Genomic DNA, 144,179 nt, shown 5'->3' with positions numbered 1-144,179 from the left:
TCATCATTTTTCTCCTTTCGAATAACAAATGTCTTTAAAGTACTTTATTCAAACAAGTTGACACATTAACAGTATGTAATGAAAAGCTGCTATGGCAGAAGCCTTGTTTTCTTTATACAGTGTCACCAATTAAGTTAATGGGCTTAAAAATAACAAAAAAGTAATTTGTGGCTCTAAAACTAGGTGATTAAGGTAACAGCACAATGAAAAGTGACACAAATGAGACACATGCATGTGTCTAAGTTTAATGCCTCTAAGTTCCCGTCAATTAGATACATAAGTCTATGTACATAATAGTGCTTTGAAACAGGTGATCCTAAAAAGTTCACCCTATGCCTCCCATATCTTACAGATTTTTTATCCTTGAGGGTCCAACCCCACCTCTGACATCCAATTTCATCAAAATTTTCACATTATTCCATTATTTTTTCTCTAGTTTGCTCATAAAACTAATTTAACTCCATTCTTATAACAGAAGACAAAAAAAATTAACAGTGAACTAGATACTGTCCCGGAAGTACTTTTAGGTATGACGGTATTAAAAAAATTCTTCTTTGAGTCATATAAAATTGTCAAAGTCTACAGTGTTTTATTTTACTTTTCCATTCTTTCACTTGTTGCCAGACCATGTTCCTTGTATAAAATAATCCAAATGCTATTGAAAACACAGAAAAACCCATTATGTCGACTATAATGCAAAAGCACCGGCTAACTATGAATGACATCACTATTGTAAAGAATGTATTCTTTCGCAGACTTTCCCAGCATCCTCAGCTGTCACCAAGCAACACCCTTAAAATACATATTACCATCTTCCATATATCTGACCTCTTCTAAAATACTCTTTAAGGATATGATTAATAATCAAATTGAAAATATAAGCAAGACTTAGCATGAAAATGCCTTTTTTACACCCCCCCCCACCCCACCTCGCCAAAACAAAATGAACTTTATAGTGTCAGGGACTACATTTGAGTGGACAACGGAGGAATACCGGCGCATTACCCCCATCATACCTAAAACGGAACCGGAAGACATCGAAAACATTACCTCGGTATATACAAATAACAAAGACGAATAACTATATACAGACGTTATCGTCTTGGGTGATTTTCATCCCATCCGCAAAAGATTTTCTGGTATGTAGGGGAACAATAAAGTCTGTTCACCTATGCCTACACACGTAACTGATTTTTGTTCTGTTGTTTTGAACGAAGAATGAAAGGAAAAAAAGAAGAAAACGTGAAAAAAAATAAAATACATCAAATGTGATTCCAATTTATGTTGGCTTTGAAGACATAGAAAGCGCAATAGGTCATTACATGTATCAAACAAGTTACTTGTAGAGGGGACAGCGTTAAAGGCAATATAAATAAAGGTCAGCAAAATGTGGATAAACTATAATTATGTATAAAATAGGGCCACCACTTCTGAATGCTCGCTTACCTTCCACTTCAATGACACCTTTTGCAGATGTAAACATTGTCACACTTATCAGGGTTTAAATGTGATTTAAAAGTTTATCGTTTTTGGGGCGCGTGTATAGACCTGTCTCAGTTATAAACTTACCGGCAAGAGTGTAGATCTCTCTCAGCTGTAAACAGTGCCACACTTAGGGCCCTGGCGGGAGTGTAGACCACACTCAGTTGTAAACAGTGCCACACTTAGGGCCGTGGCGGGATTGAGACCACACTCAGTTGTAAACAGTGCCGCACTTAGAACCAGGACGGGAGTATAGACCTCTCTCAGTTGTAAACAGTGTCACATTTAGAGCTAGTCCGGGTGTATAGACTTCTCTTAGTTGTAAACGGTGTCATATTTAGAGGCTGGGTGGGAGTATATATAGTACTCTCTCATTACCGGCGGGAGTGTAGATCTCCCTGCAGTTAGAGAAAATGTTAGCGAACAGCATGGATCCTGACGGGTCTGGATCCATGCTGCTCGTAATTACACTTTGTTGGTTTTCTCAAGGCGCGGCTCATCAATATGTTTTTTTTTTTTAGTTTTTTTTGTCATCTGATATAGTGAAATTGTTAAGTGCTACGTAACCATATTTTAGCATTGAAAGAATGGTAATAAATAGAAAATATATAAAGTACATGTAAATAGAAAGTATACAAGCAACAACACATTCCCCAAAAAGTATGAAATATACCTCCCTGCATAATGAATTCAAACTCATAGAAACATTATGATTTTGCTAACATAAACAGTATGACGTAAAGATATTTTATCTAATACTGAGCAGATGAATGTGAAAGAAACACCGAGTGTTCATAAACTATGGTGCCTGATTTCTGCCCACTTCGGCTTTTCGCTTTGTCACCTGCGACAAAACGAAAAGGCGATTTTTTTTGTTGTTGTTTTTTGCGCGTTGACGCCTTTTCGCTTTGTCGCAGGCGCCAGGACAAAAAGGCGAGATTGAGAACACGACAAGCGAACACACCAACACAAAAAGGAGAAATAGCGAGATTTTAACGCGCCGTCGGTGGCGCGTTTTAAATCTCGCCTTGTCGCCGTGTCGCCAGCGAAAATAAAATATACATTCTGTCAACAATGGTGTGCGTATGCGCTACATGAGGCGACAAAGCGAAAAAGGCGAGGTTTTTCTTTCGGCGGGTTGCCGCCTTTTCGCTTTGTTCCGGGCGACAAAGCGACAAAGTGAAAAGGCGAGCTTTGTTTTTTAATCTCGCTAGTTTGCTTTGTCACCTTCTTGTAGTGCATGCGCTGTATAAAATATACATTCTGTCACATCTCATAACACTACCAGTCTACTTAAATGACCTTATCACACCTTAAGTTAACGAAACAGTGCCATATTGTGACTTCAGCATGCCGACGGCGTACAGAAATATTTTAATAATCTGTATACCATCATCAGTTATGGAATGAATTAGAATCTTCAGTTAGAGAATCACCTTCCTTAAACATATCTCAAGCAAAACTGAAAGAATTATTATGTAGCATTCTTAACTACTTCGATAGTTTCAATTAACAAGACAATATCATATTTCAAACACAAAAAAAATTACTCTTCGGAAAAGAAGAACAAACAGAACAAGAAAATAGTATAATATTTTAGAAGTGCAAGCTTTTATTCTACAATCAAATCAGTTTAAATAGTACAATAAATTTAATAACCTTATATATCCCGGGCGACAAAGCGAAATAGTGAGATTTTTAAGCGCCACTGGCGGCGCGTTAAAAATCTCGCCATTTCGCCTTTTCGCGTTTTGAATTTTCGCTTGTCGAGTTCTAAATCTCGCCTTTTCGCTCTGGCACCTGCGACAAAGCGAAAAGACGACAACGCGCCAAAATCAGAAAGCTCGCCTTTTCGCCCTGGCACCCGAGACAAAGTGAAAAGGCAACAATGCGCCAAAAACATAAATCTGTCTTTTTTTCCTTTTTCGCGGGCGACAAAGCGAAAAGGCGAAGTTGGCAGAAATCAGACACCATAAAAACTAAGGTACAATTTAATTTTCAAAAACACTCGAAACCATGTAATACACTGTATCAGTGAATAAAGCAACGACAACTATTTTTGAATATAATTTTCTTTATTATATATACATTGCAAACGTGATACGCTATGGCATAATATACAATAAATTCTAATTCAGTTAACTAAAGATTAATTTGGTAAGGCATGACATGATCAATTACAACAAATTTTGTAGTTTTATGCTATTTATCATTTGTTTATTTTTGTTTCAAAAACAGCAAGAATGTTTAACTGCATTAAAATAATAAGGAACCCGAATGCTTGTGTCACAAACACAATTTCAGCAAAACATCTTCTTTGTCACTGCACAATATTTCATTGCAGAAAATCGTATCTGTTCATATATCAACTTTTGTGAGATCACCCGAGTGAAAAGAAACTATATCAGATTTGTCAGTATAAATTTCTGTCGGATCAACTAATTTTTGCATATCAGCCTTGTCAAGATAAAGTTCTGTCGGATCAACTAAGTTTTGCAAATCAGAATTGTCAGGATGAGTTTCTGTTGGATCAGCCGATTTTTTCGGATCAGCCGATTTTTGCATATCAGCATTGTCAGGATGAGTTTCTGTTGGATCAGCCGATTTTTGCATATCAGCATTGTCAGGATGAGTTTCTGTTGGATCAGCCGATTTTTTCGGATCAGCCGATTTTTGCATATCAGCATTGTCAGGATGAGTTTCTGTTGGATCAGCCGATTTTTTCGGATCAGCCGATTTTTGCATATCAGCATTGTCAGGATGAGTTTCTGTTGGATCAGCCGATTTTTTCGGATCAGCCGATTTTTGCATATCAGCATTGTCAGGATGAGTTTCTGTTGGATCAGCCGATTTTTTCGGATCAGCCGATTTTTGCATATCAGCATTGTCAGGATGAGTTTCTGTCGGATCAGCCGATTTTTGCATATCAGCATTGTCAGGATGAGTTTCTGTCGGATCAGCCGATTTTTGCATATCAGCATTGTCAGGATGAGTTTCTGTCGGATCAGCCGATTTTTGCATATCAGCATTGTCAGGATGAGTTTCTGTTGGATCAGCCGATTTTTTCGGATCAGCCGATTTTTGCATATCAGCATTGTCAGGATGAGTTTCTGTTGGATCAGCCGATTTTTGCATATCAGCATTGTCAGGATGAGTTTCTGTTGGATCAGCCGATTTTTTCGGATCAGCCGATTTTTGCATATCAGCATTGTCAGGATGAGTTTCTGTTGGATCAGCCGATTTTTTCGGATCAGCCGATTTTTGCATATCAGCATTGTCAGGATGAGTTTCTGTCGGATCAGCCGATTTTTGCATATCAGCATTGTCAGGATAAATTTCTGTTGGATCTGTCAATTTTTGCATATCAGCATTGTCAGGATAAGTTTCTGTCGGATCTGCCAATTTCTGCAAGTCAACTAAAAGCTTTAGGGGACTGTACTCCATTAAGTGTTTAGGGTACTTACGAAACTTGCGTGTGTTCAAATATAGATGAACAAACGCTATCAAAGCGATTGGATCTGGTATAAAATCTATCTTCTCCATACTTTCTGAATGTTGAATGGTTACAAGAGATTCGTGTAAAATCTTTAACAAAATTGCAACAGTTTGTTTCGTCTTTATTTTATAATGAAAGAAGTCTGCCATTGAGAGTGTTTTACGCAACTTCTTTGATGTGAAATTCCCACCGATAAGGCTTCCAAAAAAGTGTAAAGGTCTATTTGTTTGGTATTTTCTGCACAAGTATTGTAAAATATCAAGGAGACATTGTGTAGGTTGTTCATCACGATCGTTTCTGCATTTGAAATGATGTTTAATTACAGCTGTTTTAATCTCGTAACTTGGAAGACACTTATTTAAAATACGAAATAACTGATCTTGTTCAAATTTTAGAGAGCTTCTTCTTAAGAACGCCCAAACCATTAGCTTCCTTTTGAGTAAAAGACGCTGACTTGTCTCCAGGCCTAAACTTTCGAAGCCGTCCATGCTTGATACCCATTGGTAAATCTTCATAAGATTTTCATTTGGAAGTCCAATGGTATAAATTTTTCGAAATTCTTTATTTCCTTGAACTAAGAATTTCAGTATTTTGTAAGCTTTCCTATGTTTCTCAGAGAAAACATGGCTAATACAATGTACTTCCGTTTCTGTAAAGGCTAAATATTCTCCTACAATAAGTACGCTTCCATTTTGCGCAATAAGTCGTCCAAATGACGGAACAGAACATATTTGTTCTACATTACAGTTTTCTGAAATAATTTTAAATGCTGGAACAAGGTCAACATAAATATCTGTTTTGTTATTTTCATTTGAGGAATCTGGATAATATATAAAATGTAATTTTGAAGCCGGGCCACTTTCTGTCACAAACTCGTATGTCTCGTCTTCAAGCGGTACGATAAGTCTAGAGCCTGGTGCCAATCGCTTACAAGTGGCAGTTAAAAAATCCTTTATTTCTTGATCATTCAAAACTTTATTTACCTTTTCATTGAGTCTTTTAAAGTAATCCTTCCTTTCAACATTTTTGATTGATTTGGCTTCAAAAGTACACAAAAGAAAAAGAAAATCAAACTCGTCTGGAAATCCTACCTTTGTGTCCTCATAAAAACTTCCTGCCTTGATGATGTTATTCTTTGATGTCGATATATAATCTTCAATAAATTTAAGTTTTGTATTTTCCACCATGCACTTATCTATTGCATGATACATTTCAACACTTGCGTGCGCCTTTATGATATTCACAATTTTTTCGATCAAAAATTCAATGCAGAATGTAATGAAAGCCAACTCGTCCTTCGGAATTCCAAAAACAATATGCGCTCGATATATATTATCTAAAAATGTATCTAAAAGATTGACTTCCGAATTTTCTGAAATATGTTCAGTTTCAATTAAACTGTCATCACAATATGAGAAGTTCGTATGTGCAGCCATTACTGATCTTACATAAGCAAGCTCTGCTTGAATAATCAAAGTCCGCTACACTAAATAGTTCCATTCAAAAACAACGCGGACCCATGGTTACGTCTCTTAGTGGGCTCGATTCGTACCACATCTGGCTATCCCGGCCACGTAACAGTTCTCCGAAATGCAGTGTGATGTTCGCACTATCCATGCAACACATCGCACAGGTGTACGGGATTTATGCGCGCGCAGCTGGTTAGATTAAATCGAGTGCAAGTTGGTATGCCATGGGCCCACCTATTGACTTTTTAGTAAAAACTTAGTTTTGAGCAGATCAATATCGAATGATTAGCGATAAGCAGGCCGATAAATAAGCAGACTTCCTGGTGTATCGTGGTAATATTTGATTTTTTTTGGGCGTTCAACATGTTATAAATTGATAGCAAAATATCAGTTTACGTACTTTTTTTAAGTAAGGTTACCCCCCCCCCCCCCCCCCGTAGTGAAGATAATTCGTTATTAAGATAGTTTCAATACTTTTTTTATCTCTTACCTGTTTCATTCTTTTCTTGAGATAAAATATGTCCTTTAAAAGGATTTATAAAATATTTTATTTTAAACTTTGGTCGTGGTATTTATTTATCAGAAACCGGTATTCAATCATTCTCTGTTTTATCCCAGTTGTCAAGGAGTAGTTGTATTAATCCAAGCAGTCACTTGTACATTTGTATATAAATGCCAAAACCCGATCTAACCGTTTTCATATGGGTTTGATTTTTCAAAGTTTGCGAGAATCGTGGAAACAGTTGATATTTGTTTACTTTATCAATCTCACATTTTTGAGTGTACGTTAGCATCTAATTTGTCAAAATTGTAAATAAAATCTTTGCCACATTTACATAACGTACCGCGGAATGGGATTTCCATTCATTTCAACATTGCATAAAAATTACGTATAACGACATGCATCTATGTAGTTGTTTTGTGCAATAATTAATATCTTTTACGTAGAACCGGATTAAAAGCAAAATACCTTGATAGTTCCTCTTTGTTCTTCATAATGTACGAGGGTTGATCCAAAAGTAATGTCACTGCGTCCATGGTGCGCTTATTCATCTGAGTATAATTATAATAAAATTATATCAAAATGAACAAATATTCAATTCTGATAATATTTCCGGCGTTTTTTTCATTTTTTGTTTGTTTGTTTGTTTTTTTTTTTTTTTGGTTTAAAATGCACATGAATTCAAAAAATACCACTTGACGCTATGTCGCCGCACGCTTATATTATTGGTTAATTAAAACAACTGTCAAATGCAGCCACCGATCTTTATCAAAATAACGCGCTGAATCATATAAAGTTTTTATAACGTGACATCACGTATCTCCGCCGTTTGAAATTTTATTGACGTCATCGCCCGTTGAAAATATCTATGCAGTGTTGACGCTTGTTTGTGCTGGGAGCAAGTATGTCATTTCTAACAAAGCACCGCAGCGCGCTGTTCTGCGTTTTTGTTTTAGATTAGAAAAAATCATCGTAAGAGGCCATGCAGACAATAAATAACACATATGGACAAAAACAGTGAAAAGGAGACAAGACTTAGTATACATGTAGTATGAGCGTTTCAGAGACGCCGATGAGTCACTAGAAGATCGCCAGAGAACCGGAAGACCTGTGATTTTGGCGCCGTGTGATTTAACGCTTTTTCCTCATCTAAAAGATAAACTCCGAGGGGTCCATTTCCAGAACCTTAATCATTTGATTTTTTTTTGTAAAAATTTATATCCATCTCTTTCAAAGGACTGGTATGTTGCTGCTTTCGTAAATGTGTGAACAGACATGAGCGCTGTATAGAAAATCAAGGACGAAACTTTGAAAAGTAATGAATTTGATAGCAGTCAGTAAAAACGTCGTCTCGGACGTCAATAACGTCAGTGACGTGCGGCGATCCTTGCAAGTATGCCTTAGGAAAATGTCGATATCGTTAAACCTATGCAACATATCTTATCGATATTTTTAGACAATATTGCAAATAGATAAAGGTTATTCGGTATGTTTTTTGTTGTTGTTTATTTCCTTTCATTATACACGATTTTCAGCTACAGTTACATTACTTTTGGTCAACCCTCGTATGTCTAGATTAAAAAAAAACGCTATTTTACGGGACAAAACATAACACATTACAGCAGATGATAATACACAACCGGAACTGTTACGTAGCTTGCGTCTTTGTGAAGTTCCCGCGTTTTGTTAATAAGCTTCTATAAAAAAAAATGCTATAAAAATCATCTGTTTGCTTCTATTTTGACTATTATATGTTGCATAATTCACGAGAGAAAAAAATACAATACTGGTTGTAGCTGCAGATCGGAATATTCGGCTCTCGGGTAACTCTGAACGCGGTACGTCTGGAGAGCCTCGTTCCTGCTTAAACAGTTATCATAGAGCTGCACCTACAACCAGCGAAAGCATCTTATAGAAGCGAGCGACTCAATTAAGTTTCGAAAACATTTTAGTAGGAGTTTTTACACAACATGTATGCAGTTTTCTACACATAAATGTACACGTGCGCGTCTTGAAGGCTTCCTGTACTACATTATTCAGTATTGCTTGATTCCTTAAGTAAATCACTGGTCCATACCGTTCTATACTTCAACGCTATGTTTTGTTGTGCTAAAGTCAAAACTTGAAGAACGTGATCATGAAAAATAATTTCTATTATATTGAATACTGTATAGTTTTGACTATTGTCCGGCAAACCATTCAATAAGAATATATCATATATACATTTGTACCGTATGATACTGAGAAAATAAAGAAAGCCTGCCCACTAAGCGCAGAAGAGAAAGTGCAGACCTATGGTTGTAAGTTTGTATGCGAGGCGTATGTTCCCTGTGGCATGTGATAAAAGACTTTGTGTCTGGAATCATTCATCCTCCACATCTAATTCATGAGGAGTAATTGGCAGTTACTTGCGAAGAACAGGTTTGTACTGGTACAGAATCCAGGAACACTGGTTAGGTTAACTATCCGCCGTTACATATCTGAAATATTGTTAAAAACGGCGTTAAATCCAATACAAACAAAAAACAAAATACAGAAAAGAGATGTAACCTCATGGATAAGAAGTTTGTAAAAACAAATTTAAAATGTTGAATATTTAAACAAGTTTAATGTTGATAATTCATTAAGTTATGCAAAAGCCTGTAATAACTGAGACGTCTATATAGATTACACTTATACTGGCTGTTGTAGTGCACAATTAAACTGGTGTGAAATATTAAATAAATGTTATATCATGTAAAAATATCCTCTATTTTGTCATTTGGCGATGTCTTTACATTGTACAACGCGAGTTTATTCGCGTCGTTTACCTATCAACAATAGGTTAAAGCAATAGTACCCTTTTATCTAAAACAAACAAAGAAAACCCTTAACTTGAAAGACAATTAGACTAAAGAACGTATCAATCCTCGGCTGATTTATAATTATAATAAGGGTGTTTGTGCCTTTCGTTATCGGGGGACATTTATTTGCTTACTTATTAGGGGGGTTCTGTATGAGGAAGTCTGTAAATGTATGTATCTGTAAATGAGTGTATTTATATCCATACAAAGATAATTTATCTATCTATCGTATTATGGCGGACGACAATAACAAAGGGGTTCAAATAAAACATACAAGTCATGCGATTTCTCATTAAAAGCATATTACAAATGCATTATAAAACAATGTAAAATGACTTAACTTAAACATTACATATATAGCGTGAGAAATGATAATTCATCTATCTATCTATCTATCTATCAGATAATGGCGGACAATAATAAAAGAATAGATTCACGTGAAGCATTATGTGGCGTTACCAGTTTAGTATGGTACAGCAGGTCCGTCAGTATGGTTTTTGTTCAGGCACGTTTGAACGCTTATAATGAAACATACTATTGCAAAATTATTTCGAATCAGTATATTTTTAAGCAAAAGTACAAGAACTGCAGTACATATGAGTAAAAACTTGGTATTTGTCAGAAATAAGTGTTGAAGCATCTGGCAATACAATGTACTAAAAAGTGTTTTATTAGTATGATTAATGTAACATAATTAATTGCACTATGAGAGACAAGAAATTCAATATATATCTACATAACGAGCTTCCCGATCGGGAAGTTAAGTTTCGAATTCGGGAAATTTTGAAATTAAGTAATTTTAATGTTAAATAAAAAATTTATAAGCCTTAGGGTATTTTAAGATAAATGAACGGTAGAAATTTAGATATTTTTCTCAAGTTGACAACTGTATTTCATTTAGTCAAAGCGTGCGTTTGTGTCTTTGGAGTCCGGTCTTCCACTTTCTTTCTTTTCGTGCTCTTCTTTACACTCAAAAATTCATTAAGGAACTTCTCCGTCGTCTGATAAACTTTCAATCCTGAGGTCGTGGGCTCGGGCCAGTGGGGGTCACGACCACACACGTAGTACTGTTGTCTGTTGCTTTTTTGGGGTTTTTTTTTCAGGAAGCAAATTCGGGAGTGATACAAGTAAGCTTGAAGATTCCACCACCATCAAGCTAAAATAAATGAGTATAAACTAAACTAGCTAAAATGCTCGCCAAAGTTCTGACGTATATATCTCTAGTTATGAAAAGACTGATTATCCAACCAAGAATAAAAATATGTGTACGTGACGTGTTCCCTGGAATTCATATGTCAAGATAAATTGCGACTAGATGCAATTTAGCAAATTTCATCTGTACATTTGCTTTAAAAGATATTTTAACAAATGTATAATAAACCTGTCGAAATCCAAAACTAAGTTTCAGCCTTCAAAATTTAATAAAACAACAGTTTTATGTATCTTTACATGTGTAACATTAGATACATTGATAGATTTATATTGATATTGTCATTCCTAGTTATCTTATCTTCAGTGATATTAGCAGACAAAACACATGTTAATACAATGTTAGTTTACTCTTATCAAGACTTAGACAGCTTACTGCATTACTTAGAAAAAGAAAAAAAATGCTATCAGCGATTGTCGTTAATGTACTGGCGATTAAATTCTTACATGTTTTATATCAAATTTACATTGATGGTGAAACAAACTTTCATAACTTACAATTATAACACGGTGACAAACATTTTGCACAGAGACATGCATTTTAACCAGTATGTTGTTTTTTTTCATTTTGAAATAAACTGCATTATCGGTTAAGAGTAAAGCAAATACGTTATCTGTACAAGTATCCACAAGATAATCTCGAGATCTTTTAACTCAAAATAGACTGTATAACAGTTTCAATTATCTTATTTACTCAGACGTATATGTATGAACTATCTTAAATATCTCTAATTTAATGCTATGTATATTATCTATAAAAGTTGAAATACTGCGTTCAACTGTTGTTGAATTTACGTTAGTAACTACGTCTGCATACAAATTTCGGAATTCTCAAAAAAAAATCTCCAATTCGACCCAAGTCTTCATTTTAAAAGTAACAATATTTACATAAAAAGCAAGAAAGGTAAGTGAAATGATAAAAATAAGATATTTTTAATTTTTACAAGGTTGAGTTAAGAATTGATTTTTCGTTCAATAGTCTCTGCAGAAAAACGATGATTTTCTCAATTTCTAAGCAATATATTAACAAAAAATGACGTGTCCAAAAATAGACATTTACAATTTCCTTCAATGGAAATTAAACGTAGTAATTTTCAAAGTTAAAAGAGTATGAGAAAACAAAAAATTACATCTTTTAAAGTTGTATCATCATCTAAAAGAAAAAAATAATAAACTTTTGCCACTAAAGCAAAATCGTTATCTTAAACCGTTAGAAAGATATTGACAAATAAACCGAATTTATCCTTCCTTATTTAATGTATCTAAACACGATATAATATTATTGCAATAACTGAAAGTAAGATATGACCTGTTTCTAACAGAACATTGCTAACAGAATTACTGAAGCGTGATTGATTAAATGATAGAATTAAATTAAGTTAAATTGATAGAAATAGATTTTAGTTATGCGTGTTTTGTTGTTGGCAAATAAAACACGGTTTTGAGATCAGATGCGTAGTAATCTAATCACGAAGGCCGAATGCCTGAGTTATCAATTATGACACATCTACACGGAAAAAACAAAACGTGTTTTATTTGCCAACAAAGCACGCAAAACTAAAATCTATTTCCATTCTTACACATTCGAATTACACCAGGAAGAGATACTAATCTAGAATTCCTTTTAGGCGGAATAGAAAAAAGTAGGTCATTTTCATTGTCCGTCATTGAATTAACAATATGTCATAAATATGATTATGGCGGCAGTTTTGTGCGCTTTTCACATACACTTACTGGTCACCTCACTTTAATGAGTTTAGCCATCGTACTTTGGCACACAATGCTTAGGATATAATGATACGCGTATGATCTGCGTCCGTTGCCAACAATTCTACTGTAGAAGTTACAAGTTTGGTCCAATCTTAATAAAACTTAGAATGTTAGTCTTAATAAAATTGGTTGACTTTGACACTGGGTCACTCGAGTCAAAAACCACAACACTAGGTAAAATCCTAGAAGAAAAAAATCGATAACATTTTAGAGGCCATATTTTCTACTTGATGTTTGTCTTTACAAAATCTAAATAAAGTTTGAAACTCGGTTATTTCGGGTCAAAAACTAGCTCATTAAATCACAGAATAGAAAATCGTCATAAACACTCTAAAGACCATATTTTCTACCTGGTCTTAATAAAATCTGGTCATAATGTTTGCAATCATTAAATTTTAGTTTGAAACTGTGTGAACTCTGGTCACAAACTATACCAAGTCATACTAAAAAACTTTGTTAACATTCTAGTGGTTATATATTCTACCTGATCTATATGAAACCTCGTCAAAATGCCTGTTTTTATGAAACTAGGTCAATCTCTAAATTGATCACCTAGGTGCCAAACAGTAGGCCGCTAATCAAATCCCTGAACATCATTTTAACATGATAGATGCCCTATTGAACATCATTTTAACATGATAGATGCCCTATTTTCCACGCGGGAATGGTGCGAATGTTTGTTCTTATGAAAGCTACGCCAAGTTTGAAAATGGGTCACCTGGTTTATTAACTAGGTCACTAGGTCAAACCATAGAATATTATTGTTAACATTCCATATTTTCTACCTGATCTATATAATACCTAATCATAAAAGTGTTTGTCTACATGAAATATAGGCCAAATTTTAATCTGGGTCATCTTGGATAAAAATAGGTCACTACATGAAATCATAGAAGAACCTTGTAAACACTGTAGATACCTAATTTTCTACATAATCTACATAGTCAGACTATCTCCCTTTATATAATCAAGTTTTCCATATGAAACATGGCTTGAAAGTGTGCCAGACTCTAAAAAGTCAAAGTTATATGTAAAACTAGATCAAATGGGGTCAGAAAATAGGTCTCTAGATCAAGTTGTAGTAATATAATGTTATTAATCAAGCAGTTTCATACTGGCCTTGTTATTTGTCCAAGGGTTGTCGTATTGGCCCGAGGCCGTAGGCCGAGGGCCAATACGACTGCCCGAGGACAAATAACTAGGCCAATATGAAATTGCTTGATTAATGATAATGTTATTATTCAACTTTCGACTGTTGGTGGTAACACCATAAGAACTCTGTGAGTTACCTTATGCAAAGAACTTATAGCTCTTTGCCTTATGGCAGCTATGCACGTTCAGGTGAAAAATCTTGACAATTTGTTTAGACTTATTTTAGAAATCAATCATTTTAGCCTATAAAACAAAATGAGTTGCATGTAGGTACTTGAGAATAATTTTGAGAGATATTTTTGACGTGACATAATTGTTGTGTTTGTCAACTGCCGGGAACCATGATGACGAGATTGGGCCCAACTTCCGATTTCCGTTTTCTGACTTCCGGATTGCTCTCTCTTTAGCTTGGCTTCGTACAGAATAGACGTGTTTGACACATCTGCTCCAATCTGCTAATTGCTGGTATGTATTAGCTAGATTAGGTGTTTTAAGCTAAAGCAGTCATCGAGATGCTTTAATGGCGCTGCGATGCGGCTTGCAACGGCAATTATGATGGTTATTTTTCATTTTAAAAATTGACAATTTTTTCCTGTCATTTTCTCGCGTTTTTTAAAATTAGCATTTTTTCAGACTTTCATGCGTTTATAAAGAAATGTCTAGGCCTTTTAGGTATATGTAGCATGTTTGCAGGCTATCATGCTGAGAAATAAAAAAAGTCTAGGCCCTTTTGGTATATGTGGAATGTTTTTCGGACATTCATGTTGGGATAATAAAAAATGTCCAGGCCCTTTGGGTATATGTAGCATGTTTTCTGACATACATGCTGAGTTAATAAAACAATGTCTAATCCTTGTAGCTATTTCTATCCAGGTAGCAGGTTCAAAAAGGTAATTCGGATATATTTTCCATATATTTTTCACAAATTTTGTGTAGCATGTTTTTCGGACATTCATGTGAATATAAAAAAAATGTCTAGGCCTGAGGATGTTGTAACGGCATGTTTTCTATGTAGTTTTTGCGATATTTTAGCATGTTTTTCGGGCATTCATGTGTATATAAAAAAAAAATGTCTAGGGCCTTTCTGGCTAAATCTTTTTTTTTCGTGATGTCTATATAGGAAGGTGGCACATGTCTGCTCCATTTTTTGGTATAATATTCTGGTGAATTATATGCGGAAAAAATGTTTTCTCTTGAACTGCTACTTTTATTGCTACATGAAATGGCTAACCTTGGTTGTGTATTCCTTACTTCTAGGAATGAATCTAGGATATTTCTGTTTTACCTATACTTATTGTAGGTGCAGTGGTAGTACTGTCCATTTTTAATGACTATGTGGTAAATCTACATACTAGGCACAATTTATCATGTGTAATCTATTTTATTATGTTTACACTTGTTTTAGGTGCAGTGGTAATGTTCATTTTAAATGACCATGCAGTATATACTAGGCACAGTTTTCCAAGTGTTTAATATCAGATATATCTGGTGGCAATGGATTCTTTATTCGTTATATTCATTTTTTTTAAGGAAAATTATAAGCATGTTTGACTGTTAGCATATAAATCCATACATCTTGGATGGCTTTCAGTTTATAATATGCATGCTCTAATATCAGTTATCCATGAATTATATTTTTGTTTACGGGTTACTGGAATAAATAATTTATTGAAAGTAAATTATCCTTTAGCGATGCCATATCGGTACATGTTTTAGATGCAGTGAGAAATAGTGGCATTTGGTAAATATTCCAAATTGTGTTATTTCTTAAGCATAATTTTACATGTAATTTTACAAAATTATTTATTAACGGGCAAATGAATATCAAGCATATATATTTATGCACTTAGATTTCTGTTTCAGTTTTTATTAAACATACTTATGATTCTGTTTTCAGTGCATTGAATAACATTTCTTTTTTAGTGTATTCTGCAAGATATTATTATCATCTCCATCCAGACTTATCTATTCATCTTCATCCATCTTCACTCTTTTATATTCCGACCAGAAGTCTTTTTCATCACTCACAGGTATTTCAATTATTTCCATATATATCATATACTTGTGCTCTACCAGTATTGCCATTTCTTTTCACACACGTGGATAATATTCCATAAATTTGGAAATATTTCCATACATTGCGAAAAAATACTTATACCGTTTCTTTTTTTTTTCCATACACGTGGAATATTTTCCAAACATTTGGAAATATTTTCATACATTGTGGAAAGTTCTACCGGTTTTTGTCACTTTTTCCATACACGTGGAATATTTTCCATAAATTTGGAAATATTTCCATACTCAGAATTTGTTATTACAGAATTAAAGTCATTTGTTCTACCTATTGATATCAAATATAAGTGATCATTCATCAGCCGCTGAATCTGATGTTCCTGTCCCAGCATTGTTTGAGGAACCATCAGACTCTTATACTTTACCTAGGGTTCCAATTAACACCGCATCTTTTGATGATTTACTGGGTATCAAATACATTGTATTTTTGCAGCTGAATTTCCTGGGATATCAGACAATCAAATTGATTATTCATTAGGAGAATTTAAAATTCTTGAATCAATTCAGTCTCATGAATCATCCATGGAGGATTCCCTACAAACCTCTCCATTGGACTTTGTACAAACTTCAACAATTGCAACAACAACAACAACAACTAGTACAACAACAACAAGTACAATAACAACAGCAGTAAACATGGTAAATATTGCTGGTGCTTAAGCTTTCCCAACATCTGTAGCTGCACCTGTCAATATTCCTACTACAATATATCAATCTATTACAAGGGATAGGGGTTATTCACTCTCTTCTAAAACCTCTGACACTGATAGATATGATACCCCCACTAGGGAACATTTGGCAAATCAAAGTACTATCACAATCTTCTGGTGCTATTCCCAAGAATAGAAGGACAACTTTCAGGGACCAGTCTCAACAGTTTTATGATAATCCTGAAGATTATCATAACTATGATAGAGGGTCATATAGACAGGAATCACAGGTTCCAGATTACTCGGGAACTAGTGATTTTCAGAGGTATGGTAATGATTCCCGTTACCGTCATTTTAGACAAGATATGGGAAACATACCACCACCTAACCCTTTACAAGTGATACATAACATGCAGCCTGAGCAAATGTACAATTTGCCTTATGTAAGGCCGCCTATGCCTCCTATGGGTTTTCCATATTATATGGAACCACAGTATCCGGGTTATCCTGCTTCATTTAGGATTCCGGCTTACTACCCACAAATAGGTGGTGTTCCAATTCAATTGGAACAAAATGTTACCCCCACTGATCAAATTCAAACGCCTCAACCAACTGTTAACCCACCAACCGATACTCCATTGCCGGCTCCACGCAGGCGTCATGATTGTAATGCTGGTGTAAATCAGAGGCAATTTCCCCCGACAGGCCAGCCCGGAGACCTGCAGCTAGGCCTGTACAAAATCAGCAGTCTGATAGTAGTGGGGATGAGGTAGAAACTGATGATAATGTGAATGCTGAAAACCGGGATAGACGGGAAAGAGTTCGACCTTTCGATATCCCGAAAACATTAATTTTCGATGGTACCGGTAAATGGCGTTCCTTTTATGTTAAGTTTACCACCTATGCAGAAGAAAACCAATGGACGGTAAGGGAGAAGAAAACTCGTTTATGCTGGTGCTTAAATGGTAAGGCCAGTGATTTTTACTCTCACTTGGTTGAAAGACAGCCAAACATTGGTTACCTAGAGCTTATTAGGAAATTCAAGAATATGTTCGATTACAGAGACGTAACAGACATCCTGATTCTTGAATTTCAAAATGCCACACAAAAATCAGACAAATCTCTTGGTGAATGGGGTGAGAGAATAGTCGATTTAGCCTCCAAAGCATATAGAGAAATGCCTGATGATCGTATGTACAATATGGCGGTTGTACGATTCTGTCAGGGTTTAGAGGACAAGGAGGCGGGTGCAAATGTATCCAATCAAAGGCCTTTTTCCATAGAATCCGCTATTGATAAAATACGCTAGTATCAGCACAATAAGACGGTCATGTTTGGAAAAAGCAAAAAGAAATCTGTACGGTTTGATGATAAACATCCGGCTGAGATAAGACAGAATAATACAGTCGGAAGCAATTTCCGACCAATACTTAGGTAGCGAGGAGGATGAGGAATATTATGTCCAAGCAGTTTGACGCGCGTCCTTCAATACATCTTCTAATAAGAAGAAGCCTGGGTATAAAAATGTACTGGAAAAGAAACCAAAGGATCTTAAAGCCTCCAATTCTAAGGACAATAGATTAGAGAGTTTGGAAGAAAAGGTATCAAACCTCACAGATACTGTGGCTAAACTAGCTACTAGTGTGGGTCGCTTGATGACTTTGTCTTCCAATAAGCAAACCGTGTCGGGTCCTTGTTTCGAATTTGGCAAAGGGGGACATTTTAAACAAAATTGTCCCAAACTAGGCAAAAAGGGAAAGTCTGTGTCCCAGGTTGCCTATGAAGATGAAGATGATTCTTTAAACGAATTGGGGTCAAACACAGAGGCCGAGGCTTGACCCATTCCCATAAAGGCCTCGCGCATCAAACGCTAGATGAAGTCCCAAAACTTCTAGAAAATCCAAATAATTTGGATTCAAAACATACAAATGAAGAGTCTTATCCATTTCAAATGGATGATTTATTTGTAGAAAGAACTTCAGATGCTGATGAGGTGGGGAATGATCAAGCCGAATTAGAAAGCATTAACATATCTTCTGCAGTTGTTGATACTGCTGCTGAAGTTTCCATTATTTCTGACAAATTCTATGAACAACTCGAGGTTAAACCCCTTGTTCTGAGAAAAGTCAAAATGCATACAGCAGGTAGGGATCTATCCATGCTTGGCTATGTAGTAGGTCCTGTTGAGGTTACTCTTGGGAGCAAAACATATAATCAAAATCTGTATGTTGCTCCAATACAAGATGATATGCTCCTAAGCCTCGATTTTATGGATCATCATGGGATGTCCATAACTATTCCACAAAAGGGTAAAGGTAAGCCTTTTATCAAAGTCAATAATGAAAAAATTTGGCTTACATTAGGGAGATCTGCAGACCCCGAAGTTAAAGTATCAAAAGTAACAGTTAGTAAAAGAGCTGTTATTCCGCCAAATTCCGCTAAACATGTCCAATGTAAAATATGGGACAATTTGGCAGACTATGTCATTGAGTTAAATGAAGGACTAAAGGTTTTAGTTCCTAGAACAGTTCACGTAGCAAGTTCTAAACCTTTGGTTTGCGTGATGAACATCCCAGACAGGCATATAACTATAAAAAAAAAAGATAAGCCTATTGCAAAAGCTCATGAGATAGTTGAAATTACACCAGTTCCAGAAAGTTTATCGGGAACGGTTAATGTAAACAAAACCACTGTTTGCGGAGACGATGATGATCTTGAGATACCTATCCATTTATTGGATACTTATAATAAATCAACATCCCAGTTATCTCCGGAAGAAGCTCGTCAGTTCGGAGAACTTCTAATAGAGTATCGAAACGTTTTTGCTCAAAGTGAGTATGATTTGGGCCAGTTCTCTGAAATAGAACACAGTATTGATACAGGTGATGCAAAAGCAATCAAACATAAAATGCGCCGTACTCCAGCCTGCTTTGCCTCAGAGGAAGAGGCTCATCTGCAAAAAATGCTAAACACAGGAGTCATACGGCCATCTATGTCTGAATGGGCGTCAGCACCGGTATTAATAAGAAAGCATGATGGTTCTGTTCGCTGGTGCCTGGACTATAGGACCTTAAACAGTGTCACATCTAAAGATGTATATCCTCTACCGAATGTGGAGGAGTGTCTTGATACTTTGGAAGGAAACGAATGGTTCTCAAAATTGGATGCAAATAGTGCATACTGGCAGGTTAAAATTTCCAAGGAAGACCGGACAAAGACAGCATTCGTAACAAAGTACGGTTTATACGAGTTCGTTAGGATGGCCTTCGGACTCTGCAACGCACCTGCCACGTTTGCACGGGTCATGAACCTGATATTGCATGGGCTGAACTGGAATATAGTGCTTGCCTTTTTAGATGACATATTAGTCATGGGCAAAAACTTCCAAAACCACCTTCAGAATCTAGAACAGATGTTCAATCGTTTGAGGCAATATAAGCTTAAACTTAAACCTAAAAAGTGTGAGTTCTTTTAGAGAAAGGTTGAATTCCTGGGTAGAATAGTTAGTAAGAATGGTCTAGAAATGAGTGATGAACACATCAAAGTGGTTAAAAACTGGCCGATCCCCAGGAATAAGAATGATGTTCAAAAATTCTTGGGACTTGCTAACTACCATAGGTCATTTATCAAGGACTATGCAAAACTGGCTGCTTGATTTTCCCTCCTATTTTGGCTTTACCAAACCATAAAGATCAATTCGTGTTAGACTGTGATTCCAGTGATTTTGCAATTGGATGTGAACTCATTCAAATTCAAAAAGGTCAAGAAAAGGTTATTGCGTATTGAAGTTTTTCATTATCACCTGAGCAAAGAAAGTATTGTACCACCAGGAAAGAGCTATTAGCTGTCATTCGATTCACAAGACAATTCCGTCACTACTTATTAGGAAATCTTGTAATTATTCGAACTGATCTCAGTAGTCTCATTTTGTTGCTCAACTTTAAGCAGCCTCAAGGTCAACTTGCTAGGTGGATTGAGGAATTAAGCCAATATAACCTTAAAATCCAGCATCGTAAAGGTCACAAACATAGCAATGCTGACGCTCTGTCCAGAATCCCAGATTTGGATAATTGCGACAATTATAGATTAGGTTACAAGCTAGAAAATTTGCCTTGTAGTGGTTGCCCAAAATACAAAAGAGCCCATGATAACTGGAATAAGTTTGTTACGGAAGTAGATGACGTCATTCCATTAGCAACATGGAAGAACTTTGCTTCCAAGGACAATAGATCTGTTTGTTCATGTGCCCTTCAGTGGTATGCGGATAAAGATTCCATTTCAAATGGAACTGTGTCCGGGATCAATTCCAATCAAGTGGGAATGGATCCCGAAACAATTTTGTCGGATTCCATGCTTTATGGAACACAATCGCAGACAGAATTTTCAGCTAACAATTCCAATCAAGTTGGAATTGATCCTGAAACCATACTGTCAGATTCCATGCTTTATGGAACAAAATCAGCAGAACCTAATTTTGAGGTTCCACACATTTTGAAGTGTTTGCAGGTTCAGATCCGGTTGTGAGCATTCAACAATCTGGGGTTTCTTTAAGTGACGGTAACATCCAAGGTAAATCAAATCTATTTGGGGGCATGATGTTGAAGATGTTAAAAAGGTACAAGCTAAAGACAATGACCTCAATATTCTTCTGGCTTGGCTCAAAACAAATACAGTACCTTCTGATTGTGAACTTTTTCTGGCAAATTCCATAGTAAAGAAATTTTGGAATAACAGGGAAATGTTCTTTCTAGAGAATGATGTTCTTTGGAGAAAAAACAAAGATGATGACGACAAAGTGTTAGTCATACCAGAATCTCTAAAGAATACTATTCTTGAATTACACCATGACATACCCTCTTCTGGGCACCAAGGTATTGTTAGAACAAAAGCTAAGGTTAGAAGTTAATATTACTGGCCCAGGATGGGAAAAGATATTGAGCAGTACATTTCAAGTTGTGCCATATGTAAACAAAACAAAAAGCCTAATAAACATGCTAAGATTCAAATGACTAACTTCCATGCAGGTTTTCCAATGGAACGGGTTCATTTGGATTTTTTAGGCCCTTTGCCCAAGACAAAAAATGGTAATGAATTCATACTCATGATGGTAGATCAATTTACTAAATGGATTGAATGTATTCCGTTACCATCTCAAACCGCTGAAATAACGGCACAAGCAGCTATTAACCACTTCTTTGCTAGGTTTGGATACCCTTTTGAAATATTCACTGTTCAGGGCCGAAATTTTGAAAGCAAGCCAGAACTACCCCCTACCGTCCTTCTGGAAATGGCCAAGTCGAAACATTCAATCGTACTTTGATGGATGCCATACGCAGCTACATTGGTAAGAATCAAAACCAGTGGGATAAATATCTAGCTCAAATAGCTAGTGCCATGAGATCCTGTGTAAATCGTAGTACGGGTTTCACTCCAAACAAATTAATGTTAGGAAGAGAGGTTAACCATCCTGCAGATCTCACGTATTCCATTGATTCCCAGAAGTCCAGTGAAAATCCAGACATTTATGTTCAAGACCTTGAACAATCCATTAAAGTAGCTCACAATGTGGCCCGTAAGACCCTCAAAACCACACAAAGTAGAATGAAGAGGGACTTTGATTTACGGGTAAATGTGAAATCCTTTAAACCCGGAGATTTGGTTTACATTTTGGATACTGCTTCCATAAAAGGAAAATGTAAGAAGCTGTCTCCACCTTGGAAAGGTCCAGGAATCATTGTAAATAAACTGACCCCGTATCTCTATAGGATTAAACTCAGGAGTTCCATGTTTGTAACGAACCATGACAAGCTGGCTCCCTGTAAGGCAAGGCTGTTACCAAACTGGCTCAGGAAATACAAAGACAATTTCCAACTGCTTAGAGATAGTTTACCAGTAGCTAATCAGGGCAAACAGGATGTCCCATATTGCTTGTGTAGGGGACCTTAAGCAGGAGAATTCATGATACAATATGATCAGTGTGAAGAATGGTATCATGGGTCCTGCGTAAATGTCTCTTCACAGGATGGAATGGATATTGACAAGTATACTTGCCCTTTATGTAAATCCTAGGCAATAGGTTAGAAAAACAGTAACTGTATTTCCGGTATGGCCACTGGGATCGATGAGACAATCAGGTTTGTCGAAGACAACATCAGAAGGAGGGTACTTCTGAGACCCTATCAGTTGATAGACATGCTCCAGAGGGTTCCTGGGCTCCCTGGGGATGAATTCAAACGCCTGGTTAAAGAACAGGGGGAGATAGCTTTGGCCCGTAAAAACTTTAAGTGGGTCAAAGAAACCAGACAAAATGCTATGCATTTCTTTAACGACAAGTGGTTGAGTGAATTTCTCCCAACCAAGTCTGGTAAGGCCTTTCGACGCAAGGTCACACCACCCCAGGACTATCAAGGCCAAGGTAGTTAAGCGTCGAAAGACTTCCGTCCGGAAAATAGATCTAACTCCCACAAGTCATCAGATCCCAATAGTCCAATTACATAGGACTCTGACTCATCTGTTCCAGTGAATCCAACCAATTTGGAAACTGAGAACAAACAGGTGTTAGCTGGTCCAATTTCATTGGACGCCAACACGCCTTCTATTTCTGGTAGTCCAATTATATTGGAAACTGATGCCAGTACCAAGGAAGATCCAATGATATTGGATGCTAAGATAGGGAAAGATCCTTATGATTTTGGGGAGGATCCCAATATTGAGTTGGGAATCCCTGATGAAGAATCTGGCCATCAGTCTATGGTGATTGATGTCTCTGTCTCAGACCCTAGCATAGACTCGTGTAAGGAGGGGAATAAGTTAACCTCGGAGGATACCCAGGCAAGCGGAAACGGGTTTCTGAACAGGTTAAGTCCCAGTCACGGTGGGCTCTCCGAGCCAACAAGGAAAGAGGAAAACCCAGTTTATCGTGACTCTGGGTAATTTAGGTTCTCATGTTAAGGGAGTTAAGACCCCTGCGGTCCATGATACTCCAGCATCTGCTGATCTTAAGAAGGGCGAGGCTGTTCTGACCTCAAAGCGAAAACATGGGGGTACTAGTTTGTGTTCGATATGTAATCATTCATACAGGTCACTGAGGAAACATGCTATGTTTTTTCACATACCCGCCATTTTCCATGACCGTGAAACTCTAGAACAGCTCATGAATCCTGATTTCCATGAGGAAAGAATGGAAAGTCTTAAGAAATTAGCTTCTCTGTGTCTTGGTCCAGGTAACGGAGTTTGGGAATTGTACAGATACTTAGATAAAAGTAACATCCTTTCCCCTCAGTCTCAAATCTCCAGTGAGAGTCAGGCAGCCATGATGGCTTTGTGCCAGCACCAGAGTTGGCCGAGCCCGAAAGAGTTTACCTTAAATCCTCTAAATTCCTGGGCGTCTCTGATTCATTGGAGACCAGTTCTTGCCTGTCTGGGAATGCTCTCAGGACATCATCTGACTGCTCTCCATGATTGGTGTAAGGCTGGATCCTGGAGAGAGACATTACAGTCCGTTTCTTGTATTAGGCGGGAGGTTGTGGCCAATAAAGCTAACACTAAATTGGAGGTTACCATTAGCACCTCTAAGGCAGTTAAGGCTCATGTGGCGGGAACCTCAGCAGAGAATGATGAAAATGGGAACATACCGATGGAAGCCTTTGATAGTCACTTTCATTTAGATCGCACCGGTCGAAAAGTCAGAAAAATTTCTGATGAAAACCTCAGAGTTATGGGCCTGGAATTATTACCTAAGGTTCTTGATCACAAGCAGTCTGTGGCCCCCCATAACCCGGTTGATCTTGTTGGAATGGTGGCTGTCTATTGTGACCCGAAGGTCTAGCCGAGACATTTAACCACTGACAACAGGGTTAGAGTTGCAGTGGGATACCACCCGAGGCATGCCGGGTCATTTTGCGAGGATCTTCAGAGATTACTCGGTTTACCAATGACAGTGGGTCTGGGTGAAATTGGATTGGACTGGACTGAACCTGAAAGCTCCTGGGACAAACAAGAGGAGGTATTCAGGCGCCTTCTCCAATATGCTTGTGTGGGTAGAGTGTTAGTTCTACATTTAAGAAGTAAAAATAGCCATGACTCTACCATCTACCACAAAGGTCTAGAGATGGTCAAAGAATATTGTGCTGTAAGACAGCCTATTCATCACCATTGTTTTGGAGGAAACAGCCAGGTAGTATCAGCATGGTCCAGTGCCTTACCTAATTGCTACTTCGGGTTTACGGCTAATGTGTCCAGTTTGGGACCCGAGAAGCTGTCGGCTGTTTGGAATTTTTGTGTATGATCATTTAATAAATTCCAACACATGTGGGAATAATTAATGAAATATGAATAAACTTATTGATTTTATACCTGTAAAGGGATAAACTTATTCCTGTATTGTACATGTTAAGGTTACCAAGATTTTGAGCTATACTTTTTGGTTAGTTTTCCATCTAGATATGGAAATTTTCCAATTTATAAGTCTCAAAATCAATTTTCTCCCGAGAGGGGTTATTTCTAAAGTTGGGGAGAGCGTTGTGTTTGTCAACTGCCAGGAACCATGATGACGAGATTGGGCCCAACTTCCGATTTCCGTTTTCTGACTTCCGGATTGCTCTCTCTTCAGCTTGGCTTCGTACAGAATAGACGTGTTTGACACATCTGCTCCAATCTGCTATAATTGCTGGTATGTATTAGCTAGATTAGGTGTTTTTAAGCTAAAGCAGCCATCGAGATGCTTTATAATTAAGAGTAACAAGAACTTACCTTATTTTTTAATGCCTATTTATTTTCGTCAGTGAGTTATCTTATCATTTGAACTGTGATAAACTGCTTTAAAAATCATTTCCTTTAAGGCTGCAGGCAACGAGACACAAAATTGTACACATATGTGTTGATCAAGATAATACAACCAACCAAGCACATATAATACACTCCCATGCCTCGTTTAATTCTTATCCGAAATTGTTTGCAGTTCACAAATGACACTCTTGTTCGCCAGTTTATTCATCCTCTTTCCAGCATTTGAATCGCTATTTATCATTGCATAAATAGTCCACACTATCAAAATGTCTGTTAAAGATAAGTCTTATCCTTTTAATTAATCTGAGTTTCCATATTTTCTCATTATTTTCCTTGACAACTGCCAGAATTTCTGACAGGAAACACTTGCTTTTTACACAATACCGAATAAGCGAAAGTATCGTTGTAATCTTTGAAGACGTACATACTTAATACATGAACATGTTAGATGATTTTTTGTCAAAATGTGAAAAAAATTGTAATCTATAAATTTGATGTAAAACAAAATGGCGTCATTTAAAAATCTAACGGAAGTGACTTCTCCGTATTGGCCCTCTATTTTGAACCAATCAAAATGCTTGAATTCCGTATTGGCCCTGTTTTTCTCGTATTGGCCCTGTTTTTCTCATATTGGCTCAGTTATGTTTTGTATTAGCTCTGTCTGTTTCATACGATGTTCGCAGTTGATCTAATACAGTGTGTAATATTGTAAAGTTGAATAATAATACCTTGTTAACACTCCAGATGCTATATTTTGTACTGAACTATGTACAATCTTGGTAAGTCTAGGTCTTGTTTGAAACTGGATTATTTGAGGGTCAAGAAAAGCATACCGGATAACATTACAGTATAAAATTACAGAAAACCCGTATCACTCTGGAGATCATAATTTTACTCCATTTTCTTGAAACTTTGTCAGAATGTGTGTCTTTACCTTTATATTTTATGAAATTTAGGTCAAATTCAAAACTGAGGTAAAAACTAGATCACTATAGGGCAAAACATAGAAACAAATGTAAATACTGTAGTGACAGCCTTTTTCCACTTTACAATAATGAATTAAAGTGTGAATCATGGTTATCTGGATTCATAAAATAGGTCATAAGCTTAAATCGTAGAAAAAATATAATCACATGCGAGGCCATAATTTCTATCCGCTTTAGATAATATCCGGCCAGAATATTGGTCTTAATCAAAACTTTGGTAACTGTAAAATTGGGCCACCCTGAAATCTAGATCACAATGTCAAATAATAGAGAAACAGTTACATTTAAGCGTAATATTTTAATGGATCTTCTATCTTGTAAAGTTTCGCACTAAACACAATTGTTTCCTTCAAACATACAGTTTATCATGACATGTAGTTCAATTAGTCAAGGTCAAGATTCATGACAATAATGACCCTCGTGATAATACACAAATGATTGTTTCGTGATAATACACAAATGAATGTTATATTTCTGCAGAAGTTAATTGTATAATATCTTAGAGTTACACACTTTAGAAATGAGGCATCCTTAAAACAAACATTCCCAAAATAATCAAATCGGCGTGAAGTTGGCAGTACAGCAGTAGCAGCAGTAGGAGCAGTTAACTGCTGTAACTGTTGGCAGTAGTAGCAGTTGACTGCTGTAACTGCTGGCAGTAGGAGCAGTTAACTGCTGTAACTGCTGGCAGTAGCAGCAGTTAACTGCTGCTACTGCTGCTACTGCTGTACTGCCAACTTCACGCCGATAAATATCAAACTAATTTTATTCTTACAATTCTGTCATTCTACATACAGACGATGTAACACAGCATTAAGTATTAAAGTAGACATTCCTGAATCGAATCATACCAAATTAGACTTTCATTAAACTCGGGTTAATTGCAAAAGGACATTTCAATAATACATTTGTATGACAAATTATCTAACGATCTAAATAAAACACTAATCAATATTTTAACTGCTTAATACAGTTCTTTTCATACAGCTTTAGTTTTGATAGAAACATTCATTTAAACATGTTAAACATCAGCTTTTGCGGTACATCAACTGAAATTTTAACTTCTTGTATAAAAGTTGTATAATGTCAAAATGTAGGATTTTTTCGAAGTGCTCTGTTGGAACATCAAAGTAAAGTTATAGTAAAATATTACGTTTTCCTAACTGAATAACTGATTTCCTTTATATTACAATGTTCTGTACGGACTATGAGCAGTTTTAGAGCAATAAGAGATAACTCGTACACCAGAAAAACTAATGTTATATACATATAGGAAAGTGCATCATCTGAAATAAAAAAATCAAACTTAAAAGTGATCAGTTAGAAATTTTGTTAAATGTACATGTTAGTAATGTGTAGTCATGAAAAAAACTATCCGCAAATAAAGCTTGAAATATGCATGAAATTGCTGCTCTATCGCAACGAGCTATGGACAGTTCCAGTTTTTGAGGATACATTTTATCTAACTCCTCCCTCTATTGTAATTTAATTCATACCAAGGTCAAGTCCTCACAAGCGGTATCACAAACAAAACGCACGTGGTCTATTGTGTAAACTAGGTCGCTCGTATTTGACAGTCCGTAAACATAAATGATTGACAGTTTTGGATCCGTCCATTGATTCTTTGATCATTTTACTTGCAGAATGTCGGAAATCTGATATAAGGAAGATCTGTTAAAATGAACACTACTTGAAGTGGGTGACACTTGACGAAAGCAGCGAAAACCCAAGTACACAGCAAGTAACTCATTCACTACAAATATCGCATGCAGCAAACACCCCGAGTGCTCAACAAGTAACTCATTTGCTACAAATACAGAATGAAGCAAAACCCGAGTACTCAGCAATTAACTCATTCATTATAATGACCGAATGCAACCGAAAACCCAGGGTGCTCAGAAAGTAACACATTCATTACAAAAATATCAAAAGTAGCAAAAACCCGAGTACTCAGCAAGTAACATATTCATGACACATACCGCAAACAGCACGAAAACCTGGGTAATCAGTGAATTTGATATTTAGAATACATACAGCGTATTCAGCAAAACTAAAGTAATCATGTTAGACTACCACTGTTGAGTGTAAATTTATGCGGATCGTTTCTGTTTTCAACACCAACCCACTTTGAATACTTTTATGCGGTTGAATGGACCAGTAAAGTTTCCTTCAGAATATGATACAAATGCCGTTTTAGTTTTCTTGCAATAGGTAACAGCCTTTGGGAACCAGTCCCCAAGGTTCTCTTTCCATGTTATCTTACATTGTTTGAAGCTACTTGTCATTCTAATCACGTTATCTTTATCATTTATACTCAGACAAATCAGGAATGTGCCATCATCTAATTCACAAATTCCGTTTAGGAAAGTACCTCCATTTGATGCTTGATAGATATTTACAGTGTTCCCCTGCCAATCCAGTTGTTTTACACTTTTAATATTATAACCACGGTCACTTACGTATATATACGTTCCATCTGTATTTACTGTTAAGTAGAAAGGAAGAGTGAAAAGTTTATTTGCACAAAAACTCTGTAGTATTTTGCCATTTAAGTCGACGATTAACATTTTCGCTGGATTGTAATTACATACTACAACAAGTTTATTCTGACTGTAAGCAATACCATTGCATGTTTCATTGACATTTACCTTCCTATCGGAATTAATGCTAGTGTTTGTAAGAGAGACAAAGTAGATGCTTTTTTCTGTGGGGACTGTTGTAACAATTTTGTTGTCTGTAATAACTGCTACGTCAAACGGAAGATTATCAAACCTTAGCTCAGACACAATCTTGTTCGTCATGGTATTATAACATTTAATTTTCTTATTATGCGAATCACAGACAACTATTCTATCCGGTTGTATCGTGTCTATCCCAGTTATCCCATTTTCCTTTTCGTCTGAAGGAGAAATAACATTAATTTCACCAACATGTTGTAGTACTACTGTCTTGTCCTCTGTCGGTACTACAGTATCTGCTGTGGTATCCACGGATATAAGCTTTCCCAACTGCGTTTGGCTTTGGAGCATTTCAGTGATCACCTGGTTTTTAACAAACTCCAGATTACGTAACTCGCTATTCTTGTAAGCTTGTCTTTCATTTGCTGCAAGTTCTGTGAATCTCGTGTTCGCTTTTTTCATTTCAACAAAAAGTTTGTCCAGTCGATTTCCCTTCACAAGGCCATCAAGGTATGCCTGGCTAACTTCAACCTCCTTTATGATGTCTTCTAGGTAGGTAGACAATCTCCCAAAACTTTCTAGTTGCGCATTTATCAGATTTGCAGCTTCTCTGGTAACATTCAGTTCCATTTCATCAACGCATCTATTTATTTCTTTTCTGAATTGTCGAATTTCTTTCAATACGTCTTCATGATTTTGGGTTATACCCCTCATATGTTCTTTTGCTTTCTTATTTCTTGATTTACAATTGTCCCTCAAGGTTTCCATTTCTGCTATCAGTTCCTCCAGCTCGCCATCGTCTAATATGTTCTTAGAAAGTTTTGGAATGTATTCAACCTTACAAACCCTATGATCCAACGTAACGCAGATACCACATACAACAGTGCTGTGATCTCTGCAGTAAAACTCCAAATTCCTGTCTTCGTGCTCATGACAACTTTCGAAATCGTCTTTCGGGTTTGATACGCTGGGTGTTGTTGGCATGGAGTCTTTGTCAAGAAGTACATGGTTGCGTAAAGGTGCGGGCTTCCTGTGATGTTTGAAACAAGTTTCACAAAGGTGTTCTTGGCAGCTCTTGCAGTAACCATAGGCTGGTTCCCGTGCACCTTCTCTGTCACAGGGAATACAAAACAACACAAAGTCCTCAGCGGATCCTCGAGATGCCGATAAAATATTTTGATCTTTTCTTTTACCTGAAACCTCCATCATTGGTCTGAAAAATGTGCAAATTATTGCTATGCCATTCCGTAAAACAGCTATATACAAACACAACAAAAAAATAAGAAAAACTTCTTGAAAAATCGTTTTCTATTTTCTGTGCCTGTGAAAAACTAAATTTCAGAATAACGTAAAGCTGAAGTAGAAGAGAAAAAAAACAATATTTGCATGTAACAGTTTTCTATGTGTTTTTACGTAACAAGAGCATTTTGTAAAATATGTATTCCCCACCCCATGAGGGCCTGTCTAGTTTTCAGTCCCGAGATCATGACAATGACGCTTGACTTACTGACCCAAACACAATAGGAGCAATATACTGACCACCATTCTCGCATACCAGAGGTCTACCGTGGTTCCCCGGATGAACCTCTGGCACATTTCGCCGATATTTGTGGTTTGGTTACATTACAGGTAAAACGTTTCAGCCAATCAGCGTCGTTTCGCGACAAAATGTAGCGAACCAATCAAAATCGTCCGTGAAAAGCGTGACCGCGTCCTTTCATATCGATGCCGACTTACGAGGAATATTATTATTTCTTCAGGTAAATTTCTTAACATCGAATAACAGAAATAAATCTTTATTAATCGCAATCGTGGAATTTCGCCTTTATCCATCGTTAGCAACTACATTTCTTACATATTGTTTGAAATTTCAATTCGGCGTGCCAAATAGTGGCGAACATTGATTGGCTGAAACTTCTCCCGGTAGTAATTACGAGTGCGCATGCTCACCAAATAAACGGCAGAAATAAATCAGAGGTTCGTCTTGGGATTCTGACGAACATCTGATGGATGAGAATGACTGACCACAGGAAATCATCCTTTGACGTTTGTGGACTGTAGGCCGAAACCTTTTTTTGAAATTGAGCGGAAACTGTTTCCAGCCTCAAAGTCACAGTAACTTAACCTTTGACCTAACAACCCAAAAACATTACGGGTCATCTACTGATCTCTGGCAACCATCCTTCGGAGTTTGACAACTGTAGACCGAAGGGCTCTCATGATCCTTCGCGAAAACCATTTTCAATATTGAGGTCACTATGACCTTGATCTTTGACCTAAGGACCGCCAAAACAACAAGGACATTTACTGAACACAGGTAATCATCCTACGGAATCTGACAACTGAAGGCCAAAGCTTTCTTTACTGCTTGAGCTGAAACAGTTTTCCGACTCGAGGTCACTGTGACATTGACCTTTGACATACTGACACCCGGAATATTGGAAGCCATCTACTGATCACAGTAAACCTTCTTACGAAGTTTGACGGATGTAAGGAAAAGTTTTATTGTTAGTTACTGCGCGGAAACTGTTTTCAGTCTGAAGGCCACTGTGACCTTAACCTTTGACCAACTGACCTCAACAAATCCTGAGCAATTAACTGACTACAGGCAATTATCCTACAAAGTGTATGGACTGTATGCAAAAGCTTTCTTAAGTTACTGAGCGGAAACTGTTTCCAGTCTCAAAGTCATTGTGACCTCGACTGTTGATCTACGGGCTCCTTAAACATTATGGGTCCTTTCCTGACCACAGGCAGGCAATTGTCCTATGGAGTTTGACAACATATTATTGTAGGTTAAAAGGTTCTCACTTTCCTGTGCGGAAACTAGTTTCAGTCTGGAGGTCACTATCGCCTTTGACATACTGACGGCAACAACAATAGGTACATCGATATTGATCACAGACAAACATCCTTTGAAGTCGGACAACCGAAGGCAAAAGCGTTGTTCTGTTACTGAACTGAAACAGTTTTCAGTCTCAAGGTCACTGTGAAGTTTTGACCATTAATATGAGACCAAGCGTTCTCTATTGATCGGAAACCATATGGTCTACCGACCGACCGAGCAAAATACTATATAGAACCTACCGTTTCGGAGTACCCTTTTTATAGGTTATAAATATTAATATCTATCCCAGTGTAGAAATATGCAGTACAAGCAATTGTGAATGAGATATTTATACAGTAATTCATTTATCTATTTATCAGATTTATCGAGATATTTTATAAATAGCTATCCCAATAAAGGTAAAGTATGCTGAACTTGATTTTCAAGTAAGAACATGTTTACAGATTTTAGTATTAGTTACTTACCTGTATACAATGTAAAATCACGTTATAATTGCGCATCATGTAGGTTTTTAAAAATATTCATCCGCAGAGAGTATATATTCCTATAAATATGTGCTATGTCTTCATGAAGTAAACACCCTTCTCCGCCATTTTGTCCTCTGATTAGATTTTCGGAACGCGGAAGTGAAATATGTTTATGTAGGCCAATCCTATTTCGGAAAATCTTTAATCAATGCACTCATAAATGTTTTAATTTTTATCATATACAGGATAGAGGTTATTATATCGATATGTGATTGGTTGAAAATGTAGGGTATAACACTAAGTTTACAATTGAATTTAAAAAAGCACGAACATGTAGAGACTTTGTTAATCATTATTTTTCTACCTTAAGTTTATACCTAAAATAGCTTATTTGGTACACTTTAAATAAAAATTGTTTGTTTGATTATTTAAACAAAAATGTTTTTGTTTATAGATCGTTTCCGATGCAATTATAATTTGATAACACATATTTCAAATAGTTGAATTAATAATAAGAGCTGTCGGAGGACAGCAACGCTCAACTATTCAACAGCCTTGTCGGTTGAATGAGTACGAAAGTCGAAAAAGGGCATAATTTAGTAAAAAAGCAAAATAGGGTTATGGAACCTGCTTACCAGCTCATGACAGTGGACAGGTGTGTGAAGTTTCAATCCATTCCCATTAGTGGGTACTGAGATACCAGCTTACATATAAGAATTTAACCCAAAACTACTAAGTTGAAAAAGGGGCATAATTTTGTAAAATGCGAAGTTGAGTTATTGACCCTTTGCGCTGCATGTCATATCATGACAGTGACCAAGTGTGTGAAGTTTCAATCCTTTCCCATTAGTGGATACTGAGATACCAGCTTACATACAAAACAATCAAAAACTTCTATGTTGAAAAAGGGGCATAATTTTGTAAAAAAGCAAAATAAAGTTATGGGACCTGCTTTGTGCATGTCAGATCATGACAGTGAATAAGTGTGTGAAGTTTCAATCCATTTCAGTTAGTGAGTACTGAGATACCAGCTTACATACAAAACTTTAACCAAAAAATTCTCGGAAAAGGAGCATAATTTTGTAAAAAAGCAAAATAGAGTTATGGAACCTGTGCAGTTTATCACAGTAAATAGGTGTGTGAAGTTTCAATCCATTCCCACAAGTGGTTACTGAGATACTAGCTTACATACAAAACCTTAACCAAAATTTTCTAAGTCAAAAAGGGGGCATAATTTTGTAAAAAAGCAAAATAGAGTTATGGAACCTGTGCAGTGTAAGTCAGTTTATCACAGTGAATAAGTGTTTGAAGTTTCAATCCATTCCCACAAGCGGTTGCTGAGATACCAGCTTACATACAAAAACTTAACCAAATCGGGACGCGGACGCAGACGCAGACGCCGTCGTGGACGCCGATGCGGACGCGGACGCCGACGCATGGGCGAGTCCAATAGCTCTACTATTCTATGAATAGTCAAGCTAAAAATCAATTTTTGTACATCAGTGTTTGGTTTCAAAAAAATAAATTTTGTTTAGATACGAAATATTTGGTATCATTTTCCGATGCAGTCATTATTTAATGGGCCAAATAGGATTAATGGGATGATTTTATTCGGAAACAGAGATAATGTTTGGTTTATTGTTCACATGGGAAATAAACCGGGACCGCTGTGATACGTAATATAACTGTTTTCTTGTTATGCTTTCTGGTCCTCTGGGACGATAGAGTCATCGACGCTAGGAACGTGAGAGGTGAAACAGTTTTTTTTTAAACCTACATAAAATTATCATCATATTACGAAGATGATTTCAATCAAGAAATGTATTATACAGAATGCTTTGATTAAAAACATGTATACTATGTCATTAGTCATATCTTCCCTGAAAATGTGTGTGAAGTTGTATTCAGATGTGTAGTTACTGAGATACTAACTAGCAGAATGCTGTTGAAAAAAAAATGGCAGAGTACCAACTGGGGAATAATCTCATAAAAATGATAGCAAGAGGTATGTCATTCAATTAGAATTATCACGGGGAAGGCATGCGTGAAGTTTCTTTAGTTGTGCGGATGCGCAGGCTGGTCTGGATCCATGCTGGTCGCAAATGCACTATGTTGGTTTCCTCATGGTGCGGCTTAGTATTGTTATCAGTGCAGGAATCGTTAGTTCTAATTAACAGCACGAGAGTCATCTTGCATGGGGTGTCAGATGGGTTTTGCCGGCATGGTTAAATCACCGGAAACGCCAGTCTGGTGTGCAAGAAAGCTGGATATGGAACTAAAGACACTGTGTCGCAGTAGACAACGCAATGAGTTGTCAGCCTGCGCGTCAGGAATTCAAATTCAGCCTGTGCCTATATATAAATTATCAACTTGGTTTATTATAAAATCACAATCATCTCAGTTTTTAGAATGTGAAGAAATCAAACAAACAAAAATAATTCTTTAACCATGGTACGTTTCGCTTGTTTTGAGCAGCGATTAGTTTCTTATTTGTGAAACATCGATAATCTTCATAAGTGAAGTAGATCTACGTGTGGAACTGACTGACAATTAGTTCCTACTGCCTTTTTATTTTGAAAATCAATCCTTATTTTCTTCAAGTAAGTTCCATTAGAAGTGTTCTACTGCTGATGTATTTAAAACAAATACCAGTTAATGTTTCTGATTTTCCAGATACACCCGTACACTACCTTGCTAAAAAGCAAATGCAACTAATACGCAGAATAACTGACTTTAACAGGCAATAAAATGCTTGCAGAATAATACCTCCCACTGGGTAGTATGTGGAAAGTTCTGATACGGTTTACTCTAATGTTATTGGTAAATTAACTTTTTTTGTTTGTCGAACCGACATAAATATAGGTCATATGGCGAGCTTTTGATGGTTGAGGAAAACCCCAGGTGTCCCTCCGTTCATTATTTCATCACGGACGGGTACTTAGGTAGAACCACCGACCTTCCCTAAGCCAGCTGGATGGCTTCCTCACATGAAGAATTCATCACCACGAGTGAGGATCGGACCCACATCGGTGAGGGCAAGTGATTCGAAGTCAGCGACCTTAACCACTCAACCAAGGAAGCCCACTGATAAATTAACTGCCACATTTAAGACAAATTTAATACCCCAAACCTTCTTTCAGAAAAAAGATATTAGAATGCAAGGTTAACCTGCTAAACAGTTTATAAGTTTAATTGGTTTAAAGTAAATGAAATACTTGTAAATATATTGGAAAAACATGCCTTTACAGAAAGAAATGGACTAGGTTTTTGATCGGAATGAAGGGCATTGTAATTGTATGACGGAATAATGTACCCCACCCAAACATTCCTCGCGTAAACAGTGCGTGGAAGTAAGAGAAAACTGGGTATGTTGCTGTTTTCCAGTTGTCAAAATAATCATGCAAAAACTAATCTAAACGAAAACATTTGGGGGAAAAGCGCTTCAATTATTAATTATAACTTACGTATTTTTGCCGGTTCAGTAACAGAATACAGTTTTTCAGGAAGGTAATCAGTCTCGATGATTGGCTTCCTAAAAACTATATATTTCCCTTCGTTTTATCACTGAACCGACAAAAAAACCTTAATGAAAATTAATAATTAAGACTTCTATTTTTTTTCTTTTTATTGATGTATGGTTGTAGCCATTGCAGGACAGAGCGGCAGTGATGAGAAACAATCATATCTATCTTCCGCGGTAAGATTCAGAAAAAACAGAATTATTCTGAATATTGTTATAAACATATTTAAATAATTACGTTGGTGCACTTTTTTATTGACCAGGCAAAATAGTAAATAAGGGAGTGAAAAAAAAAAACTGTTAGAAATAAGTGATAGACGAGTTTCCAGTTGAATAGTAACTTCCGACAATTAATGTCAAATTCCCGAAAACACTTTTTATATCAAAATACACCAAACAAAATCTGTCTACACATATATAAATAAATATATTTACACCAATATAAACTACAATAATTTACTCTGTCCCACACACTTCGTTGTTTTCAAATGCAGTAGTTGTTTTCGGGTGTGGGTTTAGCCGCTGCCAGAGTTATAGGTATACTTATGAAAATTATAATCCTAACAACATTCAAAATATACGTTATATAACATAGTTCCATTCATAAACATTACAGATGAATAATCAATGGTAAAGTAGTCCAGTCCATGGTGCATTCCATTGGGCCACTTGGAATATACTTTAGTAAAGTGGTCCAGCATATCGTTACTTCACTGCAAAATTAACCCTTCCATACAGGTTAAAGCCTATGAACATGATGAACAAGTTCAAGATTTATATAAAAACAATATATATAATATTATCTATGTAACAATATATATTTCAATTCAACTTCAAAAAAGTATGAAATAAATAATGGATATTACAAGAGTGTACTCATACTGAATTCACCAAAGTCGTTGAAAAAAAAACGCGAGGCTATACCGATTTATTCAACGAGTTTGATAAATTTAATGAAGAAAGACAAACTTACATTCAATTTTTCACATTTTAGCTATCTTTTGCTGTAGCATCGAAATTTCTTCTTTCTTTACTACTGAAGACCAATTAAGTTTGGCCAATGTCTACCACTCGAAGGCCTTGATCGTAATACAAGAAAAAAGTAATTGCTTCATTTCATTCTCAAGCGGTCAAAAATGTTGATAATTGCTCGTGTGTTGATAAGATCGTGTTTCCTCATATTTCACATCCAATGACATCCCAGCGGAGAACGGGCTTAATATTAAAATTTTCGACATAGAGAGCAAAACATTTGCCGACTACAGGCTCGAGAAACAAATTCACAACAACTTCGTTTCCAGCATCCGGTATTACGTTTGCTTCAAACACCTGAAAAATATTGGCATTTGAAAATACGAATGTACTAACATTTAATCAACGAGCATGTTCTATAAAGTCGTCTGGATAACATAAGATTCTATGAGCCAAATGTAAATCCAGGGACGGTATCAAAAGATGCAAAATTGAGTTTGTAGACCAGTCTCAAAATTCCATTGTCCGAATGGCCGGTGGTGTGCTAAGTCTGGAACTACCATTGCCATGTTGTATTCTGTGGCTGTTCCCCAAAACTCTTAAAACAGACTTGCCCTTTTGTATATATAATAAAACAGACGTCGCCGTTTCAAAAGTCCATAAGTATAAATGGTAAGTAAAAGCCTCAGTGTATAAACATATAACGATATGAATAAAAGAGAGGGTAAAACTGCAAATTTATCATTCTAATACGCTTCTCTATTAAAACACTCTTACGCTAGAATGACGTCACGTTAAGGTGCGGTGACGTCAACAATTTTGTTGCGACCAAGAAAGAGCGCTTCTATATTTTATCTACTCTTTCAAATAAAGGGCATATTAGAATCGAAATAATTTATAGCACAACCGTGTTTTAACACTATTTATACACTCGGGTGGTAATATGTCGTACAAATAACTTCACTCGGGCTGCGCCCCCGTGAAATAATTACGCCCGACGTATAACCACCCATCGTGCATAAATAGTGTTAAAGCACTCTTTTGCTATAAATTATTTCGTAAGTCAATATCAATTAAGAATTGCGTAAAAATAACTTGCATATGAAATATTATATTGGCTGTGAATCGACTTCATACACTTTGAAAAACACTCGTGCATTTCCTTTAAATATTCCTGATGTATGTACGTAGTAAATATCGTATTAACCTTGAGCCTGCTGGCGGCAAGCGACCAGTGCAGACCAAAATCAACTTGCACGTCCGTGGTCTGCACTGTTCGCTGTTCATTCAGTATATTTTCAGTGAACACCACTTCGAATAATAAGTGGTATTGCCCAGATTGAATGATGGACCAATTCGTTTTTCGAAATATAGCAGGCTAAAAGTTAAATATACTATCTTACCCTTGCATTGTCAGCCGCTGTGAAGACCCATGCAATGTCGCAGTCGTCACTCCAGTTTATCTTAAAGCTGGTCACTCTTTCATCACAGCATCCATCTAGTGTTACATTTCTCCATCTACCTTGTGTTACAATTCCCCGAACTTTAGCTTTCATGTTCAGTATTACCTAATGCCGTATAAAAAAACAGATATTTTGCTTCAGTAGTCAAAGCGTTCCGATAATCCCATGTATAACTTTAGTTCGATTTTGATAAGATACTACTAAGTTATAGTATTGTTTCAGTGCAGACATGGGGGGGGGGGGGGGGGGGGGCGTACAGCAATAATTTTATTACAAAATTAGAGTAAGTTTTATGAACTTAAATCATAAATCGTAATGAGAAAAAAACATGTGAGAAAGTTAAAGAGGCTATATGAGTATCATAATGCAGCATGGATCCAGACCAGCCTGTGCATCCGCGCAGTCTGGTCAGGATCCATGCTATTCGCTAACGGTTTCTCTTATTGCAATAACTTTGAAAGCGGACAGCACGGATCTTGACCTTGGTCTGGATCTATGCTGGTCGCAAAGCCACTATGTTGGTTTTCTCATGTCGCGGCTCAATTATTGCAATTAGAGAAACCGTTAGCGAACAGCATGCATCCCGTCCAGACTGCGCGGATGCGCAGGCTGGTCTGGATCCATGCTGGTCTCAAATGCACTATTTCGGTTTGCTCATGGTTCGGCTCATATGTTAGCTTGGCTCTCAGTCGTGTAAACTGTATGAAGTTCGTGTATTGTTTCGTTAAAATAATTTCTGTGAAAAAGAAGTTATTAACAAATCAAAATTACAGCAAGGGACAAATGAAGCTTCTGAACACATAGCATTTTCTGTTTGTTTGAAATACATATAAGATTATCATTTATACGGCGTATGCATATAACAGAGACGTCTGGCGTATAACAATAGCCTGTCGGACATTCGTCATGGTGACCTGAATAGAATCATGATATGAAACTTTTTCGCGGTTATAGTTCATGATATTTAAATTCATATAAGTCTTTATAGACTAGTTATAAAGCTTATATGAACGTTTATTCAGAAGTATTTTCATTTGCATTTCATGTCTTACCGTGTTCATGACAGAAAGTAACTGTTTCAGATGGTATAATCCTGCTGTGTCGTTGATCAATTCACATTTTTCGATTAAATACTGCTTCAGTCAATTCGGAAAAAAGTCTTACCATAATATACTCCTTGTCCAAAACAAAACCCCCTATCTCATTTTCGCCGAAGGGAACAGTGTCAAGTCGTGATTGTTCTGCATCTTCGTCTTCATTATTCGCGAGACTTGTGTAACCGACTGTATCCATCAGGTGAGCACCACACGTACCAAGGTCTATGAAAAATAAATGTGAGATTATTCACTTATTCCGGTCTGTCTCGACAGGACTGTAGTACGATAGGATGTTTGTCTCGACGGGCCTGTAGTACTATAGGATGTCTGTAGAAAAACAACGAAAATGACCGAAGCTTTGGAACCCTAAGGAAGCTTTTTTACCTTGTTTTCTGTGCGAATGATTGCAAATGCATTGGCAAGTTGAGAACCAGATGTCGAATATATAAACGCAAAGAGATTCTTTTGAAGTGAGAGTTGTTACTGAGCTACGTAGTGCAACAGAAGTTACCTTTCTGAGTAACATAGTTTAGGTGTGGTGTCCTTTTTAGACTGTAGTTACCATTCTAAGTTACATAGTCTAACTCTAGCTACCTATCTTAGCTACATAGTCTAATTCTAGTTACCTTTCTGAACTAAATAGTCTAATTCTGGTTACTTTTCTTAGCTACATAGTCTAATTCTAGTTACCTTTCTGAACTAAATAGTCTAACTCTGGTTACTTTTCTTAGCTACACAGTCTAATTCTAGTTACCTTTCTGAACTAAATAGTCTAATTCTGGTTACTTTTCTTAGCTACATAGTCTAATTCTAATTACCTTTCTGAACTAAATAGTCTAATTCTGGTTACTTTTCTTAATAGCTACATAGTCTAATTCTAATTACCTTTCTGAACTAAATAGTCTGACTCTGGTTACTTTTCTTAGCTACTTAGCCTTTCTGAACTAAATAGTCTCATTCTGGTTACTTTCCTTAGCTACATAGCTTAATTCTAATTGCCTTTCTGAACTAAATAGTCGGACTCTGGTTACTTTTCTTAGCTACATAGCCTTTCTGAACAAAATAGTCTAACTCTGGTAACTTTTCCTAGCTACATAGTCTAATTCTAGTTTAACCTTTCTGAACTAAATAGTCTAACTCTGGTTACTTTTCTTAGCTACATAATCTAAATCTAGTTACCTTTCTGAACTAAATAGTCAAATTCTAGTTACCTTTCTGAACTAAATAGTCTACTTCTGGTTACTTTCCTAAGCTACATAGTCTAATTCTAATTACCTTTCTGAACTAAATAGCCTGACTCTTGTTACTTTTCTTAGCTACATAATCTAAATCTAGTTACCTTTCTGAACTAAATAGTCTAATTCTAGTTTTCTTTCTGAACTAAATATTCTGATCCTGGTTACTTTTCTTAGCTACATAGCCTTTCTGAACTATAAAGTCTAATTCTGGTTACTTTTCTTAGCTACATAGTCTAATTCTAATTACCTTTCTGAACTATATAGTCTGTCTCTGGTTACTTTTCTTAGCTACATAGCCTTTCTGAACTAAATAGTCTGACTCTGGTTACTTTTCTTAGCTACATAGCCTTTCTGAACAAAATAGTCTAACTCTGGTTACTTTTCTTAGAAACAAACTCTAGTTACCTTTCTGTTTCTTGTAAGCAGTCCAGCTATTCCAGTCCATATCAAGACAACTGGCAGATTTTTCAGTAGCGTTTATCAAAAAACATTCCGTGCTTGAATTCTTGTGAAAAATCCCAATGCATCTGTAAAAGACAACGCTTTATAAATATAATATACCAACATAATCTAGAAGGGCACTGGTATCCAAGTGTTCGACAAGCGGTCGGTTTTGTAACTATCTTCCGGGGCGGCGCCTTGTATGTGTGTTACTCCTGCTTGTTTTGTTGTTGTTGTTTTTTTGTCATTCATTTGTTTTTATATCTTTTTGTACATTAACACGTACAACTTTTATGTGGAGTGTTGTATAAATGGCTGCTTTCTTTGATGTGGCTTTTACAGTCGGACTTTTGTTCTTATTCCTATAATGTTTTAATGTCAATTATGTTGAACCTTAAAGTCTGATGACGTTAAACACCCCTTGCCTAAGTATATTTGGATTGCTTTTAGTTGTTAGCTGTGTTTCAGAAATGAATTTGCATTATTCAATTTGTTTTCACTGGACGCTTTGCTTTTTTCTTCGATATCATTGATGGTACTTTTACTAAAACAATGAGTCTACTAATGCCTATTCTGAAAACAAACAACATGTGAGCCGCACTATGAGATAATGAACACAGTCGCTTAGCGACCAGCATGGATCCAGACCAGCCTGGTCAGGATCAATGCTGTTCGCTTTCAAAGCCTAGTGCAATTAGAGAAACCGTTAGCGAACAGCATGGATCCTGACCAGACTGCGCGGATGCGCAGGCTGGTCTGGATCTATGCTGGTCGCAAACGCACTATGTTGGTTTTCTCATGGCGCGGTTCATTTCATAAATAGCGAGTACAGACTACTGTTTATATAAGCTACATGTCTATTAATCATTAAAAAGGGCAGTGAATTATAATAAACCTGCGGTATCATCAGACCTTTTTGTTGATATAAGTATATGACATTATTACATGTATTTCAGTGAATTGTTGAAATGTATCTGGTATTTTCACAGTGAAAAAAAATCAAATAGGATATTCACTGGTAAGAAACTATAAAATGGGTCATATTTAGTCAAAACATAAAATAAAAAGAAAATGTGTTTGTTTTACATGTAAGATCAAAGTATCTTTCATTCATGAACACCATATCTTATATTTTCACTCATGGCTATGCCATATTTGATGTTCACTCGTGAAAAATATTTCAATCCAACTCTGAAACAAAAAAATATCCTACCTATTTAATTCTGTTGATAAAACATGTTTACTCCAGTTGTAAAACATTTGCAAGCCAAAATTAATTTGTAGTTAGTGTAAGTACAAGTTAAAACCAGATACAATATTTTCACCAGTGGCATAGCTACAAGTGAAAATATAAGATATTAATATGTTCATGAGTGAAAGATGTTTTGATCTCACTTGTAATTTTATTTTATGTTTTTATTATTTTATGTTTTGATCTCACATTTAATTATTTCATCTTTTATTTTACGTTTTGACTAAATACTTCCATACTGTCGTTTCTTACAAGTGGAAAATACATTACATTATATTATATATTTTCACTGTGGAAATACCAGATGTTTTTCACTCTAATATAAATTTCGGTAATTCACTGGAAAACGTGTAATAAAAGTGTATATGCAGTAAATGCTGACCAGTATTTTAGTGGTAGTGCACATTTATACTGTGTGTTAAGTGCTGAGTGCTGCTTAAACCTAATCATTGTATAGTGTCAATACACATAAACTTGTTAATTTTATAATTATATAATTTATGTTAAAATTGTTTATATTCTGAAATCTAGTATACCGTCACAAAACGTCAGGCAGCTGAAGTTTCGGATTTTGATAATTTAAAAAAAGCCTCCGGCAGCTGAAGATTTCCGACGGATTTTGTAGACTTGGAAAATCAAACAAATTTATATTCTTATTTAGGGGTATATTAAATACATATTATATATTCAAACCTTGTTAACTAATTTAGTAAGTGGTTAACAAACAAAATATAACTCGTAAAGATAGTCCTTATCAAACATACTGGTTTTACAGACCTATGTTGAGAACAGCATTTTAGCAAACATGCCATAAGTGGCATTATTCCCGCGTAATCCTTGACACATTGGTATTTCCGGTACGAGTCATCTGGCATCATCAAACACGCTCGTGGGTTCTCTGCCTGGATAGCAGCCAAGACTACCCAACAACCAGCCGCCGCCACACATAGAATTGTCGTTTTCTATAAGAAAAAAAAACTGTAACTAATAATCATAAATTAATATAGAATCTACCCATCTTAAAGATTTTATGGATTTTTTATGCATGGAAATTATATTTCAGAGATATTCTGACGAAGAAAATATTTTCTCTGTATGTTTGATGTCTGACATGCACAGTGTCAATGTCGCTCTCCTTCCTCTGTACTCTAAGAGGATGCTTTTTGAATTGATACTTTTGATAAACATAATGACGATCCGACATGTAATGTGACATTAATATTGTATATATCGCGTATATCAATAAAAATTTGCCATTGATGATCAAAAAATGACTAAATAAAAACTATATACTCCATTATAATTACATATACTAGACCTTCAAGCAAACATGGCTTCACTAGCTGCATAAATCTAAAGTGTTCAAGAAAATATAAACATTGATGTTTTCAAATTAACAATTAGGTTGCAAATGTCTTTTTTTTTTCTTTTTCAGCACAAAATATCCAATTCACATCTTTTACCTGCCGATGACATTGCGGTATTTCCGTATGAACAACAAAAGAAAGAACAAACCAGTAATCCGACCATGTTTCTCTCCTTTTATCCAAGAATCGTCTGCGTTTCTAATGCTTTGTTTTCCCTGGCTTCTCAAAGAGTGACTGTAAACATAAATGTATTTCTCAGGAACCGGCGACGTATGTAAATTTCAGGCCGACATATAACAATTGTTTGTTTATTTGATTTGAGTTTTACATTATTTTTCAACGGTATTACACTTACGTTAGCCTTACCTGTATTCATCGATACCATAGCTATTGACAACCTCTCAACATGAATAACCAAATTAGGACAAATAAAAACAAAGTAAAGTATAGTTTTGAAAGTCGCATTGCATAAGACAAACTGTAGGATCCTCTGGGGAAAAAACTCAATCTGTCTAGGGAGGACAAAAAAAAGCATAACTGAGCCGCGCCATGTGAAAACCAACATACCAGGATCCATGTTGTTCGCTTTCAAGGCTTCAGTTTCTGAACAGCCCGAGAATTTACCCTCCTGTTAATACATACTTTGAAAACGACAAAACAGCATTTTTTTCTAGAATATGCATTGGCAAGATTTTCAAGGAAGAGAAAAAAAGGGTGTTGCTAAAATCAACGAATGTTAGTACGACCTTCATTGGGCCCTTTGTCATCATAGCCATACTAGTTATGTTACGGTAAGATACAATATATGCCAACAAAATAACTGAAAACAAACGCACCGCCATGCGGGTGCAGACGCTCATCTGATCTTTTTGTTTCTGTAAAATAGAAATATTGTCCTACCCTTGATCTTCTAAGTCCAAAAGGGGCCATAATTCTTGCAAAAGGCAATGTAGAGTTACGGTACTTGCTGTGCAGAGTCAACTTTGAATGGCAAATAACTGCTCCAAACTTTAAAGCAATAGATTTGACCATTAAGAAGAAAAAGTGACCTAAACGCAAAACTTAACCTAAAAGTCTGATATTTTTTAAGTTTACAAAGGGCCATAATTCTTGCAAAAAGCAGGATGGAGTTATGTTTCTTGTTGTACAAAGTCAGCTTTTGCTGGTGAACAAGTGTTGCAAGTTTTAAAGCAATAGCTTTGATAGTTCAGGAGAAAAGCGGACCTAAACACAAAACTTAACCAAGAAATCTGATTTTCTAAGTCCAAGAAGGGCCTTAATTCTTGCAAAAAGGAGGATGGAGTTATGTTTATTGCTGCACAGAGTCAGCTTTTGATAGTAAACAAGAGTTGCAAGTTTTAAAGCAATAGCTTTGATAGTTTAGGAGAAAAGCTGACCTAAACACAAAACTTAACCAAGAAATCTGATTTTCTAAGTTCAAAAAGGGCCATAATTCTTGCAAAAAGCAGGATGGAGTTATGTTTCTCGCTGTGCAGAGTCAGCTTACGATGGTGAAAAAGAGTTGCAAGTTTCAAAGCAATAGCTTTGATAGTTCAGGAGAAAAGCGGACCTAAACATAAAACTTAACCTGGCAACGCCACCGCCAAAACCAACGCCAACGCCGATCAAGTGATAACAATAACTCATCACTTTTTTTCTCAAAAAGTCAGATGAGCTAAAAACGCATAGAAACTAAGACTATTCAGATTCAATGAAAAAATTATGCCAGAAGAAACAAAAACCTCTACAGTTTAGCCCTTCTATCCTGTACCCAACGGACTGGTCCGTCATCCAATTTGTGTAATACCATTTATTAAGTGTAGGTCCGCGCAGGCTGATCTTGGTCTGCACTGGTCGCAAAGGCAGAAACACATTTCTACAGTATATCCTTACAAAACTTTGAAATTCGTATCAATCATACGTCAATAAGGTAATCAGTCTCGGTGACTGCTCTTAATTAGTCTCGTTGATCACATCTTTTAATGTTATTTCACATGTGCGTCAAAATTGAACCGATAAAAATTAATTATTTATAGTTAAGTTTTAGAGTGTCAAAGAGCGAGTTTTCTGACCTAACCAGAGTTCTGAAATTGCCACAATGCAACACTACATTTTACACTCCTGTTCTTTTCAGCACCGATACAGAATGTATGAATTGCATTTATAGCTTGATCTTAATGCAAGTAATGCTGCAAAACATTTTCTAGTAGGATGGTTGAATAATTTCATCATTCCAATAGTTAAGTACTTGTGTCTTTTCAACTCAAGCGGTTAATACAAGACAGAGCCGGGTCAGAAAATGAATAAAGCCCTCGTGCCATTATGAATTCCGGGCCGATTATCACCTCCCGCCCGGCTCTGTCGTGTATTAATGTCTTATAATAATGTTTGGTTGCACTACTCAAGGGGTGTAATAACAACTTAGTTTGGGGCACTTTTGTCTCAAAATTTGTGTTAAGTCGTACCCGGAAGCAATATGGGTAAAATATAAATGAGTGCACTAAACTTATTCTTGCACATTTAGACAAATTACAGACATTCTTCACGGTAAGGAGCGAAGTAAATTTTCGTATTTATGTACCTGTCAAACTCATCAAATGGTTTGCCATTCTAAAAATGTGGAAACACACATAATGAAAAAAAAACTGCAGTTTTCTTAGCAGTAGATCTATTTTATGAAAAGCAGTCATAACATTTTCACATAGAAGAAACCTGTAACTTCGTCGAAATTTTGAAATTGTGTGGTACGAATCATGTGGCTTTACAACGCATACCCGAACGTGTAGACTTACAAAGTATGTTGAGATCAAATAATCTGTAATAATATTAATTTCTTTCTTCATACTGACACTGATATTTTATCAGAAAACCATTTTCTCTCTATAGGCTCATCTCAACACAGACAGAGGTAAGAGATATTGTAATTTTTTTCAGGAAGTGCTATTAGAGAGGATTGATTTTATGGCCAAGTGCTTTACATAAAATTTAATGACTCTAACGACTGATGCCAGTCTACCCAATATGTTGAAACACGGAATTCTAGCTCTAAGGTAAATATTTTACATGTCCTGTTTTATTACTAAAAACCAAGCATTGTAAATCTGAGATAAAAAACAGTTTAACGTGCAGACCAGTGACAGACCATTATGACTTCCAGTTTTGCTGCATGACGACCGGTTCATTCTAATAACATACAGATGAAGTCACAAGGCCATCATTAAAAAAAATGTTTGTTTTCAGTGCTCCTACCGACCCACAGAATTGCCGCGACTCGATTTCTTTTGGGCTTTCTGGGTAAACAAAAAAGATTTGTTCGTGCTGTTAATATTCAAAAGAAAAAAATAGCGACGACCGACCCAACTGAAAAATTCTGGGACATACAATTGTTTAATGATGGCCCAAGTTCAGCATTATTTGGATTATAATTAGATATTTCTATGACTATGTTAGAATGAAAATAACAATTCAGATGTTGTGAGCGCTGTCGTTTTGCCTAACCAGTGTCACTGATAATAACCTCTAAAGATGAAGGGCTTAAGACTGAACATGGAATGCTTTCAACTGTATTTGTGTTCACGTTAATTATATATAGGGTCGTTTAAACTGTATATGTGCTTTCAACGGTATATGCGGTACATGCCTACAGAAGCATTTGCATTTTTCTTTACTTTATATGTACCGTAGTTATTTCATTTGTATATGCGGTGCATTCGGCTTCGTATCGAAATAAGTTTGTGTGCGGTGTTTTCAACTGTATATGCGCTGGTTTTAACTTAATTGAGCTGCGCTATGAGAAAACCAACATAGTGCATTTGCGACCAGCATGAATCCAGACCAGCCTTCGCATCCGCGCAGTCTGGTCAGGATCCATGCTGTTCGCTAACGGTTTCTCTAATTGCAATAGGCTTGGAAAGCAAGATACCAAGTCGAAGTTTCTTATCAGTAACTGGAAATTTAGACTTACTAAGTTAAACCCATTCACGATACTAAAGTCGAAATTTCGAGTTACTAAATTTAAATTTTCGAGATAATAAATAAAGAGCATTAATTTTGGTACTAATGTCCTGGTGTATATAATGGCGATGAAAGTGTAGAAAACATATATAAAGCAAGTCCCGCCTCCTCGTAGCCATGTTTTTAACGAAACAATGAAATTGGTAGAGGGTCCCCCAGGGAACATTTCTGTGATATTATTTCAAAATCGAGCCAGTGGTTTCTGAGGAGATTTTAAGTTTTTCCTTTTGGTTGCCATGGCAACCAGAATTTTGCCTGGATGACCTAGATTTGAAGAAATCTGAAAGGGCACTCCTCTGAAGTTTGGTTGAAATTGGCATAGCGGTTTAGGAGATGTTCCTTAAGAAAATTATGGCTGGCGGACGAACTGACGACGGACATATGACGATCCTAGAAGCTCACCGTGAGCAGGTGAGCTAAATACCTTATTTATACTGATCTTTATAAGACTTTTGTCTTTATGAAATCTAGGTCAGATTTTAAACTGGATCATCTGAGGACAAAAACATTATCACTCTGTCAAATAATAGAGAATTTCAAAGATTTGTTAACATTTCAGAGGCCACATTTTTTGTTTGATCTCTATGAATCTTGGTCAGAATGTCTGTTTTCATAAAATCTAGGTAAAGTTAGAAACTAAATAATCTAGGGTCAAAATCAAGGTCACTAGGTAAAATCATAGAAAAACCTTGGTAACACGAGAAAAACAAATTTTTTACCTGATCTATATGAATAAAATCTGGAAAGTAGATCCCTCGGAAGCACCGAAAACAATGCAAACAGTGAAAATTGCAGACTCGATTTGATTGGGTCTGTTCATGAGCAGTAATGAAAAATGCATCACTGCCCACGCCCCCTAGCACCGGCTTAAGCAGTATTCAATCTTCAAATCTAAATGAGTTGAATCAATGATCCCGAAGGACCAGAAAATAAAGCAACACTGAAACCTAGTTAGAATGTTCACAAAATCAAGATCAAGGTTCGAAATTGGGTCATCTTGGGTCTAAAACTTGGTCAAGGTAAAATCATAGAAAAAGCTTTGTAAACACTTAAAATTTCTACATTTCTACCCGATCTTCATAAAACCTGGCCAGAACATTAATAAATATAGGAAAAAATTGAAAGTGGGTCATCCAAGGGCAACAATATATTCACAATGTCAAATCACAGAAAACCTTACTAATACTGCAGGGGCCACATTTTCTACCTGATCTACATGAAACTAGGCCAACGTGTTTGTCTAAATGTAATCTAGGTTTAATTGGAAATAGGGGTAAATGTCAGGTGAGCGGTACTGGGCTATCATGGTCCTCTTGTTTCCATCATTCGCAAGACCACAGCACAGCAAAACACAATACTGGAGATTTGACACTAGAAGCATTCAATCCAACAACAGGCAGACTGAGCACAGTGGAGAATCAACGACATGTGGATGGCAATTTATCCTAGAAGCTTAGCAAGTAAGAAACATTATTCCTGGGCTTGAAGGTGGTCAACTGCATTTGAAAATTTGTAGTTTTTATTATGCTGAAGATTAATTCAACAGACAGTATTTCCTGTCACACAGTATCAAACAGCTATGAGAACTTTGTTTCTACTTAATATGGATTATGGGTAAAAAAAAAGAGAGACAGAAATCCATTCTATGAAAATATTATTTCGTTATCTTTGTACGGATATAAATATACACTATATTACATATAAATAACTAAGCTAATCTACAGTCAGTAAGGTGTCTGGCAGAGCTATTTGCATAAATGTACACAGTACAGTTTCATGTAAAAAATATACACACTTTGCAAAATGTACATAACTTTTAAAATATGTGCACAAAATACATAAAGCAAAATGTACACAACTGACACATTCATATACAAAATGTACACAATTAATACATTCATGTACAAAATGTACATACAACAAAATGTACAAAATTAACAGTTTCATGTACAAAATGTACAAACAGCAAAATGTATTAAACTTAAAATCCAAGTACATAGAGCAAAATGTACACATTTTATAAATTCATGTACATTTACAATTCATGTACATTTACAATTCATGTACATTTACAATTCATGTACATTTACAAAATTGTGGATGTAAAGACAGTAATGCCTTAGATATATAACAACAATGTCAAAGGCTCTTTGCCAGAATTCATAATTATCATACATTACAGAAAGTTACAATTAGGGTAACCCTAGCATCTATCATTTAAACCTAACCTCTACGTACCTTATATATCAAAATCCTTGTAATATACTATGCCTTCTACTGATCATTTTAGTAATAAATGTCTGTATATACTTTATATATTTATAAATATACAAGCAGTGACAAACAATGCTTTTATTTTCAAGTTCGTTGGACGGAAAATGTTAACTGTAGCTACCTCTGAAATAATCACTAGGTATGTTGTGATGATTGTTGCAATGGTTTTTGTGATGGTTGATGTGATTATCTATGTTTTGTGATGATATGAGAACAAAAGTTTGTCATATGTGGAGAAGATATAACTTTGATGAATAAAGCAAAAAAAAAAAATAACAGCAGCTATCTCTAATGAAGAAAATCACCACAAAAGTGTTAATCCTGTGTTATTTTTTTAAGCAAAATAAGCAACATTATCTGTGTCTCAATGCATTTTAATATATGATACGCATGAAGTGATAAACTGTATAATTTTTTTTTGTAAAACTGGCAAACAACAAAAAATTATTCATTCTGTCCAATATTAATTCCTTCCTAAAAGTGAGAAAAGTACTAATTTAAAAAATAAATGATTCATGATTAAGATCTGCAACCATCTTGACATAAATAATAGTTCAGATTCCAAACGTACACGAAAATAATGGAATACAGACACTCCCCCTGCTCTATTTTGACTAGGGCAGACAAAATCCCCATTTGATGTTTTCTTATTATATCCAAACTTTTACTTCATTCCCTTTTGAATTAATATTTAAACCTAGAGAATTGTATTTTGTATTTTTTCTGTTCTGTTCATCATCATTTAATTTTAGTTTTCATCCAACAAAATCAAAGGGGGGGGGTCGGGTCAGCCTATGGTCAAATTCAGCAGCAGGGCGGATTTTGTCCAAGGAGGGAGATGGAGGGGATGGAGATTTTGTCCTACATCCTAAAATAATTATTAGATGCCTGAGTTTATTTAATAAGACAAGAATCTATTTTGTTACTACCTGCAACTAAACAGACAACAGAAAAAAAGAGAAGATGATGAAATAAATATCAACAAATACACTTTATATGAAATGACACATATTTACACAGTATATCACAACAATAGGAATGACTAGAGAATGAAATGAGCCACACCATGAGAAAACCAACATAGTGGCTTTGCGACCAGCATGGATCCAGACCAGCCTGCGCATCCGCGCAGTCTGGTCAGGATCCATGCTGTTCGCTAACAGTTTCTCCAATTCCAATAGGCTTTAAAAGCGAACAGCATGGAGCCTGACCAGACTGCGTGGATGCGCAGGCTGGTCTGGATCCATGCTGGTCGCAAACCCACTATGTTGGTTTTGTCATGGCATGGCTCAAATTATGCTTTATGGTTCAGGTTCTTATTCTAAGATGCAAAGAAAAAAAGAAAAATTGTTTTATTTGACATTCAAGAGGGTGAAAACTAAAAAGCCATTATGTCTTGAAAATTTCGAAGTCTTTAAACAAAACGTTTCTTCAACACAGCACTAGAAAGAAAGAGAAAAATATATAGAATTCTGAAACTGGAGACATAAATTTTGTGAAATGAATCTATGTTCTGTTTGTTATAGAACTACTACAAGGATGAGAAAACTATTTAAGTAAATTCTAGATATCTAAGCAGACTATTGTTGACAACTTAATACACACATAGGGTGCAAATGTGAGTTTCCTGATCCAAAGTCTTTCATTCAATGGCGCACAATTCAAAATTATGTGCACTTGTAAAAGAAACATTTCCAAAACTTGATAGAGTGTCCAAGTGAAAAGATGTTCATTCCATCACTAGGCACAAGAGACCAAAGACCAACAAAATAACATAGGGAGAAATTCAAGAGGGAAAGTGAGATTTTGAAACTGGTAAACCAGTTAAAAATGCTTGAAAATGTAATTAATCATGTAAACATTGAGTTTCTTAATACAACATGAACAGATCTAAAAACAGACTGACACAAAAATAAAGTGTGTAATACAACGTGTGTAATATAACGTGTGTAATATAATGTGCATAATTTAACAAGTGATGCAAAGGTTGAACAAATCTGAACACCGCTGTGTGAGAAACAACGTACAGGCTTTACAACCAGTTAGGATCCAGATCTGAATGCACATCCATACCGTTGGCTTATCAGTAGCTGAAATTGATAAATGAACAGTATGGACGTGGGGGGAAAATAAACACTATGTAAGTGCAATGATCTGGATTTTTCAGGTTGCAAAGTCCTAATGTTGGTTTTCAAATAAACACTATGTAAGTGCAATGATCTGGATTTTTCTGGTTGCAAAGTCCTAATGTTGGTTTTCACATTGCGGCGCTCATATATATAGAAAACAAAACTACACGCTATTTCAGATTCAGTGGCATGTCAAAGCTTAAAAAAATCATTTTACTTTAAAAAAGTAACAACACAAATTTGAGTAATAAAAGGAAGAGAAAAATGAATCTCTGTTTGGTCATGGCTGTTGAATGATATCCAGTTTTGTCAAACACCTATAAAAGCAATAATTACTGCAACAAGAATGAAAAAAAAAATTGAAGTGAAAATTTAATTAATTAACATTTGGCACCCATTTGCTTTTTACATTTATTTTACAAAAATTAGCACTTCCTGAATTACATAAATTACAGATTTAATAGCGACAGATGCGATTATTTCAATTTCTTCTGAATCACATTTTTGCATGTTCAATGATACATTTTAATCTTACTTTTCTATTCCATGTTCATTTTATGTCAGGTTCTGATGTCCTATAACTACTATTTTATGACTAATTAGTAACACCTAAGTAAGTTCCTAAAACTGCTAACTTACTGTCAAGCTTATAACAGTCAACAAAATGCAACATTATTATATATTCAAAACATCTAAGAAAATGGTCATGAAAATTTAGAGGAGAAAATTTTAGCTATTCTTTTCGTCTCCTCAGCTGTAGGTAGGCGAGACTTTGTGTTGAGTTGAGCAAACTTGTCTTTGGTTGTCAGTTTAGAAACCATCTCCGAGGCAACTGCCACTTTTTCTGATTCTTTGGCTGAATCAACCTGCAAGATACAGGTATATTTTAATTAAAATCAAAAGTTCACAGATTCAGTTGCTAGAACATCCCAGTTATAAACTAATAAATGAAACACAAGGGAAGGTAATAAATTTTTAATGCATAACAAGAGCTGTCCATAACACAGCGCGCTCCACTATTCAGTGATTTGACAGTAAAATGAATATATGTCTAAATAAGAGACCTCTACTTTAAAAGCAAAATACACCAAGGGGCATAATTCTGTCAAGAACACAAATTAGAGTTATTGGGATTGTTACCATATATGCAGATGATGAAGTATATATATTTTGAGTTTCAAGACATTATCTTATATAGTACCAAAGTTATGCCCAGAAAATGAAGTTTGTGAAAAAATTTAAGTATGAAAGGGGCATAATTTGGTCAAAAATACAAATCAGAGTTATGGGGATTGTTACCACACATGCAGATGATGATGATAAAGATACATTTTAAGTTTCAAGTCTTTATCTTATATTGTACTAGAGTTATATCCAGAAAGCAAAGATTGCCAAAAAACTTTAAGTATGAATGGGGCATAATTCTGTCAAAAATACAATTAGAGTTATCGGGGTTGTAACCACACATGCAGATGATGATTATGAAGAAATATTTTTAATTTCAGGTCATTATCTTAAGACCAAAGACATGTCTATAAACGAAGCTTTCGAAAAAAATTTAACATGAAAATAATTCCAAGTATAACAACTTTGTGACCTTAACCTTGGGTATAATAAGCCCAGCCCCTGCACATACTTTGTTTGTAGGCTTGACAATGTTTATGTGAATTTACAGTAAGATATAAGCAACAGTAACAAAGATATGACAGAAAAACAAAGGTTGCCGAAAAACTTAACCCTTAAATATAACCTAAGTATAACACCTTGGTGATCTTGACCTTGGGTACATGTATAATGGGCCCAGCCCCTGCACATACTTTGTTTGTATGCTGGACAATGTTTATGTGAAGTCACAGTAAGATACAAGCAATAGTAACAAAGATATATGACAGAAAAACGAAGGTTGCTGAAAAACATTAACCTTAAAAATAATCTAAGTATAAAATCTTGGTGACCTCGATCTTATGTATAATGGGCCCAGCCCCTGCACATACTTTGTTTGTATGCTGGACAATGTTTATGTGAACTTACAGTAAGATATAAGCAATAGTAACAAAAGTATAACAGAAAAACAAAGGTTGCCGAAAAACTTTAACCTTAAAAATTATCTAAGTATAACACCTTGGTGACCTTGACCTTATGTATAATGGGCCCAGCCCCTGCACATACTTTGTTTGTATGCTGGATAATGTTTATGTGAAGTTACAGTAAGATATAAGCAATAGTAACAAAGATATGACAGAAAAACAAAGGTTGCCTAAAAACTTTAACCAAGGAAGCTCACGCTGACGCCAGGGTGAGTAGAATAGCCCCCCTATTCTCCGAATAGTGGAGCTAAAAAACTAGAACACTTTTCAGCATGATACGTCTTGGGTTTAAAATAAGGTTCTATTGCATGCAAGTTTCATTGCCTTATAAACAAGAGGACCAAACCGACCTTAACCATCTGACCTTGCTTCTAACTAGGTTTGGTGAAAATCTTTCAAGCAGTTCATTCAAAAAAGTTGTTTCAATGTTTTTCTATACTTTGCAGTGACACACCAAAAATGCATAGCCATTAAAAGAGACTTCATGATAAGAAGTTATTTTTTGTCTCTTCTTTAAGCTTTAGTGCCCCCTAAACATGCTAAAAGGGACCAAGCAGAACAATAACAATGATACTACAGACCAAGTTTAATGAAGATTCTTCAAGAGAAGTCATTTATAGGTTTTTTCTATTTTAAGCTCTAGCGGCCCCTAAATGGGACCAAGTGCCACCATTTGAACAAACTTGGAAGAAGATCCATCAAGCAATTAATGAGAAGAAGTATTATAAAGGCATTCCTATTTTTAGTTCTAGCGGCCCCTAAAAGGGGCCAAGTGCCCCATTTAAACAAAATTGGAGAGGACCTTATAATGATGCTAGAGACCAAGTTTGATAAAATCCTTCTAGCATTTCATGAGAAGTTGTTTCTAGCTGTCCCTAAAAAGGGCCAAGTGCCACGATTTGAATTAATTTGGGACAGGACCTTATAATGATGCTACAGACCGAGTTTGATGAAGATCCACCAAGCAGTTCATGAGAAGAAGTTTTTTAAGTTTTTTTTTTTAGTTTTAGCTCTGGCAGCACATAAAAGGGGCCAAGGTGATCCATTTGAAGAAACTTGATAGAGGTTCATGCCAGGATGCTACTGACCAAGGTTGGTGTAATTCTGACCTGTAATTTCAGAGGAGAAGACATTAAAATAAAAATGTTGATGCTGGACAATGGACACCGGACCATCCACCTATAAAGTTCATGTGAGCTAAAACAAGGAGTCTACTGCTACTTTTTTGTTTTTATAATGTATCTATTTTGCATCTACTGCCATTTTATTTAAGCAACAACTTAAAAGACACTTTTTAAGTACTTACCTTATTTGTGACAACTTGTAGTGTCCTCATTGATTCCTCAAGATGCTGTACTGGCATAAAAAAATTTGGCACTGGTTCCTGCTTCCTGTGTCGAGGAGTCAAGTCCCTATGTTCAAAGTTGTCATCGTTGTTCTCCATATTGTGATGTTCATGATCAGTATAATTGTTATAAGTCCTATCAGTGTTAACTCTATTAATAGTATCACTACGCTCACTGTTGTAAGACGATTCGCTGTCAGTTCTTGGTCGACCGATCGGTGGGCGTTTTTGACTAATTTCGTCATTAAAGAATTCCTCTAATTCTGCAGTCCTTGCAGAGACTGGCTGACTTTCTCTACCAGATTCTATTGGTGTCAATTCTCTCCTTATGTAATCTTGCTCTTCTTTTTCGTCAAAAGATTCAGAAACTGACGGTTCTGATGATTTATGCGTCTGGCGACTTCCAGCTGACGAAATCCGTGAATGTCCCAAATCGTACTTTAATCCAAAACTACCTCCAGTTGATTCTAGTTCAACATTAGCCAATAATCGATTCTTAGGCCTTTCAGAGAAAACATGGTCATCACTATCCCTATGGTCCCAATGTTCATGCTCGTGCAATCGTGAAATATCTGTCTCTGAATTTGTCCCTCCAGCACTAGGAGTTAGATAACTTTCCGAGACATTATCGCGAGAGCTATAACCTGTATCAGAGTCTTGTCTTTGTGGTTTATGTTTCATTAAATGCCCTTGGTTCTGTAAATATTGATACCCTATCACCACATCCTCTTGTTCTGGTTCTTTGTCGGAGTCTGATAACCAACTATCCTTTTCATCAAATATTACCGGATGTTGGCTCATCATTTCTGCAGGATCTCTATCTCTTGGTTCAATTTCATTGTCAGATTCTATATCTTGCAAAATATCATCAGTTTCTCTTGGGGAATTATCACTTTTTTCAGAATTTCCACTCTTTATTGAATTTGCTGTCTTCTTACTACTATTTTCTGAGTGTTCCGAATTTTGTTCGTGAGACTGACGAGCAGTAAAGTCATATGGCACAGATCTAGTAATATCATCACTTAGCATAATAATCTCTCCTGTTGGTGAAAATTTTCCAGAAACATCATTTATCCTTCTAGGAACAACTATTTCACCTTCTTCCTCCTCCTCCTCCTCCTCCTCCTCCTCATCCTCATCATTTACATCATCTTCCTTATCTAGCAGATCACGGTAACGATGATAATATTTATTTTCTCCTTCTTCATCTTCAGAGTCACTTTTATCATTTTCGGAGTATTCTTGTATAATACTCATCTGTTTTTGGTCACTTTTAGAAACTTTTTCTTCTGCTGTTGTTTTTGCTTCACCATTTCCATTACTTGTATCTGCAATGTGAGAATTTAACAACTGTTCAAGTTCTTTTGCTGAATTTCTTGCATCCCTTGGTGTGCGAACTGCATCCCGAGGCGAATGTCTGAAACTAAATCCTCCAGATTCTGAATATTCATCTTTCTTTTCCTCAGACTCCCTTGGCGACATTGTAAGCCACACATTTTGTTCAGGATCCTCCATATTCGAATTATTGTTTGTGTGATTAATACCACTATCGAGAAAATCTCTTGGAGTGACACCAGAACGTAAAGTATCCAATCGATCGCTACAGCTTCTCTGTGACGTAGGAGCTGAATCTTCATATTTATCGGCAGACTGCTCTGCAGAGAAAGCACCAGAATCGGCCACTGTTCTTGAAGACTCGGCACCATGTGATCCCGTGTAAGCTAGCTCATCTCTAGGAGTTTCATTCTGACTTCTGGGAAAGTTTGAAAGAGTGAAAGAGGACTGAGTGGAAGTAAGTGGATACTGGGATGTTACTGGAATGTCAAAATCTGGAAGACGATTCATATCTGCCCGCGCTGGTTCTGCGCCAGAAGGTTTGCAAGTCAACTTTGCCCTGAGATTGCTGGTTATATCATCAAGATCTTGCATCTGCTTCCTGTAATATGAATATCAGTATTATAATGAAATCACACTTATTTTCTGTTTTGAATGGTTTTTTTTTCACTTTCATACATAGCTCAAGGCAGCTGAAATGACACTGAAAGATGTTATCATTACGTATTAAAGGCAAGTGTGGTGTCAATTTGTCAAAGATGCCAAAATCTTAAATTACACTCGTATAATCCTTTTTTTTCCCTTTACCCTGCTAAATTTCTAAAATGAATTGGTCCATCATTCAATTTTGGCAGTACCACTTGCTGATAAGAGGGGTATTAACTGAAGATTTATTGACTGGATAGCGAACTGTGCAGACCATGATCAGCCTGCACATCCGTGCAGGTTGATCTTGATCTGCACTGGTCTCAAAGGCAAAATCAGCAGGCGAAAGGTTAAAAAGCATGTTATGTATTATGTTCCTGAGATAAATTACCTATACTAAGCCAGTCTTCCAAAACACTTTGCACTCCTTCATTTCTATTGATATTCTACAACAAGATACTTCCTGTTCATTTCGACAAATAAAAAGGCTAAACAACTTAGTATAAATGCAAACTACATAAACATTCTGTCCGGCATATTTTCTGTTCTAATAAAAACAGGAGCACCACAATGGGAGCAATATACGCTCAAAGGTATGACCTTTGACCCCTAAGTGTGACCTTGTGGCCAGCCATCCAAAACATGCGCTCTGCACGTTGCTCGATGTAGTGAACATTTGGGCCAAGTTTCTTCAAAATCCTTCAAGCAGTTCAAGAGTTACAGAGCAGACTCGAAACAAAGTCATATGACCTTTGACACCTAAGTGTGACCTTAACCTTTAAGCGAGCCATCCAAAACATGCGTTCTGCATGTTATCTTAATGTAGTGAACATTTATGTCAAGTTTCTTTGAACGGACGGCCACTGGCGTCATAACATAATACACCCTTTAAGGTGTATAAGAAAGAGTGAATGCATACAATCCACCCTGAATATTTACTGTAAATGGTTAAGAAAGTTTACCTGAGATTACTGAAGAGGTAAGATCTAGAGGAAGAGTCCTCCTGTCTTAACTCGGGCATAGTTGGTCGCCAGTGAATTGATGGTTCCCTCTGGTACACTGATGTCTCTCTCTGATAAAGCGAGGGATCTGGCACAGACGATATCACGTCTGTTAGTCCCTGCGTCACTTTTGTAACATCTGATAATTCCGAAACAGGCTCTGGCCTTGACCCTTGACATTCTTCTTGTTGCCGTAGAAACTGCTGAATATGCTCTTGAAGTTGTTGTTGCAACATTTCATGATGTTGTTTTACTTGATCATAATGATTTTGAAAGTGGGGCAGGTCATAGGATGGCAGCGAGAAAGGCCCTGGTGCTGAGGTTGTTTGCCCCTGGGTTCCCCAGGGAGGGAGGGAGAGGAAAGATGCACTAGTTGGGTGAGAGAAAGCATCTGCTACATGGTTAGTAGTTCCTGTCTCCCCAGATATCACAGATTCTTGAGGTATCACATTTATCTGGAAACAAAAAATATAAACTTGTAACAAGTATCAAAATGTGAAAGAACTGTCTCCATGATATATATTATAGTGTTCATTAATTGCATTTTTAACTATCTAATTGCAAGAAAAGCCATCTGAATTTCTGTGACAATGATTCTGCTACTGTAACAAAGTTCTGTCTTCAATAATTTCTCTCTGGCTATTGGCTGTGTTGTGGCTGTGTTTTCATATGGAACAAGATTTTGTTTGTTTGTTTGTTCTGGGTTTAACGCCATTTTTCAACAGTATTTCAGTCATGTAACGGCAGGCAGTTAACCTAACCAGTGTTCCTGGATTCTGTACCAGTACAAACCTGTTCTCAGCAAGTAACTGCCAACTTCCCCACATAAATTATCAGAGGTAGAGGACGAATGATTTCAGACACAATATCCTTTATCAAATCGTCACGGAGAACATACGTCCCGCCCGGGGATCGAACTCGCGACCCCGCGATCCGTAGACCAACGCTCTCCCTACTGAGCTAAGCGGGCGGGCTCATGGAACAAGATGGGCAGAGTAATATAACTGGTAAGATTACAGTACCAGGAAGCAACTATTTCTGTTTTGCTCATATTAACACTGATTCAAGCATGTAAAATCATACTGATGATTGCAAACTTTCATAGGTTTCTTGGTATGATGAAATCAAACATTTGCAACTTTAAACTAAAAGTAGGGAGAGTGATTAGTGATTCTAAGATGGTCTGGTTAATCAGCTGGCCACTACCTCACTCAGTGCTTACAGTTTACTGAAGATCTAATAATTTTTGGGTGACTTTTACTTTACAATTTAATAGACAAAAGACTTATTGATGGTATTAAGAATTTGCATTTCATAACTGTTTATGCTTTGGGAGATAATATTTCTCAAATGTTCACAAGAGTTTTGGTTCTGCATGTGGCACTAATCATGAATATTAGCCTATACTAACCTTAATTTGTCCTTTCACTTGGCCGTTAAAGTCCATGATGTTGTACCAGCCAGATATCTGTTGTAATCCATTAGCCAGAGGTGTTAAATCTACTGATACAAATCCTAGTACCCGATCTGTCAGCTTATCTGTAAGCAGGGAAAACATAGACATTATTCAGTAATCCTGAGACAATAACATATCCTTTTTTCAGCAAGGGTACATTATCTATTACCCATTCTTTCTTTAAAGGTTTTGGACAAAAAAACTGAATTCGGTGCAATGTAAATGTGGGAGATATTATGAAACATGTTACAGGTACCAAGATTGAACATCTTCCCAACATGTACAAAGTAACACATAAAATCTGAAATATAACTTGTCCATTGAATGTTGCCAAACACATCACTTGAAACCGAGTGATTATCTGCCCCATTGCCAATCCTAATCCTTATGTGAGGTTTGGTGATAATGGAGGCAGTAGTTAAGGAGGTATGGTGAAATTGGGAATGCTGTTACAATATATGCGACCTTGACCTTTGGGATACCTGACACAAACCCAAAAGATGTCTGCCGATTATCAAGATCAATCTTTACATAAAGTTTGATTGTAATATTGTAATAGGTGATGTAATCAAGAAAGTATAGCAAAATTGAAATGCTTGCCATGAAACTTTAACACCAATGTCAAGTGCAACTTCCCTCCTTATTTTTTTAATGTTTTTTTTTTTTTTTTGGGGGGGGGGGGGGGGGGGGGGGGGGGGGGGGGGGGGGGGGGGGGGGGGACTATTTTTCAACAGTATTTCAATTATGTAATGAGGAGCCATCAACATAACCAGTTTCCCAGGATTCTGTACCAGTGCAAACCTGTTCTACGCAAGAAACTGCCAAATTCCTTACATGAATCATAGGTGGAGTACGAATGATTTCAGCTATAACATGATCTTTCATAAAACAGTTGTGCAGGAAACTTACAACCACCCCCCCCCCGCCCCGCCATCCATAGATTTGCACTCTCCCTTTGAGCTCAGCTCTAAGACTCTAAAAACTAATGCTATACTGAATAACTACATTTGGATGTGTCGACTATAATAGACTCAACTAACCAGGACTTTTAGGTGCTCCATCAGGTTTATGCCAAACTTTGAACACCAGATGTTTGTTCTCCTGGTGCAACATTTCAATGTTGAGTTTTGTCTCGTGTTCATGATCCCAGACTGGATTGTCTGAGTTGTGGAAGACCATAGAATAGGACGGAATGGTGCTCTCCCCTGTTGGATAGGAGACATAGGTATTCGGCATGTAATCTGTATTCCTGTGAAAAAAATTACATTGATTTTTAATTCTCTTTAAATCAAGAAAAAGATATAATATAACCGTCAACTCTTATCTTTTGTTTTATGTATCTTAAGAATCAAATCTATTCAATAAAAATTTCAAAATAAAATCTTTATAGCCAAATCTTCATTTGACTTCCCTTCCATTGAAAAACTGTCTCAAACGGACTGTATGTAGATACAAAAACCATTGACACATGATCACATACTTGATAATAATACAGATTTTAGTTTTTTAAAAATGAGGTGCACCATGAGAAAACCAACATAGCACGTTTGTGACTAGCATGGATCCAGACCAGTCTGCGCATCTAACCAGTCTTGTTAGGATCCATGCTGTTTGCTAATGGTTTCTCTAATTGCAATAGGCCTTTGAAAGCCAACAGCATAGATCCTGACCAGACTGCACAGATGCGCAGCCTGGTCTGGATCCATACTGGTCGCAAACACACTGTGTTGGTTTCTCATGGCATGGCTCAAATGTCTTAATCTCTTACAAACTGAAAATCATTAAAAATCTAAGCAATATGGAGAAAGATTTAAGCTCTTTTCACTGCATTTACTCATATACATCTTTGTTTTACTTACTTTTGCTTGTCATGCATAAGTGGCAGATGCAGAGCCCTTTCCACTTGTATCATCACAGAAAATGTATCAGTTGTCTCCCCTGACTCACTACTCTCCACTGCCATTGTAACCTCCTTTATAGGAGAGCTGGATTTCTTGGGAGATTTTTGCCCAGGTTTGTGACTGATTATCTGGTGGAAACTGTCATCTGGGTCGTAATCAGCATCAATCTCTTCCCCATCTAGAGTAATTAGACCCTCCTGGCGTTCGGACTGAAAGATAATAATGTAACTTGACAGTCTGGTACACAGATTTTGGGAATATTTTCTTCTATTTTTTTTTAAAAGCAAAGTTTAATGTTCTACATTCTCCAGTGAATGCTAGTGAAAGAAAATCAAAATTATGCAAAATAATTCCCCGAGACATGCAATGACAATAATCTTATTTGTGAAGAATTCTTAAATACATAAAATTCTTAAATACATCCAATTTATATCCTCCACTAAAACAGACTCTATTCAATTGTTCATAATTTCAAATTATATGAATTTTGGTCCGCAATATCTTTAAAGTCTTGGCTCACAAAAACTAAAACAATTAATGACAGTATATAATTACCTGATCATTTCTGCCAAACTGGGGCTTTGCTGTGATATGAGCTCTGATATATCCACCTCCTAGATTACAGGTTCCTGGCTTGAATAGCGGGAACATACCACTGTAAAAAATTACAAACATTTATACAGGTCACTAATACCAGAAATCTTCTCTTACACAAATTCAATTCTTTACAAGAAATTTGAAACTACACTAAAGTAAACAACCGGCAAAAATCGTGCAAAAAAAAAAAACAATAGTTGTGCGCTCCCAGCATCACCACATAAACAAGTGTTGATGGAATGGTTTAAATACAGCTGACTCAGATGTCTGGTGTCAAGATGATAAACTCTGAAACCAGACACACTGAGTTTTCTCCTCTTCTCCTAAGACTAACACTATCAACATTCTTAAGAAGGGATTATAGTTGGGTAAAATACATTCATCTGGAAAAATTGCCCATTTTCAGATATATTCAAGAATTGTGCCTAACCAAAAACAATATACAACCAGTTATTTGATCAGGAATGCTAAAGCTGTAAATTACTTCTTGGTGACTGTGCATAAAAACTAAGTCAGTTGGTTGTTTTTACCTCACTCTGTGCTGCTTCCTTCTAGGATCACTCAAGGTTTCCATGGAGATATATGCTGAGCCAATCAGCTTGTCTCTATGTTTAGGTCGCTGGAGGTCATCTCTATGGGAACCAAAGGTCACCCATACTTGTACTTCAAGTCTTTCCTCTCTCAAGTACCTGTAGTTAATACATAAATACTGTTTAAACTGTGAACAAATCATTTTGAAAACACTGATCACCAAGGAAATTGAAACGGACTGACTGTACAAAAATCTCAATTAAACTAAAGTGACCTCAATAAACAGCATATAATGTACAAACACCATAGTCGGGTAGCTGAATTATCCTTTCATTCCATTTCAGTGACATCATACTAATGATGTCATCAAGTATATAATATTTACATAGGAAATACTCTTTCACGTAATTGCAGTGGTGAAAATTTCTGAATAACTGGCTTTGTCATTGGAAGGCAATGTCCATGTGTAGATGAAAAATCAATTTGCCAAAATGCCAAACAAAATTAGCCCCCACCCCCCACACCCTATCCTCTCAATACCTCTAATTAATAAAATATTAAAAATCATTGTTAGTCACAGGAAAGAAAAACATGTAAAAGACTACATTAACAAGTGAATGAAGTATTGCCATGCAATACAAAGTCCCCTACTGGAAGACACCTAATTTTCTCTACTGCAGTAAAACATAATGAACTGATATCTGTCAATGATGTATAAACAATATTGTACTATATATACAATATAATATAACAAAGCACTTGGATTAAAATTTGCATATATAAAAACGTACAGTTGTTTTCATTTGGATTTTTTTTTGGTCGATTATACAAAAAATTATCATAAAAGTTATTTATAGTAACAACAAAGTGAAATAAACCCTAAAAAAAAAAAAAAAAAAAAAAAAAAAAATCTATAAAATTTAAGTCCACAAGAAACTCTTTACCAGGTAGAGATAGATCAAAATACACCTAATATTTGGATGTACTGTGCATGTTGTACCACAGAAAAGTGGTCTCAATTTTTCCCTACGGCCAGTACTAAAAAAGTTACAATATAATCTATTTATAGTAACAACAAAGGGACATAATTCTAAAGAAAGTGTGCCTCATAGTGGTGAACATTTCTACCAAGTTACATCAAAATCCCTCCATGCATGAAGAAGAAATGCTCCGGACAAACTCATTCTTGAATTTGACCTTTAACCTCTAAGTATGACCTTGACCTTAGACCTAGGGACCTGGTTCTGGCGTGCGACAATTCGTCTCATGGTGGTGAACATTTGTGCCAAGTTACATTACAATCCCTCGATGCATAAAGAAGAAATGCTCCAGACAAAGTCATTCTTGAATTTGACCTTTGACCTCTAAGTATGACCTTGACCTTAGACCTAGAGCCGGGGCTTTGCGCACAACATGTTGTCTCATCCAGGGAAATGTTTGTGCCAACTGATATTTAAATCCTGTTTTGCATGACAAAGTTATAGACCGGACAGGAAAAAAATCTTATTGACCTTTGATCTCAAAGTGTGACCTTGACCTTTAAGCTAGGGTTCTGGGTGTTACGCATGACACGTCGTCTCATCATGGGGAACATTTATGCCAAGTAATATTGTAATCCTTTGATGGATGACAAAGTTCTGGACCGGACAGGAAAAAAACCCTATTGACCTTTGGCCTCCAATTGTTACCTTGACCTTTGAGCTAGGGGTCCGGGTTTTGCGTATGACATGTTGCCTCATAATGGGGAACATTTGTGCCAAGTAATATCAAAATCCCTTCATGGATGACAGAGTTATAGACCGGACAGGAAACAGACCCTGTTCATGCCATGTTAACATTTGACTGCTAAGTGTGACCTTGACCTTTGAGCTAGGGGTCTGAAAGTTGTGCATGACACATCGTCTTATTATGAGGTACAATTATGCCAACTGATATTAAAATCCCTTCATAGATGGGAGAGTTATGGACCGGACAGGAAAAAAGCCCTGTTGACCTTTGACCTCAAATTGTGACCTTGACCTTTGAGCTAGGGGTGCAGGTTTTGCGCATGACACATCGCCTCATCATGGGGAACATTTTTGCCAAGTAATATTAAAATCCTTTCATGGATGAAAGAGTTATGGACCGGACACGAAACAGACCCTGTTCATGCCATGTTAACATTTGACTGCTAAGTGTGACCTTGACCTTTGAGCTAGGGGTCTGAAAGTTGTGCATGACACATCATCTTATTATGAGGTACAATTGTGCCATGTGATATTAAAATCCCTTTATGGATGGGAGAGTTATGGACCGGACAGGAAAAAAGCCTTGTTGACCTTTGACCTCCAATTGTGACCTTGACCTTTAAGCTAGGGGTCCAGGTTTTGCGCATGACACGTCGTCTCATCATGGGGAACATTTGTGCCAAGTAATATTAAAATCCCTTCATGGATAAAAGAGTTATGGACCGGACACGAAATTGCGGACGGACGGAATGACAGAATGACGGAATGACGGAAAAGCGCATTCCTATAGTCCCCGAAACTGGTTTTCAACCAGTAGGGGACTAATAAAATTGCAATGTGTTCAATCTGAGAGAACTTACCATCTGAACATAGAACTATCCGGCAGCTGAAGGTCGTGCCTGTTTCTCGGCTGTGATACAATATAACCACTACTGTTTACAGTAACTGGTGAGAACTTGGTCATTACTGCAGCTAAAATATGCAAATACAGAAATAAAAGTTTAATGCAAAAACAGTACTTTCCTTGTAAAATGCAGTATATAAAATTCTGGAAAAACATTACAATTCGTTACAAATTTCTGTTTATTTCAGAAAAAAAATGTCTTAACAACAATGAATATGGAAAGCAGGTTACAAGTATTAAAATCGTGCTGTTTCTGTGTACTTCTTAAAATTGTAAATGTGTTTTGCAAGACAATTATCTATTTTCACAGAGCTGGTATGACACATTTTTCTTACATGTCCGACCAGCTGGATGTAAAGTTTTTCAGACTTGAAATACTTTCCCAACTGTACACTGTTGTCTGTTGTCTATGCTTCCAGTGCAATAAAAATGCTATTAAGAATAATATCAAAGACTAAGAATCAAACATACCTTTATCATAGAATTTATATCTAACGTAGCACTTGGCAGTTTTGTCTAGTGTATTCTGACCAGCAATCAGTGCATTCTGTACTGGGAAGTTTACATGATCTATGGTTATATTGATGTGGTGGTATCTATTGCTGTCCTCATCTGTAGCAGAAAAACATACACATATGGAAAATGTATGGCATAAACTACTTTCTTTGTGCTAGAAATTGTCTCTGGTAACACAGTTGAGCAATAAGAAATCTAGCAGTATTACAGACTGCCCTAAGACTATACTCATTCCCCGATCATAGCATTTACCTCTGAATACTGTTAAATTATATATGCAGCTAGACTTAGCATCCCCCTCATCGATGTGGGTTCGAGCCTCATTCGGGGCGTCGAATTCTTCATGTGAGGAAGCCATCCAGCTGGCTTACGGAAGGTCGGTGGTTCTACCCAGGTGCCCGCTCGTGATGAAATAATGCACGGAGGGGCACCTGGGGTCTTCCTCCACCATTAAAGCTGGAATGTCGCCATATGACCTAAATTGTGTCGGTGCGACGTTAAATCCAACAAAAAAAAAAAAAAAAAAAAAAAGACTTAGCATCGACAAAATCTACAAAGTTTCATTAAAATCCAGTCAGTAGTATAGGAGTAGTGTCAACACTCCAGTGAAAATGATTCAACCAGACAATAATGAAAAAAATGCCAAGCAAGCCTTGGTACCAAACCTTCTATTATGTTTGGCTGAAATTCTGAAAGCATTTTCATAGTAGTCCCGGCAACTTTTGTGACAAACAGACAAAATGACAGACAGAAAAGGCAAAATAAAAATATTTCCCAACATATCGCAAGTCATAGTTACTTCTACCTAAACCAACTCAAGAAATATATAGAGTAACTGTACCTTCACTCTCCCAGTCATCTTGTTCTATATCCAGATTGACCGGGGACCAGCCAACCCCTCTAGCTGCATGTATCACCCGCTCTCTGTCCTCATGGTGAGCAAACTTTATTGATAGTTCTAGCCCCCCACCCACTCTTGGCAGACCTCCACTCTGCCCTGACCTTGACCCTTCCCCTGCTGGTTCCTGGCTCTCCTGCTGATCCTGGTTCCAAGCTGACACAGGAATATTTACTGCATACCAACCATTAATACCTGTTCAAAATAGGAAGTCATTGAACATCATAGGAAAATTAAGGATAAACAAAACAGACTATCATAGTATAAAGAGTCAAAAAGATCTGGGCCAATAATTCATCAATGTTTAAAATTAATACCGGTAGTTAAACTAATGAATTGCAAATATTAAACTCTAATTCCAATACCTTTATTTATAGCAAATTTACTCAAACAAAATTTGGTAGAGCTGTTTTCACCTAAGTCTAAAATCTAAGTTTAATTTCAAACTTTCAATATTGATTTGCATTGTATATGTGCCTAGATCTTTTAATACAGAACTGTAATTTCTAGCTAGCTCTTAGAAAATGAGTAGAAACTTCCAACTTGTTATCACAGAAAAACTAACCCTGAACACTGAATACAAACTTACAGTAACGTTATCCAACTCACTTTAATAATGCAATTTTTTGTATAAAACTGTCAAAGTTTAACAAGGTAAAACGAGCCATGCCATGAGAAAATCAATATAGTGGGTTTGCGACCAGCATGGATCCAGACCAGCCTGCGCATCCGCCAGTCTGGTCAGGATCCATGCTGTTCGCTTTTCAAGCCTACTGCAATTAGAGAAACCGTTAGCGAACAGCATGGATCCTGACCAGACAGCGCAGATGCGCAGGCTGGTCTGGATCCATGCTGGTCGCAAACCCACTATGTTGATTTTCTCATGGCGCGGCTCATTAATATTCTTTTCTAACAACATAATCATTCATTGATTTTTAAATTACAAAAACGTCAAAAATTCCTATATTCACCTGTGCGTTGAGAGAGTAAGTTGACAAGAGGCAGTGTGGTAGAACCTAGTAAAACATCTGAAGTTTTTTCAACAATCTGACGACCAGATACTCCATCCGCAGTTAGGGCACTTAACTGTCTGTCCAAATCTGGAAAAATTAAATTAGTTAAAGAAAATGCCACTTAATTTTAAGTTGTAGTCATGAATTTCGTCAAAGTTAAAGACTGCTAAATTTCCAAGGTGCCTCATATGTGACTCAATGCTATTCTTATTAACAGCTTTTGAATAAAGCAGTGAATAGTTAAAAACTAATCACATTAAATGATCAACATCATCATATATGCTGCTGAAACACACTCACTTAAATGTTGTGAGAGCAATGTAGGGCATGTCGGCAAAAACTGATAATAATTTCAGACAATATCAGCAAAATAGCTTACTAATTATCTTGAATTTTCAAGTAACATGGATGGTAGAATTATAGCATAATTGTAGACTTATGTTTCAGTCATTAATCTAAAATTTGAATCTGACAGTAATACTGACCTGTGACAACATCTTTCCTATCTATTTTTAATGCCCCCGAAGGGAGGCATATAGTTTTTGAACCGTCTGTCCGTCTGTCAGTCTGTCGGTCTGTCGGTCTGTCAGTCTGTCAGTCTGTCGGTCTGTCAGTCTGTCAGTCTGTCCGCAATTTTCGTGTCCAGTCCATATCTTTGTCATCGATGGATGGATTTTCAAATAACTTGGCATGAATGTGTACCACAGTAAGACGACGTGTCGCGCGCAAGACCCAGGTCCGTAGCTCAAAGGTCAAGGTCACACTTAGACATTAAAGGAGAGTGCATTGATGGGCGTGTCCGGTCCATATCTTTGTCATCGATGGATGGATTTTCAAATAACTTGGCATGAATGTGTACCACAGTAAGACGACGTGTCGCGCGCAAGACCCAGGTCCGTAGCTCAAAGGTCAAGGTCACACTTAGACATTAAAGGATAGTGCATTGATGGGCGTGTCCGGTCCATATCTTTGTCATCGATGGATGGATTTTCAAATAACTTGGCATGAATGTGTACCACAGTAAGACGACTAGTCGCGCGCAAGACCCAGGTCCGTAGCTCAAAGGTCAAGGTCACACTTAGACATTAAAGGATAGTGCATTGATGGGCGTGTCAGGTCCATATCTTTGTCAACCATGGATGGATTTTCAAATAACTTGGCGTGAATGTGTACCACAGTAAGACGACGTGTCGCGCGCAAGACCCAGGTCCGTAGCTCAAAGGTCAAGGTCACACTTAGACGTTAAAGGTCATTTTTCATGATAGTGCATTGATGGGCGTGTCCGGTCCATATCTTTGTCATTCATGCATGGATTTTAAAATAACTACGCATGAATGTGTGGCACAGTAAGACAACGTGTCGCGCGCAAGACCCAGCTCCGTAGGTCAAAGGTCCTAAACTCTAACATCGGCCATAACTACTCATTCAAAGTGCCATCGGGGGCATATGTCATCCTATGGAGACAGCTCTTGTTTCTTTTTAAATTTTCAAAACAAGTTCAAGTTCTTTGCAAGTTCTTTGCAACACAAAATAATATAGTTACTATACCTGAAGTCATCCCAGGCACTTGATGCCAAACTTCAAAACTGGCTTCAGCTGTCTCAAGGATCTCTGCCAGGCATAGAGCATCAGAGTTTGGTTCCGTCCACAGCAGAGGGCAAGGAAAGTCCATGAAGTGTGAGAACTCTGGGGAGAATGACCTGGCTACAGTGCGGGTGATTCTCTCCCCCTCAGCTCCAAGGAATGTCAGTTTGACACGAACATAAGAATTCACCCCAACTTCCGCTGGATACTGCATACCCTGGTCGAGATAGGCCACACTCTCTGCTGAAGCCTACATTTGAAATATTTTCTTGCATTTATTACATAATAATTTAATTGAAACATTCTTTTATAAAAAATTTTACCCAGTTTTTATCCAAAGGAATATTGAAAGTTGAAACTCCAGATTTTACTCTAAATTTCTTTATTTCACTACTGAAATGCAATGTCGCAATGGACTTAATATATAAGATGCTTGAGTTTTCCAGGGGACTTGACAACAGTGTTACACAGTGTAATTACAGTTCTGGCATTGAATTTCAATTGTTGTTGTGTTCAATGAATGTAGAATATTATATAATCTAGTCAAAATGTTTATGAAATAAAACAGAGTGAAATCTAGATTCTTCTATTTTGTGTCATCATTTTATCATAAGGATTTGCTACAGAGTTTGAAAATGAAAAATACTTGACTATTTGAGACTTTTATCAATAGAAAACAATTCTGCTTGAATATACACTAACCTTAAGGCCACAAGCTCTGATCACCCCTACAGAGATACACACTTGTGCTCCACCCAGGTTTTTATTGGCTGCAGCAGCACCTGTCTCAGACTGAAACATCAAGAATAAATGCAAGTTCTTTTTTAATTAAAGACTGCAAAGTTTATAAGCACTTAATGGTAAGTAAATGATAAACAAACATGATTAAAGTATAAATATGAATATGCAAATATTTCTGAAAGCTTGTTCTAAATATTAGTTGAATTAAAGTTAACATCTGAAATGAAAAAAGAACAATAACTATGATGAAGCAAACATTTTAATAAATTGTTTCTCACTAGATGATATATTCAGCTGAGTTGAAGTTTTCTAATTTTACTTGTAATAGTGCATAAAAAGTAAATTTTCTATCAACAGACAACCAATATAATATTAACAGAAAGATGATATAAAACTTTGGAAAATTGTGTGCCCATAAACCTGTGAATATAAATAAGCAAGACTTAGTATGTATTAAACTATTAATGTACCTGCATGACTTGGTTTTTATAATGAACAGTGACGTCCATCAACCCTGCATCCACTGCTTTTGACTTGTGTTCCTCTGACTGTAGGTCACTTTGTACATGTGTAAGAGGGAATGAAAATGTCTGCACAGACGGCTCCCCACGCTTCTGCATAGTTATCATAGCACACAACTTGGCAAGGGGTAAATTAGCCTGCAACACGGAAATCAAATGAATATAGAATTTAACCATGCAAATACTGCTTTATAAACAAGAGGACCATGATGGTCCTGAATCGCTCACCTGTTCCCACATAATCCAGTTTTGAGTATGACGTCGTTTTTTCTATTATTTGACATAGTGACCTAGTTTTTGAGCTCATGTGACCCAGTTTTGAATTTGACCTAGATATTATCAAGATAAAAATTCTGACCAATTTTCATGAAGATCTCATGAAAAATATGGCCTCTAGAGAGGTCACAAGGGTTTTCTATTTTTATATCTACTGGCCTAGTTTTTGACAGCATGTGACCCAGTTTCGAAACTGACCTAGATATCATCAAGGTGAACAATCAGATCAATTTTCATGAAGATCCATTGAAAAATATGGCCTCTAGAGAGGTCAAAAGATTTTTCTAATTTTAGACCTACTGACCTAGTTTTTGTCTGCAGTTGACCCAATTTCAAACTTGACCTAGATATTATCAAGATGAACATTCAAACCAACTTTTGTACAGATCCCATGAAAAGTATGGCCTCTAAAGAGGTCACAAGGTTTTCTTATTATTTGACCTACTGACCTAGTTTTTTAAGGCACGTGACCCAGTTTCAAACTTGACCTAGATATCATCAAGGTGAACATTCTGACCAATTTTCATGAAGATCCGTTCAAGGGTATGGCCTCTGGAGAGGTCACAAGGTTTTTCTATTTTAAGACCTACTGACCTAGTTTTTGATTGCAGTTGACCCAGTTTTGAATTTGACCTATATATCATCAAGATAAACATTCAGACCAACTTTCATACAGATCCCATGAAAAATATGGCCTCTAGAGAGGTCACAATGCTTTTTCATTATTTGACCTACTGACCTAGTTTTTGATGGCACGTGATCAACTTTCGAACTTTATCTAGATATCATCAAGATGAACATTCTGACAAATTTTTATGGAGATCCATTCACAAGTATGGCCTCTAGAGAGGTCACAAGGTTTCTCTATTTTTAGACCTACTGACCTAGTTTTTGACCGCACATGATCCTGTTTCGAACTTGACCTAGATATCATCAATTTTTATACAGATCCCATGAAAAATATGGCCTTTAGAGAGGTCACAAGGTTTTTCTATTATTTGACCTACTGACCTAGTTTCTGAGGGCATGTGACCCACTTTCAAACTTGACCTAGATATCATCAAGATGAACATTCAGACCAATTTTCATACAGATCCCATGAAAAATATGGCCTCTAGAGAGGTCACAAGGTTTTCCTATTATTTGACCTACTGACCTAGTTTTTGAAGGCACATGACCCACTTTCGAAATTGACCTAGATATCATAAAGGTAAACATTCTGACCAATTTTCATGAAGATCTCATGAAATATATGGCCTCTACAGAGGTCACAAGGTTTTTCTATTTTTAGACCTACTGACCTAGTTTTTGATCGCACGTGACCCAGTTTCGAACTTGACCTAGATATCATCAAGATGAATATTCAGACCAACTTTCATACAGATCCCATGAAAAATATGGCCTTTAGAGAGGTCACAAGGTTTTTCTATTATTTGACCTACTGACCTAGTTTTTGATGGCACGTGACCCAGTTTCAAACCTGACCTAGATATCATCAAGATGCACGTTCTGACCAATTTTCATGAAGATCTTGTGTAATATATGGCCTCTAGAGAGGTCACAAGGTTTTTCTAGTTTTAGACCTACTGACCTAGTTTTTGATGGCACGTGACCCAGTTTCGAATTTGATCTAGATATCATCAAGGTGAACATTCTGACCAATTTTCATGAAGATCTTGTGTAATATGTGGCCTCTAGAGAGGTCACAAGGTTTTTCTATTTTTAGACCTACTGACCTAGTTTTTGAAGGCATGTGACCCAGTTTCGAATTTGACCTAGATATCATCAAGATGAACATTCTGACCAACCTTCATAAAGATCCCACAAAAAATATGACCTCTAGAGTGGTCTCAAGGAAAAGTTTACGGACGGACGAACACACAGACAATGCGTGATCACAAAAGCTCACCTTGTCACTTTGTGACAGGTGAGCTAAAAAGAAAATATCAGGGTTTTGATACAAAATGGCAGAAAACTGATTCTTATTTCTCATCTGCAATTCTTTCCATTTGTGTTAATGAGATTTTAACAAGTTGGGCCGGTAATATAAAATGACCCTGAGGATCACTAGTATCCTCTTCTGGAATCAAGCTAGTGAATGGGAAGAATGCTGGTCTACTGGCCCACAGGTAGCAGGCTCAATCTTGCCAAAAGTAAACTCCCTTGTAAGTATTAGGTCTAAGGTTGTAAAATTGAGCTAGAAAACCAGTCAAAGAACACAAGCGTCTGATTGGCTGATTCTGGTCTCCAAGTAGAAACTGACCAATGGCAAGACATTTGAGCCTTGTCTGGATTACAACATAACCTTAAAGAACACTCACTACTTCTAATCTCTACCACATAAGTTAATGCTTAACTTACTTTAACTCACACCAGTTTAAACATATTGTTACAACTGAATTACTATAAAATATCATAAACTAAAAATACATCACATACCTTAGCAATACACTGGTCTCTAACATTGGGATGATAGTATCTACACCATAGTTCAAATGGTAAGCCTCCAGATCCACTGCCAGCATTAGCACATGCTGTAAGAGTTCAGTAGAAATATGTATAATTATACTAAAATCATTCAATTTTGTGCGGAATTAAGCTTCATGGGTTCTTGGTTTAGTAAATCTATGAAATTAAATCCCAATGACAAAGTAAAATTCCTATTCACTTTAAATTCAAAAATTGAAATCCATGAATTCATATCCCCATGAAATAGCCATTTTGCTGCTTGTTTTAGATGATGCAGCATTTAAAGCAAGTTTGGCTAAAGTGTTCTAACACATTTTCAGAGGGGTATACCTTTTTAAAACTGGACTGATGAGTATGCTGAGATAAAGCTATAGCCTTCTCTACAATATTCATACTATAAAATGCATACATGTATTTTCTTTTTCGAAAAGATATAACCAAGGCGGTTCTTCCTTCATATTATTATGTTGTATGTTGTTAACTAGCTTAATAACCAAAAAGTGCTTTGAACATACCTGTAAGCAGTTCTCTCTGTACAGGGGTACCCTGTGGCAGCAAAATTCTATGTCTTGTTACATCATGGAATGTTGGATCTGCTATACACAATGTAGTCGCAGTTCTGAATGCTTTCATTGTTGGAACAGCTGGAATTTAAGAACTAGCATCAGAGAATGTACCAAAAAACTGCAATACTTTCTTTAAATATATAACGGAGTACATGTACTTCAAAACAAGAAAACTACATGTATATGATAAATAAAACATGTTTTGGACAAAATATCTTTAATAATACATTTTTCTGAGAAAACAGTGAAAAAGAAAATAAAATCTGTAAAAAGATCCTTTGGAAGCATAGAATGCAACCAAGCAGAATAATAGCAGACTCGGTTTGATTGAATCTGTTCATGAGAGGTAATGAAATAAGCAACACCTTTCATGCCCCGTAGCACCGGCTTAAGCGGAACTCTATTACACATATATTGAATGGACTCCATGATCCCAAAGGACCATGGTAAACATCCTTACCATGTCGTATAACAGGGGCTCCAGGCGGGTTACTCTGCTGCTGCGCTGGGAAACTGTACTGAACAAAGCAGTCCGCTTCTCCCCATATCATGTTCTCAAAGAGGCTCAGACCTCGCACCCCCTCAATTACAATCTCAAACACATGCTCCACTGAAATTATTACATTATTACAGTTACTTTACTTTCTTGTTTCTTATATGCTGACAGAAAAAGGAAATAATTGCATAGCCTTAGTCATATGTTTTTACAAATAAAACTGCAACTTAAATATACTGTGAAATTACTACCATTTTTCAGCAGAAATTTTGAAGCATTGGTATTTTAAGTTGGGTTTAAGAGTGACACTGACTAACTTAAGTCAAATAGGGTCTTTTCATACTTTATATTGCTGAGGAAGGTGCCAAGTGATGGGCAAGTGATTTGAAGCCAGCGACCTTAATCACTTTGTCATGGAGGCCCCTTAAGGCCTCCCACCATTCACTAAAAGAAAATTTTGAAATATATGGCCCTCAAAGAAATGTTCACATTTACTTAACACAGACAGATAATATAAAGTGCCTAAGTAATCATACCAACAGATTCTGTGCCAATTTGGGCTGGTACTGTATCCCCTTGGTGGAGCAAATCTTGTCTGAAATAACATAAAGAACACAGGAATTACTTATAAAAGATTAAGAATTGGGCTTGATACATAATCAATTACTGTAGATTGGTTGACTTTCATGTGACTATATTTAGCAATTTCATGGTTAGCAGCTTTTCTTATGGTGTAAAGAATTCATGAAATGTGTTACGGTTTTAGGACATGATGTATATTAATATTCACAAATATTTTGAATTTGCGAGTGGCATTATTTGAAAATAAAACTTATGCTTATATTGCTCAAATCGAGTTCAGGTAGTTCTGCACATTTGGATCAAAATTTTTTCTACAATGTAGAATTTGATTAAATGCCGATTTTTCAAAACTTCAGAATATACCTGGAATATTCAGCAAATAAAAAAGATAGGGTCATGTGCTTGATTTTTTGCTAGACTAATTTGAAATATCTGGACCTCACGCAATATTTCTTAATGTAAGTCTATGGGAAAATCATAACTTTCATAACATTTTCGAAAATAGAAATTTTTCCACAATGTAGATTTTGATGAAACTTTTCACAGTTGTAAATAAACGCATGGCCTATAATTTGGTGAAATAACATGTATAGGTCCATGTGCTTATTTTTGAGATATTTGACCATGATCAAAGTGAACCAGACTTTTCACACTAATTCAAAGACATTATTTTGATTCTTTTAAAGCGTCATATGTTTTAATATCGTATTATGACTTTAGAAACATAGCAACAGTGCCATTGTAATAAATTAACTCAAAGGTTCCGATTAATTCATAAAATGATTTTATTTCCATACGCTGAATCCAGGCTTTATTCTACGTTTTCCGGATAAATGACGTTACGCCATCACTTCCGGTTTATCAAACGTGCAGAACTACCTTAATTTGGACAGAAATTCTTGTCAAAACAGGGGTAGAAAAACATCCTTTTTGGACTTGAGAATGAGTCTGAATTCCAGTTTCAAAACTGACTGAAAAAGAACATGTTTATGATCAAAGTTTGATCCCCATGTAAGATGTAATAAACAATTCATATGAGACAACGAAGGAAAACCAAAATGCAATGAAATATTGATATAAATTTGTCTTTCTGTAAATTCAATACATACCTTTCAAGATAATGGTGTGGTCTTTCTGGTGCAGATACTGCCGACATTCCATCAGTTTTCATCTTTACAAGGTGAGCAACCTGACAACAGAAGAATACAAAATGACAGATAGTAAATATATGAACAAGATGCAGTTCAATACTATAACTTAAAAGGTAAGATTCTTAACAGTTAAACTAACAATGGTGCAAATCAGTTTTTCGCCTCAGGTTTAGAACTTCAGAGACTTGTTTGCACTTTCCATCTCTGTTACGTTTAAAGTTGCAACTATGTTCATTTGTTGATTTCTTAGATTTAAAACTAAAGTTAGATCCCGCTTGCATCTACAAAACACTGTAAAATCAGACAACTTTGTGGGCAGGAAATTTCAATGTTCTGGCCCTGAAGGTTCATTTGCGGGGTGGGGGGGGGGGGGCATGAATCCGTAGACTTTTCAACTGAGGAAGATAAAAAGAATGGGAAATTATTTGTTCACTGGGATGTAATAGTTGGTTTGAAGCAGCCATAAAATGCACATGATTTGCAAGTATTACATCAACTATCAGCGTATTCTAGGTACAACAGAACCAATGACATTACACTAGCCAGATCGATCACTTCTGATCATGTTGAGGATCAAACCGGGATCACTAAGGCCATGTAATTTTAAACCCAGCAAATTAAACCACTAGATGTCTGTTACTTTCCAGTGGGAAAAAGGAACTTTACCTGCTCAGCAGATCCCATGGCAAGAAGTACATTAAGCTGTCCGAACTGTGACCCACTGAATACATCAACAACAGGTAGGGAGTTCTCTACTGCTATCACAGGATACTGTAAAATACACAAAGAACTTTGATACATATTTAGTAATTTCTAATATGTATCAAGGTTTTAGTAATCCATTTCCATTTTTATGTGTAAACAGAACGCATATATAGTTTCTAGATTTTTATTAGGAACACTAGTTGCTCTCTCGGTGTTGGACAACATTTTCTTGAAAATCTGACATATTTTCTTGAAAGAATTCAAACCTTTGACATCAAAATTAAGTTTAATCACTATATCACCATACAATCAAATATGCGCCCAGGGTTCTCGCCAGGCTATTATTGCCTGTCGCGTGCGACATGCCTTCAGACTTTGAGTTGTATATTCGACATCCCTTATTTCCCCCGTCATCCCTTAATTGCCGAAGCGACATGTCATAAAATCCAATAAACACCCCGATTAATCCGATAGTGTATTTGAAAAGCTTCCACGTGCTTACCTGATAGTTTAGGTAAAGCGATGCCAGTTAAGATAACCGATAAACCAATGACAGCTACCTATGTGGAACGTGTGACGTAAATTTCATCGTAGCTCCGCCTTTAAATCCTTTGACAGGCGGTATCTTGTGATGTGAACATGAAAGTGACTGTTTTCGCAAGTTTTAAGATTATACATGTCATTAGATATAATGACAGATGATTCAACAATTATCGTCCGAATATTTTTCGCAATCATGGAAAGACAATGTAAGGAATTAAGTCAAAAATTGTGCAACACGGTAAAATGCTTTGAACAATTATCACCGTAATATTAATGTTTTTCACATGTATGAAATGTGTTTTCTCGGGTGGAATATCGGAAAGACAATGCAAGAATTAATGTTTTCTGTCGTCACTTTCAAAATAGAACTTTTAGAGAAAAGTTTGAAATACCCTCCGTGCATTATTTCATCACAAACGGACACTTTGGTAGAACCACCGACCTTCCGTAAGCCCTCACATGAAGAATTCAACGCCCCGAGTGAGGCTCGAACCCTCATTGATGAGGGGCAAGTGATTTGAAGTCAGCGACCTTAACCACTCGGCCACGGTCACAATTTCAGAATCCCTCCCAGCCACGCCGAATGGCCAAAGGAAATCAGGCATTGATCCAAAATGGAAACCAGCGTTTCCCTGGATGACAGTCTCAGATTGTGTTGTTTTACATGTATGTACAACAAACAGTGGACATTTTCAAAAACTTAAAATTGATAATTTTTTAGCAAATAAACTCCACAGGAATAGAAGACATAAACTTTAAACAAATAGATCTGTATAAATAGTAAATGAACATACTAAAAATGTACATTTTTAGCAACTTAAAATTGATAAACTTTTAATTGTCATTCAGCAAATAAACTCCATAGGATCTTTTATGACCCAATATCTTTATTTGTTCTTGTTGTACATGTAAATGATGCTTATTAATCACTGAAAATACCACTATGTTTTTCACTCTGAAATGCACCAGAATGCACCAAAATGAGTTGTAGTAACACAAAATTTTCTGGGGTGACCCCCATACCCCCCATGAATGAGGGGACACCCCTCCCGCACCCACCCCTTTGTTCATCAACAAATATCCTTCTGCAACATGCCTTCAAAAAATCCTGGCTAGAACCCTGGCGCCCATACGTGGATTTTTTAATTATGCAATCAACTGCATAATAGTTTCTTTCTTTTTCCAACCTATAATGGCCACAGTATATTTTTTTTAACTACTGTTACTCAAGCCGATATATACAAGGATAAAAACTGTTAAAAGCTGAGAAGATTGAAACTAAGGAAATGTTTTCAAAAACTTACTTGAGATTTGAGCAAAGCTGAAGCTATCCTTTTATCCCTGAAGGACATGTAGAACTGATGTAAACTCAACTTTACAATGCCAACAAGCTGAAATACACAATAACAAAAACTGAAATATACAACAAACCGCTGAACAAGAGGACCATGATGGTCCTGAATCGCTCACCTCTTCCCACATGACCCAGTTTTGAGTATGACGTCGTTTTTTCTTTTATTTGACATAGTGACCTAGTTTTTGAGCTCATGTGACCCAGTTTTGAACTTGACCTAGATATTATCGAGATAAAAATTCTGACCAATTTTCATGAAGATCCATTGAAAAATATGGTCTCTAGAGAGGTCACAAGGTTTTTCTATTATTTGACCTATTGACCTAGTTTTTTAAGGCACGTGACCCAGTTTCAAACTTGACCTAGATATCATCAAGGTGAACATTCTGACCAATTTTCATGAAGATCCATTCAAGGGTATGGCCTCTAGAGAGGTCACAAGGTTTTTCTATTTCAAGACCTACTGACCTAGTTTTTGATCGCAGTTGACCCAGTTTCAAACTTGACCTAGATATCATCAAGATAAACATTCAGACCAACTTTCATACAGATCCCATGAAAAATATGGCCTCTAGAGAGGTCACAATGTTTTTTCATTATTTGACCTACTGACCTACTTTTTGATGGCATGTGACCCACTTTCGAACTTGACCTAGATATCACCAAGATGAACATTCTGACCAATTTTTATGGAGATCCATTCACAAGTACGGTCTCTAGAGAGGTCACAAGGTTTTTCTATTTTTAGACCTACTGACCTAGTTTTTGACCGCACATGACCCTGTTTCGAACTTCATCTAGATATCATCAAGATGAACATTCAGACCAACTTTCATGAAGATCCATTGAAAAATATGGCCTTAAGAGAGGTCACAAGGTTTTTCTATTATTTGACCTACTGACCTAGTTTTTGATGGCACGTGACCCACTTTCGAACTTGACCTAGATATCATCAAGATGAACATTCAGACCAACTTTCATTCAGATCCCATGGAAAATATGGCCTCTAGAGAGGTCACAAGGTTTTTCTATTATTTGACCTACTGACCTAGTTTTTGATGGCACGTGACCCACTTTCGAACTTGACTTAGATATCATCAAGGTGAGCATTCTGACCAATTTTCATGAAGATTTCATGAAATATATGGCCTCTAGAGAGGTCACAAGGTTTTTCTATTTTTAGACCTACTGACCTAGTTTTTGACCGCACATGACCCAGTTTCGAACTTGACCTAGATATCATCAAAATGAACATTCAGACCAACTTTCATACAGATCCCATGAAAAATATGGCCTTCAGAGAGGTCACAAGGTTTTTCTATTATTTGACCTACTGACCTAGTTTTTGAAGGCACGTGACCCAGTTTCGAACTTGACCTAGATATCATCAAGGTGAACATTCTGACCAATTTTCATGAAGATCTTGTGTAATATGTGGCCTCTAGAAAGATCACAAGGTTTTTCTATTTTTAGACCTACTGACCTAGTTTTTGAAGGCATGTGACCCAGTTTCGAACTTGACCTAGATATCATCAAGGTGAACATTCTGACCAAATTTCATGAAGATCTTTTGAAATATATGGCCTCTAGAGAGGTCACAAGGTTTTTCTATTTCTAGACCTACTGACCTAGTTTTTGAAGGCACGTGACCCAGTTTCGAACTTGACCTAGATATCATCAAGATGAACATTCAGACCGACTTTCATAAAGATCCCACAAAAAATGTGACCTCTAGAGTGGTCACAAGCAAAAGTTTACGGACGGACGGACGCATGGACGAACGCACGGACGACGGACGCTGCGTGATCACAAAAGCTCACCTTGTCACTATGTGACAGGTGAACTAAAAATACAACACAAATGCCCACATTGTATTAGACTGGGCAGAATTTCTTTTGTTGGATTTAACGTTGCACAGACACAGTCATAGGTCATATGGCCACTTTCCAGCTTTGATGGTGGACGAAAGCATTACCACGGACAGGCACCCGGGCAGAACTATCGACCTTCCGTAAGCCAGCTGGATGTGGATGGCTTTCCCACATGAAGAATTCTATGCCCCGAGCGAAGCTGAGGGGCAAGTGATTTGAAGTCAGTGACCTTAACCACTCCGCCATTGAGGCTCCCTGACAGGCCTGACTGGGCAGAAAAGGATAACCAGATAGTCTATCACAGCTCTAACACTGTACCATTATTAATGATTTATACAACTATAAATTTTAAAGATGTACTATGCCTATTCTTCACTAAGATACGTGTATTCTGATATATATTTTACTCTAGAAACGTCTCAACAAATATACTATATATATATAAATAAAGCAGCAGTTACAATTTTATGGCATAATATAGTTATAGACATTTGTTAAAAACACTTCCAGACTGATGTTAGCTACACTGAATATTCATACTGTGTTTACTCATAAATACATTTCATCACCTTAGTGCAAAAAGTGAGTAAGTCCTTTTTTAAGTAAATGCAGTTATCCACTTCTTGCATTGAGCTGACGATTTGTGTGCAATATCTTAAACCCAACATGCAGTATGTTCATGTTTATTCTATGTTTACACAGAGACAGTGCAGTGAATGTTCATATTTTCAAAAATGAAATTTGGGCATAATATAACTTTAAATTAATCAAAATATTTGAAATATCTGCAAGCCACCTATTACAATTACCTTATCGTTATCAGCTGAAGTTTTCTTATCCCAGACTTCTACAATCATAAAATTGTTCTTCAGTCTTTCAAGCAGTGACTGTGACATCAGTACAGGAGCAACCTGAAAATTAAACACACAACCAAATATTATACTGTCAAACAGGAGTTATGCCGCAAGTCCAGGTAGCAACATAACCTGGCTGCTCAAGGCAGATTGCTGCTTAAAAAAGCTGACATTAGAACAAAATATCAATTTGGGAAGGTAGGTGACTGGCTGCTGAATGCAAGTGGCTACTTAATATATGTGGCTGCTAAAGGCAGGTTCAACTGTACTGACTTATTCAATAGCCCAATAAAATAAACATGAAATTCTTTGATTTTCATGGCCTTAAAGACACAAATAGGAATATATGACAATTATCCAGATTAAAGATGCAAGATGCTTTGCAAGGAACCATTTGAAAAGACAGAACAACAACTCTATTAGCAGCCTGCTATATGGCTTCCTCAAAAGAAGAATTTTGATTTTACAAAGCTAAAATAAACATCAGTGAGATTAAAATGATTTAAACCATCAACCCATTACCACTTGACATGATGAAAAGTTCAAATTCATGAATTTATAACTCTACAAAATAGCTGTTTCAGTGTATACCTGTTGAAACTTGAACTGAGGTTCGCTGGTCCCCCAGCACACAGCACTATGTACTGCCTCATCACACCAGAACATCTTACACACAAGATATGTGTTACGTACACACATATCTCTAGCACGAACACCTGAAATATTTATAAACAAACTTAAATAAATAAAATATTCCTGTCACAAAACATCCAGCATCATACTATAAAAGCAGAAATTTTCGGTTTAAATTTCGCTATATTCACGAGGCCCTACATATCACGAAAATTAATCCTTGCGTACATATTCACCACTAGAATAAATCAAATTCAAGTAAGGATACCATTTATACAATTTTGTGAATATTAAATTTTACGAACATACTCAAAATTTCAAATTCGCGAAATTTTTACCTAGCAAAAATATGTGCTTTCACAGTATTTTGATAATTTCATAAAGAATTGTATAGTTCAGTTTTATCACTATTTTTCAACTAGATGTCAAAATATGTCAAGTCCTGCCATTCAACAAAATATGCTTCCTCTGACTTCCTCTTTAATTTAAAGTTCACAGGAAGCGGCAGTTCAGGAGATCTAAATAGAAGTAACAAAACATAATATCTACAATGATAACATCCCTACACGAAGCTGAGGAAGACCGTAGCATTCTAGTTTAATATTACTGTAAGCCATAAATTCTGTAATTCTGTAAAAATAAAACATCCCTTATGTGAGAGAACTGTGTAGATACAATGCGAGAAAACCAAAGTATTGTTTATTAATATGAACTGACCAGGTGCAGTGAGGGCACTAGGTTGTTGGAAGACTGGGTGTCTCTTGGCAGCCATGAGTGAAGGAATGCCCTGAGTTGTGATCCCTCTACCATCTGGTACCATCAATAATGCATGTAAAGTCATCACCTGTAGGTATCAACACAAACATAATGATTATTCATCTGCTATGATTGAGAAAAAAACTTTACTACATAATTAGTACCATAGACTGGATAGTTTTAGTGTAGACTTTATTAGCAAAACCATGGATAACAGACTCATTTGTGGCATTAATATATAGAGAAATGTGAGAGTATGTATTTTAAGATATGATGTAGATTAATACTCAAGACAATTTTGAATTCGCGAGTTGCATTATACACAAACATTAACGAAAAATAAAACCATCCATACATTACCCAATCTTTAGTTTTTTAACTATTTAAGATTTTTCAGGTAACGTTCCTTGGCTTTTTAAGTTAAAAGATATCGTATTTCCATATTTGTCTATGAAATACTGTAATGTTTAAGCACAATAGATAGATAGCTTTAAATTTTAAGCAATATTTTTTCTAGTTCTTTTAACCTTATAAATTGTGTATAAAAATCAAAAGTATCACGCCTTACAAATTCATTCCTTCTTCCATATTTACATTATCTCTTTTATATTTACATACCTCTCCCTGTTGTTGTTGTATGCTAGGATAGTTAAGAACAACCTGGTCCCCTTGATAGTGTTGTACTGAGACAGGAAGTGGAGCAGACAGTCCGTCAAGTTGTGGTGGCTCACTGGATGCTGGCATTTTATGAGCTGGCGACCTTGATCTACTTCTGCCCTCTATAAAACATCACTAACAATATAACCTACTTTTTCAATAGCATTGACAGAATTGTCATAACTTTGACCAAATATTACATTTTTTGCTTCTTTCTTCACTTGTAAAGGACAAATTTCTATCTTTCTGAATTTTCCTAGCTAGGCAGTATTTAAGTAATTGTGAAATCAAGGGGTGGGGTGCAGCAATGGATACAGTGAATGCTTCTCTGTCTGTAGGTCGCAAGTTCAGACCTGCTGTGGTCTCCATCATACCTCCTTTGTGATGAAAATTGGCACTACTTTTTCCAAGCCACTTTTGAGTGACACAATACATATAAGCTTTCTTTACAAATTTGAGCTTACACAGTAGCTATAGAAATACTAATTTAAACATTGACTTTTTACTCATTTTTCCCCCCTCTCAAATAAGCTTCTAAATTATTAACAGGTATTTTTTACAGTGACCTACAAAATTTGGAGAGTAGTAACTTCCTTACCTCTGCCCCTTGGAAACCCTCGTTCTGGTTCACTGACCTTCTGTTGTACTGCTGGAGGTACTGGGGGTTTTGGTGCCTGCTGAAGGGACTGTACAAGAGGTGGGGGCTGTGAAGGTAGGGGCGGGGTCTGAGCTATAGGAACTATTTTAGCTTTTCCAGTTATCTCTGCAAGCTTCGTTCTTGCTAACTGGGTTGGAAATTCTTTACTGTCGGAAGCTAATTCCACAATAATCTGAAATTATATATTTTAAATACATGTAACTACACTGCAGATTGAATCACATATTTATTCGTTTCTATTAAAGGTCCATTACTAAGGGAAAGTGAGTTGGCAATTTTTTTCATAGCCAGTGCATAGACTTCTGCAAGACACTAAATAATGAAGATTGGCAGGTCAAAATTTACAGAAGGTCTTTGGAACTCAAAGAAATGTATGTGTATTATGTTGAAATTTCAATGAATCGACAGAATGACCCCCCAGGTCTTTTTAACTTTCTTCATACTTCATAGAAAAATAATTGTACATATACTGCGATTTATTTCGAATTTCTACATACCAACTTTCATTTTCCAATAAAATGAAATAGTTTCTGTGCTTTTTGAAAGAAATTAAAATGTTCAATTTCCTTAGTATTGGACCTTTAAAGAGTCACATAAACTGAATTTTAAAAAAATATGCTCGATTATCTTTACCACTGACATAAAATTTGAATTTTGAATGAAGTTTAAAAATGAGAGCTTTACTGCAGCATTGAACACTGCACATAACACCAGTCATGTGACTGAAATAATGTAAAACCATTAAGATTTGTGATTACTATTTTTTGTGGATTTCATGGCGACCATAATTCACAGAATCAAATTCCAACAAAACAAATACAATTTCTTTTTTAACCTTTAGCCTGCTGGCAGCAAGTGATTCTGCCTTTTTGACCAGTGCAGACCAAGATAAGCTTGCATATATCTGTGCAGTCTGATCATGATCTGCACTGTTCACTATTCAGTCAGTACATTTTCACTGAACACCCCTTTGAATAATAAGTGGTATTGCCCAAACTGAGTGATGGACCAGTTCATTTTAGAAATTCAGCAGAGTAAAAGTTGGTAAAATCCATGAATTCATATCCCTACAAAGTGGCTGCTTTTTGCAAACTCTAAATTTTATGCCTATAAAATTTAATGATTTTGCAATATTTCCATAACTCAAATAAAAGCTTTTGACAGTATACTGGAAACATTTCATTTCCTTGCTAAAAATATTTCATTAACTTATAAATATGTTTTCAAAAGCACGTGGACAAAAATACTTACAATCACACTGACAGTAAACATAACTTGTGAATGAATAATTTACCTTCAATGCCCCAAGAATTCCATCTGGTCCAAGTTTAGATCCATTTAAAGACGTATTTCCTGTTTTATCAGACTGTCTAACCTCCAGATCCTTGCCTATATACAGACTTTCAGACTTTAAGATTGATTTCAGAGGAATTCCACAACTTCCAATAAGTGACGGCTGAAATGAGGCAGAAATCTATTTTTAGTTTGTTTTTTAAGTACATGTACTATTTTTTGTTACTGATAAATCAAAATGTCTAACTAGAATCATTACCAAAGACATATTGCATTCCTATAACATGACCCATCCGTACGACAGCATGCTCGACTATCTGACAGTTTCTTAGTCGCACAAGGGCCATAACTTCCATTATAGTTAGGCAAGATTTATTTAGGCAAGACTTACTTAACTGAGTTATTTGCAATTAAACTTTTAATACTGTTAATGCAATGGTAACAATTTGCACAAAAATCTGAACCAAATTTTCTAAGTCAAATACATAAGGATAATTATTACCAAAAATTTAATTTCCTCCAAGAGATCTGTAACAGTTAATTTGTTATGTAAGTATTTTTGATGAGAAGATTTTAAATAAACGCCTGGATAATAAAAGATAATTCAAATGATATTCAAGAACCTACCACTTTTTGCCCTGCAGTTCTTGAGTAAAGTTTGAATATGAGGGCAGATTTCCACCATTTCTCTACTGCCGTACCATCAAACATTACAGGAAATACTGAACGATGGTTAAATGTCACCACTGAAATAAATATATATAGTTTCCATAAACAAAAGTACAAATGCTAAATTTCGTCAAATGTAAATTTTAAGCAGAACTATCAGTAGCAAAAATTTGAATAAGTTAAACGCATTTAAAAGTAGACTTGAATATAAACAGGCTTATGAGGTAATGTATTTGGGATATACCAAATATAGAATAACTAGTGTAACACCTTTTTTCTCATTTTTATATACATTTTTCTTCAGAATATCTCTAAATTTTTTTTTGATAAATAAAGGTATGCCATTTGTGTCAGGATTTATCTCGGTAACTTACCACCATTTTTCACATTTCTAGAAACGACCCTCATGACCTCTGTTGCCATGGCGTTAGGTGAGTATTTATCTCGTGAGGTAGCAACAACAGGGAACTGGTACTCTATGAAGTATGTACTGAAAATATTTAAAACAAATTAAGTATACTTTACTTTTATCTCAAAGAAAGGTTAGTATTTAACCCTTACCCAGCTAAATTTCTATTATGAATTTGTCCATCTTTCAATTTGGACAGTACCATTAACTGTTACAAGGGGTGTTTACCAAAAAGATACTGGCTGAATAGCAAATAGTGCAGATCATGATCAGACTGCAGAATCATTTGTGTCCAGCATGATATGGGTTGACTTCACATAGTAATATTTGTTTCTGTAGCCAACCATGTAATTACATTGGACACTTGCCAATCTTGTAGTCATATAAGTTTCCATGTACTGACATAGAAACTGAAAATATCCTTTTCACCAAACAAATGTTATTTCTTGCTTTAATATTTTTTCCATTTTACATTATGTACCTTAATATGCAATCTAACAAGTCTCCTATGGTTACCAGGGTAACACAAACACTATAACTAACTGAGGAAACCTACCACTGTATCTTTGATTTGAGTCACTACTCTACAGTTACCATGCCAACACAGACATACTTGCAAACTTACCAAGATATCTTTGATTAGGACAACTGCTCTAATGTTACCACGGAAACATGGACACAACATAACTGAGCAAACTTAACAAAGTATCTTTGCTTAGAGTGTCTGCTCTATGGTCACTATGCAAACAAATAAACTAAGAAAACTTACCATGACTTTTTTGCTTTTGGTGAAGCCTTAGGTGGTCTGATGCCATATTTTGTTTTTGGTTTTGGTTTACTACTGGAAGTATCGAGGTCGTAAACTTTGAGCATTAACTGATCTATGGTTACCCTGGCAACATGAACACGACCTAGTAACGTCAAGCGTTCCACACTGAGACCATCTACTTTGTGCACCTTCTTGTGCCTTGCAACTTCTACAAACAAAATACAGAATGTTAAATTTCTTCATAATCTGTGCGACTACCCCAGCAGTAAAACATTCTGAACAAAACATAATTATACTAGATGCGTTTTATATCCTATTCTGTATAAAAAGAGAGACTTTTCTTTCGAGGTGTAAGTGCAACCAGCCAGCTCAAGGGGCCATTATAAATGACTTTTACTTTCTTAAGCTTCTTTAAAACTTAAATTTCCACTTCAAAAAGTACAGAAGATTACAATTTTTTTGCTATTCTTCTTACAGTCATATCAATATAAAAACTTTACAAAACCCTCAAGACAAAAGTTAGAAGATGTGATATATCACTAAAACATGTCAGATTTATCAACGCGACTTAGAACTGTCAGACTCAGACTGTCTAATGGTTAATTTAAAACAAGAGCACCGCCTTGCGGGTGCTGACGCTCATCTGATTTTTTTTTGTGTAATAGAAATATTGTCCTACCCATGATTTTCTAAGTCTAAAAAGGGCCATCATTCTTGCAAAAAGCAGGATAGAGTTATGTTTCTTGATGTACAGTGTCCACTTATGATGGTGAAAAACTGTTGCAAGTTTTAAAGCAATAGCTTTGATAGTTTATGAGAAAAGTTGACTTAAACATAATACTCAACCAAGAAAATGATTTTCTAAGTCCAAAAGGGGCAATAATTATTGCAAAAAGCAGGATGGAGTTATGTTGCTTGCTGTACAGGGTCAGCTTATGATGGTGAACAAGTGTTGCAAGTTTCAAAGCAATAGCTTTGATAGTTTAAGAGAAAAAGTTGACCTAAACATAAAACTTAACCAAGAAATCTGATATTTTCTAAGTCCAAAAGGGGCCATAAATCTTGCAAAAAGCAGGACACAGTTATGTTTCTTGCTGTACAGGGTCAACTTATGATGGTGAACAAGTGTTGCAAGTTTTAAAGCAATAGCTTTGATAGTTTTGGATAAAAGCTGACCTAAACATAAAACTTAACCAAGAAAACTGATTTTCTAAGTCCAAAAGGGGCAATAAATCTTGCAAAAAGGAAGATGGAGTTATGTTTCTTGATGTTCAGGGTCTGCTTATGATGGTGAACAAGTATTTCAAGTTTCAAAGCAATAGCTTTGATAGTTTAGGAGAAAAGTTGACCTAAACATAAAACTTAACCAAGAAATCTGATATTTTCTAAGTACAAAAGGGGCCATAAATCTTGCAAAAAGCAAGATGGAGTTATGTTTCTTGCTATACAGGGTCAGCTTATGATGGTGAACAAGTATTCCAAGTTTCAAAGCAATAGCTTTGATAGTTTAGGAGAAAAGCTGACCTAAACATAAAACTTAACCAGGCAACGCCGACGCAGACGCCGACGCCGACGCCGACGCCGACAACCGCTCAAGTGATGACAATAACTCATCATTTTTTTTCAAAAAATCAGATGAGCTAAAAACTGTCAATTTAATAACAGTCAAGATGATTTTATTTTCAGTAATATTTGCTGTCTGAGTACTAAGCCAATTCAAAACAGTGGTAAATATTAAGTAGCATTACCTTTACCATTAAAAAACATCTGAAAATAACAGGGACAAAAAAAAATACTTCATCAACTGTAGTTTACCTTTTTCTGGTGGTTCATCAATATCAGATGGTACCATATCAAAGGAAACTCGTGACGACTCTGACCTTGGTGTACTGACTGTACTTAATGCTTCACTATCACTACCTTCACTGGCACTCGCTCTCGACCTTGATCTTGATGATTTTCTTTTCTTGCTACCTTTACGACGTAACTTAACCCTTGATTTACGTTTTGGGGTCCTTGGAGGGGTTTTAGATTTAGAAGTCTTTTTCGGAGCTGGCTCTGGTGGGAAGGCAAGATTGAGACTTGATACAGAGGAACTCCGAGATGGTGGTCGCTGAAATATAAAATTAAGATCATGTGTCATATTGCTGCTTGAGGAAATTGGTGAAAGGTAGCAATTTTCATCATAATGTTGGAAAATATAGTTTTCATCAATAAATGGACAGAAAAACACTCACACATTTTTTCATTATTTTTGAGCATATATGAGCTGTGCCATGAGAAAACCAACATAGTGGGTTTGCGACCAGCATGGATCCAGGACTGCGCGGATGCGCAGGCTGGTCTTGATCCATGCTGGTCGCAAAGCCACTATGCTGGTTTTCCCATGGCACGGCTCATATAAGTTCTCACCGGTTAATGGTATGAAGCTAATCACTGTGTCAGTTTTTGCTCATAAATGTTTTGTCAGGGCCAAAGTTTATAAAACTGAGTTTAGGGAACAGTCTCAGAACTCAAGCATCTGACTGGTTGTTTATCAGCACAATTTTTAAATTGACCAATAGCACACTGGTCTCCAAACTCATTTTTTAAAGCTTAGTGAAAAAATATTGAGATTTGAATCTGACCAGTCTCGGAATGCAAGCTTACCACTAGTCATCTCAGCGACAGTGGTAAGAATCAACCAGAAAGCTATTTGAGTTTTGAGACAGGTCTTCAACCTCAGTTTTACAATGATGGAACCAGCTCCACATAAAAACAACAACATTTTAAGTATTGCAGAAACTGATCAATTAAGGCTAAACAATATCTTGTCAAACTTACCATATTTGCTTCTTCATCCAAGTGTTTGGTGGGCATTCTTCTTTTCCTGTCATCTCCACTGAGTTCCTCCTCTGACATTGGGTTCTTGTAGAACAACTCGTTCAGGATCGACTCGCTGTGTACAGGATCCTCCTGATCGCTAATGATATCATCATCTGACATACTCTGATTGGGACTTCCCCTTCCAAACAACTAAAATGTAATTTTTTCAACCATAAACTACTTGCGAAGGAATAATGTTCAGTTGTTTTGCTTTATGATTATTTTTGAAAATTACAGCAGAGTTCTTTTGGAAATATAGAAAAAACTTACAACCTTTGCCAATATTAAACCTTGTGTTATCTGAGTGTTGTTAAGGTTCATGAGCACTCAAAAATATCTGATACTACAGTATTAGTTTCTTTTATCAGGCTAAATTTTACTTGTCTCTAAACTCCTTTATCAATACCTGTAGTTATAAAAGCTAATCAATTTAAGCCATTTAGAAAACAGTAAAATAAAAACTCCTAAATCTATAATGCATAGCTTCAATGCCCTTGATGTGTGAAGAATACCAGTTTTGAATCTTTTCAATCATGCTTTTTTTCTTCGGTTTAAGGTCTTTTAAAAGAACACAGTTTAGGTCATATAGTAACTTTTCCAAGTTTTGATGGTGAAGGAAGACCTATGTGCCCCTCCAGGCAGTGTTTCAGGCAAGGGCAGGCATCTGGGTAGAACCTAAATCACTCTGCCATGAAGTTTCCACTGCAAATCATTCTTATAATTTCAGGTTTACGTCAAATGCTTAGAGATTGAATAGTCTGCATCAAAGTTATTCCTACATGCACTAGTGTAAATGGTGTTCAAAACATGAAAAAGACAGCAAGTGAGAAAACAAAAAGAGATTTACATACCCGGATATCATCAGTAAGTTGGTCTCCAAACACGAGATCTACTGCAGCTTCCTCTAAATCTACGTCTTCACCTCCGCCATATAATTTCTCTGCTTTCAATATCTCATGCAGAAAACTGCCATCTGTACTTCTGTAAGTTCAATAAAATACACTAATTACATACTCCTTTTAAAAACTCTGTTAAGGTATACTAGAATCTTAAATGTCCACAATTTTCCATATTGAGAAGTAAAGTTTACATCAGGTGCACAACTTCATTTTAAAGGGAAATGTGCCATTAAAAAGTACTTCGCGTCAAAAGTTTACAAGTTTTCGTGGCCTAAAAGACAAATGCTTATCATTTGTAAGTGTAAATACATATGCAATTAAAAATATATATGAGCCACGCCATGAGAAAACCAACATAGTGTGTTTGCGACCATCATGGATTCAGACCAGCCTGCGCATCCGCGCATTCTGGTCAGGATACATGCTGTTCACTAACGGTTTCTCTAATTGCAATAGGCTTTGACAGCGAACAGCATGGATCCTGACCAGACTGCGTGGATGCACAGGCTGGTCTGGATCCATGCTGGTCGCAAACGCACTATGTTGGTTTTCTCATGGCATAGAACCTGCGCATATTTCTCCTATTAATATACCGGTTATAACGTATAATTATTATTCAATATTAACTGGTGAAAGGCCTACTTATAATTTTCCTTAGAAATAAATCTGGAAGTTGTGTTAGGAGCGTACATCTATACTAAAAGAGCTCCACTTCAGTATTTTTTGTCTGTATGTTTAAAAGCAACAAAGTTTAGCTTGCCTCAAAGACATGTCAACTTCCTTCTTGTCAGGGAGACCACTGATTGACTGTAGTATAGCTGGTTCTGTTACTTCGTGGTTCCCGGCCTTTGATTTGGATTCCAGTGAAGATATGATCATCTGCTCTCGTAACTTGTTACCTCTATCAAGTAGAACTGAGAGTAGATCATCATCTGCAGGTCCCTGTGATGCTCCCTCTGCTCGCACATTTTCTGCAGAAAAAAATAAAAGAATGACATTAGTACTTTAATGAACATAACTTTCTTGGTCTGGATTAGGCCCAAAGTTTGAAATATTTTGAAGAAACTATCAGATATTTCGGGTTTACAAAAACCAGTTATTTACAACTCTTGTGTTTTTTTCAAATAGAACAGGAATATAAAAATTACTGTGAAATTTTGTGGCGGACTAATTTATTTGAATTTAATGGTTTCATCAATCCACATAATTAGGTTTTTCTGATATATGGATAAAGCAATGAATACTTGTGGGGGACAGATTTTCTTTAATCTCATGCTTATCTTATTAAATTCAAAATAAATAATTAAAATTGCCATTCATTTAGTCTTTTAAAGTCAAAATCCATGAATTCATTTCCCAACACTCTGGGCTTCAACCACAACATTTCATGCCCATGAAATAAAAAGATTCTACAGTGAACTCTTGAATCTGAAGAAATACCTGTTCCCGTTCTATAGCATTGTTATCGTTGAATATGAAAAAGAAACTCCATATGAGCCGAGTCACGAGAAAACCAACATAGTGAGTTTGCGACCAGCATGGATCCACATCAGCCTGCGCATCCGCTAATGGTTTCTCAAATTGCAATAGTATTTGAAAGCGAACAGCATGGATCCTGACCAGACTGCGTGCATGCGCAGGCTGGTCTGGATCCATGCTGGTTGCAAACGCACTATGTTGGTTTTCTCATGTCGTGGCTCAAATCATCTAATTATTATTTTACGTCTGTTTTGAATGGCCTCCCCGCTACTCGTCTTGATGACATCACCATTGGTTGTTATAGCAACCGCACTGCCATTTTCCATTTGTTTGAAACGCTGTTCAGCAGGATCAGACTCATAGCGTAAATGCTGGCGCAAATCTTCTGTATAACCATTCTGTAATCTGGTCTCAACATTCTGCAAAATTTAAAAACATCTTTAAACACATCCTACAGAAGATCCAATATTTACTGGGATCTGCTCTGACATTGAAAAACATAGCAAATTTTCAATGACTTAAAAAAAACCCCACACAACAGCTGTCTGAGGAAAGGGCACACCACTATGATGCAGGATAGTGAAATAAGGCATGAGTGAAGAAACTTAAACTACATATATTATGTTGCCAAGGTGTTATAGTTGTTCAGAATCAATTAATGTCCATGAAAGTTATATAATCCATGTGTAACATATTCAGTTAAAATTAGATCCTTAACTAGAGCTATCACTAAAGGTGATGAATGTACCCCCCGCATGCACTGACACAGTACATCGCAATTTGACACACACAAGATTGCATAATTATGTGGACTGTATGTATAGAGACTGTATGTATACAGTATAGTAACAAAAAACAAAGTCCCATAACTATGCAGAATATTTATCTAAAAGAATGTAACATGCACCATGTACAACTAGGGTTGGTACTGATCACTTGTGTAAAGTTTCATTAAATTGTATGTAAGGGTTTGGTAGATTAGGCACGCACAAGATTGCATATGCAGACTGTATGTACATAGTATGTTAACAAGAAACAAAGTCCCATAACTCTGCAATTTTTGTCGCTGAAAGAACCTAACATGCCCCATGCACAACTACTGTTGTTACTGATCACTTGTGTGAAGTTTCATTAAATTGTGTCAAGGGGATGAGGAGAGATGGTGCGCACAAGACTGTGTCTATGTATATAGTATAGTAACAAATATAGTATAGTAACAAATATAGTATAGTAACAAAAAAACAAAGTCCCATAACTCTGCAAATTTTTTTTCTGAAAGAACCTAACATGCCCCATGCACAACTACTGTTGTTACTGATCACTTGTGTTTCATTAAATTGTGTCAAGGGGATGAGGAGAGATGGTGCACACAAGATTGTGTCTATGTATATAGTATAGTAACAAAAAAACAAAGTCCCATAACTCTGCAAATTTTTTTTCTAAAAGAACCTAACATGCCCCATGCACAACTACTGTTGGTACTGATTACTTGTGTGAAGTTTCATTAAATTCTGTCAAGGGGATAAGGAGAGATGGTGCGCACAAGATTGCGTCTACGGACAGACAACCTGAAACCAGTATACCCCCCCTTACAACTTTGTTGTCGGGGGGGGGGGGGTACAATCACCAGTAGATTTTGCATTAAACATATATATTGACCCGCACCATGAGAAAACCAACATAGTGCATTTGCGACCAGCATGGATCCAGACCAGCCTGCCCATCCACGCAGTCTGATCAGGATCCATGCTGTTCGCTCTCAAAGCCTATTGCAATTAGGGAAAGCGTTAGCGAACAGCATGGATCCTGACCAGACTGCGCGGATGTGCAGGCTGGTCTGGATCCATGCTGATCGCAAACGCACTATGTTGGTTTTCTCATGGCGCGGCTCATATGTATTCATATAAAACATTTTGAGGCTAATACTAATAGAATCTGACTTTTAAACTTTGAATTTGCTTTGTCTACATTTTCAATTGAGATTTCATCTAATTTTTGCATAAACAGATATGTAAGGATAAAAAGCTCTGCAAATTCAACTTGTATAAATATGAAAAACGTGCCCCCACTCCTGTCACTGTATGCATATTCTGACTAAGTCAAGGGCCATATAACTCTGGCCTGGCCGTCTGAAATCCTAATTAAAACACCAGGTGTAAAACTTCACATGCTGAATAACACTCCCTGTAAGGTTTGACGACTCTAGGTCAAATACTTTTTGAGATATGCACAACACAAATAAGAACAGACGCGCCTAGTGACAAGTGCCCCCACCATTCCCCACTCCCCAAAAAAGGTGCCCTGAATGTTTTACCTGATGAGAAGCTGGAGAAATGAACGGATCCTCCATCGGCTTCTGTGGCTGATCTGTATGAGGTGTGGGGCGGGACTGTTTTGGGTATGTAGACTCCTGAGTCACGTGTGAGGTATATGTTTCCATACTGACATCTGTAGTAGGAATAGACCCCATACTGTCATAGGAAGCTGAAAGAAAATGGGAAAATAAACAACTATAATCATATGCTATGAAGCATGATATTAAAATTACAAATCCTGAAGAATATTTTTGTTTCAGGTTTCCTAAAGTGACACAGGGAAAATACTTATCTATAATGATAAAAAGAAATAAACACTACCTTATGAAAACAACATATCTATAGTAATTTCTCATTTAAATGAATTTAAAGTTTGCAGCACCCAGCAGGAAATGACAGTAAGATAGTGAATATATTTATGATAGCAAAGAAAATCATGTTGCCCAGCTGCATAATGCCCTCCACGGAGACAGGACAGTTTACACCAAAATCAAAATTTCTTTCTACGAAAAGTTATGCTGTGCAAAACAAACTTGATAAAATTTGATGAACTTACCCATAAGAGATTCTAGTACAAGAGAAACATGCAGTTCACCAATCTTTTCTTCTGTTGGTGAGATTATTGGATATAGTCCATTTACTGGTCTATTAGGGGCTAACAGCCCTATATTCGGGACATCTACAGTTCCAATCGGGACCTGCATTGGACCACTGAGAACCTCAAGAACCAAGCTTGACATATCAGCTAGGTACGCCGTGAACTGTTTGGGTCCAGATCTAACAGGAAACCTGGCTGTGGTCTTTGCTTGTCCCGAACGGCCACATTTAAGATCTACAGGTCTGAAAGAAACAACACAGATTTTATGACTGCCTGAGTACACTTTTATACCATTGATCTATCACATCAAGTTAACTAGCATCAATTTGATTGACAGGCTGTAAATACTCCAATTTCATATAAAAAAGACCTAAAACTTGCCAAGGTTTAGTGAGAGTCAACATGCTAAGAAAACCACAAAATATGGCAATATGCAAACACTTCAACAAATTTCAATTATATAGTTTTCTGGTATTAAACTAAACCGTATTTATTCATTTTTATAATAAAAGAATACCTAAACACAATCCCATTGCCTGGCTCACCCCACCATTTGAGACTAACATAGGTTACATCTGGAGTGTTTGGGACTTCCCATGTAATTTGAGTGACTGACACACGACAAAAACATCTAAGCTGTCCTTCGACTTGTGGGGGTAATCCAGTATTGACTTGCACATCTTCCTGATGCCATGAATTTTCTGACAAAATAGAAAAATAATCATATAAATGAAGCAAAAGACAGTAACTGTTGGTCATTTCATTGTATGATATTCTTGACTTTTTCTAGGTTATGGCTATAATGCAGTGTAACACATTCTTCTTCTTCTTTGGAGCTGTGGGTCTTAAGTACACAGTGCTCCAGCTAGCTATTTACAGCAGGGCGCATCGCCCGTTCCAAAATTCGTTCCGCCCTGTTGCCCCGCCAGGCACCCAGCCCGTTTTACAACCATTCATTTCTTTTTTTTAGCCAAACTTCCCTTTTTTGCCTCAGTGATTATAATACACTGCTTTTACCCCCTTTTTATCGAGTGATACACGCCAGGGGGCATTGACATAATTAGCAAACAATTAACAATTACCTGCTGTAAATCGTGCCCGAGGCAAACAGTGATATTTTAGACTGCTCCACTAGCATTAAAATCACTGAACCTTAGTGTTAAAACAGTTTGCAAACCAGTCTGAAATTATTATCATTTCGCGCCACCTGTCAAAGTGTGCTTTCGTTTTCGGTAATACAGTATAGTCGTAAATACCCCTTTATACACAACTGAAACTTAAGTCCAGACAACAGACATTTAAATCTAATTAATAAAAATCGATCACAATCAAATTTAAATAGGAAAATGTTTTGATTTTATCGTTTTACAAGTTTTTGAAATCGAAAGTAGGTTGTCGTCTGCTTTGAGAAATTGCCGATTTTTCATGAAGATTTCTTTGAAATTAGTTTACTAAGTTGTAATGACAGGGTCCAGTTTAGTGTCAGATACTGTAAAATGCTGTTAAACTGTCTTTGCATCATAATAATTTTTCAAAAATATTATTTAAACTGGACATTCGACGGCTTTTAGAAAAAAGTGTAACCATATCCGGATAAAAATTTTGGATACCCGGTATGTCTTTTACAAGTGCTAAACTTGCTTTTAGACTGTTTTAAGTTAAAAACTTTGCCTGATTACATTTATTTAAGTGGAAGTTTAAACTTTATTTTCTGTATATAATATGTTGCACGTATAAATTTATAAATATCAAGTAGCCTACATGGAGAAGATGTATACTGAAATTGTAACAAAATAGGCCTAAACACATAAATATTGTTATTCAGTATGCAATTACAAAGAAATGTTACAAGTTGAAAATCAATGCCAAGTAAAATACAAACAGCAGAATTTTTAGTTAATAAATAGGTGCATTACAGATGACAGACATAGCCTATTAAAAGACCATACCTAAAGTGTGCCAAAAAACATGCCTACATTATGCCAAATTCCATGCCTAAAGTATGTTAAAATGCACTGTATGCATGGACCAGTTATATTTTTTTCCCGGAGGAGCACGGTCCCAGACCGACCACCACCCCAGAAGTGCCCTTTTCAGTGCCAGCACCCTGCCCTTTTTTAATCCTAGCTGGAGCACTGGTACATGTAGCTGAAATAAAACTAAGAAACTCATGATAAGGAGATTTGTGACACCGTGGTGAGTAGGACAGCTCTACTTATTCTTCGTATTGTCAAGCAAAAAAATTGGACGACTTGAATTTTGCTTCATTACGAACGAACAATGTATCTTTTCTGTCATATTTTTTTATGCATGCAATATAATTATATACCTGCAGATTTTTTAGACTTGCATGCAAATGAAATTTATCATATGTGTGAATAACGCTGATTTAAGGGTAATTGGGGATTGTTGAATTTCTGACTAATTCACATTGACAACACAGGTACCCTGCGGCAGGACGATTGGCTGCCGTGTTGACTGCCCACCGTGATTTGACCAATATTTATCTTACTGAAATATTAATTGTTTACACATGTTTTCATCAAATAAACCAAATTTTTTTACTGAAACGCTTTTTAAAAATATTCTTAATTCACTGATGATTATAAAAAATGACAAGGTAGCTCTCGCGCCATGTTTTCAACCAACAGAAGTGGAATACCCAGAATCTGTTTCGTCAAGGAGCCCGACTACGCTTTTCAAATGATGTGCCAATTTCAACTCTCTTTTGACAGCAATCTGACAGCTCAGAATTTTTTTCTGGAAATCAGCATGATCTCTCCAATTATCCCTGTTTCTTGTATTCTCAGGGTTTCTCATATTCTCGTTTTTTGCCTTCAAGTTATTATTATTATTATCATTATACCAGATTTGTTGAGCGCCCTTTTCATATGTAATATACGTTCAAAGGCGCTTTACAATTAAACATGTGACACATCGCAGATATGTAGGAAAATAACAAAACATGGCATATGCAATCACAAAACTGAAACTGAACAATTTGATTAAACGCCTTTTTTATAAATAATATTTTCAATGGTGTTGTACATAATAATAAAAAATAACAACAATATCATAAATGAACAATGATAATATTTACAGCCTTATTGTAACAAACAGCCATGACCGCACTACCCACCCCTGAGGTCGTTTTACCCCTATTGCCAATACCAGTGCTTTAAACATCTGGTACGCCCAGACGGGCTGCATATGGTGGTTCAACCTCTCCGTAAATGGTGCCATCATGTACTGTTTTAGATAGAAATACCACACATTTCAAGTGAAACTCAAGTCTTGCGAAAAACACACACATAGAACGTCATAACCCTTAAAATGTGACATGATGAAATAAAAGATGAATTGTCAATTTAGTTAATTACATGATGAATTGTACAGTTAAGAGACCTTCGTCAGCGATGAATGACTTGCTGTAGTTCTGTATTACAGAAATAACAATGGCATATTTATTATTCATGAGTAGAAACAGTCACAGTTGGTATCTATGTGTTGTAGAAAATTTTGAAAAGGTGTGTTTTGAGAGCTCTTTTGAATGAATTAAGTGATGAATCTTTTCTGAGATTGTCAGGGAGAGAGTTCCATAGTTTTGCGGTGGCAACCCTGAAACTTCTATCCCCGTAGGTAACCAGTTGACTTTTTTGTGGCACAAGGGTTGTTGCTGCATTTGCTGACCTCAGATTTCTAGTTGGCACGTTCACCTCCAGTAAGTCTCTCATATACACCGGCGACTGTCCATGCAAGGCCTTGAATGTTTGAATGAGAATTTTGTATTTGATTCTATCTTGTATTTGAAGCCAATGAATATCTTTAAGGATTGGTGTTATATGTTCAAAACGGGTTGTTTTGGTAACAAGACGTGCAGCTGTGTTTTGGACATTTTGCAGTTTGCTCGTTGTTAATTTTGGCACGCCGTACAAAAGAGCATTGCAGTAATCTAATCGTGAGGTCACAAGCGGGTTTAGTTGTCAAATATGGTCGAATATGACCAACGTGTCGTATTTGGCCGTAGCATGTTCGAGTCACAGAATTAACATGATGGTCCATGTGCATGTTCAAATCAAGCATAGCACCAAGGTTTCGAACCTGTTTTTGATGGTCTTATGCTCGAATCGCCAACTTTCAGTTCTAGATTTTCAACATGTTTGGAGTGTTTTTGACTTGAAAAAAGAATTACTTCAGTTTTGTCTGCATTCAATTTTAACATGTTTGAATTCATCCATGAGATGATTTCTTTTAGGCATTGTTCAACTCGTGTGATTGTGGCTGCCTTTGATGCTTGGTCAACTGGTTTAAACGATAGATAGAGTTGGGAGTTATAATTATAATCAAAGTTTGGAAAAAGTTGTCAAATAATTTAATGTTTGTTGTTTTCTAGACAGGACTGGTACAAAACTGACACACTGAAAATTTCAAGTGATCTGAATGCACACTGACGAAACTATCAGCATTTTACTCAGTTTTCAAAAAAATCCTTATTTTTTTTCTGGTGGTGTTAGCAAATTTGCCATAAATTATTGATTATGCAATTAATTGTAGTATTTCTTGATGTATTTACAACAGAATATATCTTTTTATAACACAATGGTAATTTTAATGTTTTAAATTCTAAAACTTATTTGTGATGAAAAGTCAAATCTAAATCCACGGGAATACGACAAACTCTTGGTCCATTTCTGCGGGTGAGGGTGGTATCAAGTACAGGAAGAAAATAATTAAATAGGATAACTTCAGTAATATTTTATGACTCCATCTGAAAGACAAGTGAATTTTCTACAAAATAACACCCAAATGCTGTTTATGAAATGGTAAATCTGTTACTGGGAATAAAAACAACCCCTTAGACCCCCGAGAATATGAGAAAACAGGATAAGTTAAATTTGAACATTATGTGCATATTTCCACTGATAGATACCAGATAAATGTATTTTTATTGACTAAACAAGATTTATTTGAACAGCGAGGTTCCCCCATGCGGGCAGTCAACACGGCGGCCATTCGTCCTGCTGCAGAGTACCTGTGATTGACAATATCAAAGAAGGTGGGTGGGGAAATATTTTTCATTGAAAAAAGCAACATGTTTCCATTAAAAACTGAAAATATTTTTGGAACATAGCACTCATGTTAAAACACATAAGATGTCTCTAAATATTTAATGAACATAGCCATGAAATTATGTAATCGTTAGAAATGTGCCAAAACGTCAGTAGCCTTGCCAAGAAAACATGTACAAACATGGTTCTTGCTAATGTCAACTAAGAATTCAGAATGCATACCACGTATTTTCAGCTTTTGAGACGCTTTAACCTTTTTCTTCACCATTTCTATAATATTTGCTTTAATTTCATCCTTTTCTCGCATTAGATCCTTGTCATTATGAATCACATTTTGATGTTTTTCGCGGTTACTAATCAAACTGATTTCCAAACTTGTCCGCCATTTATTTACATCTCGGATTAATCTCTAAATTTTTCAAAGATTTCTTTGAAGACAGGTAGAATAACCATAATTTTTATTATTTTGTTATGAATTTTGATTATAATTGTGAATCATTAACATAATATTACGGAAATCTTAGCTTAAAACTCTGGCATAATCTAGCACTAAAAACGGTTAGAGACTAGTAAAGGAAATGTCAGATCTTCAAAGACAGGCAATCAAAAAACGAATAGGGGGCGGTTTACCCCCAATGCCGCCACCTGGTGTTGGGTAAGGAAAAAAATGCAAATATGTTTTTGTTTTCACTTGCCTCAAATGACCAGTAATAGTAGTTTTAAGCTGTATAATTGATACTTTTTCAAATTGTGTCGTGGTACTTTTCACATCGTGCATTTAATCCTACATGAAATGTTGTCGACTTAAACGTTGTACAGTACTGACAGTAGTCATTTAATTGACCATAAGCCAGATTATCTATCGCTCTGCCTAAGCTTTACCTCCGACTACTCAAAATAATTCGATATTCTAATTTCAGATTGTTTTATATTTGTGACTGGCAATCTAAAACTTTGAAGTATAAAAATAATGGAGGGTAAATCACAGTTCACAGTTTGGTTAAAAATATTGCTTGCACATATTTGCATGTCTACACCGTTAACATTAATTGTGTGCATTACAAACATAGGCTCAAAGCACTAGAAAATTCGTAATTTTGGATATATATTTGATATTTTTATACAAGTAAATGTGGAATTGAATCCCCTTTCGATAGATGTAAGTTTTATTTGAATTTATGGCCAATCGTGAAATAATCGGCATTTAAACCTATAGCATGTAAACTTTAAAGCGTCGGTAGCGATGAAAATTTCATCGGAAATTGCTTCAACTATTTTGGTCTTTCGAGTGTTTGACGTGAGTGGGGAAAATTATCTCAGTATATCCTAGGATCGCATCAACTTAGTTGGACTACACCTCCAACATTTAGGTTGATAATGGCCGCTGCTGCAACATTATTACGCGATATTCCACAGACACTTTGGGCTTTGACAAGCTTATCTTAGTATTAGTCATTAATTTTCTGCATATCACCACCACACAGACATATCTGACGGACAAGTTTCCTTAGCATCTGGTAGCATTTTGCAAATACCCCAATAAACTATCAGGCCTATACTCAAGATTCCAAATTTCTCCTCAATATTTATATACAGTGACTTTGTTCCGGACAATTTTATGTATAACTTTATCTGACACAAACTCACAAGTTTTTAGTGTCAGTCAATTCAGCCCTTAAAAATCTTTCCATTCATATATATATATTATTACCTGTCATGGCCTAATACTAGCAAATTTCTTCATTATTTTCATCTCATGCCAGTAATTTTGTGCTGGCCACATCAACTTTCTGTTGGATTTGTATGTGGCGTCCAGCTGACATGAGCAGGTATCGACAATGCAGAACTGGGGAACCAATTATGCAGAAGTGTTTATGTTACACATAATGTATAATTGGTTCCCCTGTTCTGCGTTGTCGAACTTTAAAAATCTTTTAGTCTAAAACCACAAGACCTAGAGGCTTTTGATATTTTGTATGTAGCATTGCCTTGTGGTCCTCTACCAAAATTGTTCAAATTATGCCCCTGGGAATGCTGGGTTGAAAAGGGACCCTGCCCCGGGGAGTCTCAAGTTTTACATAGACTTCATAATATGGGAAAAAATCGTCATACCTGAAACTGCAAGGCCTAGGCTTTTGATATTAAGTATGTTGCCTTTCCTAGTGTTTCTCTACCAAAATTGTTCAAATTATGTCCCTAGGGTGGAAAGAGGCCCTGCCCTTGGGGTATCAAGTGTAACATAGACTTATATATAGGGAAAAAAAAATTAAAGATCTTCTTGTCTGAAAGTTCAAGGCCTAGGCCTTTGATATTTGGTATGTAGCATTGCCTGGTGGATCTCTAACAAGTTTGTTCAAATTATTCCCCTGGGGTGAAAAGTGGCCCTGCCCTGGGGGTCACTTGTTATAATTATGAGTTATATAGGAAAAAATACTTCAAAAATTATCAGATCATATTTCCTAGACTGTTTAATTATGATTACCTGATGACCCCAAGCGATTAGGGATCACTTGACTGTGACCTTGACCTACTGACCTACTTCCTTGTTTTTAAGATACAGCCTTGAAATTTGGATGACATGTACAGTTTTGCACACCGATCTTAAATCTGACTTTCAGTTACCATGAGTGTGACTTACTGACCTACCTTCTTAATATTTTAGCATCAGTTTGCCATTTGAAACTTGTGGCTCATATTACTCAGGTGAGTGATACAGGGTCATCATAACCCTCTTGTTACCATTTCTAATAAGTTTTACATATATGTATATATACCGGTAATCATTTTCAAAAGGAAATAATCAGCTGTTTTATGAGTGTTGAGATCGCAATGTCTGAGAGTATTTTAGCTTTACACCGTTTATGCGTTCTGGGAAGCGACAGTCGGACTTGCAAAGTCCCCAATGACACCTTTTTCCATTTCTAGTAAGTTTTACACGTATATTATAATCAGTTTCAAAAGGAATTAATCAGCTGTTTTTATCGATGTCGGGATTGCATTGTCGGAGGGTAATATTTACATTAACACTGTCTGGAGGTGTGTGTCAATTCAAGCGCATACGCGCAATCTGATTCTAGAGATATGGATCCATACCCCTAGACACTTCCTTTTCATATTACATATGAATTTGCTTCAAACTAGATAAATAAATGTTCATCTTCATTACCCTCTTCATATGACACAAGGGCCACAACTCTCAGTCACACCAATAGTTCATGAATAATTCCCCTTTTTTACTTAGAATTTCAGGTTTAAGTTTTGATGCACATTCACTCTATCTCTCTTATAAGTGAATGGATTGATTTAAATTTAGAATAATTGTTCCACATCATATTATACAATTATGGCCGTAAGTCAGATCTGTGAGAAACATTTTGTGAATTTAGTGAATTATGCTTTTTTGTACGCCCAGCTCTTTCATATTATGTGACCACCTGTGGTGGTCTGCGTCCAAAAGCATGTCCGATCTCTTAAGTCGAACAGTTTTCAGCCTATCTTCACCAAACTTGTTGACAATGTTTGTGGGCATAATATCTCAGCCAAGTTCGATAACCAGCTAAACCGCCCCAGGCACTCTTGGCTTATGGCCCTTGATTTACTAAAAAAAACCTGCAAATTTAGCATTGTCAGCTCTCTAAGTCCAACAGTTTTCATCCGATCTTCACCAAACTTCCTGACAATGTTTGTGGGCATAATAATTATTAATATCTCAGCCAAATTAGTAAACAGCCAAATCACCCTGGCACTGTTGGATTACTTGTATGGCCCTTGAATTACTTGAACAACTGCAAATTTAGCCTTTTCCGCTCTCTAAGTCGAACAGTTTTCATCCAATGTTCACCAAACTTCCTGACAATGTTTGTGGACATAATATCTCCACCAGGTTCAATAACCAGCCAAATCACCCCAGGCACTCCCGGGTTATGGCTCTTGAATTTCTCGAAAAACTGCAAATTTAGCCTTGTCCGCCCTCTAATTCGATTAGTTTTGATCTGATCTTCACCAAACTTGATGACAATGTTTTTGGGCATAATATCTCAGCCAGGTTTAAAAACCACTTAAATCGCCCAAGGCAAATTGGCGAAATATGCCTTTATCCATTCAAACAGTTTTGATCCGATTGTCAATTTCTGATTCCTTCTTACTCCTTTTGTGGGGGAGGGTGGGGGGTTAACAAGGCATACAACATCAACATTATTACCTTTATGATACGTAACTGAATATTAGACGGGCGTATTTTGTAATGTTACAGTCTGGCATTCTTGTTTCATTTGAAAGTTTTGAAAGACTTTCACTCAGTCAGTTTCTGTTATTGCAGAATGGATTTGATTCAAACTTAAAATAGTTGTTCCACATCATAACCTACAGCATGTGTTATTTTTGTTTTGGGATGGACAAAGATTGGGAGTTCCCATACCTCCCCATTTTCATCACTTATTTGAATTTATCTTGTCATTTAACGTTTATCCTTTATTTTATTTTATTTGGCATTTATTTTGCATTTGCAACTGTTCGCTTTGTTCGCTTTTCTGTCAGTTAATTTCCAATAAACACTCCTTTGAATAAGACGTGTTACTGCCCAGATTGAATGATAGACCGGTCCATTTTAGAAATCTAGCAGGCTAAAGGTTCAGAAATGTTTTGTTACATGTGCTGGATAACATAACTCCATCCTGCTTTTTGCAAGAATTATGACTCCTTTTGGACTTAGAAAATATTATAGAGAGACAAAAAAATCAGATGAGCGTCTGCACCCGCAAGGCGGTGCTGTTGTTTATCAAGCAAAAATTGCTTATATTTTCAGAGGCGGGAAGAAAAAACCTATAGGACGAAGGAGAGACTATACACCAGTATATTGGGACAATTATTTTGAAAAGGAACATAATGTTGAAGTTGGTGAAAATGTATCCTTTTGAAAATACAAGTGATGAATCTTTTTGAGGCATAGCAAGATCATCGGACTTCTGAAGCAATTTTTTGAGAATAGTTTAGAAAATCGAAGCTATTCTTAAAAGAGTTTAAACACACAGCAGACATTTCTAGCATAGGTTTTTATTACCGGTATATTATTTTGCCATAAACAATTCAGGCCATAATTACCAGTATGTTTAAATGATCACATTGCAGTAAACTTACTTTTAAGAGCTTGGGACTCGGTGTTTTAAAGGTTCATTGTTTTAAAGATTGATGTTTAGAGGAACACAATAACCATGAAATTAACATTAGAGTATTAAGATTAGTTCAGTTCTTTATTTATAAATAATTTCTTGTTTGTCATGGTCAATATTATGTAATTGTTATGGCAGAGTATTTTGATGTCAAACTGTTAGAAGTACTTTTTCATGTTTTTCTTGAAAGACTTCGGTAGTTGCTTACAATGTTTTAGAGGGAGTAAGAATTTCTGAAATCTCTGAATTTAGTGGCTTTATGTTATCCCATTTTGTCAACTGATGTCGCAAAGAAAGATTTGATTTTTTCACTACAGTTTTTATTAGAATTTTTATTATCTATCAGATATGTTAAATTAATAATCCATATACACTGCGTGCTGTAGTATTGATGGATTGACCTCCCATGCTTTCTTGAACAGTTCATGAACTAGTATTGATGGATTGACCTCCCATGCTTTCTCGAGCAGTTCATGAAATTCAACACCTTTAATAGAGGTTCATAATTATGACAATTTCATTGAGTAATTAAAGCACTTAGAATTTTTGTGATGTATAAATTTACCTTAACAATGCAAGGTATTCCGTGTGTATGAATGTGGTACTGAGGGCCCTGTGTTACTGTTTCTCCATGGTGGGGGATTTTCTGCCCTCTCTTGGGCAGCCCTATGTGTAAGTTTCTTTCATCTTATAGTAAGAAATTTAAACCACAGAACAAAACAAGTAAATTGTTCAGAATTAGTGCTGTCATTGCCAGGGAAGGTTTATAAATTTATGCAAACATAATTGTCAAAGTGGGATTCAAAATGAACTTTTTGCCAAAAATTGTACATGTATTTAAAGAGATCAGATAAATGAAAAATAGGCTGAGCAGGCAATGGTATGACAAAAGAAATTCTGGCTATTATCATACATAAAAGAGCATCATGTGTTTTGTTTTAATAGATATTCCTGTAATTTATAATGTATGGATTGGATGTATTAGAAACCTTAATCAAATTGCAAAATAATAAATGTGAACAAAAAGATTTATTTCCATGCTGCTTTAATTTGTATTTCAGGGTTCACTGTCCAAACTGGTGGCTTGTAGATGTACTGCAATAGATCTCAGGGGTCATGGTAAGTCATATTTATTTTTATCACACGTCATTACTATGTCTGTTCAGGGTCATGACATACATTAAGAGTCTGTCAGATTGACTTGATTTGATTTGATGATTTGATTGATTGATTGATTGATTGATAAACATGTAATTTGTAAACTTGCAGAGGTAACTGCATGTTTGATAAACAAAGTCGTAGCATAACATTATTTATCCGAATAACCTAGAATAAAACCTGGATCTGGCATATGGAAACATAAGTAATACCACAAACAAATGGCAACGCTTGTGCTAACTGATACAACTGGCAATGTTACTTTCTTTCTAAAGATGAAATGTACTGATGTAAGTGTTGATACTTAATAATTTCAAATAAATCAAAATTAACCATACAAGCCTTTATTTAGATATATGATATACAACTATACAACATGTAATTATACGCCTGAAGGGACGTATTATGTTATACCCCCAGTGTCCGTCCGTCCGTTAGCAATTTCGTGTCCGCTCTGTAACTCTTAAACCCCTTGAAGGATTTGAAAGGAACTTGACACAAATGTCCACCACACCGAGACGACGTGCAGAGCACATGTTTTGGATGTCTCGTTTCAAGGTCAAGGTCTCACTTAGGGGTCAAAGGTCATATCAGTTTGTTTCGTGTCCGCTCTGTAACTCTTGAACTGCTTGAAGGATTTCAAAGAAACTTGGCACAAATGTTCACCACACTGAGACGACATGCAGAGCACGTTTCGGATGACTCGCCTCAAGGTCAAGGTCACACTTAGGGGTGAAAGGTCATATAAGACTTTGCTTTGTGTATATTGCTCTTGTTATTATTTGGCAGATCCCTTTTTAGCTCACCTGAGCAATGCTCAGGTGAGTTTTTCTGATCACTCGATGTCCGGCGTCTGTCTGTCGTCTGTCGTCTGTCAACATTTAGCTTGTGTATGCGATAGAGGCTGTATTTTTCAATTAATCTTCATGAATATTGGTCAGAATGATAACCTTGATGAAATCTAGGCCGAGTTCGAAAATGGGTCATCTCGGGTCAAAAACTAGGTTACTAGGTCAAATCAAAGAAAAACCTTGTGTATGCGATAGAGGCTGTATTTTTCAATTAATCTTCATGAATATTGGTCAGAATGATAACCTTGATGAAATCTAGGCCGAGTTCGAAAATGGGTCATCTCGGGTCAAAAACTAGTTACTAGGTCAAATCAAAGAAAAACCTTGTGTATGCGATAGAGGCTGTATTTTTCAACTGATCTTCATGAATATTGGTCAGAATGATAACCTTGATGAAATCTAGGCCGAGTTCGAAAATGGGTCATCTCGGGTCAAAAACTAGGTCACTAGGTCAAATCAAAGAAAAACCTTGTGTATGCGATAGAGGCTGTATTTTTCAATTATTCTTCATGAATATTGGTCAGAATGATAACCTTGATGAAATCTAGGTCGAGTTCGAAAATGGGTCATCTCGGGTCAAAAACTAGGTCACTAGGTCAAATCAAAGAAAAACCTTGTGTATGTGATAGAGGCTGTATTTTTCAATTTATCTTCATGAATATTGGTCAGAACGATTGCCTTGATGAAATGTAGGCCGAGTGTGAAAATGGGTCATCTCGGGTCAAAAACTAGGTCACTAGGTCAAATCAAAGAAAAACCTTGTGTATGCGATAGAGGCTGTATTTTTCAATTATTCTTCATGAATATTGGTCAGAATGATAACCTTGATGAAATCTAGGTCGAGTTCGAAAATGGGTCATCTCGGGTCAAAAACTAGGTCACTAGGTCAAATCAAAGAAAAACCTTGTGTATGTGATAGAGGCTGTATTTTTCAATTTATCTTCATGAATATTGGTCAGAACGATTGCCTTGATGAAATGTAGGCCGAGTGTGAAAATGGGTCATCTCGGGTCAAAAACTAGGTCACTAGGTCAAATCAAAGAAAAACCTTGTGTATGCGATAGAGGCGGTATTTTTCAATTGATCTTCATGAATTTTTGTCAGAATGATTACCTTAATGAAATCTAGGCTGGACGTCTGGAAGATTAGGATTTAATTGAATTCTGCATTGTAGATTTTAATTTAAATATTTCAATCCAGACATGATGAATTACTGTACCTTAAATGCCTACACATTATATCAGGATAATACTGCTGTCATTATGTGATTATGTTATCTGCATGGTTTTGAACATTTAGTGGGACTTTGTGATATAATAATTGTACAATCTCTGAATAATTTTTTTCTTGTTGTAAAGGATAAGAATTTTTATATTTTAGGTGATAGTGTGACAACAGATGACATCACATTGTCAGCTGAAGTTATGTCAAGGTAATCTTCTGTTGATTTTGTTTGTACAATGTACAGTAAACCTCACTTATAAGGAACTCGGATATAAGGAACACTCGGTTATAAGGAACAGTTTTCAATTCCCCGATCTAATTCCTTCTTTATTCAATGTAAAAATCCTCGGTTATAGGGAACTCAGTTATAAGGAGCACTCGGTTATAAGGAACACTTTTTCCAGTCCCAAAGTACGAAATTCAATGGAAAAACCCTCGGTTATAGCAAACAGACATAAAGAATAAAAATTATTGAAAACCGGAAATAAACATGAAAATCGCTGATGACGTCAGAGTAACGTCGGCACTATCACGTGCTTTCAGGCACTTGAACATCGCTTTCATGTACATGAATAAACACAAATTATTTCATTTCTATGATCTTTACTTTGTTAATTCACGGATACGATAAAAAGAAAATATATAATATCATCAAATTACCAAATACTAGACAATAGTAGACTTATATTTACTCAAGATTATGTTCGACAGCTACCTGTATTGGCTATTTCATGTTAACAATAGTGAGCGAAAATCAGTCACGGTCACGGTCATACTATCCTAAATAAATGTGCTAATTACATGTGATTAACAATGGCAAACAGTCCAGTTTACCAAATTTCCAATTGTAAAAATTATAGCAGGTGCTAAAATGGACAATAGCAAAAGTATAGGTATAATTTACACTTTAATCCGTATGTATGGCACCGTTGTCTAGTCGTAATACACTGTATGTCATAAACACCCTACTTTTAAATTTTAATGGGTAGTCTAATTGAATATTTTTGTAATAAAAAATAACATTTGTTTTATATCAGTATTGATGCCTATTCACATAACATGCAGTCAAGCAAAGTAAGGGGAGTAACTGCAACATATCTTATAGTCATCATGTAGCACTCTCTAAAAAGAAGATAGAAATAACCGACAAAAAATAAACATAAATTATGGTCATTCTTACCGACGAACATTTTGGCTTGGTTTAGGTTTAACGCCGCGTTTCAACACTATTTCAGTCATATACATGCAGGCAGTTTACCTTATCATCTCTGCAGGAAAGGACCGGTACTAGAAAAGCAACTTTCTCACATAAAGATTCAAGGTCGGCCCGGAGTGTGAACACTTAGCCCTTATCAAACGTCAGTCAGATAGTGTTCGCTATACAAATTGTGTTCGTTATTCAAACCTCGGTTACAAGGAACTGGTTCGCTATACGCATATAAGGTACCTCGGTTATAAGGAACAATTTTTAGAGGTCCCAAGCTGTTCTTTATAAGCGAGGTTTACTGTACGTAGTTCCTTATAAAAGGTGATATACATTTCTGCATATTTCCTTCGATATTAACAACAGCAACAGAAAAACAACTTGTTATTAGCAAATATTGACAATAGCTTGCCTTTGGCTAATGAATAGAAAAAGCACATTATTTTGAACAATTTAAGTAATATCTTGGACGGTCTATCCTTCGAAAACTATAGGAATAGATAATAGAGGATCCTTTATAGTTTCAGTTTAAATTACAGATTTTTCATCACCTACTGGTCATTAATTCTAGTTTAAGATATGTGTGCAGTGCAATAAGTACTTTTGTTTGTATAAGGAAGAAAACTGTGTACTAAACTAATTACCAGAAAGAAGTCACCATGAGTAATTGTCATTTTTACCTGCAATTTGTAAAAAATGTAAGCATTATACTATGACTGAAAATATTCACAAATACTTATTATGAGGGCATGACCTTAACTTTGAAGAACATTTGCCCATAGACCATCTTCAGCTTATTAGCTATAACTTTTTAGCTCACCTGTCACAAAGTGACAAGGTGAGCTTTTGTGATCATGCAGCGTCCGCGTGCGTGCATCCGTGCGTAAACTTTTGCTTGTGACCACTCTAGAGGTCACATTTTTCATGGGGTCTTTATGAAAATTGGCCAGAATGTTCACCTTGATGATATCTAGGTCAAGTTCGAAACTGGGTCACATGCTGTCAAAAACTAGGTCAGTAGGTCTAAAAATAGAAAAACCTTGTTACCTCTCTAGAGGCCATATTTTTCACAAGATCTTCATGAAAATTGGTCAGAATGTTCACCTTGATGATATCTAGGTCAAGTTCGAAACTGGGTCACATGCCATCAAAAACTAGGTCAGTAGGTCAAATAATAGAATAACCTTGTGACCTCTCTAGAGGCCATATTTTTAATGGGATCTGTATGAAAGTTGGTCTGAATGTTCATCTTGATGATATCTAGGTCAAGTTCGAAACTGGGTCACGTGTCAAAAACTAGGTCAGTAGGTCTAAAAATAGAAAAACCTTGTGACCTCTCTAGAGGCCATACTTGTGAATGGATCTTCATAAAAATTGGTCAGAATGTTCACCTTGATGATATCTACATCAAGTGCGAAAGTGGGTCATGTGCCTTCAATAACTAGGTCAGTAGGTTAAATAATAAAAAAACCTTGTGACCTCTCTAGAGGCCATATTTTTCATGGGATCTATATAAAAGTTGGTCTTAATGTTCATCTTGATGATATCTAGGACGAGTTTGAAACTGGGTCACGTGTCAAAAACTAGGTCAGTAGGTCTAAAAATAGAAAAACCTTGTGACCTCTCTAGAGGCCATATTTTTCATGGAATCTGTATGAATATTGGTCTGAATGTTCATCTTGATGATATATAGGTCAAGTTCGAAACTGGGTCAACTGTGGTCAAAAACTAGGTCAGTAGGTCTAAAAATAGAAAAACCTTGTGACCTCTCTAGAGGCCATACTTTCGAATGGATCTTCATGAAAATTGGTCAGAATGGTCTCCTTGATAATATCTAGGTCAAGTTCGAAACTGGGTCACGTGCCATCAGTAACTAGGTCAGTAGGTCAAATAATAGAAAAACCTTGTGAGCTCTCTAGAGGCCATATTTTTCATGGGATATGTATGAAAGTTGGTCTGAATGTTCATCTTGATGATATCTAGGTCAAGTTTGAAAGCGGGTCACATGCGGTCAAAAACTAAGTCAGTAGGTCTAAAAATAGAAAAACCTTGTGACCTCTATAGAGGCCATACTTTGAATGGATCTTCATGAAAATTGGTCAGAATGTTCACCTTGATGATATCTAAGTCAAATTCGAAACTGGGTCACGTGCCGTCAATAACTAGGTGAGTTGGTCAAATAATAAAAAACCTTGTGACCTCTCTAGAGGCCATATTTTTCAATGGATCTTCATGAAAATTGGTCAGAATTATTATCTTGATGATATCTAGGTCAGGTTCAAAACTGGGTCACATGAGCTCAAAACCTAGGTCTTTGGGTCAAATAATTAAATAGAAAAATCCACGTCATACTCAGTTCAAAACTGGGCCATGTGGGGACAGGGGAGCGATTCAGGACCATCATGGTCCTCTTGTATATAATTATGCCTGAAACAAAATATTAATTCTGTTATCCCAAATATAGGTACTCGGTTAACTTCAGTGCTAACAAAGTGGTATGCATTATAACGCAATGGTCAAACTGTTTGTAAACTGTGTAGTGCAACTCTTATGTTCACATCATCTAATTTAGCTGGAACTTCAGATTATTATGTCTCCCACTACACAGTGGTGTGGGAGACATATTGATTTACTCCTGTCAGTGTGTGTGTGTGTCTGTCACAAATCTTGTCCGCACTCTAAGTCGAACATTTCTCATCCGATCTTCACCAAACTTGAACAAAATGTGTTTGACTATAAGTCCTCGGCCAAGTTTGATAACTAGCCAAATCGGCCTAGGCACTTCGGAATTATGGCCCTTGAACATAATTACCAACACTACCGGTACAGCATTGTAGACCGGTTACTCCAACATGTGAATACCAATAGGCCTCAAACAGTATACAAAGACAGACTATTACTATTCAGATGATTAGGCAGTTGTGGGAGACATGCGCTTTTCTTAAAAGCACCTCTAGTTCATAACAAAGTTAAGAAACTTGGCATATTTGCCATAATTATTTTAGATGAACAGAAATTGTTTTGAAATTGTTTACATATTATTGAGCATTTGCAGTTCAAATGATAAATTGGATGATTAAAGTGGAAAAAAATGGCAGTAAAAATAGCACAGCAGTAAAGGTTGATCAAATTATTCACAAATGATTCGCCCAATTTGCAGATATAGTTATTGAATTACTCACATAAGTATGAATACAAAAACATGTTGTTTTTTAGCTTGTCTGATTTTTTAAAAAAATCTACGAGGTATTGTCATCACTTGATCGTCGGCATCTGTTAAAATTTTTAGTAAGGTCTACCTTTTCTAAAAAATCATAAGAGCTAACTCTGAAATGCATTTTTAGCTCACCGTCCGGCGTCCGTCCATCCGTCCACATTTTCCTTTAAACAACATCTCCTCCTAAATCACTAGGCCAATTTTGATGAAACTTCACAGGGATGTTCCTTGGATGGTTTTCTTTAAAATTGTTCAAAGAATTGAATTCCGTACAAAACTCTGGTTGCCATGGCATCCGAAAGGTAAAACTTTGAAAATCTTCTTGTCCAAAACCATAAAGCCTAGGGTTTTGATATTTGGTGTGTAGCATCATCTAATGGTCCTCTTCCAAGATTGTTCAAATTATCCCCCTAGGGTCAAATATGGCCCTGCCCTGGGGGTCACATGGTTTACATAGACTTATATAGGGAACATTTTTGAAAATCTTCTTGTCCAAAACCATAGGGCTTAGGGCTTTGATATTTGGTGTGTAGCATCATCTAATGGTCCTCTTCCAAGGTTGTTCAAATTATCCCCCTAGGGTCAAATATGGCCCCACCCCGGGGATCACATGGTTATTTAGACTTATATAGGGAAAAACGTTGAAAATCTTCTTGTCCAAAACCATAGGGCCTAGGGCTTTGATATTTGGTATGTAGCATCATCTAATGGTCCTCTACCAACTTTGTTCAAATTATCCCCCTAGGGTCAAATATGGCCCCGTCCTGGGGTCACATGGTTTTTGTAGACTTACAGGAAAACATTTGGAAATCTTGTCCAAAACCACAGTGCCTAGGGCTTTGATATTTGGTATGTAGCATCATCGTATGGTCCTGTACCAAGATTGTTCAAATTATCCTCCTAGGGTCAAATATGGCTCACCCTGGGGGTCACATGGTTTATATAGACTAATATATAGGGAAAACTTTGAAAATCTTCTTGTACAAAACCACATGGCTGAGGGCTTTGATATTTAATATGTAGCATTCTATAGTAGTCCTTTACCAAGATTGATCAAATTATCCCCCTGGGGTTAAAAATTGCCCCGCCCCAGGGGGCACATGGTCTAAAACTTACATAGGAAAAACTTTGAAAATCTTCTTGTACAAAACCACATAGCCTAGGGCTTTAATATTTGGTTTGTTGCATTGTATAGTAGTCCTTTACCAAGACTGTTCAAATTATTCCCCTAGGGTTAAAAATGGCCCCACCCCGGGAGGCACATGGTTTAATTAGAATTGTACAGGGAAAAACCTTTAAAAAAAATATTGTCTTAAACCATAAGGGTCAGAGCTTAGATATTTAGTATGTGTTCCCTAACAAGATTGTTAAAATCATGACCCTGGGGTCAATATAGGACACGCCCGGGTGTTCCCTTGTTTTACATAGACTTATTTGTTGTTTTGAAGCAGTGGCAAAGAAATTTGCACCACAAGTATAATGTTTAATACATATTTCAATATTCATCTTGAATTGTCTTATTCTTGACCTACTGACCTACTTTCTCGTTTTTTAAGTTACAGCATAGAAATTTGGACTACATTAATAATTTTTGATACAGATTTCAATACTCATCTTGAATAGTCTTAATCATGACCTACTGACCTACTTTCTTGTTTTCGAAGGTACAGGTTAGAATTTTGGATAACGTGTATAACTTTTGATACAGATTTCAATATTCTTAAACCTGACCTCGTGACCTACTTTCTTGTTTTTGAAGCTACGGCAAAGAGATTTGGACCACTTGTATAATTTTTGATACAGATTTCAATACTCATCTTGAATAGTCTTAATTTTGGCCTACTGACCTACTTTCTCGTTTTTTAAGTTACAGCATAGAAATTTGGACTACATGAATAATTTTTGATACAGATTTCAATACTCATCTTGAATAGTCTTAATCATGACCTACTGACCTACTTTCTTGTTTTCGAAGGTACAGCTTAGAATTTTGGATCACGTGTATAACTTTTGATACAGATTTCAATATTCTTAAACCTGACCTAGTGACCTACTTTCTTGTTTTTGAAGCTATGGCAAAGAGATTTGGACCACTTATATAATTTTTGATACAGATTTCAATACTCATCTTGAATAGTCTTAATTTTGACCTACTGACCTACTTTCTTGTTTTTGAAGTTTCAGCAAAGTAATTTGGACCACATGTATAATTTTTGATACAAATTTCAATACTCATCTTTAATATTCTTAACCCTGACCTACTGACCAACTTCCTTGTTTTTAAAACTACAGCAAAGAGATTTGGACCACCTGTATAATTTTTCATTCAGATTTCAGTAGTTATCTTGAATTATCTTTACTCTGACCTACTCGCCTAATTTTAGTTTTTGAAGCTTAAGCAAAGAAATTTGTTCAAGCAAGCAACTAAACTCAAGTTTTGTACTTAGAAATTCTGGACTATAACACTTCTTACATACTGACCAGCACTTGCAGACGAGCGATTTCACCCGTAGGCGGTGCTCTTGTTTAACAATTCTCACAAAATTGACCAAAACGGTATCCCTTAAGATAAATACTGACGTATTAAATTGTTGTGGGTTGCACAGTGACAAAATCCTAAGCTGTGACATCACAAGATTACAAGAAATTCGAAAATGAGGCCAAACAAAATGACATGGAAAGAAAAGATCAAACTTCATGAATAGAATGATAACCTTTGTGAAATGAAAATAATGTTCTTTTGAAAGAATGGAAAGTTTAACAACAGAGAATAACATGATTTCCAAGAATGACCTAACATGGTAAATTTTTAGCTTGACTATTCAAAGAATAAGTAGAGCTGTCTTACTCACCACGGCGTTGGAGTCAGCGTCAGCGTCACACCTTTGTTAAGTTTTTCGTACCAGTCCACATTTTGACAAAACCTTTTGAGACAAAGCTTTGAAACTTTCAACACTTGTGTACCATCACCATGTCCAGTTTAAGGCAAGAATACATAACTCCATAAAGGATTTTGGATGAATTATGGCCACTTTTAACTTACAAATCTTTGTTAAGTTTTTCGTACCAGTTCATATTTTGTGTAAACTGTTTGACATATGGCTTTGAAACTTTTATCACTTGTTTATTATAACAGTTTCTATCTGTAGGCAAGAGTACATAACTCTGTTAAACATTTTGGCTGAATTATGGCCCTTTTTGGACTAATGGAAATTGGTACAATTTTCGTACAAGTCCATGTTTTGTCAAAACTATTTGACATGTGGCTTTGAAACTTTGAACACTTGTTTATCATCATGATTTCATTCTGTAGGCAAGAGTACATAACTCTGTCAATTATTTTGGCTGAATTATGGCCCTTTTTGGACTTGGAAATTGGTTCAGTTTTTGTTCAAGTCCATGTTTTGTCAAAACTATTTGACATGTGGCTTTGAAACTTTGAACACTTGTTTATTATCATGATCTCCCTCTGTAGGCAAGAGTACATAACTCTGTCAGTTATTTTGGCTGAATTATCTCCATTTTTGGACTTGGAAATCAGTTAAATTTTTCATACCAGTCCATATTTTGCCTAACCTGTTTGTCATATGGCTTTGTAACTTTGACCACTGGCACTTGTTTACCATCATAGTATACATATGTAGGCAAGACTACATAACTAGGACAAGGACTTTAGCTCAGTTTTGGCTATTTTTTGACATAGAAATCAGTTAAGTTTTGCATACCATTCCATATTTTGGCTAAATTGTTTGATGTAATATGTCTTCGAAACTTTGAACACTTGCTTACCATCATGGTCACACATTGCCATATAGTGCAAGACTTATCCAAATCCACAAATACAGGTACATTGTTTGTTTTATCTATTTTCTTCTTTTGTCTGAAAATCTCTGGTAACATTTTGACATACCCATACTTCCATCGATTCCTGGAATAGTCGAGCACACTGTGAACAGACAGCTCTTGTTACTTGCCCTATGGGCAGTCAGTTTATTGCCTGACAAGACTTATGTTTTACCAGCCCTGGGCAGTCCTTAACGTCATGATTATTATTACACAATTAAAATAAACATGCCCTATTAAAGACATGACGTCCTATTCATTATTGTACCATCATTCACATTATGTGACTGGTTTGCAATGACTGGCATTATGGGAATCAGCTGGATTTTACTCATTTTGTCTGGTGTAATGCTGCGTTTTATTTCTCATGATGTGTAATTCGTCCGATGGCATACAAATGTCAGTAAGAATGCAAACATGTTTCCACTCTCTGAAAGTGTGTTATTATAAGTGATCATTAATTATAAAAGTTGTCAGTAAACATGGATTTTCGCAACTGCGCAATAATAGATCCCCAGTCTGCCATAATAGACCCTGTAATGCAGCCATATGCTAGTAGTACATGCTCTTGGGAAAATGCATGTTTACTGAGATTATATTACATTATGTTACATTCTTTCTATTGCAGTGATGTTGGGGACATTGTGAAAGAGTTGTATGGAGAAAGCCCACCACCGATTATACTTGTCGGACATAGGTAGGTCAGTGTCACAAGTAATAGAACATTGCATTGTAATTGGATAATACACACACACACACAAACAGTGCAGTCCAGAATGTCCAGAGACAAATGAGAAATAAACTGTATTTAATAAAAATAAATAGCATCTATTATTTACAATAATTTTCAATATGGAACAAGTCTTGCAAAAAAAGGGTATTTTCTTGTTTGCTTCTCTGTAACAGAAAAGTTAAGTAAACACTACCTTAAGTTTGTAATAGCAGCTGCACTTTGAAATATTTGTAACAAAAGATTGAAGTTTTTAGCTTCACTATTCGGAGAATTTGGGGCGCTATTCTACTCGAGTCGGCGTCAGCGTGACCTTTCTTGGTTAAAGTTTTTTGGCAACCTTTGTTTTTCAGTTATATCTTTGCTACTATTGCATATATCTTACTGTTACTTCACATAAACATTGTCCAGCATACAAACAAAGTATGTGCAGGGGCTGGGCCCATTATACCTAAGGTCAAGGTCACCAAGGTGTTATACTGGGGTTATTTTTATGCCCATGAAGGGAGGCATATAGTTTTTGAACCGTCTGTCTGTCTGTCGGTCTGTCCGCAATTTTTCGTGTCCGTCCATTTTGTCTGAATGGATTGATTTTCAATACACTTTGGCCTAACTGTTGTCAAGTATAATTTGACCACTGGCACTGACCATCATCGTATACAATTAGGCAAGTCACATAACTAGGACAAGTGCATTAGCTCAGTTTCGGCCTATTTTTTGACATAGAATGTTATGATTTTGCATACCATCATTTGGCAAATGTTAACAGTAAAGTGAACACTGTTAGCCGCAAGGCACACATTCCATAAGGTCAAGACACCAACCGTAATACGGTACATTTTTTTCATTATGTGCTTTGATGGCGTGTAAATCTTGTCATCATATGACTTTACAAATATCCACGACATGAATAGTGAGCACACGTAAAGACGACGGAGCAGTCTGCCTGCAGACTAAGACCCAGCCCTGGAGTCCAACGTCATATATAACACTAACATAATAAACTGTCATTAAAGACCATCGTCCTATTCATTATTGTAACCATCTTGTTAATGTTAACTGTTTTGCAAGACTGGCATTATGGAATCACTGTTTTACTCATTGCTTAATGCTGCGTTATTCTCATATAACTCGTCCAGCATACAAACATAAGAAATGCAAGGCTGTTCCACCTTAATGTGTATAAAGTGTCATATTCAACAAAGTTTTTATAACATGGAATTATGCATCTGGCATAATATTATTTTCCATAATAGACCTTGTTGTAGACATATCTTATGTACTTTAAAATGATGACTGAGATTAAAATTTTTTATCATCATTCATTGCAGTGATGTTGTTGGACAATCGTAGAGTCTGTATGGAAACCCCCACAACAAATTGTAATGGTGGTATAGGTTAGGTCGTGTCAAGTAATAGAACTTGCATGGTAATGGTATAACCAATCATGCCAACCACACCCCTCAGTCCAGCCTTGAACAAATGAAATACTTTAATAAAAACTACACATAGCATCTATATTACAAACGTATATGTGCATTGAAAAAGGGATTTTAGTTGCTTTTAAAAAAAAAAAAATTACAAGTTTGAGGGACTTTGAAATTATTTGTAACAAAAATGAGTTATAGCTCCACACAGAATAGGTGGCACATCTCTCGCTACCTCTTGAAAGTTTTATGCAACCTTTCACATATTGACTACAGATAACAACTGTTTACATGGCAATAACTTTCCAGCGACAAACAATATGCAGAGCTGGACCATTATACTAGTATCACATTATACGTATTTTAATTACAGTCGCATTATTGCAATCTTGTTACTATGCCTAATCTACGAAACCCTACACACATTGTAGAAACTACAACTAAGTGATTCAGTACCTAACCCTAGTGTCATGGTCACAGTGTTAACATTTTTTAGATGAATATTTATTATCGAATTTGTTTTTGTATATAGACATACATCTTTATACTATACATAAGATAATGCAATCTTGTTAAAATAATGTAATGCATCAGTCATGTGTGGTTTACAATCCCTTAGTATACTCTAGTTGTATTTTTGACAGAATTATGCCCCTTTCATACTTAATGGTTTTTTGGCAATCTTCGCTTTCTGGATATAACTTTAGTACAATATAAAGACTTGAAACTTAAAATGTATCTTTATCATCATCATCTACATGTGTGGTACAATCCCAATAACTCTAATTGTGTTCTTGACAGAATTATGCCCCTTGGTGTATCTTCCTTTTAAAAGTAGAGGTCTCTTATTGAGACATATATTCATTTTACTGTCAAATCGCCGAATAGTGGACGCTCTGTCCTTTACGACATTGTCTTGGTAATTGGCTCTTGATTCTTATTAAAAAACTATAATGGTATGTAAATTTCGGCAAATATCTTATTGTTGAATTTTTTATTGATAAAGAATTCATGGATATATGTTCTCACAAAATCTAGACCACACCAAACTGCTTCACTGTTTCTAGTATTGTATTGTGTGCATTCAGTAGGTGCCTCCAAAATTGTAGTTCTTACTTCATAAATCAGGATATGACTTGATCTCTTTTGTATATATTCTGTAAATCGAAGGTTTGACTGTAAGACTGTCCTTTAATATGAGTAACGACAGTACACATGCAGTGTTCAACTCTCAAAATAGACGCATAAGACATTTGGCTTACACTGGGGAAGAATTTCCTAACTTGTAGGTCTGTAATCTGATTTATGTTTTATTTTTCAATAGTATGGGAGGTGCAATCGCAGTGCACACAGGAACCAGGAGTTTGATTCCATCACTATCTGGGCTGGTTGTCATAGATGTTGTGGAAGGAACGGCTTTAGAAGCACTATCCAGTATGCAGAGTTTCCTCAGGGGCAGACCAAAAGTGTTCAAATCTTTGGAACAGGCTATAGAATGGTGGTAAGTGTAATTATGAAAGGCTGCTATACAAACATTGTTGCATTGAAATCTGTGGAACAGGCTATAGTTGGTAAATGTTTCAGCTTTGAAACAACTGTATGTCCAGATAAGTGGTTTCCAAATTTACCACTCTTACAAAAAGTCTTTTTCAAGCAGCTGTGCCTACCCTGGTTATTTCAAAGTAATTGCAACAAGTACATTCTATTTGTTTAAAAAATAGAACAGTAGCTGACCTTATTTTGCTTGAATTTTGTTGTCATTTGAATTTGTGAGAATGCTCATTAATTGTCCATGTTTTATTTAAGAAATAATATATCCCAAACAGTGATTTGTCATTGAATAAAATCATTGTTTGGAGCATAGATGTGAAGGAATTATATGATGAATGTGAAGCCCTAGTGATATAATAATATGCACCTAAACAACAAACATTGATTTTATTGAAGAGCAAGTCACTGTTTGGGATATATTATTTCTATTCTAACACATTATCAAGGATTTTTATGTACATCCTTGACGAATACATCAAATACTTGCCTGTTTTCTGTTGGTTCCTTTTCCAGCGCTCCGCTATGCCGTTTGACGCTATGACGTAATAATTGTGACATCGGGGAAAATGAATGGTTGCATAATAACACACGATTTTCAGCCTTCTTTGGAAGGAAAATTGAATCGTGTTAGAATTGTCTGCAATTTTGTAACTTCCATCTGACGACATATCTTTAAAAACAGCAGTAATTGTTGTGTTCTCTACATTCAGCATTAATTTCCTTGTTGCCATGGACTATAACTGCTAATACTAATATTACGCCACACACATTTACTAAACTTGTTAATTGAATTCATATCTGGATGTGTTAGTATGTTGTACTTAGACGTTAGGTCTTGTTCCATTGTTAGACATTCAGTCACTGTGAATTGTATACTACTGATAGTAAAATACCGCAACACCAGTGTGGGAAAGAATACCAAAGATAAGATTCAGCTTATTGAATTAATTCTACTTAAACACAACAGATAATTATTCCTAGAGCTTGATCTTGTATATGTTTCCCATTCAGGAAATAGTTGTATACCTGTAATATCATTCTTTATGTCACATATTGTTAATGAAGCAGCTATTTATTATAAAGAGGTGTACTGGTCAGGAACCCAGGCAATCCTTGCATGTATCAGTGCTATACACTGGGCACGTTAAAGAACCAGGCTGTCTATTCGAAACGAGCTAGGCTAAGTTAGCCGGACAAGCCTGTATCTGATTTCTGATCTCTCTGTTGTGGGGGCTTTGTCTCACTCTGCCCTTCTGGTCAGATCACTCTGTGTCTGTACTAGTAGAGGATGAATTATGCGCCCTGTGTGGCTGCATTTGAACAGTGTAAAGCGCCTTTAAACGTGAAATTGATCATGAAAAGGGCACTATATAAATCTGGTATAATAATAATAATAAAAAGTGGTGCTAAGAACCAAATCTTCATTGGAGTCCACCAACAGTTGTTAGATTAAACATTGAAACATTTTAAGTAAAATATTTTACAAATTGCATGTCAGTTTGTATTATTGAATTGTACTGCCTAATACATCTAAAACATCTTACAAAAGCAACAGAAATTGGTGAAATTAAGGCAAGATTGTAGATTTTAAGTTACTTTTGAGCTTACTTGAGCCAACAGCTTTTGGTGAAATATGTGATCGTGCTGTGTTGTCCTCCAGAGCAATTTTTAAGAGTATATTGCTCTGCACAGCCATGCTATTGTGTAGCTTCTTTTGTTTGACATTTTGCTTATGAGATGAAAAAGACCTTGCCAAATATTTTTGGTTATAAGTTGCCTTTTTTTTTTACAGTGTTCGAAGTGGTCAAGTAAGAAATGTAGAATCTGCTCGAGTTTCCGTGGTTGGTCAAGTTAAAAGGTTGGTATCTGTTTAAGTATGATTATTCATATGCCCCCTTTCGAAGAAGCGGAGTTATATTGCTTTGCTCCTGTTAGTCACGTTGGTTGGTTTGTTGGTCCGTCTACCTTCAAAATTGGTGGCCTGATTGGGCTTATGAAGTAGATGACCCATGTAGTTTTTTAGATCAGTATGTCAAGGCTTCAGGGGCTTAAACCTTTAAAACAATATCTGCCCAGTAACGAGAGAACTATTCAACCCAGAATGTTCAAACTTTGTAGCAAGATTAGGCTTATGAAGTTTTTGTTTTTGGGGTCAGTAGATCAAGGGTCACAGGGGCCTGAACCTTGAAAAACGGTTTCTGCTCAAAAACTTGCGATCCACTCGACCCAGAACCTTCAAACTTGCAAGCACGATTGGGCTTATGAAGTTGAAGCATTGCTGCTGTCCGTACGTCAGTACGTTCCAAAATCTTGTGTGTCCAACTCCTCCCACACTATAAGACTGATTTGCTTCAAACTTTCGTAGATGAACGAGCTTGATGTGCAAATGACCATAAAGGAAAGAATTTTTTCTGTGACTATTTTTACCGCAGTTATGGCCCTTTGATAGTTTTGCTATATAGAATATAGAGAAAAATCTTGTCTGTCCAACTCCCCAAACACTATTGGAAGGATATGCTTGAAAGTTTTACAGATGATGGACCTTCAGGTGAAGATGACTGTAAATCATGGACTTTTTTCTGTGCCTATTTTTACTAGAATTATGGCCCTTTCTTATTTAAAGACTTTGCTATTTAGGGGATGGCACAGTATGTTGGGGCATCCGTGTCCTATGGACACAATTTTAGTTTTAACTGTGATACTCCTGTGTTCATTGTCAACAATTTTATTGTTAATGCTCTAGAGGTCATAATTTTTACCCAGTCTTAATGAAACTTAGAATGTTTTCCTGAATGAAATCTTGGACAAGTTCAACACAGGGTCATCAGAGGCTTTCAGGGTCCTCTTGTTTAGGAAATTTAATTTTGTGTAAAATTTGTAAATGGGATCCTCTATTGGCTTTAAGTGTCCTCAATGTGTTTAGGGTAAAGAATTAGTAGAGAGATGTTTAAGTGAGGCAGCACTATGTTTGGCATTGTGCTCACTGCTACATGGAGACGCCAATGTTTATATGAGCCGCGCCATGGGAAAACCAACATAGTGGCTTTGCGACCAGCTTGGATCCAGACCAGCCTGCGCATCCGCGCAGTCTGGTCAGGTTCCATGCTGTTCGCTTTCAAAGCCTATAGCAGTTAGAGAAACTGTTAGCGAACAGCATGGATCCTGACCAGACTGCGCGGATGCGCAGGCTGGTCTTGATCCATGCTGGTCGCAAAGCCACTATGTTGGTTTTCTCATGGCGCGGCTCATATGACTAAAAACTTGAAAAAGATGCTAAATCATAACATACACACACTCACTGTATACCTTAAGGATATGAACCAGAACCCAAATGGTGTTAAATCTGCACCTCATGTATGGCACCAGTGCTCAGCGTTTCAAAACTGAGTTTGGAGATCAGTATCGAAATACAGCCTCTGACTGGTTGTTTCTCAACATAAATTGTAGCTTGACCAATCAAAAGAAAGCATTTCTAAGACCGGTCTCCAAGCTCGACTTTATTACCTTGGAGACAATACACATTGTTCTAGGAAGCTGACATGAGAATTCTTCAGATTAGCTGCAGGATTTCTTCTTAGTCAAACTAGAATAAATAAGAATGAGATAATAGTGAAAAAAGCATGAAATTACTTCTATTCATTAGAGTAGACACAAATGAAACAGCTTCATCAGAACTGGAACATCAGCATGAGGAACACATTATACATGATGCCAGTGAAACTATAGTTGAAGAGGAAGAGGAGAATGGGGAATCAAAAGGTCAAAGTTCATCATCAAACACTCACACCTCAACAGAAAAGAAAAGCCAAGGTGAAAGTGAATTTAAACAACCTAAGGTAAATTTTTAATGTTAACATGAGTACTGTCTTTTAAGTTAAACTGACTGATTGATGGTGTTTACAGTTTTTAGCTCACCAGAGCACAAAGTGCTCAAGGTGAGCCATTGTTACTGGTCATTGTCCGGCGTCATGCGTCGTGCGTTGTCCGCAACATTTGTGACCCAATCTTTATGAAACTTGGTCAGAATGTTAGTCTTGATGATCTCTAGGTCAAGTTCGAAACTAGGTCATGTGGGATCAAAAACTAGGTCAGTAGGCCAGATCAAAGGAAAAGCTTGTGAACACTCTAGAGGCCACAGTTGTGACCCAATATTTATAAAACTTGGTCAGAATGATTGTCTTGATGATTTCTAGGTCAAGTTCGAATCTGGGTCATGTGGTTCAAAAACTAGGTCACCCAGTCAAATCAAAGGAAAAGCTTGTGAACACTTTAGAGGCCACAATTTTGACTCAATCTTTATGAAACTTTGTCAGAATGTTTGTCTTGATGATTTCTAGGTCAAGTTCGAAACTGGGTCATGTGGGATCAAAAACTAGGTCACTATGCCAGATCAAATGAAAATCTTGTCAACACTCTAGAGACCACAATTTAAGTTTGAAACTCATGAGAATTAATCAGAATGTTTGTCTTGATAATCTATAGGTCATGTTCGAATCTGGGTCATGTGCGGTCTAAAACTAGGTCACCCGGTCAAATCAAAGGAAAAGCTTGTGAACACTCTAGAGGCCACAGTTGTGACCCAATCTTTATGAAACTTGGCCAGAATGTTTATCTTCATGATTTCTAGGTCAAATTTGAAACTGGGTCATATGGGGTCAAAAACTAGGTCAGTAGGCCAGATCAAAGGAAAAGCTTGTGAACACTCTAGAGGCCACAGTTGTGACTCAATCTTTATGAAACTTGGTGGGAATGATTGTCTTGATGATCTCTAGGTCCAGTTTTAATCTGGGTCATTTGGTGTCAAAAACTAGGTCACATGGTCAAATCAAAGGAAATGTTTGTGAACACTCGAAAGGTAACAGTTGTGACTCAATCTATATGAAACTTGGTCAGAATGTTTGAGTTGATGATCTTTAGGTTAAATTCGAAACTGAGTCATTTGGGGTCAAATACTAGGTCAGTAGGCCAGATTAACTCTGGTGAGCGATATAGGGCCATCATGGCCCTCTTGTTTTCTGGGATTCTGAAATGTTTTTTATTTTTGCTTTTTATCAGTTTTGATCATAAATTATTGATTGATTTACAGTTTTAATAGTTCTGGTTATGACTGATTTAAATAATTGCTCATTACAATGCATCCAGAAAAAACTACTTTCATTCGCTTACTATCTGACTGGCTTCCTGTTATAGGCAAAATTTGTAGAATTATTTGATGTTATTAGATATGAGACTTCAATTGAAAATATGTGTACTAACTTAATGCTACATCTCACTTATGCATGAATTATATATACATTATTGTAATTGAAAGGCAGTCAGAAAAAATAAAACAGTTCTGATTTTTTTTCCAGGACCCTGAAGTACAGTACACATGGCGAATAGACCTTGGTAAAACAGAGCCATATTGGAGAGGCTGGTTTGAGGGGTTGTCCAGTAAATTCTTAACCTGTGAAGTGCCCAAATTACTACTTTTAGCAGGTATGATCTAATTTGATCTTAAGTTTTTAGCTCGACTATTCGAAGAATAGTCTAGCTATTCTACTCACCCTGGCGTCGGCGTCTGCGTCGGCGTCACACCTTGGTTAAGTTTTTGCATGCAAGTACATACAGCTATCATTTAAAGGCATATAGCTTTGAAACTTATTTATTCTTTTTCTAGGTCAATTACCAACCTCACTGGGTCAAGTTCCATAACTCTAACATGTATTTTGAGCAAATTATGCCCCCTTTTGGACTTAGAAAATTGTGGTTAAAGTTTTACATGCAAGTTACTATCTCCAAAACTAATGTAGATATTGAATTGAAACTTCACATGTATCTTCGGGGTTATAAAACTAGTTGATAGCAGCAAGTCCAATAACTCTGACCTTCATTTTGGCCAAATTATGCCCCCTTTTGGACTTAGAAAATTCTGGTTAAAGTTTTGCGTGCAAGTACATACAGCTATTACCAAAAGGCATATAGATTTGAAACTTATTTTTTCTTTTTCTAGATCAATTACCTACATCACTAGGTCAAGTCCAATAACTCTGACATGTATTTTGGCCAAATTATGCCCCCTTTTGGACTTAAAAATTCTGGTTAAAGTTTTGCGTGCAAGTACATACAGCTATTACTAAAAGGCATATGGATTTAAAACTTATTTTTTCTTTTTCTAGATCAATTACCTACCTCACTGGGTCAAGTCCCATAACTCTGACATGTATTTTGGGCAAATTATGCCCCCTTTTGGACTTAGAAAATTCTGGTTAAAGTTTTACGTGCAAGTTACTATCTCCAAAACTAATGCAGATATTGAATTGAAACTTCACATGTGTCTTCGGGGTTATAAAACTAGTTGACAGAATCAAGTCCCATAACTCTGACATGTATTTTGGGCAAATTATGCCCCCTTTTGGACTTAGAAAATTCTGGTTAAAGTTTTACATGCAAGTTACTATCTCCAAAACTAATGCAGATATTGAATTGAAACATCACATGGGTCTTCGGGGTTATAAAACTAGTTGACAGAATCAAGTCCCATAACTCTGACATGCATTTTGGGCAAATTATGCCCCCTTTTGGACTTAGAAAATTCTGGTTAAAGTTTTACATGTAAGTTATTATCTCCAAAACTAATGCAGATATGGAATTGAAACTTAACATGTTTCTTCGGGGTTATAAAACTAGTTGATAGCATCAAGTCCCATAACTCTGATATGCATTTTGGTCAAATTATGTCCCCTTTCGAACTTAAAACTCTTTTGATATTTAACATTTTGGGTAATAATTTCCTGCTTCTGTGACAATATTTCGAATAGTCGAGCTTGGCTGTCTTACGGACAGCTCTTGTTTTTGTGGTCATATGGAAAGTACAGTGATTACAGGTTATTAGATTTGTATCCAGAAGTATACACAAACTCTTTAGGGGAGATTCTGTGCAATTTTAGGAGCATAATCTTACAACACAAAATAAACGCATATTTCTCAATGCAAAACTAATGATCTTTTGTTACACACTCATGTACATTAGAGTCATTTATAAATTACATACATGTACTACACATTAAATTTTGTTCTTAATCCCAAGTTAAAATCCAAAATATCAACATTGATTAACAGTTAAACACATAGACATATTCAAGTAATAGCACAGTCACCCAGTACGAAACTTACACATCAGTTACCAAATAACACTGATGTTGAAGATTCCAGTGTAAATTAACAGAGTTAAAAATTTAGGATGTTTTTCTAGTCTGTCTGTTTTGATGTGATACTGAGTTAAATTTATCATTTATAATTGAGAATGTATAATTTAGATCATTTACATATAATTTGGTATGCTTGATATTAAGTTTGCAGCAGTAAATACTCGATTAGACCAAATAGTGATAATAATTATTGTAAAGATGCTATCGAATAGACTAGTCTCATAAATTTCATGCATGAAATAATTCAGTGATGGGATTTTTGGTGAACAATTTTTAGAAGTTATTGAATTATGTTTCATTGTTATGTTTATTACAGGTGTTGACAGACTAGATAAAGATTTAACTATAGGTCAGATGCAAGGTATGTTATATGGTGATACTAGTAAAACAGTTATTGTATGATAAGGTGTATATCCAAGTTCAGGTCCTTGGACTTGGATATTTCCAGTTAACATAATACCATAAGTATTCTTTTTATGCCCCCAGCATCTACTGATGTGGGAGGCATATAGTGATTGTCCTGTCCGTCCGTTCATCCGTCCGTATGAAGTTAACCAAATGGGACTGTTTCGTCTAGCATCAATACCCCTAACTAGAATGACTTGATACTAATGCAGCTGTAACCTGTGTCCATTCCTCGTCTTCAGACATCACCTGACCTCAGTTTGACCTTGACCTTGAACTTGACCTCGTTTTGGACTTAGGTTGCTTTGTATCAACAAGGATTTCACTGGGGGCATCAAGTGTTAATTGAACGTAGCTCCTTGTTCATGACTACATTGATAAAAGACAGCATGATTTGTGTGTAATAGAAATAGGTGCTAGATTGTTCATTAGAAAAAAAAATGTTTACAAACAGTCAACAAAAGCTATACTGAGTACTCATCTAGAAATTATTTCAGAAAATCTGGGGTATGGCAGATCCACATTTAGTATAGAGCATGCATTTGTTTCGAAGAAAAAAAATTATCTGTCGGGGTTTCTTCACAAGAATATCACTTTGTATATCTCTGTGTGATCAGTAATAAGCCATTTTTAGTCATTAAATCCTGCATTTCAATTCTAATTATGGAAAGCAGGTCCTTTATCATTTGAATCGACATTTTTTGAAATCATATTTGAACAATCCTGTATTTGATACTGGTTTTATTCATTACATATTAAATAGATGTTGACTTTAAAGACTTGAAATTTATTGATAAATTAATGATTAAAAAAATCTTATTATGATTTTAGGTAAATTTCAGATGCAGGTTTTACCAAAGAGTGGTCATGCTGTCCATGAAGATGTCCCCGAGCAGGTATTTGATTGTTCTGTAACTCTTTATAGTTAACTTATATTGATTGCTCTTGAAGTAAATAGATCTTATGAAATTTAGTCAATGTGGAGATTGATTAGTCAAAATGGAGATTGAAGGGCCTTTGGGGGCCAAGTGGCAAAGGTCGCTGGCTTCAGATCACTTGTCCCTCACCGATGTGGGTACGATCCTTACTCGGGGCATTGAATTCTTCATGTGAGGAAGCCACCCAGCTGGCTTACGGAAGGTTGTTGGTTCTACCCAGCTGCCTGCTCTTGTTGAAATAATGCATAATCTTCCTCCACCATCAAAGGTGGAAAGTCAACATATGACCTATAATTGTGTCTGTGGGACTTAAATCCAAGAATCAAAATGGTGGTTGATTTAAAACATTTGCTCTTTTTACCACCACCACCAACAACAACAACAATAACAAGGTTATTAATTAACACTTCTTAATCACATGGCATTTGATTGCCACCTCTGTTATATGATGGACGATTTCAGTTCCATGAACGTGCAGAAAAGTTGGCAAAAATCTTGTAATATGACTTGACTGGGTAAATGTTGTAATATTTGATATTACAACTAACGTTGAGAAGCCTTAAACTGTGTTTTTCTCTTACAGGTTGCTGAAGTATTAGCTACGTTTTTAGTCAGGAATAAGATGGCCACACCTACAGCACATTTTCAGCCGTAAGTATACCTTGAATGTATAATTTGGTATTCATCTGATTATGTAAATGGCACATACCTGGAATTGTGTTGTCAGTTAATTTGGTACAATATGGCTCAATACTGTTTCTGATAAAGAATTTATGAATAAGAATGGGAAATATTCTTTAAATTTTCAACGTTGTTTATATAAACTTTCACAAAAGATAAGGAATGGTCTTTTTAAATACTATAGATAATGATTTCCTACAAAAACTTCTTTAATGATTTTGTTAAATGTACCTGACATCTATTTCAGGACTTTTCCAGCTTGCTGACACTGTTTAAGGAATGAAGGCAAAGAACAAAGTCATTTTGGAGATTGTTAACTTTAAAATTGTCTATGACATTTTACTTAAGAGAGCTTTCTTTACCATAAAGGAAAGAATGAGTGGTCAGATGGTAGTATTTATATGACACATTAAAGCAATGAATTAGGCGAGTTTTTGTTCCAGGATATGGCCTGACAAACATTTCTGTTGATGACAAGTCTGTCTCTATGAGTTTTAAACAATGAAAGTCAGTATTGTTTGGGATTTTTGAGATTAGTTGATAAATCTATATTTATGGAGAAATATTCTAAGACATCATGTTATATATTGTGTTATATGATAAATTTTACTTTAGGTGATTACTGTTCTAAGACTAATTGAATATTCAATTAGAGGGAAGTAAATTATCTTTGAAAATATGTCTTAATTATTATGTCTTAAACTGTGTGGCACATGTTTACAGGAAGTATACAGAGGATATTAGTGTGTTTCAGTGTAAGATTGAAATGAGCCGCACTATGAGAAAACCAACATAGTGCATACAAATGTATACGACCAGCTTGGATCCAGATCAGCATGCGCATCCACGCAGTCTGGTCAGGATCCATGCTGTTTGCTAGCAGTTTCTCTAGTTGTAATAGGCTTTGAAAGCGAACAGCATGAATCCTGACCAGACTGCATGGATGCGCAGGCTGCTTTGGATCCATGCTGATCGCAAATGTACTATGTTGGTTTTCACATGGTGCGGCTCAAATATCTTTTACGAGTGAACACCAGATGCAATATTTTCATGAGTGGCATAAATATTTATCTGCAGTTGCACAGTGTCACAGTTCTGATGTTTTTGTATGTAACAGTTTGAAAGCTTTTATCACAAGCTATGTTTAAATATGGGTATAACAATATCAGGTTATATAGGGTAGCTTAGAATCATAGTCTGGCGTAAAACAGCCGTTTTTATCGTTTGCTGGAAGTGTTTTATCAGGGTTAGAAGCATGAAATTATCCTACATTATGTACTGATAAAACACCTTTTAATATTGGCGCAGTGTGTTGCAAAATGAAATGATTGTTTTTGTATGAACATGCGAATGATATGCACTACAATTTTTTGTCAGATTAGTATATCATAGCATAAAATGTTATGAATAATGTGCTAAATAAAGAACACAATTACAGCTAAAGTTTTGTTGCTTTCTTGCAAATATTGAGAATAAAAATCATGAAAAAGGCAATTTGCCAAAATGTATGTTAATCATTATAATATTATCAATGCCATTATGGTGTTGGACATCAATATCACTACAAGTATTGAATAACTGTCAAATGTTTAGAATTATGCCCCTTTGATACCTAAATGTTTTGACAAACTTCGTTTTCTGAACATAACTTTGGTACTACATGTGTATATAAGAATGTCAGTACCCCTTCCATACTTGACCTTTAACCCCACTGAGTAGTAGGGTATCTTATATCTTGGTGTATCTTCCTTTTAAGTTAGAAGTCTCTTATTGAGACAAATTCATTTTACTGGCGAATCGCCGAATAGTGCAGCGTGCTGTTTTACGGACAGCTCTTGTTAATAAATTGTCGTTCAAATGCGTCTGTTATTATATTAGGGCTATGTTCTACTGATACAATTCCTTCGCATCTGAACTCTAAACAATGATTTTATTAGCTCATCTTAATTTTTGAAAAAAAAAAGTTATTTTCATCACTTGATCAGCATCGGCGTTGGCGTTGCCTGGTTAAGTTTTATGTTTCGGTCAGCTTTTCTCCTAAACAATTAAAGCTATTGCTTGAAATCTTGCAGCTTTTTCTCACTATCAAAAGCTGACGCTGTGCAGCAAGAATTATATCTACTTTTGGACTTAGAAAATATCAGATTTCTTGGTTAAGTTTTGCGTTTAGCCCAACTTTTCTCCTTGACGGTCAAAGCTATTGACTTTAAAACTTGGAGCAGTTATTCGCCATTGAAAACTGACCCTGCACAGCAAGAACCGTAACTCTGGATTGCTTTTGCAAGAATTATGGCCACTTTTGGACTTAGAAAATCAGATTTCTTGGTTAAGTTTTGTGTTTAGGTCAGGTTTTCTCCTAAAGTACCAAAGCTATTGCTTTAAAACTTGCAACACTTGTTCACCATCAAAAGCTAAGTCAGACTCTGTCCAGCAAGAAACATAAATCCATCCTGCTTTTTGCAAGAATTATGGCCCCTTTTGGACTTAGGAAATATCATAAAAACACACAGGTTACAGAGACAAAAATATCAGGTGATCGTCTAGACCCGCAAGGCGGTGCTCTTGCTAGCAACAGATCACTGTTTGCAATATTATTTTTAAGCAAATTACAAGGAGGAGGAGGATCTCGTTTTAATTGCAACCAACTCCATACCAATTCTATACATTTGGTACTGAAAATACAATACTACCTTTTACTGTTTAAATTTGGTAAGTTTAAATTTAAATTAGTAGATCTATTTGAACCCAATTTTAAGGATATATTACTGGCATATGACACTTGGGCACACGTTTCGTTTAGATAACACTGATGCAAACAGGTCGACACTTTATGCATAAAACATGCCCTCTGGGGAAAAAACTTCAATCGAATCTTTTGATTTTATTTAATTTCAAAGTTTATGTATGCGTTTTTTCCTCAGAACTTCATCAGTATTCAATATCAGAGGAAATTTTTACGTGTAACCACTTCCTTACTGTGATCAATCAATAGAAAATAACTGCACTTAAACAGTCATTTATTGCATGTCTTTCCCTCGCAAAGTATAACCACTTGTCGATGTGGCCAACCAAAGAAAATTAACTGTCACAGTGGTCTTATGCATTTTGACTAATTTATTGGCATTTAAACTGTATATTGGGTTGCAAGCAGAAAAAAATGAGAATCTACCTGCTACCACTGGTAAACCATTTTTATTGTGGTCAGAGCTGACATAGAATTTCGAAAGAATAACTGAAACAAATACATATTACCGGTATTCTGTAAAAATACAGCTGTTTTTATTTGTTTGGTTATTCATAATTATGCATTTCCCCCCAAAAATATCATTTATATATTTCTAATAAAAACATAGGGGATGAAAAGTTTTTATATGCTGTAAAACATCAGACTTTTCACCCCACATTTTTGGGGTGAAAAGTCTTAGGAGAAACAGTCTTGAGGGTGAAGTCTGCCAACCGTTCTATCCATAATGTATCGCTACCCCTTATTTGGCAATAAACAGAAAAGATTATGTTCTCGTTGAATAATTTTAATAATATTGTACTATTCATTTACATATAACATGCATAACGGACAAGAAAAACTTTGATATAAAAGGGCGCTTTTTCTATAAGAAACAAAAAGGAATGAACAAGTATAAAAATAAAATCTGAGTTTTTGTTTTATCAAAGAGACAGAATAAACTTGTGTCAAATGGAATATATCGGACAAATTTGTGAGAAATCATTGCATATTTTCAAGATATACTATTTTAATATTTCAGCTTGAAATTCTCAATTACTAACATTTTCCATATTTATTTCATGATAGACCTGTAGAGCCTTTCAAGCTTTTTGATAATTTGTAAATATGAGCCGCGCCATGAGAAAACCAACATAGTGGGTTTGCGACCAGCATGGATCCAGACCAGCCTGCGTACCCGCGCAGTCTGGTCAGGATCCATACTGTTCGCTAACGGTTTCTCTAATTGCTTCAGGCTTTGAAAGTGAACAGCATAGATCCTGATCAGACTGCGCGCGGATGCGCAGGCTGGTCTGGATCCATGCTGGTTGCAAACCCACTATGTTGGTTTTCTCATGGCGCGGCTCATATGTTGATGGCATTTTCAGTGATAAGCTATACTTTAGCGTTAATAACAAGTTTCATTAGTCTAGCTTACCGTTTTCAAAATCGTATTTTAATATTTATAAAATAGGTAACATATTTTTTCGCAGATTCCTTTTGCAAAACTATGCAACAAATTTCCATATACAAATTTCCTGTGCCGCTAATCAATTTTTATAAACCTGCATAAAATAGCAGCATAAACTACAAAACCGAGAAAACGTATAAAAGATAAGAGGTAAGAGTAGATTTCTCGGAAGAACAGAGCACCAAAAACACAGCCACAGAACCACACATTTGCATAGTAGGCCCACAATAAAAAGAAGCTGTACGTAATGGAAAAATATTTTAGACGGGTTGCTTCAAATATCCAACAAGTACATATTAATCTATGCTAAATATAGATGGAGGAGAAGGAAATAGTAAGAGGCAAAATTGGGTTGCGGGGGACGAATGTACAAAGGGAATGCCACGTTCCTTAATAACAGTCACACTACAACGTACACCACGATTGCGCAACCACTTGTGTACCAAAGATAAACATACAACCACGACTAACTGAATAACACAGAAAAACGAACAAGCAACACATAAGAAAACAGTAGGGCACCGTTATAGACTAACAAGCAAACAAACGCACCCACACAAATAGAAAAAAAACAACCGTGTACCGTCCTAGGATTCCGGCTGCCAAGACAAACCAGTTGAAAATAGGGGCACCGCCTTGGAACGGTCAGTAACCTATATAAAGGAAACTGGGGCTTTAAACGCGTTAAGGGCATGCCAACCTCGCACTTACCCTATCTTCAACAAGTTAGACAACACAATGTAAATAAAATCCCCGCTGAGAAAGGCTCTAACATTAGTGCAAAAATAACAGATAAATAAAGAAAATAAAATTAAGGTAATTCTAAGGTATAATTACACCAAAGTACTCAACAACTTGTCTGAAGTAAGAGCAACAAGAGCCTAACTCTTAAGGGCACGACTAAGAAAACTGTAAGACAAAAATCAACTCCCTCGTCCGTTGTATATAGGAGTTAGGAGAAAAGCATCATGGAGTCTTACACTTTATTAGTCATCGCACCATCAAATAGGAAAGAGTAGCAATTAACTGTAGAGGGATCAATCACTAAACATGCACTGTGCTTCACGATTTTCGCATCGTATCCTCTTTTGATAAACTTTTTAACCCATTTTACAAATATTTGATTAAATTAAGAACTATGTTTAATTTTCCAAATTTTATAAACTACATCTCCGTAGTATTCCGGGTGTGTAAGTCCAAGTTTTAGAAGTGTCTTCAGGTTCGTATTGTATTTTTTGAACAGTTTAACAGTAGTAAAATTTACTAAAAGCTTTCCGTAGCTTATGATAATGTAACAATTTCTTGGTGATATGAAGATTTCTGGCATTAAAATCATCTATCTTTGAGCAAGCTCTTGCAAAACGAATAAGTTGTGAAATACAGACACCGTATGATGTTGCTCGAGGGACATCTCCATCGAGATGAGGGAAATTGACAATTTCAAAATTAAAATCGACCCTTTTATCATATATTTTCGTTTCTAGATTATTATTCACAATTGCTAAATTTAAATCCAAAAAATGACGCTTCTAAATCTGAAGTATTAGCCTTGTTAAGCTGTAACTCTTTTGGGTAAATATATTTCACAATTTCTGAAAAATATTGGTTGTCCATATTTAAAATATCATCAAAATACCTTTGTTTACCGGAAATACCCGACAGGGTAACGAATAGATAATTTCAATCAAAATCGTTCTTTATGCAAGTATGATGTATACCGGCATGTAGAAGTATTTAACAGACTCTCAACAACTCAGTATGAAACCGACATAAACAAATTCATGTCTATTCTAAAGTAAAGTTTATCATTCATTACTTTTCCAGCAACAATAATAAAATTGGGAAAATAATGTCCATAACCAAACAAAAACATATTGAAATATATAAAATGCATTAATTCAGTACAGGTATGACCTTTCAGGAAACATGCTTGTAGCACATAATGTTTCTCATCTTCTAATTAATGATTGCTTACGAAGTAATTGTTCATAGCTAGCACAGTTTTCAGTAGATCTCTTTAACAACACATGGTAGGTGTAAAGAATTTTTGCATATTAAAGTCATGTCAGTTTTATTGTCGAATTGTATAGCCTGATATATCCAGAACGCGGGAATGAAGTCATTTATTAAATACAGTGATTATGACAGCTTGTAGATTTGAAGATAGTTGTCATATTTCTTTTTCTCAGAAGAACAGCTGAAGTATAGAAGACTTTGTTCAGAACACCAACAGACAGCACGTGGATTCTTGAGGGCGTTCAGCACAGCCTTTCCTACACAACAGTCGCTTGATATCTCCTCTATAACACCTTGTTCCTTGTCACACACATAGACCGTACCATCATCGGACAGAGCAATTCCCTGTGGCTTTCCCTCACTTTGATACACTCCGGTCACGTCTCCCTGCCAGTTTAAGCTTGCAACTCTTTTCATTATGTTGTCACATACAAAAATACCAGTTTGGCTTGCTGCGACATACTGAAGACTACCAAAAACATATTCCTCACGAACCGTTGTTAGAATAGTGCCATTGATATCAAGAATTTGGAGTTTTCCAGGAGAAAAATATGACACTACAAGTTTCTCATGACAACAGCTTATACCAAAGCAATGTCTGTCAACTTTCAGAGAGTGTTTCATTGTGAGTTTGTTCGAGGAGGCTGATATAAACTGAATCGTGTTTTTGTTGGGCAGTGTGGCAGCTAGTATAGAACTCGTAACTGACGTTATATCATGAGGATTTGTAAACAGTTGTAAATGGTCAATAACAGAATGGCTGCAGATACCAATCATTTTTATAGCTTTGTTATCAAAGTCAGTGATTATAAGACGATCAGGGGCAAGGAGACACATTCCTGTTATACCGCACCTGAGTTTGTCTTTCGATGTCTTTACAGAAATTTCTCCTTGATATGAAGCTTTTCTGGATTTTAATTCGTATGTCTGAGGAGGAGTAAAATGCCTTAATGTTTTATGTCTTAATGTTCCCAACAAATTCTCTGCGTTTAGAAATTCGGATATTTCTTCATTTGGCTTAAATATGTACACCTTTACATCATACTCTTTTAGCTGCTGAATTTTGTTCTCAAAATTTTTGATCATTTGCTCAGCAAAGTTCACTTCCATGAAGAGTCTGTCTGCCTGTTTTGATGCATTGAGATGTTTCAAGGTATCTGATGATGTCTTCAGGGATTTGTTTACTTCACCGCATATTGCGGCGACTGTGTTTAGATTCTTGTTATTCTTTTGTTTTATGACCTTTGCTGTATCTTCAAGTTGTCTTTCCAGTTTTTCTAGCCTTTGGTTTAATTCCTGTCTGAAGTTCTTGACATCTTTTATTACGTCTGCCAAAGAACTGTCAGATTCTGCTGTCATTTCTTTCATATCTTCTTCTGACTTTCGGCATTTGTCAGTGATACTATCCATAGCTTTCAGGATATCTTGGAATTCTTTACTATCAATAACTTGATCAGAAATGTCCGATATGTTGTTAAATTTGCAAGAAGTATTCGTGTGCTCCGACCTAAGACATACATTACAAATAGGTGCTTTATGATAATGACAATACAATTTGATAAGTTCTTTACTGTGTTTCATGCAATGTTGACTTATATTGTCAGGAGTGCTAGAAGGATCAGGTGTTGATGATTTTGCCTTCTTCCCTTGTACCGCCATGTCGCTGTAACAGAGAAAATGCTTTTTTTTTGTATTTAGAACAGTTGATTCAAAACTTGAAAATTGTTTCACTTGAAACATTCAGTATGTACAAATTTAACGTATATGGAATGTTAATTACTTAGCGCACATGTCAGGAAATAATGCAGTTTGAAGCATACTACTGCATGGTTAATAAATTTAATTCTAACATGGCTCGATTTTATTTCAAGTTAAACAAAGTAGGAAATCAAGCTCTGTATATTCTGCGATAAACAACGGTTGACGCGTGGATCAGTAAGAGAGCATTATCACGTCAATAATGACGTCAAATTGCCGCATGACGTCCGATACATATTACTCCTCGGAAAATGAAGTCCAGCATAATATTTATTGAAATATTTAAATGAGCATGTCAGATTGAAAACAATTAATGCCTTCTTGTCATTAATCGTCTAATTTTCCACGGTTCATCGTTCAGATGCTTCAGTATTTAACCGCTCGGGCTAACGCCCTCGTAGTTCAATTCTTACGCATCTGAACTCTGAACCGTGGTAAATTAGACGATAAACCACTCCAAATCCTTGATTATTTGTTAAATAAAATAATCATACATGACTGTTTAAAACGTGTACTAAATGCAATGTTGGCGGAGTTTTTACCAAATGCTAGAAGAACCCGGTGTTGACGACTGCTGTAGAGTTTGTTGCATGCTGTCTTTATCAAGAAGGGTATGGTGCCTGGAGAGAGTATGCCTCTTGTGATGATTAAAGCAAGATTCACACAGATGTTCTTTGCAATCTACGCAGTAACCATAGGCAAGAGGTTTTGACCCATCTCGGTCGCATGGTTGACAAAATACCGCTGTTTCCTCCTATGAGCCTAAGTAAATAGATGATGTTAACTCGTGTGCCTTTTTTCCTTGTCCCGCCATGTCACTGTAATAGAGAAACTATACCCTTGTATACTAAATAGTTGGGCTGGAAACTTAAAATTTAACACAGTTGTATTTTAGCATTAAGTTTCTATGAATTTGATATATGAATTCTTGTTGCTTTCTTACCATACTTTTGATGAATTTGCATAGTTTCGAAGCGTACTGTTATTTAGCTCATAAAAAGCCAAACATCATCCGAAGTTCGGAAAACCCTGTACACATTTTCTACATATTTTCATACGAAACTTCTCTATTATTACAGTACCATCATGATAAATGACTCAATATAATGCATCAAATAGCATTTTTATATAGTTATGTTAATTAATAGTTTCAGTTAAGTTAATTAGACTCTAGAAGCATTGAAAAATTGTTAGTTTTTTATTTAGAGGTTCATTCTATTACTTGCAGATATTGCCTGTTGGAGATCTCCCCATATGTAAGTGTAGGTTGGTTATAAGGATTCGGATCGTTTACGGTTCTGTCCATTAAGTAACACTACGAATAATTTATACTGTTTACAGTAAATTGTAGGAAAAGCTTACTAAAGCCAACGTAAATGAGTCAGTGCTAAATCATTTTTTAGATTGCTTAATCATTGTTTAGTTAGTTGTTTTAATTAGTCCATGAATTCAATATGTAAAGGAAATCTGTCTTATTTCTATGCAAAGTTGAAATGCATTTCAACAAGAGAACACAAGGTGGATGCAGTACCCACGAGGAGTGAATGTTTAAAATATGATGTTCACGAGTGAAGTATACCTTATCTTGTATGCAAAACTATCGATTTTTCGTTTTATTTCATGCCTTCTGAATGCTTTTTTCTAATAATTTGTGTGTATACATGTAATTGATATTTCTGTGTACGGATATCTGTGTTTGTTTCTAAAGGAAGATATCAGATATATTGTACTCTAATATATCATCAATCGATTGTTTATTTATTTATCTTTTTTTTTTTAATTTGGAGTTTATTGTCTTTACTTGAATTTAGACTGAAGAGTTTAACATCTTTAAATATATTTTACGTATTAACGTGACTTTAATAATATACATTAATATCTATTAGCACCAACCATATATCATTCGAAATATAGTCAGTAAATCACTTACCGTACACAATTCCAGTCATTTATCCAACAAATTGTTTTTTACAAGAGACATTGACTTTGTGAACTAAACTTTAAACAGACTTTTAACAATAATCACACTGCCTATCACATGACCAAATACAATCTTGTGAACTCAACTTTAAACAGACTTTTAACAATAATCACAATGCCCATCACATGACCAAAATACAATCAGCTAAGTTGATATCGATAATATTGGTTATTGTTTTGAATGAGGAAGAAGATAACAAGAAATGAAATTTAAACTAGGTTGCATAAATACGTCCGGACGAGGTAGCAAACCGAAGGAGTCTAGATTCTGGTGTTCGCAGCTGCACGTAAGAATGTCTAGGGCAAAAAGTATCTTATTTAGATTCCTTCCAATCTCATGTCAGGAATGTTTTATCGTTCCACAATGAAGGGCAATATATGTAGATTCTTATTTCTCATGTTGACATTCTCGAACAATCTGCAGGTAGTTCAAATAGGGGCAGATAACTCATGCGATTAAAACGCTTGTTGTGTCGGTTACATGGAAACTCAATCGGTAATTACTTGCTATTTTCAAGACAGAATGTAATCATACCCCAGTTTTTTTGTCATAAATACTAACCACATATATTTAGTAAAATTACGGTTAAACAGCAATGACTAACAAAACTACCAGTTTCAAACAGTTCATGTAAACGACTACATTATCAAAAAGTTAAAAAGAATAAGTGAAGCTGTTGCACTCACCCATTCGGTGTTGGCTTCAGTGTCAGCGTCCCGATTGGGTTAAATGTTTGAATATAAGCTCTTACCTAAAAACAAATGTTCATTGGCTGAAACTTAAAAAACGTTTGATGACAAGCAGTACACAACGGTTACATAATTCAATTTCGCTCAACAAATTCATGTCTGCTTTTCGACCTGATCTTATTTGGTACTCACAAAGTTATTCTAACTTTGTTAACTTTGTTTTTACCAAGCAATTTTGTTAAGTTGTTGCAGTGAACCCGCCCGCTTAGCTCAGTAGGGAGAGCGTTGGTCTACGGATCGCGGGGTTTGTTTTCCGTTACAATTTGATAAAAGGCATTGTGTCTGAAGTCATTCGTCCTCCGCCTCTTATAATTCATGTGGGGAAGTTGGCAGTTACTTGCGGAGAACAGGTTTGTACTGGTACAGAATACAGGAACACCGGTTAGGTTAACTGTCCGCCGTAACATGACTGAAATACTGTTGAAAAAGCGGCGTTAACCTAAAACAAACAAGTTTTTGCAGTGAGGTTTTTTGTTTTGCATTTAAGCTGTCATCTAAGAAACCAGTAGTGGTAACTGAACACAACTTCACACACTTATTCACTGTAATTTACCTGACATGCAATGCACAATTTCTACAACTCTGTTTTGCTTATTCACGAAGTTAGGTTCGTTTTCAGCATAAAATAGGGGAAAGTTTTATGACTATGGGAGTCCTGCAGAAACTCGCCATTAAGAAACATACATAGGATTTTCAATCAATCGGGTCTTGGTCTTATCGTTGCAGAATGATATATTATTGTCCCGGGTGAACAGTGAAATGTAGCTCATTGAACATATTAATGTTTGTATTTTGTTCAATTATAAGTTTTGATAAGAAACCAAGTAAGCAGACACTGCTTCGATTTTGAACGTTTTAACTGCGGTAATAATAATGTTTTTTCGATCTTCGGTATCGGTCACAAACAATCCCGCGGGCTTCTGCAGACGTTAATACACAAAAAAACGTGTATTATCCTTACAGCTGCAGTACCCATTCAAATGTCATATAAAATTTCGTGTGAATACATGCATTATTAACAAAATAGTAATACAATATAAACTGACCGATTAAGAATTTTGTTGAGTGTATATGAAAAGTCAGTGATGTTTTCACTAGTAGCGTAGGCATAACTTACAGGATACAAATGAGCTTCTTCCCCCCCCCCCCCCCCCCCCCACGTAATTTGTCCAATTCTTGCAGTTTCAATAAGGCGTAAAAAAATGTTTGTTTCCGGTATCCCGACCTACCCTAAAAGTTGCAAAACTGCACTTTTTATGCTTTAAACATGGCCAGTGATGTTAGAAATCAACTTACTGATGTTCTAAAGGCATAAATTTCGACCTACCTACCCTAATTGTTTTGAGCATGTTACCGGAAACAAAGAATTTTTTTTAGGCCCAAAATTAGATTTCGTATTATTGCAAGATGTACCCTTTTTGTATCAAATACTTTCAAAATAATGTTAAGGTAAGCACCCCTTTTAAACGTTAATGGTACTGTCCAAATTGAAAGATGGACAAGTTCATTATAGAAATTTAGCAGGGTAAAGGTTGATAACTACAAATATGTATATACGGTGTAATGTTAATTACTGCTGTCCGCTTGTATTAACGTTGTTTCTCATTGGGTGATTCAGTATGTTCTATATATCTGATACGCTGATATTAACAAACACTTCCTTGTCAATATGAGCCGCGCCATGAGAAAAACCAACATAGTGACTTTGCATCCGCGCAGTCTGGTCAGGATCCATGCTGTTCGCTGTTTCTCTAATTGCAATATGCTTTGAAAGCGAACAGCATGGATCCTGACCAGACTGCGCGGATGCGCAGGCTGGTCTGGATCCATGCAGGTCGCAAAGCCACAATGTTGGTTTTGTCATGGCACGGCTCTTATAGTTTTACACTAAGGTATTTTCAAAGATAACCGCGAAATACGTATCTTAGTATGACCTATATTTGAATAGAGTGTTTTGCAAACTCATGTACAATTAATCTGGACGTTCACATTCTTACAATATAGTCCCTTGCAAATGAACAGTATCCAAAAAGACATGTTGATACATTGCAACACTGCAAAAAAAGTTAAACCTTTAAAAAAGATGTTAATACTTTATGTAGATTCTTATTTCTCATAACAATGTGTGCATGTGGTTCAAATAGGGACAGATAACTCATAAGTTCAAAACGCTTATTTTGTCGGTTACATGGAATTTATGAACTCAATTGGTAATTACTTGCTATTTTCAAGATAGAATATAATCATGCCCCAAAAATTATTGTCACAAATGATAACCACATATATTTCGTAAAATAACTGTTAAATAGCAATGACTGGTATGATGCTGAAAACAAATGCCAGTTAAACCAATTCATGTAAACAACTATATAATCAGGCCGGTCTGGATCCATGCTGGTCGCAAATGCACTATGTTGGTTTTCTCATGGTGCGGCTCATTTGTTTTGTAAGCTCATATGTAACAAACAAAGATGACTCTGACAAGCAATACATCGTTTCAATCTGACTAAAGTACTTGATCTTCTAAACGAAGATCTGAGAACGACCCATTCACAATCGTCTTCTGTATATTTTGGATTTCCAGTATTGCTATTTTTATTTTATCCAATCAGACGACTTGTTCGAATGTCAAAGAGTAAGAAAAATGTGCAGTCATTCTAGGGCTTGAACCCGGGACCCCTCGCTTACAAAGCAAGTGGCCTACCGACTGAGCTAGCCGGCTATCTGATACCTTACGACAAAAGAATTGTAAATATCAAAAGTCAAGGCTACAGGTAGATTTGCAAGATGTTGTAAGTTAGGCTCTGATTGGCTAGCGAAAGGGTCGTCAGAACGAGGCTATGAATAGGTCGTTCTCAGATCCTATGCGTAGCGTAATAGGAGATGTACTTCAATCAGATTGTACATCGTTTGCAGAACTCAATTTTGCTAAAACAAATTTGTGTCTGCTTTTCGACTTGATCTTACATGAAATGCAC

At 36.2% G+C, this 144,179-nt stretch overlaps 7 protein-coding genes across 7 annotated transcripts; 2 read left to right on the top strand and 5 right to left on the bottom strand.

Annotated features, from left to right (window-relative positions):
• Window positions 1-24,579: 24,579 nt before the first annotated feature.
• Window positions 24,580-24,933, top strand: LOC123558360 (uncharacterized). Its single transcript, XM_053544575.1, has one exon. The coding sequence runs from the start codon at window positions 24,580-24,582 to the stop codon at window positions 24,931-24,933; it is 354 nt and encodes a 117-aa protein (XP_053400550.1).
• Window positions 24,934-27,325: 2,392 nt separating this feature from the next.
• On the bottom strand, window positions 27,326-32,583 carry LOC123557065 (uncharacterized). Its single transcript, XM_045348274.2, has 2 exons — window positions 32,410-32,583; window positions 27,326-30,310 (listed from the first exon to the last, which is right to left on the bottom strand). Exon 2 carries the CDS (start codon window positions 30,304-30,306, stop codon window positions 28,531-28,533), a length of 1,776 nt encoding a protein of 591 aa, XP_045204209.2. The 5' UTR covers window positions 30,307-30,310; window positions 32,410-32,583; the 3' UTR covers window positions 27,326-28,530.
• Window positions 32,584-36,293: 3,710 nt separating this feature from the next.
• Window positions 36,294-38,467, bottom strand: LOC128557478 (uncharacterized). The gene is made up of 2 exons (XM_053544862.1): window positions 38,308-38,467; window positions 36,294-37,261 (listed from the first exon to the last, which is right to left on the bottom strand). Exons 1-2 carry the CDS (start codon window positions 38,458-38,460, stop codon window positions 37,109-37,111), a joined length of 306 nt encoding a protein of 101 aa, XP_053400837.1. The 5' UTR covers window positions 38,461-38,467; the 3' UTR covers window positions 36,294-37,108.
• Window positions 38,468-39,480: 1,013 nt separating this feature from the next.
• On the bottom strand, window positions 39,481-44,115 carry LOC123558958 (uncharacterized). Its single transcript, XM_053544574.1, has 4 exons — window positions 43,911-44,115; window positions 43,173-43,357; window positions 41,108-41,229; window positions 39,481-39,686 (listed from the first exon to the last, which is right to left on the bottom strand). Exons 1-4 carry the CDS (start codon window positions 43,923-43,925, stop codon window positions 39,481-39,483), a joined length of 528 nt encoding a protein of 175 aa, XP_053400549.1. The 5' UTR covers window positions 43,926-44,115.
• Window positions 44,116-49,413: 5,298 nt separating this feature from the next.
• On the bottom strand, window positions 49,414-101,296 carry LOC123557064 (C2 domain-containing protein 3-like). Its single transcript, XM_053543382.1, has 40 exons — window positions 101,140-101,296; window positions 96,366-96,549; window positions 95,807-96,090; window positions 95,250-95,419; window positions 93,180-93,354; window positions 92,217-92,427; window positions 91,409-91,538; window positions 90,516-90,707; window positions 89,508-89,805; window positions 87,693-87,900; window positions 86,889-87,004; window positions 86,473-86,591; window positions 85,847-86,008; window positions 84,493-84,724; window positions 83,856-84,016; window positions 83,199-83,325; window positions 82,440-82,564; window positions 81,804-81,905; window positions 79,074-79,160; window positions 77,188-77,292; window positions 76,480-76,559; window positions 75,325-75,383; window positions 74,753-74,902; window positions 74,242-74,370; window positions 73,697-73,791; window positions 70,931-71,119; window positions 70,422-70,511; window positions 69,684-69,969; window positions 68,094-68,222; window positions 67,066-67,317; window positions 66,180-66,320; window positions 65,665-65,776; window positions 63,077-63,235; window positions 62,505-62,604; window positions 61,908-62,158; window positions 61,089-61,297; window positions 60,004-60,131; window positions 58,554-59,047; window positions 55,573-57,547; window positions 49,414-53,045 (listed from the first exon to the last, which is right to left on the bottom strand). The coding sequence occupies exons 1-40, from the start codon at window positions 101,222-101,224 to the stop codon at window positions 52,884-52,886; spliced, it is 8,463 nt and encodes a 2,820-aa protein (XP_053399357.1). The 5' UTR covers window positions 101,225-101,296; the 3' UTR covers window positions 49,414-52,883.
• Window positions 101,297-101,481: 185 nt separating this feature from the next.
• LOC123557063 (protein phosphatase methylesterase 1-like) lies at window positions 101,482-131,941 on the top strand. Its single transcript, XM_045348272.2, has 14 exons — window positions 101,482-101,572; window positions 105,722-105,821; window positions 106,665-106,757; window positions 107,147-107,204; window positions 109,475-109,526; window positions 118,211-118,279; window positions 121,064-121,240; window positions 123,083-123,148; window positions 124,934-125,126; window positions 126,642-126,768; window positions 128,797-128,841; window positions 129,717-129,781; window positions 130,407-130,474; window positions 130,752-131,941. The coding sequence occupies exons 1-14, from the start codon at window positions 101,496-101,498 to the stop codon at window positions 130,768-130,770; spliced, it is 1,209 nt and encodes a 402-aa protein (XP_045204207.2). The 5' UTR covers window positions 101,482-101,495; the 3' UTR covers window positions 130,771-131,941.
• A 1,944-nt stretch (window positions 131,942-133,885) lies between these two features.
• On the bottom strand, window positions 133,886-140,528 carry LOC128557006 (uncharacterized). The gene is made up of 3 exons (XM_053543380.1): window positions 140,402-140,528; window positions 139,014-139,289; window positions 133,886-138,376 (listed from the first exon to the last, which is right to left on the bottom strand). Exons 2-3 carry the CDS (start codon window positions 139,061-139,063, stop codon window positions 136,837-136,839), a joined length of 1,590 nt encoding a protein of 529 aa, XP_053399355.1. The 5' UTR covers window positions 139,064-139,289; window positions 140,402-140,528; the 3' UTR covers window positions 133,886-136,836.
• Window positions 140,529-144,179: the final 3,651 nt, after the last annotated feature.

This window comes from Mercenaria mercenaria, chromosome 5 (assembly GCF_021730395.1).
Source record: "Mercenaria mercenaria strain notata chromosome 5, MADL_Memer_1, whole genome shotgun sequence".
Classification (NCBI taxonomy): Eukaryota; Metazoa; Mollusca; class Bivalvia; order Venerida; family Veneridae; genus Mercenaria; species Mercenaria mercenaria.
Note: the sequence above shows the minus strand (reverse complement) of the source record. Positions and strands in the feature narration are given on the sequence as shown.

Bases quoted from the DNA above. Each gene is read 5' to 3' on its own strand.
- LOC123558958 (XM_053544574.1), bottom strand. The intron at 41,230-43,172 runs GTCTGTAAAACC...TGTCTTTTACAG, and splicing joins AAATGCTGTTCTCAACATAG to ATGCATTGGGATTTTTCACA. The intron at 39,687-41,107 runs GTAACTAGAGTT...TATTTTTCATAG, and splicing joins TGCTTACAAGAAACAGAAAG to ACCTTGGTACGTGTGGTGCT.
- LOC123557064 (XM_053543382.1), bottom strand. From the start codon at position 101,224: ATGCGAGAAAAGGATGAAATTAAAGCAAATATTATAGAAATGGTGAAG. The intron at 91,539-92,216 runs GCAAGCTAAACT...TTGAACTTACAG, and splicing joins GAAGTTGACATGTCTTTGAG to AAGTACAGATGGCAGTTTTC. The intron at 66,321-67,065 runs GTACAGTTACTC...TTTCTGCTACAG, and splicing joins AGATGACTGGGAGAGTGAAG to ATGAGGACAGCAATAGATAC.
- LOC128557478 (XM_053544862.1), bottom strand. From the start codon at position 38,460: ATGAAAGCTAAAGTTCGGGGAATTGTAACACAAGGTAGATGGAGAAAT. The intron at 37,262-38,307 runs GTAAGATAGTAT...AATATTTTTCAG, and splicing joins CAGCGGCTGACAATGCAAGG to GTGTTTGAAGCAAACGTAAT.
- LOC123557065 (XM_045348274.2), bottom strand. From the start codon at position 30,306: ATGATGGAGGTTTCAGGTAAAAGAAAAGATCAAAATATTTTATCGGCA.
- LOC123557063 (XM_045348272.2), top strand. From the start codon at position 101,496: ATGTCAGATCTTCAAAGACAGGCAATCAAAAAACGAATAGGGGGCGGT. The intron at 107,205-109,474 runs GTAAGTCATATT...TTTATATTTTAG, and splicing joins AATAGATCTCAGGGGTCATG to GTGATAGTGTGACAACAGAT. The intron at 109,527-118,210 runs GTAATCTTCTGT...TTTCTATTGCAG, and splicing joins TCAGCTGAAGTTATGTCAAG to TGATGTTGGGGACATTGTGA.
- LOC123558360 (XM_053544575.1), top strand. From the start codon at position 24,580: ATGACAGTGGGTCTGGGTGAAATTGGATTGGACTGGACTGAACCTGAA.
- LOC128557006 (XM_053543380.1), bottom strand. From the start codon at position 139,063: ATGCAACAAACTCTACAGCAGTCGTCAACACCGGGTTCTTCTAGCATT. The intron at 138,377-139,013 runs GTAAAAACTCCG...TCTCTGTTACAG, and splicing joins CCGGGTTCTTCTAGCATTTG to CGACATGGCGGTACAAGGGA.